This window comes from Tachysurus vachellii, chromosome 20 (genome assembly GCF_030014155.1).
Source record: "Tachysurus vachellii isolate PV-2020 chromosome 20, HZAU_Pvac_v1, whole genome shotgun sequence".
In the NCBI taxonomy this organism is placed as follows: domain Eukaryota; kingdom Metazoa; phylum Chordata; class Actinopteri; order Siluriformes; family Bagridae; genus Tachysurus; species Tachysurus vachellii.
This window is the reverse complement of record NC_083479.1, coordinates 13048285-13192463: the sequence shown is the minus strand read 5'-3', so window position 1 is coordinate 13192463 and position 144179 is coordinate 13048285. Positions and strand designations below refer to the sequence as shown.

At 37.6% G+C, this 144179-nt stretch overlaps 8 protein-coding genes across 16 annotated transcripts in view; 4 read left to right on the top strand and 4 right to left on the bottom strand.

The window, feature by feature from the left end:
• The window catches only part of aldh7a1 (aldehyde dehydrogenase 7 family, member A1), a 9081-nt gene extending 6464 nt beyond the window's left edge, over positions 1–2617 (bottom strand). The window contains exons 1-2 of the mRNA XM_060896011.1: positions 2391–2617; positions 308–361 (exon numbers count right to left, since the gene is read on the bottom strand). Of these exons, the coding sequence (XP_060751994.1) occupies positions 308–361; positions 2391–2585 (249 nt within the window). The 5' untranslated portion in view covers positions 2586–2617. The remainder of the gene's footprint in view (positions 1–307; positions 362–2390) is intronic.
• Positions 2618–6450: 3833 nt separating this feature from the next.
• phax (phosphorylated adaptor for RNA export) lies at positions 6451–10920 on the top strand. 2 transcript variants are annotated; one of them, XM_060896428.1, is made up of 5 exons: positions 6451–6598; positions 7507–8114; positions 8256–8376; positions 8760–8843; positions 9510–10920. In XM_060896428.1, the coding sequence occupies exons 1-5, from the start codon at positions 6497–6499 to the stop codon at positions 9789–9791; spliced, it is 1197 nt and encodes a 398-aa protein (XP_060752411.1). In that variant the 5' UTR covers positions 6451–6496; the 3' UTR covers positions 9792–10920. The 2 variants fall into 2 exon arrangements, with proteins under 2 accessions (XP_060752411.1, XP_060752412.1); XM_060896429.1 differs by having other exon boundaries at positions 6481–6598; positions 7405–8114.
• Positions 10921–12376: 1456 nt separating this feature from the next.
• LOC132863407 (la-related protein 6-like) lies at positions 12377–13994 on the bottom strand. Its single transcript, XM_060896196.1, has 3 exons — positions 13747–13994; positions 13446–13653; positions 12377–13340 (listed from the first exon to the last, which is right to left on the bottom strand). Exons 1-3 carry the CDS (start codon positions 13761–13763, stop codon positions 12393–12395), a joined length of 1173 nt encoding a protein of 390 aa, XP_060752179.1. The 5' UTR covers positions 13764–13994; the 3' UTR covers positions 12377–12392.
• A 3133-nt stretch (positions 13995–17127) lies between these two features.
• lmnb1 (lamin B1) lies at positions 17128–30561 on the top strand. The gene is made up of 12 exons (XM_060896034.1): positions 17128–17257; positions 17543–17918; positions 24507–24663; positions 24780–24905; positions 25715–25885; positions 26548–26673; positions 27640–27860; positions 27980–28205; positions 28284–28388; positions 28496–28615; positions 28691–28792; positions 29417–30561. Exons 2-12 carry the CDS (start codon positions 17557–17559, stop codon positions 29462–29464), a joined length of 1764 nt encoding a protein of 587 aa, XP_060752017.1. The 5' UTR covers positions 17128–17257; positions 17543–17556; the 3' UTR covers positions 29465–30561.
• A 2954-nt stretch (positions 30562–33515) lies between these two features.
• Positions 33516–58186, bottom strand: LOC132863461 (E3 ubiquitin-protein ligase MARCHF3-like). Of its 4 annotated transcripts, none has more exons than XM_060896273.1 (5): positions 58021–58186; positions 43508–43801; positions 40350–40635; positions 38920–39129; positions 33516–34440 (listed from the first exon to the last, which is right to left on the bottom strand). In XM_060896273.1, the coding sequence occupies exons 2-5, from the start codon at positions 43750–43752 to the stop codon at positions 34282–34284; spliced, it is 900 nt and encodes a 299-aa protein (XP_060752256.1). In that variant the 5' UTR covers positions 43753–43801; positions 58021–58186; the 3' UTR covers positions 33516–34281. The 4 variants fall into 4 exon arrangements, with proteins under 4 accessions (XP_060752256.1, XP_060752260.1, XP_060752259.1 ...); XM_060896277.1 differs by having other exon boundaries at positions 40431–40635; XM_060896276.1 differs by having other exon boundaries at positions 43508–43797.
• A 9399-nt stretch (positions 58187–67585) lies between these two features.
• On the bottom strand, positions 67586–69175 carry c20h5orf63 (chromosome 20 C5orf63 homolog). 4 transcript variants are annotated; one of them, XM_060896088.1, is made up of 4 exons: positions 69133–69175; positions 68128–68237; positions 67973–68029; positions 67586–67871 (listed from the first exon to the last, which is right to left on the bottom strand). In XM_060896088.1, the coding sequence occupies exons 2-4, from the start codon at positions 68233–68235 to the stop codon at positions 67701–67703; spliced, it is 336 nt and encodes a 111-aa protein (XP_060752071.1). In that variant the 5' UTR covers positions 68236–68237; positions 69133–69175; the 3' UTR covers positions 67586–67700. The 4 variants fall into 4 exon arrangements, with proteins under 4 accessions (XP_060752071.1, XP_060752074.1, XP_060752070.1 ...); XM_060896091.1 differs by lacking the exon at positions 69133–69175 and adding an exon at positions 68803–69125 and having other exon boundaries at positions 67586–67859; XM_060896087.1 differs by lacking the exon at positions 69133–69175 and adding an exon at positions 68803–69118.
• Positions 69176–70956: 1781 nt separating this feature from the next.
• megf10 (multiple EGF-like-domains 10) lies at positions 70957–122805 on the top strand. Of its 2 annotated transcripts, XM_060895669.1 has the most exons (25): positions 70957–71167; positions 80808–80938; positions 84897–84998; positions 85323–85423; positions 87738–87830; positions 98053–98299; positions 98402–98522; positions 99081–99217; positions 104535–104747; positions 105920–106094; positions 106255–106375; positions 107260–107423; positions 107932–108034; positions 110672–110818; positions 111587–111721; positions 112108–112236; positions 113222–113350; positions 114928–115056; positions 116091–116219; positions 117016–117243; positions 117776–117894; positions 118105–118228; positions 119122–119166; positions 119328–119531; positions 120057–122805. In XM_060895669.1, exons 2-25 carry the CDS (start codon positions 80820–80822, stop codon positions 120221–120223), a joined length of 3381 nt encoding a protein of 1126 aa, XP_060751652.1. In that variant the 5' UTR covers positions 70957–71167; positions 80808–80819; the 3' UTR covers positions 120224–122805. The 2 variants fall into 2 exon arrangements, with proteins under 2 accessions (XP_060751652.1, XP_060751653.1); XM_060895670.1 differs by lacking the exon at positions 114928–115056.
• A 1033-nt stretch (positions 122806–123838) lies between these two features.
• On the top strand, positions 123839–137959 carry prrc1 (proline-rich coiled-coil 1). Its single transcript, XM_060895672.1, has 9 exons — positions 123839–123962; positions 126757–126869; positions 131149–131541; positions 132024–132169; positions 132522–132624; positions 132710–132873; positions 133620–133723; positions 134738–134840; positions 135919–137959. The coding sequence occupies exons 2-9, from the start codon at positions 126773–126775 to the stop codon at positions 136126–136128; spliced, it is 1320 nt and encodes a 439-aa protein (XP_060751655.1). The 5' UTR covers positions 123839–123962; positions 126757–126772; the 3' UTR covers positions 136129–137959.
• The last annotated feature ends 6220 nt before the right edge of the window (positions 137960–144179 follow it).

The window sequence follows — 144179 nt, the reverse complement described above, 5'->3', positions numbered from 1 at the left end:
ACGTGTTATAATAATGTATAAGGATTCAAACAGGGATCTCCCTTTCAAGTTCTTTCATTATTTAAAGTACAATTTTTTACCCCCTTTTATTTTAGATATTTACCACTTTGTAGTGAACCTTTAGATACGTCCACAATTTATTGTTTCCTTAAGTGCAAAGGGATTCTTTGTGTACGTTTATGACATCAGTTGATCATTTGTGCATGTTGTGTGTATTGTATAGATATTTGTCGCATTTTATTACTGAGAGTTGTGTCTTGTTTCTTAGGATCAAGCATGAAACACAGTAATGTGGAGGTCAAGTTACCTGTCGGACTCTGGCGATGGGCTCGTTGTTGGCAGGACAGTATGATGTGACCACCTAGAGGTTTAAAGAAATAATCAAACATGTAAAAACCTCATGATGTAAAATTTGACTCTGACATAAGAACAGACTCCACTGGGATATACTGGGATCTACAATGAATATAAAAACTCCTGCTATGAAGATTAATTGCTTTTGAACATGAGATCGAATGTGATTGTTAAAAGAATGGACACACTTATGCAACCAGTATTATAAGCTTTTTTCCCCCCTTATAAATACTTCTGACTGTTTTTCATTTAATGTTTATATGTTGTAATTACACGCAGAGAACAGGGAAATTTTTGACCCGATTTATCTTTGTATCATTTGTTCTGTCACAAATAAATTGCCAAAAAGTCATGACATGATTAAATCACATTAATCATAGTCATGACTTTTTATATTCATTGTATATTGTGATTAACAGTGTGTACTGTGATTTAGTTTAAAGGGGCACAATGAAAGATTCTTGTACTGTAACCTTCGGTGATGAATCATATCCAAATGTTGAAATAATGCTTAAGAAATGATTTATTGTGTAACTCTACTGGGAAGGGATTTTACATCAGCTTGCACTTTTGGATTATGCAATGCCACAATTAGACAGAACATGTGCATGCTGAAACACTGCACGCTAATGTGCTATAATATGGGGATAATTGGCAAATCACAAATTATTAAAAAAGAGAAAGCTTACTAACATTTCCGATCTGCTACGAATGTCATCAAGACACACATCAGTTTCAGTCACCTACAGACTTAATATAGTTTATAAAGTAGACTCTTAAATCAGCACATCAATAAACATTACACGCATGTATTCTACCCAATATCAAAGTCATATGGATGCTCTAGTGATTTGAACTTCACCATGAAACCATAAAATTTGTTAATGTTTAATTTTCAATGGTTTGAGCAGCATGCACAGATGAACACATAAGAGAGTTCAAGACAAAATTAATAAACAACTGCGACATCACTCTTGTTAGTTGAAAACAAAGCAAAAGGTAATTAACACTTGTACTTTTACCAGCATTTTGGGTAGTCTAAGAAAGTCATTTTAACCTATAACCAAATTATCAATTAACTCAACAACTCGGAATATAGAAAAATAACGTAACAAGTATATATTTTTTTTTAAATGTGACCACTAATGATCATACGTTAATTCTAAAGATTAATATGCAAGTTGTTCGGTGTGGATTTTTCCTTTAACGAGCTGGAACTAAAAGGAAAGTACAGTAGAAAGCTCTTTGGTCTGGTTTGGTCTCTTTAATTAGTTTATGTGGTTTAAGTATCACCATGGTCCTGGAGAAACGTTGTTTCATTTCACAATGTACTGTGTCAGCTATATATGACAATGACATGACAATAAAATCTTCTTGACGTGTCAGGTGTCATCAATGGACATTTCAGGAATAAAATCTGTCTCCAATAAGTAAATAAAATTTTACTTAAAAAATTGGTATCAATACTTCACTTATGTAATAGCCTAGTGGTTAAGGTGTTTGTTGGGCTGCCAATCGGAAGGTTGTGAGTTTGAATCCCAACTCCACCAAGCTGCCACTGTTGGGTCCCTGAGCAAGGCCCTTAACCCTCAATTAACTCAGTTGTATAAAAAAATTTGATGTGAGTCGCTCTGGATCATGGTGTCTGTTAAATACTGTAAATGTTCACTCACGTGTAACATGTCACTGTTAAAAAGGATCTGTAGCTGCAAAAAAAAACTTCAGAGCCCATGCACTAACCTGGACAAGGATCATGTGAAGATCTTGTACAGACTACATCACTAACATACTACAGTACCTGATACATTATATACTAAGATCAGTTTATATAATAATCCCAGTTTTGGTTCATTGTGATAGAAGCTCATTGTGTAACACTACCCCAGGGTCACATTACAATACATGATGCAACAGCTACAAGGTGATCTAATATAAATTCTGAATGACAGGCCGGAGTGGGCCTCTGATCAGTACAGTAGTGTTTTGCTTGCATCCTCTCTGACTGTGTGTATATTTAGCACGTCACCTATTCTTACCTCTCCTTTACCTCCCCACGTGCCGTTATAAACACCAGGGTTTTCTTCGCTTAGACCTAGTTCTTTCAGCCAGGAATACTTCGGCTGATTGATCAGAAGTGTAGACATGGCTGCAGTTTGTCGGATAGACAGAGAGCAAAGTTTTTTCCGAAGTGCAAAGTGGCGGAGAGAAGCAAGAGCGAGTGTGCGCTGCATGGCTGGAGCAATAAAACGCCAATGCGCATGTGCGATCCAAAGAGCCTGACGCGCACGTCGCATGACTGAAACCGGGTTGCCAGATATATATGACACAGAAATCACCACAAACAAGTGCTTCATAATGGTAGAAACCCCATACAGGAGAAAATAAACAGAGAAATAAAACTGAAGAAATTCATTATTTCTGCTAAATTACCCTACATAGGCTTAATAAAGTAATCTCATCTACATCTTATTAACTGTTCAAGCACCCAACCATGTGGTGGCAACAGAATGCATAAAATCATACTGATGCAGGTCAAGAGCTTTAATAAGGGAAAAGGGTGTGTTACCTGTGACTGGGGCATGGTTTGTGCTTTCAGAAGGGTGGTTTGAGGATTTTAGATACTGTTGACTTCATGTAAAGGTTATACAGATTGTATGAGAAAAGAAGAAATCTTTAGTATGAGAAGAGATTGGTCAGGTGTGTGTAAGTTCACAGGAAAGCTACGATAAGCTCTGGTAACAACTGTGGTTAGCAGAAGAACATCTCAGAATGTAAAACACAACAGAACAAAAGACTCCAAGTGTAAAAGGCAAAATAAGTCTTTATTTCTACAGACAAGAACAAGTATCTGTGGGTAAAGGCTCATTAAATCTGTACCAGTGAATGTTGGAAATTCAGGAAATTTGTTCACAATCCTGGTAGAAAACATTAGTTGTGCACATATACACACTGGACAAACATTGTGGGTTATAAGCCAGGTGCCACAGTGTGCGGGTAAAAACTACCAACAGGGATACTGTGTAAAATGATGCAAAAATGTATTTTACATGCATTTAATTCATGCAAAGCTTTGATATCTGATTCTATTCAGAGAATTATAATTTTTTTAGATAATGTATCTTCATCCAATGGAACATGTTGTTATGAATATACTGAGCTATGAAATATAGTCTTGAAATCATACTTGCTTAAATGACAGTGCTCGATTCATTGGTCAACTGAAATGAGTGGGTTTCAACTAAATCCCAATTATAAAGCAACTAGATAGTGAACTGTGTTTGGAAAGTGAGATGGCATAAATAACAGATCTTAGAAAAGAAAGAAAGAAAGACTGACAGACAGACAGAAAGAAAGAAAGACTGACAGACATAAAAACAGACAGACAGACAGACAGACAGAAAGAAAGAAAGAAAGAAAGAAAGAAAGAAAGAAAGAAAGAAAGAAAGAAAGACTGACAGACAGAAAGAAAGAAAGACTGACAGACATAAAGACAGACAGACAGACGGACAGAAAGAAAGAAAGACTGACAGACATAAAAACAGACAGACAGACAGACAGACAGAAAGAAAGAAAGAAAGAAAGAAAGAAAGAAAGAAAGAAAGAAAGAAAGACTGACAGACAGAAAGAAAGAAAGACTGACAGACATAAAGACAGACAGACAGATGGACAGAAAGAAAGAAAGAAAGAAAGAAAGAAAGAAAGAAAGAAAGAAAGAAAGAAAGAATGAAAGCTCACAACTAAACTAATTCAGATCAGAAATAAATGACAAGCCTAATCCAGATTTTGCCACAAAGCAGAAAAAATAACCAATGAAGCAATATGATACCTTTTCGTGTCCTGGATGCTTAATTGACATTTTGTTAGCTAATTTGCTATGACAACTGAACCTTTTTCATTATTTTAGAGATTTAATTGCAAGAACCAAATTCCTGAACCAGTAACGAGGTAAAATATTCGCTCTGGCAACCCCGACTCCTACACCGTTATTGGTCAAATCCCGACTCTCCCATTAAACCAAATAAAGCACATTATACAGTACATAGTTAATCATGTACACGAGTCTAAAGTCAGTCCTTTATAATAGATAAAGGAATTGGTAAATCTCTGAAAATTAAAATATACAAAATAACATTAGATACAGGGGATAAATATATTATAATAAAGAAATAAACCATATTAGAACCATATTAGAGCTTATTATTATTATTATTATTATTATTATTATTTTTATTATTATTATTAATCCTGAAATTTCTAGTTACAATATACATCATGTTTGTGGACTTCAGCTCTGCCTTTAACACCATCCCATCACTCCTCCAGCCCAAATTAACCCAGCTCTCCGTGCCCTCCTCTGTCTGTCAGAGGATCACCAGCTTTCTGACAGACAGGCAGCAGCTAGTGCGACTGGGAAAACTCAAATCAAGCACCTGCACCATCAGCACTGGCACCCCTCAGGGTTGTGTCCTCTCCCCACTGTTCTTCTCCCTGTACACAAATGACTGCATCTCTAATGACCCCTGTGTCAAGCTCCTGAAGTTTGCAGACGACACCACATTAATTGGCCTCATCTAGGACGGTGACGAGTCTGCCTACAGGCTGGAGGTTGAACGGCTGGCTGTCTGGTGGAGTCTTCACAACCTGGAGCTGAACACGCTCAAGACAGTGGAGATGATACTGGACTTTAGGAGAAACCCCCCTCCCCTTGTGACAGCAGTGGAGTCATTCAGATTCCTGGGAACCACAATCTCCCAGGACCTGAAGTGGGACATTCACATAGACTCAATTGTAAAAAAAAAAAAAAGGCCCAGCAGAGGTTGTACATCCTTCGCCAGCTACCATCATTGAATCCATCCTCTGCACTTCAATGACTGTTTGGTTCAGCTCAGCCACCAGATTTGACCTCAGAAGACTACAGAGGGTCCGGACTGCTGAGCGAACCATTGGCACAACTCTCCCCACTCTCCATGACCTGTACTTCTCCAGAGTGAGCAAAAGGGCAAAGAAAATCACTCTGGACCCCTCACATCCAGCACACTCCCTCTTTGAACTGTTGCCATCTGGTCGACGCTACAGGGCCCTGAGCACCAGAACGACCAGACATAGGAACAGTTTCTTCCCTCAGGCAATCCATCTGATGAACACTTAACATACACAGAACACACACTATTCTTACACACTATTTACTTAAAACACATACTATTTATATTTTAATTGCAAATTTCACACTTGTACATTTGTACATACAAATTGTATATATTGTATATGTCATTCTGTTACACTGTGGAGCTTCTGTCACTAAAACAAATTCGTCGTATGTGAAAACCTGCCTGGCAATAAATCTCTTTCTAATTCTGATTCTGATTCGGCCCAATTTTAAAATGATTTATTATTAATTAGTTTTACATTTTCTGAGTTATTGCTGTTTGAATTACTAATAATGTGAAACCATTCACTTCATGTGGCACTAGAGAACTTTTTTTTATCACCCCACCTTTATAAACCCTACAACACTATAATATTATTTAATATGTAGTAAAATATGGGGGGCACGGTGGCTTAGTGGTTAGCACGTACGCCTCACACCTCCAGGGTTGGGGGTTCGATTCCTGCCTCCACCTTGTGTGTGTTGAGTTTGCATGTTCTCCCCGTGCCTCGGGGGTTTCCTCCGGGTACTCCGGTTTCATCCCCCGGTCCAAAGACATGCATGGTGGGTTGATTGGCATCTCTGGAAAAATTGTCCGTAGTGTGTGATTGTGTGAGTGAATGAGAGAGTGTGTGTGCCCTGCGATTGGTTGGCACTCCGTCCAGGGTGTATCCTGCCTTGATGCCCGATGATGCCTGAGATAGGCACAGGCTCCCCGTGACCCGAAGTAGTTCGGATAAGTGGTAGAAAATGAATGAATGAATGTAGTAAAATATAGTCTAATATATTTTCTAGAATGCATTACTATTTCTTCTTTATAACTGCTCTGATATATTAGCAATGGTGCTGTTAAATTACTGCACTTTTTTTTTACTAGCTTCTTATAATATTTATAAAACTACAGTTTTGTAGGTTTTACTGTAGATTTACCCAATAAGAAGAGACACACGTGGCCTCGTTGCTCTTGAACTTCCGTATAACTTCCGGGTTAAAGAAATGGCGGGTCACAATAACAGAGACACAATGGAGAATCTAGAGGATGGAGAAATAAGTGGCTCTGATTCAGAGACAGAAATGCATTCAATTGACCGGCAGCAGGTAAGAATATAAAACGTGCATATCCGTTTCCCTCAGGACAGTGTTTTAGAAATGTGTTTAACTGGCTTATTTAATCAGGTTAGCTAACTTCAGTCAAACTAGCCAGCTAGCTAAGTAATTATTAGCTATGAAATGTCACCACTCGCGTGTTTAGCTGCTTAATTTACTGCCCTTGGGATTGCATGTAACGTTGTTTTATTAAAAACTGTCTTTTAATGATGAAAGTAACGACATTAGCAGGATCCACTCATCTCAGACTAAGACATATCACATAAGAAAGACATCTTGATAGATGATTAAGTCAAGTCAAGAAGCTTTTATTGTCATTTCAACCATATATAGCTGTTGCAGTACACAGTGAAATGAGACAACGTTTCTCCAGGATCATGGTGCTACATAAAACACAGATAGAGCTATAAGGACTTAGTAAGTTAGTCCTAGCCACATAAAGTGCAACTGTGCAACCTGGTGCAAACAGTGCAGGACAAGACAACAAGACAGTGCAGGACAAAAGACAGTTCAAACAAAAAGACAATACAAAAAAATACACTACACAAAAGACAATAAACAGAAACAGCGCCAGCCAGTTTAAATACTGTATGTTCAACAATATTGCGTGCAGTAATACTATAATGAACAGAATTTCATAGCAGCAGGTCCCTGAGATGATGTATAGGATTGTGCAAACCAGCAAATAACTGAAATAATGAAGATGATGACATCTTGACACTGACATCTTGACACTGACTCTTCATACGTGTACTACAGTGTACTATGTATCACTTGTTTTGTTTATTGTGTTGCAGTGTTGTGGGTAGGACCAAAACAGCAAAAGAAATGGCAGCATAAACAACAGGAAAGTATTACCTTTTTACATTTTCAATGAACCTGTTTTAATTCTTCTACAGCCACCTTCTGCCGGTGCTTTTTCAACCCAGCACTTCCAGAGCAGAGATCGTCTACAGATGGCTTCACAAGTCACTGGCTATCGTAGCTCCATCGCAACCGAATCCAGTGATAGTGACTCGGAAGAAGAGGCTGCACTGTGGAGGCGAAAGCGACAGAAGTGCACCAATGTTCCCCAACCTGTGCCTCCGATCGCTTTTGGAGGTACCAGCACTGTCAGAGGAGCTCCATGCCGAAAAGTGAACAACATCTGGGGCTCTGTGGTGCAAGAGCAAAGCCAGGAAGCTGTCGCAGCTGAGCTCGGCATCATGGGAATGGAGGGGGGCGTAACTATGGACAGCCGTCAGTGTGAGACCTACAACTACTTACTGGCGCGTAAAATGATGGAAAAGGAGAAGCAGGAAGAGGAGCATGGCATGGAGACCGTGCTGGAGGGGCAGCTAGAGGAATACATGCAGCACGGAGCACAGAAAAATAGCGACGGACATCTGAAGAGGAAGCGGCCAGTCAAGGATAGGCTGGGTCCTCGAGCTGAGATGGATTTTAAAGGGCGATATGAGATCACGGAGGATGACCCTAAAGATAAAGTGATTGATGAAATAGCACACAGGTGAGGAAAACCTCAGATAATCTACACATTTAAGAAATTTAACTTATTAAATTGAACTTAAATTTAAAATTTAACTCAGTATTTTCATGTTGACTCTGTGTTGTATTGCAAGATGACTGACTTGTCTTTTCTTCTTAAAAGGTTAATGGAGCCAAAGAAGGAGCTAATAGAGCGTGTCGTGAATGTGATTGGCACAAAGAAAGCCATAGAGCTTCTGTCAGAAACTGCAACAGTTGAACAAAATGGAGGTCTATACACAGTGGTAAGATTTCCACATATCAAATTTGAATAACTCTTTGTTTAAGAGCAAAGGTTGTTTAACACAAATAAGATCAACAATTTCGTTTTCCTCTTGAGAGATTTCCTACTAATCACCACTACATTGCACTGGTGAGCTTCAGCATTTCTGCTTGTTATCCTTTAGTTAGCGATCTATTTAACTTTAGCATCTGCAGACGGCCGTTTTTCATGCAGGTTTTTGTTTTTATCAAACAGGAGGCACACCTGACTCTGTTTAACCAGTTCATCTTGGCTTTCATTAAGCCTCAGATGTGGTTTCTGCTTGGGTTGGTCAAAAACCTGCACCCACACCAGCTGGACACTTCTGCGTTAACATGATGTTTTCCATTTGTTTCCTTCCCATAGGATGGCAGTCGAAGGAGGACACCTGGAGGGGTTTATCTGAATTTGCTGAAGAATACTCCTAGTATTACTCACGATCAGATTAAGGTATGATGAAAAGAACAAACTATGATGGTGTTATTCTGTTTTAAACCTAATTCTAATGTCAACACACAGCTGTTTAGATATTCCCTTAATTTCCACAAAAGCGCTTCGTAATAACTGTGTTTTCTTTCATCCATTTGAGTTCTCTGTTCTTTTATCTCATGCTTGATTAATTGATATGGTAGATGTTACTGGCCTGAATTACTCTTGACCCAACGTTTTCCATTTTCAATGTAGCAATATTTTCCTTTATTATTTATTTATTTATTTACTTATTTTTAATTATGTGAAGAATCATCTCAGGGTGTCATCAGTGGTGACCTAGGGTCATATTCAGCAAATGTTAAGTCCTCATTCTACATTTTAAATTTAGTTGATATACTAATTAATTCTATTGAATAATTAAATTTTTTTTTTTTAATGCTAATTTTATAATTATATTTTTTTTAAGTGAAGGTTGAGCAAGAGACAGGACGGTTAGTGACAGATTTGGCAGGGTCACATCTGTTATGATTTTTTTTTTTAAATACTCGATCATTTCTTGCAGACAGTGTGACTTAGATTTATTTGTAACATGTATTTGGTACAAAGGGGATTACAGAGAGGCTACTTCAGCCTGTACATCAGAAACACGTCTTGCCCTTAAAAAAAATCTTTTTTCGTTTCTAGGAAATATTCCATGATGAGAACCAGAAAGAGTTTAACAACAAGAAGGCAAACAAGAAGGCAGCCAAGCAGAGGCAAAAATACTTAACAGCCAAGAAAATGAAACAAGCGATCGGCACTTTGAACCTGCAGGAGCACGATGACGTGTCTCGAGAAACGTTTGCCAGTGACACCAACGACGCTTTGGAGTCCCTGGAGGATGGAGTCGAGGAGCAGGCTGAGTCTGCGCTGGGTACAGAGGAATCTCCTGTAGTTTACAACTCGGTCGACCTGGAAGTCTTCTGATGCCGCTGGTTGTCTTCATGAGTGACTGTGTAGACAATTAAATGTCTAACGTGGGCTGAGCAGATTAGATTGCATTTTAATACAGTCATTTCTTTCCCCTTGTCTGTCATGTGAAGTTGAACATGACATGTTCTGACACTCTGTATAAAGGCTGTGATTGCGTGTGTGTGTGTGTGTGTGTGTGTGTGTGTGTGTGTGTGTGTGTGTGTGTGCATGTTAACAAGCTCAGAAACTTTAGGCTGCTTTCACACAAGGTTTTTTCCCTGCTCAAGTTCTACATGTAATCTTATGGGACGAATGCAGGATGTGATGCTTTCACGCTGGAGCTCTTTCAAAAATAAAATATAACTTTTTTTTCTCCAGCACTTTTTCATTAATCAGGTTTCAATTCTGCACCGAGTGAGAAAAGTCAACATGGAAGCCTGTGCTGGTAGAAAAAAAATATATATTTTTTTTTTCTTCAAAACTGAGTGTGTTGTTTCATGAGCTAGAGATGATGAGATGAACAAAGTTTGTGTCCGATAAATCTGGCTGAATAGTGATCTGGATAGTGGTTCAGAAAAAGCCACTACAGGGTTTTTGTTTTGTTTTGTTTTTTTTATGGTTTTTAAAAAAAAAAAAAAAAGCCAAGTGTGAAGGCAGCCTTATTTGTGACACCTTTGCGTTTTGAGAGCTTTTATGCAGTATGTTGTTTAGTGCATCCATTTACAATAGTGTTTTACTTGCCCACTCGTTTCCTAATTCTTTTAGTATTAAATGGCTGTGCAGATAAGTTAAAGCTACTAATATATATTCTGTTTGTTTTGAACGTCATAGTACAAAGTATATACTTAATACTATGTGTAAAAGTATTAACAGATATCATGATATTATGCCTAAGACAAAGCAACACTATAAGCATCTGTCCCAATCTAGTAGTAATGGTGCGTCATCATCTTGCACTTGTTCTGCCTGCCGGTGACTAACCACATTGTCAAATTTGTATTTGTGAAAAATGACTGTATTCAGATACACTAAGCATTCAGAATACTCATCGTATCGTGAGTGTTTTGGCGACGAAGAAAATGTGTCAAATTTTATGTTTGCTACTGAATCCTTAATTTTAAAATAAAGCTCTATTTAGAATCCATATTTATTCTTTTGTATGCTGTCACGAAGTAACATCCTGCTTTTATCTTACTATATGCTCGCTCTAGCTAAAAGTACCTCAGTGATACAGTCAACAGTTTCCTGTCTTTTATTTTAAAACTCTGACTCAGTTGACCCACAGCTCTCTCTATTTCTCTCACTCTCTGTGTCTCTCTCACTGAAATCATTAAAATGTCCTTCCGCAGCTCAGACGATCGATGATGATGATGACGATTCATCTAAGTTTAGTTCAATAGGTTTTTTTTTTCTCTACCGCATCATACTGTAGTTTATCACAAAATGATGTCTGCATTATGTAGGACGAGAAGAAAACAGCTTAATTACGGTGTCATTTGACACTGCCGTGAAAGAGCATTTTTAGATGAAATTTAGTACATTTACTGATAAAACTGGCTCTAAGAGGTCTGTGGGATGTGACAGAACCTCTTCACCGCTGGCGCAGATCCAAAGAGCTGTGCAGGCTCAACTCTGAAAAGTTGTCATGGTGACTGCCCAAATTGTGATGAGTTGTTATGTCAGCTCCTATGTCGTATAAATTATGCCACAGTTACAGAATCCCAAGGCGTTTTTCTTTCTTTTTTTTTTTTTTTACATTTAATATGTACATTTGCTTTTTTTTTTACATAAAATAATGTAAGGTAAATCATTTGACATGAACCACGGATGCACCTAAATCTTTACTCTCAAACATTATATACATAATCTGCACTACACTTGATGGTTGCACCCCAGGAAGTAAAGTTCGTTACCCTTATTCAAAGAGTGTATTATATGATCGCCTAAAACGATGGTGTGAATTTGTGTGTTAATTTATAATAATTTGCCAGTTATTATTGTTGTAGAGATAATGTGGAAATCGCTTGTGCCTTTGTGTTCTTCTTGGTTCTTTAGTTTCTTCCACTATCCAGAAACATGATCATGGACTAGTGACTTCAAATTGCTCTTATACCTCATATACTGTATAAGGGGGGAAAGAGATATGCTGTGAAGATTTGGCATCCTGTCCGGAATATATCGCTGCTTATCCCCCAGTATTATTAACTCTGGATGTATAATTTGAATACTGAAGTGTTTGGTTAGTGATTAGTGTTAAAATGTGTTGACACAGCACTTTACATTAAAAAAAAAACAATATTTTCTCAGTGCTTCTGTTGAGTTGTGGTTAGTAACAGTGCAGATTGATGTAAGGGGTGGTTGTAGAGGCTGATTTAAAAGCTAGGAAAAAATTTCAGGAAAAAATTGGATTGGATTTAGGAATAATTTCATTTCTGTAATTGATTTGTACTTGATACAGCTGAAATGTCAGTAAAGGATGAATTGTTTATTAAGCTACAGGCACAGAAGCATTACACACATTTACATTTAGAAGTCAGCAAATCAAATGAAAAGAAACATATAACACAAGTAACATAAGTAACAAGTAGCAAACAGGCGATTACAGTGATTGGTTACTTATACTTTAAATGAATAATGAAGTCGTCTTCTAACTAAGATTGCATGAAAACCTCTACTCCCGTCAGGACCGTAAGGCAGGCGTAGGACTCCAGGAGGTGCCGTGTCTCCATTTAGTAGCTTTTTATCACTTGTCTGACAGTGTTTGTTTTGGTTGCCGCACAACTTTCGTTTCTCTCGCAACTCTGGACTTGTGTCTGGACTTCCCCAGACTTCTGAGGCTAACAGTGGAGAAATGCGAGGGCCTGGAAGGGGTGCACGGATACATCTAGGGCTTGAACGTGGGCTATTTAAGGGGCTGCTATACACCTGGCCAGAGCAAACACGAGGGGTGCTCAAAGGCGATGAAGAGGTGAACTCAGATTCTGAGGAGCTATATGCTGATGAGTCTTCACCACAAGTCTGAAGCTGCAACATGCGTTGGTTCAGGATGGAGATCCCCTTTCCATTACTTCTGTCCTCCAAACCCACATCTATGGCTTTCTTCTTGGAAGCTTTCCCTACCAGGAGTACTCTCATTCTACCTTCAGACTGTGACAGCTGGTGGTAAGCACGTCCAGCTCCTTCCAGATCTTCATATTCCACTAGTACGCTCTCCTTAGTGAACAGCTCTGGGTATCTGTAGCTGTATTTCTGAAGCTCAGGCAGAAGCTCTCTGCCAGGCCTGTTGACCCGAGCCATGGTAATGGTACCAAACGGCTCCAGAATTGCAATAGCAGTTTCCATGGTGCTCTTGCAAGGTGTTGATTTGCCGTGTGCCATGTTCTCTGTCAGATTTGATTCTGTGATGTTCCAGACCAGCAGCAGTCTGCTCGGTACCTGAAAGAGGACAGACTCAGGCACCGGCTCAATTCTACGCACTTTATTTCCCTCTTTGTTCACCTCTAGTATTAACGAATGCCGGAGGGCATATGCTGTGACCCGCCAATCTTTTGTGAACTGCTTCATCTGGAATCAAAGTGAAAATATGTAAACACTTAGCTATATATACACCAAGAAATCATGCTTAAAATTAAAGACCAACCCTATTACAGGAAAGAGGCACCAGCTTACCTTTTTAAAAGAGGTCAGCAACTTGATATTGACATAACCCATCTTATTTCTCCTGACATGCTTTAAAAGGAAAGCATCCTTAACCAGATTCTCATCAGAGAGATAATATTCAATCTGAGAGACCATCTTTTCTATCAGATCAGCATCCGGAGGTATCCAGTCATCAAGGTCTATATCTTCATCGTTTTCATTCAGCGTAGAGAAATATCTGAGGAGGGCAAAATTAACAGGGTATACACAAATAAGAAAAAAATGGTTCACCAGTAAAAAGAATAAAGTATAAAACAACAACAGAGCTTACTTTTTAGTCCTGTCCATTTTGTCTTCAGCTTTGGCGTTTCGCAATTGGCAGCGGTATTCTTCAAATGTGTGTCAGCGTGAAAATGTTTAATAACAGCCCTCAGAGCCTGAGTGTTCTTGTCTGCCCTCGATGCTCTCCTTCACTGTTATAAATCTGCTGTAAACACCCACACAACTGAATCTGTCATGCAGAAACTAACCAATCGATAGTGTTTACCAGAACAATGATGTAAAGTGGTATTACCATTTCAGGACACTTCCACACACTGACATCACAAGAGGAGCCAAAAGAAGTTACACAAATTCTTGTGCCAAAAATAGCTATGTTATGTGATTGTACTAACATAAGGATCTATTCGTGATTTGGGTTGAGATCTAGCTCGTTATGGGTATATACTCCGAACAACAGATCACGAAAAGCCAATTATAAAATTAGGCTTTAATGGATTCTTCAAGACAAATAAAATCAATGATCAAATAACAGAAAGGACTGCTGTTATGAAGGTCATCATAAAGTATACGACTATGTCAGAGACATAGTTGATTAGACATATATGATTATCTTTAACTTATCTGCACAGCCATTTAATACTAAAAGAATTAGGAAACGAGTGGGCAAGTAAAGCGCATTATCATAAATGGATGGACTAACAACATACTGCATAAAAGCTCTCAAAATGCAAAGGTGTCATGAATAAGGCTGCTTTCACACTGCTTTTTTTAACCATAAAAAAAAAATACTGCAGTGGCTTCTCTGAACATCCAGCATAACTACTTTATATGCTGAATGTGCCTAAAAGATTGTTGTTTGTTTCAAATCACATATTTTCAGACAATTCCAGATGTGTTTCTATACACAACTGTCTAGGTCGTTCACACAAAAGAAATACGTACACCAATCAGCTATGCCGTTAAAACCACTGACTATTTTGTTGCTGCCACTGTAACAAAATAGTCAGTGGTTTTAACGGCATGATTTGAAACAAACAACAATCTTTTAGGCACATTTCAATTCACAATTAACTGATGTGCACATCTGCAAGCATGACCCTATCACTGTTTCACCTTTTGTTCTTCCAGACCACTTAGATCTACATGGTTGAACATCGTTCCTGCTTTTGACACATACATTTTAAGAACTTACAGTTTACTTGCTACCTAATATATCCCACCCATTGACACGTGTAATAAAATAATGATTATGGCTAACTGGTTTTAGAAAATAAACAAATAGATTTGTTGTGTGTTGAACACCTTCTGAAAACCATCTTCTAAAACAGTACTAATCTATACATTTGTATAGATACAGTTTTAACACGAGACTTCAAGACTTAAAAGACTTTTTATGTCTATTTGAAAAAGTTGGAGATGACATATGTTACCCCGTTTCAAACTTCCCATCGAGATAATCCTAGGCCCTAGTCAGAAGGGAATCCCAGTTTATCCACTGACCATTGTGAAATAAACAAGTTAAAGCATCACAAGCTTTACTAAATCTATCTCTGGATTTTTTTTTAAACAATAAAATGCTATTTGGTTTTGTCATATCACATGTAGGTGGTGATTTATTACTTTTTTCTTTACAGCTGGCGAAGATTTTTGAATGACTTAACTGCAATGCAATGTTGAGACATTCCGTACTCTCGACTCTTTTTCCCTCTGGTTGTGTGCTATAGTAATATTAGCCTGAGGCTCACAAGCTCTGCCCAGGGAACGTTGAGCTTCTGATATCCTTTGTACACTTCTACTGATTGTGAAAGTACTTGGTGCTTGGCTATGTTTATTGACAAAACACAACAGATGAAGCTATAATGAAAGTAGAAGTCTGACTTGTGAGACCTCTGTGTTTGAATTTTATTTACATTGGCAGCTCAGTGGTTAAGATATTAGAATACTGTTTGAACGGTCATGAGTGCATGAAATTGAATCATGACCTTGGGTACTGAACTCATACTGAACATACAGTAGCATGTTTTGTTATTCTGTTTGTGTGAATGTTGTTGTCTACACACTGGATATTTTTGCACTGAAAAAACACTATTTATCTTTCAGTGATTAAAGATTCCCTTTTTCTGACATAGAAGCACATAACAGCAACTCACCAAAAATGAATGTAAACACAGAGTGCTGTCATAGGTAGTAATTACCCAGGATTGTTTGGTATGTTAGTAGTAAGTTTGGAGGCAAGTGGACCACATAGTGATGACAAAAACAGTTGAACTCTGAGAGAGAGAAAGAGAAATGGATACTAGTTTCACATATTATAGACTAATATTTGCTTAATTGTCATCATTGTGAATGCATCCATTGAATATCCTTTAACATTACCATTAACATACAGTATTTACACTGATCTGTGCTGTTTCTGTTTATTGTCTTTTGTCCTGCACTGTCTTTCTGTCTTGTCTTGCACTGATTGCACCAGGTTGCACAGTTGCACTTTATGTATCTAGGACTAACTTACCTTAGCTCTGTCTTTGTTTTATGTAGCACCATGATCCTAGAGAAACGTTGTCTCATTTCACTGTGTACTGCAACAGCTATATATGGTTGAAATGACAACAAAAGCTTCTTGACTTGACTTAAACTGAACTGTCTTTGAAATCATATTTTTTACAGGCAGAACCTTCTGGAAATAATAATAACAATAATAATAATAATAATAATAATAATAATAATAATCTGGGGCTAAATTTTAAATATAAAAGGCTGCATATCTGTCAAAGAAGAAGCCTGGATTTTAGCAGAATTATTTCATGCTTAATAATAAAACCATTTTCACACTATGTGGCTTGTCTAGTATAAGTTGACAGCTTAATCTTATTACAGCAACATGCACTAGAGATTCATCTCTCTGCTTTTGTATCAGAAGGGATTTCTGATGAAGAATCAACATGATTAGTGTGAATTACATTTTAGCCTAATCTCAGGTTTAATCTGTGTGTAAAACCTGTCCTGTTAGTTTTTATTATGGTTACTTTAACAAGACATAACAGCTTCATTGTGTGTAAAAACTTTGTATAAACACGTTGAATTTTTTTTTTTTATGAAAATGCATTCGAATATAAAATATATTTATACTACGTTTATCATAGCACACATAAAAAGTTAATGGTTTTTCATGGTTTTGCATCACTTTTGCATATAAGTGATGCAAAAATGAGAAGAAAACAAAGTAAACGACAAAATATGCACTGAGAGAAAAATAGTATTTGGATCTTCTTTAATGAAACATTAACTTCAACACAAGCATAGCAGGTCAAACAGATATCCCATAATAAACCAGACCACGTGTAACGTGTGCGTTTTCCCGGTCTATGTACCACGTGCTGTAGCTCCAGCATTACGAACACTGCATTTGATATCATTTGAATTTTGTCTCGAGCGCTCAGTAAAAAAAACGTTGAGCTGCACCGGGATCCGTCATTGGACCGCCCGGGTCACGTGACCGCCCCATTCTGATAAGCGGCCATATTCGTCAAGCCCATTCTTTCATTCGTTTGCAGCACAAAGTAAGATATTTCTGTTAGCTTTGTTGATTTATTTTTCTTTAAATCATCACTGTTTTTCCGTCTTCCAGGTGCTGTGTGAAATACACGATGACTTAATGTTAACTTCGTGTTACTGCATGAATATTTAAGCTAATTTATTCGGTCGTTAGCTATCGGCTAAATATAACCGTTTTTCTAACCGTCGCGGTGCTAGCTGGAGTTAGCATTTTTAAGACCGGTTTTTCAGCGTCGTACGAATTCTTATAGTCCGAATAAAACCTAAGTATTTATTTACTTGTATTTCAGCTTTTTAGTTTACAATGGCGACCGCCACTTCCACCCCGGCCGGCCAGAGAATAAGCACCCGAGCGAGCAGCGGGACCCCTCTGAGCCCCACCAGGATCACCAGACTGCAGGAGAAAGAGGATCTCAGCAACCTCAACGACCGCCTGGCCACTTATATCGACAAAGTCCGGAGTCTCGAGTCAGAGAACAGTGTTCTTCACCTACAGATTTCTGAAAAGGAAGAGGTGAGGAGCCGGGAGCTGACCGGCCTCAAGTCTCTGTATGAGAACGAGCTCGCAGACGCGCGACGCTCTTTAGACGACACCGCTAAAGAACGAGCCAGGCTTCAGATCGAGCTGGGAAAACTCCGAACCGAGCATGATCAACTCCTGCAGAAGTGAGTCAACTCGCTTGTGCATGAGTTTGTTTGTTTGTTTATTTATTTACTTACTTACTTCCTTACCAAATCAATGAATGCAATTTCCTCCTCGTGCTTAAGACATTGTTTCAAAACGGCCCGCCATTTGTAACTCATTAGGAATATGGACGCTCAGCTAAGCGAATGTACCGAGTTTCTGTGTGATGCTCAATCTGGCACGACGTGACACGAGAGCTGGAATGAAATCCAAGTAACAGTCCAAACTTGACCTGGCTTTGTTGTAAGGAGAGAGTATGAGTGTAATTTGTGTGCATGTGATTTATTCATGGTGCGGTTCGAAGCCACGCGTTATTTAGCACGTTCTCAGGATGTTTTACACGTTTGAGTAAAAGCACTGGTAAAGTTTGGACATTTCCAAGTGCCACACCTTTTGCAGGATGTGGGGGAGGGGAATTTACCTCCAGCCACAAGCTAGTTGGAGTGGGAAGCTAAACACGAACTACATTTTATTCTAAAGAGTTTATTCTTGACACGTGGTTTGTTCTCGTGTAAGTACTTGCACGTTTTTAAAGTGGAGCCATACTGAAAGTTGCTTTGTCCATCCTTAGACCTTATTAACAGCATTAAACTTGGGTGCATTTTCACTGCTGAGCTTTGAGAAGAGAAATTTAGCCAACTTTTTGCTGTGGTTCAGGTCATTTTGTCCCAGATATAGTGTTGTAAAATGGTCAACAAAAATAATGTAGTAGGTGAATTTACTTGCTTTTACATGTTTTTTTTTTTTTTTAAACCCATGATGTCTTACACCTGCTGCTATGAGCATCCTCAGGCATGAAAACAGTTTTTGTGTATTTTTACTGTGCCCTGAAAACGGATGTATTCAAGAAGTTTCTGTCCTAGCTGATTATTTGATATGTCCTGCTGAAGGACACAGCTGGACTGTTTCATTTTGTCGGCATGTGATTGGGGTTTGTGTCTCTTCCTTTTCCTTTAACACGTCATGTCTAAGTGGCGTGGTTAGTCATGGGTTGGTGTCAGTAGAAGGCAGGGCTTATGGTAGTATATCTAGTAGTAAAAACGTTTCCTCTAGTGTGTTGGAAGTTTATCATATCCACACATTACACACTGGAGTCTGTTGCAAATTAGAGGGCAGCAAAGTGTCTTTTTGCTGAGTGCTTGATTCTGAATGTCTTGCTCCTTTCTGTTCAACAACAGCATCCAAGAAACACAAACAATATCAGTCAGAAAAAAGCACCTTAAAAAAAGCATGTTGTTTGATGACCTTTTAAAAAAGAGCAGTCAAATCTCAGATCATTGATTATTGTTCTTAACACTAATACTCTATGTATAATATTTAAGGAGTTTAGTCATTCTTGATGGTGCTTTTATTTAGCTTTATGTCCACTGGTGTAAGTGGCTAAGTTTTTACTATTAGAATAAAAGCCATACACACACAACCATACACTCCTTTCTGCTTTTATCTGGTGAACTGATTCATTGCCTAGGTAAACATTTAATCATCTCGTTTGCGCTGGTTGTTTGTAAGGCTTGTTTCGTCTTGTACAAGTGATTTTTTTTTTATTTTCTTAAATGTATATATTTCTATAATATATTCACACCAATAATACACTACACAGAAGTACACGTATTAGGGAACATGGTGAATTTAAAAAATGTGTTCCATGAAAGTTTGAGTATACTCATGGAAAAACCATAACCCTCTTACAGCAGACCTGTTACATTAACAATGAAAGTGAAGTATATTTATAATTGGGAAAAACCAAAAACCAGTATTCTATTACCATATCAAAACACACAGCCTGTGGCATATTCAAATGGTATCACGCATCCATGGATCTATTTTGCATATCAAATCACATCAATACATGTTGAGTAATGTTTGTAATTTTCTTTTATCATTTTAGCAATGTAATTATTGCTTTAGTAAACATGAGTAATGTTCATTTTCTGCTTCACTGTCATAAGTCTACAAGTGAAGTGAGAAATGTTGGTCAGTGAACTGAATTTCTGAAATTGAACTGAATTTACCACCAATTAGAATTGATCTGTGGCGCATATGGTATACAAGTCCAGTATGACACTAAGGCGCTTAGCTACTTCGTTTAATGCATATGGACTCACAGCTAGTCATTTGTCATTTATGCATCACCTATGCAAAACTATTCAACTCTCGTGATGAAGGCCAGTTTGCTTTTGTTTGAATGGTCGTCAGTCATTGAACACGTCACCCACAGAGTCAAGGCCCCATGCAGCTTTCTCCACCATTAGGAAACTCCATTTATCAGCCCAAGCTTTAACCTTAGCCCAGAAATGTGATCCTGAATTGGAGGAAGATGGCAGTAGTGCTCTTTCTGTGGGTGTTATCTTGTGACTTTATTTTGGCTCAATCTGAAATTTGACGCCCAAGCTTTTGGATGCCAAGCTGAATTCTCGAATCAGCTGTGTGTAATTTGTAATATTGGACTGTCCTACAGCATGTTGTAAAGAGTATAGTGCAGGGTTTTGGTGCTGGGAAATTCAGCTGTCTTTTACATCAGCTGTCTTTTTAAAACCCCGATTCAGCCACTGGATCAATTTCTTAAACGACAAAGATAACTCGCACCATAGTCTGTATTACCTCAACGGTTAAATCCTGACTGTTTTTATGAATCTACTTTTATTAAAAGCTAAATTGTTTTTGGGGCGATTCTGGAAAGGAAAGCCTTTTGAGACCAAGAGTGTGCTGACTGAATAATATGGACTGATGTGAGAGATTAAGTTGATTGACTGAAACATAAAGAACCCTCTTACCATCTGTTCCTAAGAAAGTCACACAGACTCCCTTTATCTGCACCTCGCATCTGCACGTGTGCCATGTACTCTTAAGAAGTGTGTGTGTTGCCGTCTGTGAATAAATCCTCTCTGCTTAGCATGCTAAAATAATAATGGTAAACGGATGGGGAACTCTCTGAAATCAAGTGCAGAATGTAAAAAAAATCAGCATGTTTGCATTAGCAGAGATTTTCCATATGGTCTAATGAGCAAGGCTTTTCGTGCCTTTACGTCACTGTGGTTTGAGTGACGTGACAGATGTCTGCCAGCTGTCCATTTCCTACTGAGAAGTGTCTCTTTGTCCAGGTTGAACTGGGAGGATGCATTTGCTACTGAAAGTTTTATGGAGTTAATAATCATTGCTGTAATTGTTGGTAAGGCTGTTCTAAGTGACCCATGTGTAGTAACAGATGGACCTTGTTTTTGGGGATATGCAAGCTGTGAATGTTGTCGTTTTAAGGAGTCTGTTTCACATGAAGCATATTGAAATTCAAAATTCAGCCTGTTTTCTTCTGGCCCAAATGTTCTGACTAGAGAAAGACCATTTGCTTTGGTCATTTGTGTGTATGTGTATATGTGTGTGTAATATTAAAATATATATATATATATAAATAATATACATACATACATACACACACACACACACACACACACACACACACACACGTGTGTCTATCTAGTCGCTGTCGGGCGGAAACCTTGTCCAAATTTGGTCAATTTCATATTTTTTCACATATCGATGCTATTGGTCAGTCCCCACGTGGGTCTGTTATTTTTACAAGTTATTAACCAATCTCAAGTCTTGAAAATAGCTTGAGCGCAAATCTCATAACTCCATTGGACACTTCAACTGTCCACCTCTTCCTCACTCCGCGGGAGAGATTTGCGGCATATTTCTCCTTAATAAGAGTCGCAACGAATCAACACGTCTTCTGAGGTAAATGTCTTCAAAACACTGGGCTCAAAGAAAACAAAAAATCTTGACCCCCACTAGTTCTGGTACTCGTCTGAGGACAGGAATTTAGCGCAAGACAATCCACTGCAATGCGGACTAAACCCTGTGCACTGCAGATAAGGTACGGCGTTTTTTTTCTTCCTGAAACATAACGGTTTTGGAGATACGAGGATTCTGGCTGACAGCGTAAATAAAATAAAATAAAATAAAATAAATAAATAAATATATAATATATACACACACACATGTACATGCACACACACACTCACTCACTCACTCACTCACTGGCCACTTTATTAGGTGCACCTTACCGGGATGGACCCACTTTTGCCTTCAGAACTGCCTTAATCCTTCGGGGCATAGATTCAACAAGGTACTGGAAACATTCCTCAGAGATTTTGGTCCATATTGACTTGATAGCATCACGCAGTTGCTGAAGATTTGTCGGCTGCACATCCATGATGCGAATCTCCCATTCCACCACATCCCAAAGGTGCTCTATTGGACTGAGATCTGGTGACTGCGGAGGCCTTTTGAGTACACTGAACTCATTGTCATGTTCAAGAAACCAGTCTGAGATGATTTGCGCTTTATGACATGGAGCGTTATCCTGCTGTTATCAGAAGATGGGTACACTGTGGTCATAAAGGGATGGACATGGTCAGCAACAATACTCAGGTAGGCATCTCAGAAAGGCAACAGTAACTGAAATAACCACTCGTTACAACCGCGGTATGCAGAAGAGCATCTCTGAGCTATCACCTCGAACCAGTCTGGCCATTCTCCTCTGACCTCTGGCATCAACAGAACTGCCGCTCACTGGATGTTTTCTCTTTTTCGGACCATTCTCTGTAAACCCTAGAGATGGTTGTGCGTGAAAATCCCAGTAGATCAGCAGTTTCTGAAATACTCAGACCAGCTCGTCTGGCACCAACAACCATGCCACGTTCAAAGTCACTTAAATCACCTTTCTTCCCCATTCTGACGCTCGGTTTGAACTGCAGCAGATCATCTTGACCATGTCTGCATGCCTAAATGCTTTGAGTTGCTGCCATGTGATTGGCTGATTAGAAATTTGCGTTAACGAGCAGTTGGACAAGTGTACCTAATAAAGTGGCGTGTGTGTGTGTGTGTGTATAAATATATATGCGTGTGTGTATGTATATTAAGCCTAGTAACTAGTTTTAGGCAATGAAATCCTGCAGGTGATCACTGAAAAATGTGCATCCTGGACCCTAAAATTGTTCATTGACCTCACAGCACATTCTTGCTAATCAGTGTCCTGAGGTCAAATTCAGCATGATCACATGGCACAGTAACTAGTTCTACTAGTGATTGGTGTTTGAATTCTTTCAGCTGTGTTCAGAATTCCTGACATACCATGCATTTTGTTTCACTAAGCTTGTGCTTCATTACCTATTTGTACCTTGTGCCTAAAAGCTCACACATACACACGGTCACACCAAGTTTAACGCCCATTAGCTCCTCGGGTCAGTCGTCTAAAGTGTCGGCAGTTTGGTGAGAGCAATTACTAGTCATGTGCTGGTATTTGCTCTTTCTATCATAAGCCTGTAATAATCTGTGGTGATTGTCAAGCATTCATGAGGTCTTTGAGCAGGGATCGTTGCCTGAGAGCTGTAATTTCTTTCTATGGTTCTCATGTTAGAAACAGGATTTTGCTCTTGTACCAAATCTATGGAAAATGTACTGTATTGTATTCATACTATGGGTGGTGCAATTAGCATTCGACATCTAGCTTGTCTCTGATTTTTTATTTTTTTTTTAATATGCATCATAGCATATGAGATTAAATTTGAAGCGCTGTGTGTGTGTGTGTGTGTGTGTGTGTGTGTGTTCTTTCTGTCTGGGTCCACAAAACAGGAAACGGATAATTCACACTTTATTGCAAACATGGAGCAATAACGTGAACAATGGGAGTGAAGAATGTAATGTTAAACCTTTGTTAAACTTTCATGTTGCTTGACATGCCCACATCTAGCTGGTGATGGTCATAGTCACTCATGTTCCCAGAAATCAGCAGCTCTTATTGGAAAAATGAATAATGTTGGATCCCGTTTTTCAGTGTCACTGTATGGTTTCTTGCACATTACCCTCATATACAGAACACCTGCAAAAGCTTGTTTCTTTTCTCCATTTTTGGTATGCATCTCAAATGGAAGGTTTACTCATGTCTTATATGTAATGTAGACTTTACACAGATCTGTATGCTGTGTTCCCTTGAGCCATTTACAGGAAGGACTGCCACAAATATGTCTACAAGAATCTATTTCCTGTCAATGTATGAGTAGCATTTTGTGTGTGAATTCTTTTCATTCATCCTCTGGAATGAATAAAATGTCTGTTACGAATCGAAGCCTGTCAGACTCTGGACATATCAACTTTGAGCCAGGGATATTTTCCTAATAAATAAAGACACAAATTTTTATATATTTTTATAAATTTAAATTACTATAATTTGGCTTGAAGACCTACTTAAAATTATTCATTAATTGTACATCAGAGAAATATTTGGATTTAGATATTATTGCCCTTTTTACCAACAGAGAATTAACTTGTACTTGTAAGGTCAGGTTTTTGTCTTAAGGTTTTTTGTGAGTTAGAGGTGCTCTTGAAACATGATTGTTAGTTATCATGGAGTGCCTTGTTTGTTAGTTTAGTTTCCGACCTTCACCCTTGACCTGATGCTCTCGCTTATCATTAACTTTTAAAACCATTCCATATCTGCAGCTAGTGATTTTGTTTTGCAAAATGTGCCCTTATGTCTTCAGTTACTGATATGCTGTGTATTTGATTTATAGCTATTCTAAAAAGGACTCAGACCTGGCTGGATGTCAGGCCCGGCTGAAGGATTTGGAGGCATTATTGAACACTAAGGAGGCCAGTCTGGCCACAGCCTATTCTGAGAAGAAAGGCCTTGAGGCCATGCTAACAGATCTGCAAGCCCAGATCCAGGAGGTACACTTTTCCTTTTACCTTTTATTTATTTACCTTTTTTTTTTTTTTTTAGCAATTGTATTAATGCTGGCATGTGAGCTCCTAGCTAATGTCACCTTCACATCTGTTGTGTTTAGCTGGAGGCCGGATTGGTTTCAGCTAAGAAGCAGCTGGGAGAGGAGACTCTGCTGAGGGTGGATGTGGAGAACCGCTACCAGAGCCTGGTAGAGGAACTTGAGTTCCGCAAAAACATGTTCGAAGAGGTAAACAAGGTTTTAGTTTTTGAACCCAATTTGCCCTTTCTACTTTTCCCTCTCCCAATTAGCATAGTTTTCATTACTTTTAATATTAAAATTTTTTTTGTCTGAACCTGATCCAAGCATCATTAATGACTCAGACTTTTGTTGCTTTTTTTTAATTGGCTCAGTCTTGCATGCAGTTGGTTCAAATGGAAGTGCTGATGCCATCTTGCCTTAGCAGTATGAATAAATTCACAGCCAGCAGGATGTTCATGGTCCTGAAAATGTGCTATGCTGTAGACAGATAACATCAACTAAATGCATTGAAAGGAGTTAACAGATTGTAACTGCCCACACACCCAGGTGTTGAAAAGCTACCTAATAAAGGAGGTTGAATGATGGTACTGGCTAACCAGAACCATAGAGCTGCAGCAATAAAAACACCACTAGACACGGTTTCTTTTTTTGCTGCCGGAGATGAGCACACACCAGTGTAAAGAGTGTCGGACGATTTAAAAACATTGACGATACAGTTTCCTTCCTTGGGTAGTCATCTTCTAAAGAATTTGTGACCGTATTTCCTATGCATTCCGACTAGAAGTTTCAATGAAGCAAAAGTGAATTTGTTTTAAATAAGATGTTGTTACAGCAACACAACCTGAGAAATCCAGCTCAGATCCTTGCACAATAGATTACTAATACTCGTGTATGGTGTATGCACGTTTCCAAAAACAATTGATCATGTTCTGACAAATTAAAGTATTAGTCATATATGAACATGTATGGCTATTGTAAAATATGCTGCGCTTTGCTGTTCCTTGCCTGGCTCACAGGAAATTAAGGACACCCGGCGCAGGCATGAGACCCGTCTGGTTGAAGTGGACTCCGGTCGCCAGAGTGAGTACGAGTTCAAGCTTGCTCAGGCCCTGGCAGACATGAGGCAACAGCATGATGATCAAGTAAAACTCTACAAGGAAGAGATGGAGCAGACTTATGTGGCCAAGGTGCGGCTCAGTAATTTCTCATGAATTTATAACTCATCCACTCAGATAATCTGAACGGATGTCTGTCACTTTTCATAAGTATTTTTTGATTTTGTTTATGGAGATGTGTGTAGGAATTATTAGAGCAAGTATCATGACTTTTTAATATGTAGAATTCAATAAAGGATGTCACACCTTGTGTTGCAATGTGCTCGCATGTAGCAGAAGTGATGAGTTCTAAAAGCATTTCAGCTTGCACCAAGAGTCTTGCTCAACTCAGGTTTTTTGCCATCCCTCTAACCCCTGATTTTGCAAACGTGTTAAATCTGGTCCTACAGCGATTATCATTAAACACAGAATGGTTATAATGTCTTAAAATAATTGATTTAAAAATACTTTTAAGACTAATTTACAAAGTCAATTTACTGTAAATATTGCAGATATTTGCAAATATTGAAGATTATTTATGGGGTTTTTATTTATTAAATTTGTCAGTAAACCGTGACACTGTGTATATACACGCAACAAAACTTTTTTTTTTTTTTTTTTCTCACACCTCCTGTGAATGTGTCGCACTTCCTTCCAGCCTCTCATAAGATGCTGTTTTTAGTTCCTCTTCACATAAAGTTTAAGCTTTCTTTCCATGTGCTGGTTGTATTGAGCTATCCTGTGTGTGTTTTCAGCTGGAGAACGTACGTCTGTCTTCGGAGATGAACAGCAGTTCAGCAAGCATGGCACGGGAAGAGCTGAAGGAATCTATTATGAGAGTTGAGAGTCTGTCAGCTCAGCTGGCCAGCTTGCAGAAGGAGGTACATATTCCTTTAAACACACTTCTGCTGTTGCTGCTGGGATACTTTCATTATATTGATGGGGTGGGCTGTAAAACTTTTAATGATGTATGTTTTATTGATTGGTAAAACAAAGGTTGTGAAAAATCTGACATTGGTTTAAGTTGCAATGTGCAAAACAGTGTGTCGGGGTTCAGCAGCTAGAGTGAATTTCCTGTTTATTATGTACAGCTGCTTCAAGACACTTGAAGACTAACAAACCTTTGTAAATCTTAAGAAGAACAGTCTGTCTTACATCATTCGTCAAGTTGTTTTCAAAAATTATATTTTTAGTTGGTGTTTTCTCTTTTTCCAGATATGTTTAGGTATTTTTATTTTATGCTTGATCAGTTTTAAAGGTGTGGTCTTCAAAATAAGTGTTACTGGACAGTTTAAAGATGCTTGAACAAGAAAACTACTGACATATTTTAATGAAGTGGATCAGATATTAAATTGGTCTGCATTTACACTTTTTGCTGACCAGAGCAAAACAGAGCTGTCTCTTTTTTATAAAAAGCAACTTGCAAGCCATGTGTTGGCATCAACAGAATACATATTCTGTGTTCTTGCTGGGATTAAAAAAAGAAAAGCTAAATGGTTCTATAAAATGTTTTTCAGAACTTGATTGACACACACACATAAATACTTGAACCACACTGTGATGTCTATAATGTGCTTCAGCAGTGTAAGGCTTATTGTACTAGGCAGGAAAGAGAGACAGGAGCGACAGCAGCTGCACAGTAGGAGAAGTGAAACAGGAGCAGGTAAACGAGTGGAAAGAAGAGCAGTGTGGACAAGGGAGGTAGATGATAGATGGAAAAGTCGTGAATGTGTTTATAGGCAGGCTGCATGTGATCACTACTACTAGGGTATGAATTTTAGTTGACAATTTCTTGTCGGTCTTCTCTTTCCTTTATTCTCTCATGTCTTCTGTGTTTATTCAAATAGACACGTGGCTGGCAGGATCGCATCAGTGACCTGGAGGCTGCTCTGGCCCATGAGAAGGATCTGAGCCGCAAGATACTGGCTGATAAAGAGCGTGAGATCGCGGAGATCCGAGCCAAGATGCAGCAGCAGCTTGAAGAGTATGAGCAGCTGCTGGATGTCAAACTGGCCTTGGACATGGAGATCAATGCTTACAGGAAGCTACTAGAGGGCGAGGAGGAGAGGTAAAATTCTCATGCCCTTATGTTTATGCAGAATGTTTCAGAGCTGATGGAGTGTGGTAGGCTCACCTCCACTGAACATGAATAATTATTTTCCTTCCTTTTTATGCTCTTTTCTTTAGATTGAAGCTTTCTCCCAGCCCGTCGTCTCGTGTGACCGTGTCTCGAGCCTCGTCTAGCCGCAGCGTTCGCACCACACGTGGGAAGAGGAAGCGTGTGGATGTGGAGGAGTCAGAGGCCAGCAGCAGTGTCAGCATTGCCCACTCAGCCTCTGCCACTGGCAACGTCTGCATCGATGAACTGGACGTGGATGGCAAGTTCATCCGTCTGCAGAACAACTCCGATCAGGTCAGAGACCACAAGGAAACTTATTCCTAATTATTCATACATTTTGTGATGCTTATGTAAGATCTTTGGGTTTTGTAGGACCAGGCAATGGTAGGGTTTGAGCTGACCAGAATTATTGGAGAAACTTCTGCTACCTACAAGTTTACTCCCAAATATGTCCTGAAGGCAGGACAGAAAGTCACAGTAAGTTCCTAGATTTGATTTTTAATGATCTTGTAGTTGGTTGTAGTTTATGCAGTTGTCATTTCCTGAAATTGACTTGCTTTAAAGTGCATTACTGTCTGTTGTAGATCTGGGCATCTAATGCAGGTGTGAGCTCCAGCCCTCCCAATGACCTCGTCTGGAAGAACCAGAACTCGTGGGGCACTGGCGAGAACATCAAGGTTGTCTTGACCAACCCAGAGGGAGAGGTGAGAAATTACATTCCAAAAAATCTTCTCTTGGAATTAGACTTTACAAACCAGTGTCTGTCATGCTGTTTGCAGGAAGTCGCTGTAAGGAGTACAGTATTCAAAACTGCCACAGTAACAGAGGAAGAGGATGATGAGGGAGTGGAGGCCATTGAGGAAGAACTCTTCCTTCAGCACGTAAGATGCAGTGTCTAGCCTTATGACCATATATAACATGTTAGAATGATTGCAAAGCATGGGCATGTTCGCAAGAACATTTTTGTAACTTCGCTTCCTTTGAGTGTGCTATAGTCTTGGTGGAGTTTTCTGTATTCTCCTCATGTCCACCTGTTTCTTACTGTCAGTAAGACAGTGTGTATTCATTCTTACTATCATTGCAGAGTTCCCAGGATAGGCTTTGTATTCACAATCTTGACTCAGATAACTCCCTGAAAGATTACTTAATTATTTGCTAAAAATATGATGATTTTTGTAGAAAGAAAATGAGTGCAGTCCATAAGGATTTTTGATGGCAGTTTAGGCAATCCTACTTTAGTGCTTTCCTGAAATGAATCAGATTTCTATGTACGTTTGTCCTTTTTTGTATTGTAACTTGTCTCCTGAATGCAAAAAAAATCGTATTTTCTGTGTTCTGAAATGAACTTAAAAAGCTTTCTTTGGAAAGTTGTGGTTGGTTGTGTAGATTCACATAATTCTACACTTTCCTCTTGAATTCTGGATCGATTCTAGTTTTTGCATGTCTGACAAAATGTTGGTCCTCCTCTTCAGTGTACTGATGATTTGCACTTAATGCTTTGACAGGGAGAACCACAAAGAGAGGGTGCCAAGAGAGGCTGCTTGATCATGTGAGAGCAGTAACACTACACACCACCCAACTCTTCCACTACAGCCAGGTTCAGCTGCCAACTCTACAACCACCTCAGAACTATTTTTGTATCACTTCTGTATAATAAACCAAGTGAAGTTTTTTTTTTTTATTATTATTATTTTTTTATTTCTCTTTGGTTTTAATGGATTGTAAACCTTTTTGGTACATTTCTATTTCAATTTTATATGTGAATTCATAAATGCTTCACAACTTTCTATGTACCAAAATCTAGCGATCAGTGGAGGACTGTAGTGATTCTGAGAGCTCAGTGAGAAGTAGGCAGCTTTTGCAAAATTACTAAGTCCTTCAGGTGCTGTGATCTTACCTTTAATTTGTGGATCTTCAAACATAGCATTTTAAGGGTCTCTTTATAGAAAAGTTATAATTTTATACTAGTTTTGTAGTTTTTAGTCAGTCACGTCTTGTGTATAATGGAATGTAGACTAAATTTACACATTGAAGGTAAAAACAGGATGATTTCCTATATCAGTTTTAAAGAGCAGGCTGCTGGATATAATCGAACTGCTGGTTCTTAAACTCAAGGACTGTTTGAAATGCAATGCACCATAAGGTGTCAGTCTAGAGTCAAATTTGTTATTGGTGTCTTTTTTCCCTTTTGAATACTGATTAGGTGATGTAGACTGGGCCAGGTTTTTTCTACTCTTGACTGTGCCAGCATGCTAACTTGATCCAAGGAATTACTCCCTAGCAGATACATGTAACTGAAGTTTGAGAAGAAACGTGGAGACTAGCATAATGTTCTTGAGCTAATCTTTGCCATCAGTGTATGTAAGGAGTCTGTAAATTGGCTACATATCTCTCAAGACAAGACACTAAAGCAGTAGATTGTACTGGTGTCATTTATATTTAATTACCTCTTAAGAATTAGCCTTGGGTGAACTTGCTTATTTTATTCCAGTTTGTTCCTCTTATCTAACTCTGAATGAATAGTCGTATGCCTATATTTTGCTTTCATTTTAACCTTGAGTAGATTTGTGGGTTGTCTTTCATGTCACTTGCATGCTTTTGCTCTAATCTTTACCGTTTGTAAGGCAAAATAAAATTTTGTTGTATTTTCTATATTGTCTGTCTGCCTTTTTTCCCCTTGCCCTAAAATCTTAGTTCTATGAAAAACCTATAGATTCTATTCTATCAAATGGCTTTTGAATTCCTTCTTTTTGTTTGGAATATAAGTAAATGAGAGGCTTGAATTCCTTCACTTGTAGCATTGAGCGGATAATTTGTTACAACACATTGGGTTCATCTGCTGGTTTGTAGATTCACTGGCAGATTTGCCTTGGTTAAAAAACACCACCATTAACATGAAGTGAGCCTAACACTAGACCACTAGGTGGTGGTGGTGGTGTGTGTGTGTGTGTGTGTGTGTGTGTGTGTGTGTTCTGCCTGAGAACATGATTCTCCTATGATCTCCTGGATAAGGTTTTCTAAATGTTTGTTTGTTGGATTTACATGGAATTATTTAATCTTAACCAGCAGATGATTCGATTAAACGTTGGAATTGAACCAAACTGGGGAAAAGTTCAGGCAAGGTCAAATTATAAAGGAGGCATCTCTGTGCAGTCAGTATCAAGTTTTACTTGTTGATTTAGAATTGTTTCTGGGAGATTTAGATCTTGATAACTAAGATCTGGAACTAGCATGGCTTGTGTAATGTATTTCAAACCTTTGGGAACATGATCCTGGTATGTTTGTGTTTCATAGCTGAACCTAATACAGTGGGGCTTTGTGGGTGTGGTTTATTTATTGTTCAGTATCAGGAAATATTTATTTATTAATATATGAATTTATTATTGAACATCTATCTGACCTTTTCTATTGTTGATCCACAAAGACAATTAAGCATTGATTTGGAGAAAGTTATGCTCTGTTCATTGCCTCTAAATATTTAAAAACAAAACAAAAAACCTGATACTAAGGAATTTGTTTAGTGCCCATTACACCACGTTTGCTGAGTGTCTCTAAATTTCCAAAAAAAAGTGTGAGGAACAAAATGAAGAGATCTTTCTTTTACATTTTTCACAAATTCTTTTTGAAGATTATGCAGGGTCTTTGTCAGTCTGATGCATTTTGATGTGTCGTGAAGTTTAATCATTATGCCTGACTTTCAAGGGCAATTATTTCTGAGCAAAAAGTCAGTGGCAGAAAAAATTATTTTAAATATTATAGTATAGCTTAAGCTGAATTCCCTCCACACGTCTTTTAATGGACCGGACACATTACACTACAGCTGATATGAGCAGGTGGCACATTCCCCAGTTTAAGGAAGGACGTCTGTTTTACTCCATGAGGGTCTCATTAGTGATTTTAATGCAGTAAACACTTGTTTGGATTAGGAGACCAGTGTTGATTTTTGATTACAGTCCAGCATAGAAAAAAAAGCATGATGATTAATTTAATCTGCACTCTGGGCAATAACTCCTAGCAGGATTCATATAAGATTGATACAGGTGGAGGTAAAGTAATGAAATGGTGTCATGTAGAAAGCAATTAAAATTTAATTATGTGAAAAAGTCATGAGTCTTCAACTTACACTTATGGTGGAAAATTGAACAACAATTAATTTTTAACACAATCACTTGTACCTAAGATGGTTATAAAGACTATAGGCTCATACTGTTTTATGTCCTTTTAACACACTTGGTGCTGTTTTGAATTTCTGTGTAATTTTGTGTACAGCTGGAGAAGAGTAATTATTTATGTTGGCACTATCCGGTGTCCCACACAAGCGGACAGGTTTTCATCCTGTCAAGTTTTCTTCATTTCATCCCAGAGTTTTTCTTCACCATTGTTCCTTCTGGCTTTCTCATTACAGATCTAAAAATAAATTTGCATCTGGATTTCTATAATGCTGCTTTGTGATGATGGATATTATTCCAAGTGCTATACAAATAAAATGTAATTAAACAATTTAATTCCTATGAAAGAAAAAGCAGCAAACTGTTAATGGGTTCATATTCATTAAGAAAGTGGAATTTAAAATGTTTTTGGCAGAGACCCCTATACATCTGTTCAGTTTTCTGTATTACGCTCCATAACAGTCATTTTATTGCCTATTATTCATTCCAGTTTTCACTTTCTAACATCTGTGTCTATAGATTACTCCATAATGCTATGAACACTGCAGGTGCTGTTACTACTTACATCGTTACTATGAAATAATCTTTTTTTATGCTTTACTTTAAATTAAGTCTATTTCAAATCCACCCGGCTTCTTTCAATATGTACTTTCTCCCTGTTCCCTAAAGTTTAGGACACTGGAACTTTTTCTTCCCCGTATAGATCATACAAGCTTAAAAGAAAACCCCATGATGAAAAAAATTAATGTTTATTGTGAATAGTTGTCTTTATTGTGCTTGTTGATGCTGTATTTTTGTTATTTCTTTGAGTTAGCGGTAGGTTAGCGGTTGTGTGCTGAGCTAAGGTCACAGGTCAAGGACATTGTTAGCGCAGTTAGAATGGTGTTTATTTAATTTTTTTTTTAAATAGTTTTTAATTTCTCAAATATAAGTAATTGTATTGTAATATATATAATTGCTCAAATCCCTTATTTATTTATTTATTTATTTATTTATCTATCTATCTATCTATCTATCTATCTATCTATCTATCTATCTATCTATCTATCTATCTATTAACCACATTTATCTGTTATTAGCAGTATTAGCTTGTTGGTCTTCTAATGGTGTAGGAAAAATAATGAATCTGCTATTTTATAAGCCAGTTTGACTCAGACAGACTGTAGCAATCAGTGATGTCAGTTAGCCTCATATGTATCAACATTAGCAACATGCTTAGCCATCATTTTCACTCCGATTTTTATTACTCAGTACTTTCTCAGTACTCAGAGTTTCTTTTCTATATTAGGGACTGTGAAAAAAATTGCATCTAGATGTCGTTTAAGCATCTTATATACAAACATGTGGTCTTTTATGCAGTGGTATTGTTGATGAGATGTTAATGTCGCTAATCGTTGTTTGACTCATCCATACACATCTGCTCACACAAGAAAAGTAGGTTTTGTCATGTTTATTTGAAGTTAAATCAAAATGAAGAATTTTTATTTCTCAAATTTAAACTACTGTATGTAAATGTTATTAAGTGACAAATATTTTTAAACATTTGAAACCAAAGGCTTTAAGGCTAATTAAAAGTGTTGCCTGGCAGAGTATTTCACTTTTACTTAGCTTGAGGTACTGCAACACAAATGACAGCTTGCAAACAATAACCTGTGAATTTACAATGGAAAATACAGGAAAAGCACTTATTGCAGATTCCATTACAAGGTAACCCTTACCTAAAACATTAAATGTATTTCATTTACAAGTTTTCTTTTAAGAGAGAAACAAATACAGGTCTTAAAAAACGTTAAAGTTTCTCTCATAAATTTCTAAATTCTTGTCCTTAACAGACTTATCAGACTGACTGAAAATAGAAACCCTGTGTGACGTTAACGGACGTAATATATATTCATATATATTAAGTCAAACACAAAAAAAGGCAATGAATCCATACTGTTACATAGTCAACAAGAAGAAATGTATTAAATAGTTTTATCCTCCATTCACAACTAATGTTAGCAACTTGCCAACATGAAGTCCACAGACAGCTGGTTTCCTTCAAAGTTCTGAAATGCTCCCATAGTTCCACAGTAGCGTTTTTAGAATCCAACAAGAGAATCAGTGTAGTCAGTGTCACTGTTTCTTCTGCTAGTCCATGGCCCTTCTGAGGACAATCCACTGTACACTCTTTTAGAGTTCATTTAGACAGAAAAGCACAGTCAGACAATAGATTCTTTGGACGGTCGTTTTACACTCAGCAGGCCTGTCACTGATGGATTTCCCAATGAATCACTGTGGGATTTGGGAAGCAGAAGAACCACCCTTTGATTAGTCTGACGCCATTCATTATACAGACGGCAGTGGTACCTGAGAGACACCTGTAACAGAAGGGCATGGAAAGTGGTTAGATCTATTACGCTGCTTAGGTACGATAGGCCAAAGAGGTCTAATAAAGCACTTTGTTCTCTACGTAAATTACATACGTAAAATCATATTATATGTATAACCTTTAATATAATCAGCAAGCAGCCACTACAACCATCAGTCAGTCAGAAACAGCTGCAGCAACCTTTGTTTATTTGCCCATCCGAAAGCACAAGTAAGCAAGATCTAATTTCAGAGACATTTGGACTTGCTGGCAGCTACACAAGTGAGAGCTTTTTCTCAAGGGCTCTTCAACTATGCTCCAACATCTGATTGCAATCTAAAAATATGGTGTGACAAGATTGACTGGGTGAGGAAGGACATAGGTAGAACCTTAGTGTGGGAAAATATGAACTTTTTTGCCTTGTGTGTTAAAGCAGAGGTGGAAACTACAAAATCAAAACTGAAGAAACTTAATTACATATAGACAAGCACCTACTTCGAGAAAACGTTAATTAAACAGAGAGCAACGAAGCCCTACTTTCCCACAACATCAACATATTTGTGTATTATAAACCAGAAAAAATCCCATTCAGTCCCCAAGCCCTAAGCACAGTTCATTTCCATGTGTATACCAACCAGGTATAATTCATCAGTTCATTACTAGGCTTAGTGAGTACATCAGGAAGACACTAACAACAGCAACATTTGGGAGTTGAGGTTCCCTGGAATAAATTTGAGTCCTGCAAAATGACAGCAACTGAAAACAAATGCTTTGCAATTATATTCAGATTTGAGATATCATAGTTACATGTAGAACATGAAAAATAAACCTACGGTAATTTTGGTCTCTTTCACATATCCACATCTTATGTTCACTCACATAAATAAATATAAATTTAACAAATGTTTAAAAAGAAAAGTCATAATATTACTGTGACCAAGACTCCAAGTAAATCCCTTAAAGGTTCTATGTAGAACCTTAGTTTCCTTACCAGAAAGGCACACACACTCATTCAATATACTGTACATCTATGCTTACAACACTATTCATATAATCCGTTTCTATACTGTGTTTAATGATTTAATGCTGTTTTTTTTCTTAATTCTGACAGCAGCTGCTGCTATTGTATGTGTACATATGTTTACATAAATCCTCTTATTGTTTGCAAATCCTTTGTTTGCACAATGATCAATACAGACTATACACTATTCAGCAGTATTTTATGTATCTGTCCTGTAGGGTATTGTATAGACTGTTTGCACTAGGTTGCACAACTAGTGCAACTCACAACTCACTTTTTAGTCATTAACTCTGTGTTGCTTTATGTAGCACCATAGTCCTGGAGGAAATTTGTCTTTTTTCACGATGTACTTGCATCAGCTATATATGGTTGAGTAAAAGCTTCTTGACTTGACTTTAGGAAAGGTTATATTAAGAAGATAGAAAAAAACTGATTATCAAAAAATAATGTAGCATAGAAATTCTTTTATTATTGACATTAGGTAACTAATTTTCACCTTCAAAACACAAAGCAACAGCAAATGCAACCCAGTTACAATGACACGGTCCATGGTAACATGCTTATACGCCACCACTCTATTCTGTAGCCAGAGCATTCACTCCATGGGCTGAGAAAATAACATTTCCCTGTTCCTCTGAGCTCTTGCAGGGAAGGTAAGAAAGCAAGTCTGCTGTAATGTTTCCTTTTTCTTGCTGAAGCCTGACTATAAATTGGCTGTGAGGGCAAGTACCGACAAGTCAGGTGGGAATTAAAAAAACAAAACAAATTTAAGGATGTCAAGCACCCTCTTGAGAACTAAACACCCCTTTTCAGAGCAGAATAACAGGTCTCTTAAGGGTGCATGATGCTTGCCCATACAGTATGTTCTTATATACGAGCTGCTCCCTAACATAAGCTCAGAAGCATGTGTATGACGTTGAAAGACCTTGTTAGAGTAGAGCTATGGAAAATGCACATATTGTTCAAGTCTCCTTGAAAACCAACCTGAAAGGCTGAATTGCTCCATCCACTAAATGTAATTGGGGCAATACTTTCTAGCCAAATAGAAGTACACATAAAGTATCTGAAATAATCCTTTAAGTGCTTGAAAAAAATATTTATTTGAATCAATGGTGGGAGATGCAACAACCTCAAAATGATAACATGATTGCACCATGCACAATTATTTTTCCATCAGCTTCACTTTTTTTGAGTATTTTCCATCAGCACAAGTTTTTTGTTCCCCGATATACCATAATAATGTACGCTTAGAGGCAATGGCTTACAAATTCTTTCATTTACAACACAAAATCCACAAAAATGGCTTTGTTTTGGTTTGACAGGAAACTCATCCAAAAATGTCTTCAACTGTAAGAGAGCTCTCTACAATTTAGGGCAATAAACTCGAAGGAATAAAAACCTTCTCTAAAGTAAAGATATAGTAGAGTACTTGACTTGACATTCTGCACACTACAATACAATACGTTACTACATGTATGACACATACATCACTTTCTTTTCTATCTATCATATTCTATTTAACTCATACTATTACTCATATTATTATTATTATTCTTATTTCTATTCATTCTGAGTCTCTTAAATTTTGTTTATTTAAATGTACAGTCTAAGGAGGAGTAGGCTGTCTTTTCATTCTCCTGCAAGTTGTACACTCTATATAACTGTGACAAATACAATCTTGACTCTTTCTATAAAATAAATTGAGATACACAGATATACCCTGAAGGTACCACCCCAGTCGTCAGCGGCTGTACCTTAAAATCCCAAAGAACTACAGAGATCTTAGATCTGTTTTTGCTGCTCAGGTGGCAGACATGCAAGGTTAAGAGTAGGTAGGCTCTGGGGGACAGTCTGGCTTTTCCACTTTCTCCTTGTCCTTATCTACCATGATGTGTGGACATTTGCTGTCGGCTCTGGAAATCATTTCTTCAAGATACTAATGTGCCTAAGATACCCTGTAAAAGTGTGCTTGGCCTGAGATGGCTATTTAATGAGTGGTAGACCCTAGCTGCTTAGCGGTTTCAGATGGCCCTTAGCCAGTAGCATATTCTCTTCAGTCAGAACCACCACTTTCTGTCTTACTGTCCTGGATCAAAAGAATACTTCTGGGCCTTATTGCTGTGCCATATTTTTGTTGGTGCTGACAGTCATATAAACGAGCAGCGGCCAGCCAACATCCGTTACAGATTCTCTCTCATCTACCGCGCACATGCTCAACAATGTTGCCTTTGTTTTTCTTTGTATAAAGTCCCAAGATCCCTTCAACCTTGAGGGGTCCATGTACTTTCTGACTGAAGAAAAACAAATTAGAACAAATTTTTTTCAATATATTTCACAACATTCATTTCATTGATAGCTCAAGGACACATAGCAACAATCTCCATTAGAAACTAAACAGTTTTTCTTCAAAGCAAAGTTCATTCATTGATTTATCTTTAGTTATTGATATGCATTTATCCTGGTCAGGGTCGTGGATGATCTGCTGCCTATCCTTGGAACACTGGGTGTAGGCAGGAATACACCCTGGATTGGATGCTATTCCATTGCACCATGCACACAAACAAATTAACACACTTATTCACACTTGGGGCAACAGAGTACAGTAACCAGTCCACCTATCAATTCACTATAGTCCCTTAAATAATTAGTTTAAAATATAAAATCTATTAATGATCCCTAAAGAAACTGAATAATGGGTTTAATGTTTAGCCAAAAAGGATTAAAGTTATGGTACAGAACTTTATAGTTAAGTAAACAGAACTATTTACAGTAAAGTCCAGAAAAGAAGCATTTCAGTTCTCCTGGGAAGTTTGTATTGACTGTTATTGATGTCGTAATTATGATGTCAAGGGCATCTCTTAATTAACTACAAGTAAATACAGCAGCGTTTATCTCTCCTTCTAGAAAATAAAGAACAAAGATGTTATTGAATTAAACTTATGATGTCACTGAAAATTGTATTGTTACATATCATATCACAATCAAACCATTTATTTTCTATAGCTGCTAAACAATTTTGATAACTTGCCTTATATACCGAACACATAATAACCAAAAATAACTGAAATCACCTTATAGGATGAAAAAATTTACAGACAAAAACTACAGACGGGGAAACAAATTATTCCACCATGCTTTCTGAATGACCTGGAAACTCTGAGCTCAAAGAAAGTCCAGAGTTTCCACTGGTAGTGACAACTTTAGGTTGCAGTTCATGTGGCTTCAACTCATTAATACAATCTTTCTGGCATAACTGGACCGTACCAAAGATTTCAGATTATTATATCTTAGGAAACTGTGTTACACAACTGTGCACTACACCTACATCTTCTCCTGATCATGTAAAATGGGTTTGTGTGTCAATTTTGATGAATATTCTTATATTGCTAATCACTGAGAAAATTCAAGACCTGAATCCAGAGGAAACTATTACATAGATGCAAGATGTGCCAGTGGTTGTATACTAACCAGGGTCCAGAAGAGGTAAATGGTGAAGAGAGCTACAGTGAGAGCAATCAGGCCCACAGCCTCCAGTCTGCTGGAGAAGTGAAGGTGATCCACAGCTCCCCGAAGACACAGCCAACCTGAGATGGTGGCTAATGGTGTGATCAGCAGAAAACACACCATGTCCCCAAATAGTGTACGCTTCTCTTGACGCAGCCCGGGGTTACGGATCCACTGCACAGAGGCAGAAACGTTTTCATTGAGACAGCTTATTAGGAAATATACAACAGCAAGAAATACAACTGGAGGTTTTATCCACCAGAAAATAAAATGAGAGGAATATAATCAGCATGGTCAGCTTCCTCTTTAAATATAGACAATTACAGTCATCACTATTCACATAAATCTTCATGGCTCATGCAATATTAAAGTATTTCCCAGATAAAGGAAGTATTATGAAGCATTACATTGCTACACACCCATTTAAAAGAGATGTACGATGTTTGCGATGCTTGATGCATGCAGACCGTTATGGTCACGTTATTATTGCCGAAGCGAGCACCACACTGCATCAAGACAGATAGCCTTTTAATATTTCATGACTCACAGATTCCTTGCAGAGATAAAGGCGACAATTTTGTGGCAGGAAAACAATTCTTGTTTTTTAATAAAAATGTAAAATTAGACATTTATGCAAAATGCTGCTGTGGGTCGCCTTCTGTCACTGTGAGTGTAATTAGTGCCATGCGAATATGCAAAAACTAGGAAGCAGATGCTTAACAAATAGGCCGAGCAGAGGCTTTCTGCATTGCAATTATGCATTCTGGTAACCTGACACAGACGCACAGCAGGGAGACACTAGCAAGCCCAGGCTATTAGCCCTGTGCCTCTCATTTAAGCTCTGCCCGCTAGACAATTCTTCTTATCCCGCATAAATGGAAATGGAGACTTAATGAGCACATTACGTGTTAAAATCGGAAAAGCTTTTATCTTAGCTTTGGGATCTTTAACACCAGGATGTTAATCAGCATATTAGGCTTCTCATTACTCTGGAAATTTGTTTGTGGCAGGCTTGATCATTTGCAGATTTCTGGAAGTGTGGGCTGGTTGGCTTGGCTGCTTTAGAAGTGATATCGAATTTGAATAGATTATTTAACAAAATGAATCATTACCAAGGTCTGGATTATCCATGGAACTGCTATGAGGAAATAGTTTTGGTGTTTTGAACTTCTACTCTCTCACTTTCTCTGTCTCTGCACACAACCATCACATTCCATCTGTGCATTACAGAGCCTCTAATCTCTCTCTCTCTCTCTCTCTCTCTCACACACACACACAGACAGATGCAACAAAGACATACATTCTTTTCTGCCTCATACTCACACAGAGACATGCAGATATATACACAACAAATTTTTGTGTAAAATATAGCTGTTTTTTCTCTGCATTCACACCTCCAGCTTTTTTGTTGCCACAGCCAGATGAGAGGATGTGTCAACCACAAGGCTACACAGCCTCTGCAGAAGCGAGCATACCTCGAGGAGAGGTCGTGCCTTCCGTTGCACGCTGAACTGGAAATGGCAGAGCTCACAGAAGCTGGTGCTGGAGGCTGAGAGCCAGTGCTCCAAGCAGCTGCGGTGGATTGTCCCCAACGTCCCTGCGCACTCACACGGGGACAACAGCTCTTCCTGTCCCCCTCCATCATGGCAGATCCTACACATGGGTCTCTCCACTAGAACACTGAAGGGAGAAAGAGATGCTTTAAACATCAGCTTTCTCTTTAGACTGTTCACACAACAATACAACTACATAATAATAATTTGTATTAATACAGTAAACAGTTTAATAACATTAATATAACATATAATTATGTTGTGTTGCATTGTGTATGATTTGTGTGTACTGCTTTACACCACAGTAGTGTTGATGTGTGTTGATTAAATGTTAAATTTTGATTAATTTTCTAAACTAGCAGCTCTGACAGTATTGCTGGCGGTAATTAAAGCACAGGTTTACATTAACAAGCTGGTTCCAATATGTTATTAGTTCTAAGGTAGAGTATGTCAGACACTCTATAAAACAAGCACCCATTCATACACCACCGACAATTTAGCGATGCCAATCAGTTTACCACTCATTGGACTGTATGAGGAAGCCAGAGTACATAAAGGAAACCCTTGAAGCATGTTTAGTACACACAACCCTGTGCACCTTGTGCAGAGGTGGAATTCAATTCTCTGAATATGGAGGTGCAAGTAAAACGTGCTAACCACTAAAGCCACCATGAACCTTCGTCTCGTCTTCTCACCCATGAGAAAACATTTATCTCAACAATAGAATAAAACGGTACCTTATATAATGCTCAGCACTGAAGATTCTTCTGATCATTTTAATCCTTGAATGAATTTCACAAATTTCAGGTTTCCTCTATTATTTTAACATAATCACATGTGAGCTGCAGAACCTAGATGAAGTTGATTGAATTGTCTGGTTGCTAACTTTAAATTAAAACGGAACGTAACTAAAACGTAATTTGAATGGGTCAGAATGCACAGAGGATTTGCCTATAAGGTGAACAACAATGACATATAAATGTGATTTATGAGCCCATGAAAGACCTCTGATTTATTTTACCTCAAATGAATTAATGTTTTTTTTTGTAAAAAATCAATAGCTCAAATGTCGTGTACTACAAAAATGTATTCAAACTTTTGATGTAAAAATAGAAAATTCCCTATTTTTGAAGCCAGAATTGTTGAGATACACAATAAATTTTCTTTGTCTCACTTCTCTATGTTTACTGTTTGAGCTTTGATCATTTTCACCAATAAAATATAAATCAAATATTATGTATTTATATTTCTGCTACTTCTGTGTATACTTTATTATGAACATACAGAATGACAAACATTTCAGCCCCTCACACAGCTGCAGACAGACATACGGACGTGTTTTACAAGCGACTGTGACCTGAGAGCAGTGTGCCAGACAAGTCTTGGGGTATTATGGGTCTGCGTTGTTTTATGACCCTTCTCAGCTGTGGCAGCTGAGGATGACTGAAGCCACTGGTGTGTTTGGGGAGGAAACACACATGGGGATATCTGGGCTTGGACTTTGGTGCACATGCTAGACTCGTGCATCACAAAGTGGCTGTCAGACATGTTAATCAAAGATCTAAATTTAGAGACCGAGAGCTCAATTATTGAACTCCTGTGGTCAGACAACTCCGGACTCTGACAGCATGAGCTGCTTTGAGACGAAGCTCCCAAAATGTCTACTCTATTTAAAACCTGTAGGGAAGAAAGCTTGTTTTTTTCACCCAATATATTGATCAAACATGTCATTCTTTATAGAACATGTTTTTTTGTTTTTTTTTTATCCTGAATATTTTTTAGGCAACTGCTTTTTGTGAGAAGTTTACACACTGTAATGGTAACACTTTACTTGGATTTTACATTAAAGTAAACAAATATGTGTCTCATCATTAAGTCTCGTCATCTTTACACAATATGCATTAATTGATTATGGATCCCCTGCTTTCTCAGACTCAGACCTGTATCACTGGAACCATCCAGGAAACAGATTTTGTAATAGTATGTATCTTTTCCCTGGACACATGAATATATTATATAACTTTGTAAAATAATTTAAGGTACATTATGGATGTAACTGACTGTATACAGTATGTTGTTTGGAATAAACAGATAATGTGTTAAGATTACACACTACAGAAGGTTCACAACTCATTTTTGTTAAGTCTAAAGGTTTTTAAGGACACCAGGAAGCTTTAAAGGCACATGGTTAAGACTAAAGGCATGTCCCATGTGACGTAATAACACAACCTGTAAGTGGGAGTTTTTTTTTAACAAGTCAGATATGTCAGTCTATATTGTGTCACATCGTCTGTATCGTCTTGTATAGTCTGCTTCGTCTTGTCTTGTATAGTCCAAGCTTAATGTATAGTATAGTGTTATTTATGTCTGTTCTTCTGAGAGTCACAATCAATTGGAACCAAATTCCTTGTGTGTGTCAACACACTTGGCCAATAAACCTCATTCGGATTCTGATGAAGCTCGCAAAGCAAACATTGTGTATTCAGCATGCATACTTCCTTAAATAAAAATGAATGCAGATACCGATACAAATATTTTTGAGCACTAAACTGATTTATCATGATACATTTATCATGTGCATAACTGGATGCAAAGTGACTTACAGTTGAAACAGGAAGCAGCTGAGCAGTAAACTCACAACCTTTCAATCAGTAACTCTATGTATTAAGCACTGAGCCACTTCTGTCCACTTAAATTCTTACTTAAAGCTTTATTGTAGGCCGGTACGGTTCTTTCTCAGTGTGCACGGGCTCCAACATCAGGACTGCAATAAGTGAAACTAGGCAAAGGCGATAACTAAAGGTACATCACATAAATCTTTCCAAGTAAGATACATAATAAAGTTATGAAACATGCACCCTTGATGGTGCAATCTGGTGCCAAGGAAACAGACAGATTGTACCTTTATTCCTAGAAACAATAAATACTTCATTCCATCGTGTATTTTGCATTTTGCATTGCTTTCCATGAAGGTTTTTTTTACAGGTAGCTCTCCATACCTCTGTTTGGCTAACACTGCACTGTTCATAAGTTGTCCATCCTTTGCTGCCATGTGTTTCCAAAACTGTGCATCCTCATGCGCTGGATTAGTGTCAGAGTCCATAGCTTTTCCTGGAAGTGCCGGTTCGCAGCAGTCTGAGCTCTCCATTGGAGTAGACTCATGTCCGGTAGAGCTTCTGAGAGGCGTAGTATCTGAATGGTCCATTAACACCTCAGGGAAGTGGCTGCAGCAGCCTGTCGTCATGGCAGCAGACAGATGATGCCCATGTGCCTATAGCGCGTTTCCCATCTGGCTGAAAGAGGAGACAAAGGCTATCAAATCATGATCTTGGTAATTCCTTTTAATTGAGTGCATCCGTTTAAGGTTTACTTGTTAAACAGAGACTTTATAAATCTGGTAAATGGAAAAAATCTAACGTTCATCTATGACTTGCTAGATAAATGTTTTCTTTTTTTAGGCCTGTCTCTAATGATAAATGAACACAGGATTCCACTTAGATAACAAGACAGCAAATTCAAAAGTAAATTAAAACCCAAAAGCCCTACTGAGCAAGTCAGGCAACAGTAGCAATGAAAATCTCCCTGAGATGATATTAGGAAGAAACCTTGAGCGGAACAATGCAAGTGCTTTATATACTGAAACTGAAGCTTACATATATTTAACAAATTTCAAGACACAAGAGGTTTTAAAACTCACACTACAGTTTATCAGCACTAGCTTAATCCACTTCTCTAGCAAATGATCTAGATAACAGTATGAACAATGAAAGGAAAAGAATCTTATTCTTTCAATAAAGATATATATTTTCAATAATATATATATACATATATGTATATATATATATGTATATATATATATATATATATATATATATATATATACATATATATATATATATATATATATATATATATATATATATATATATATATATATATACATATATATACGTTTATACATATATATGTATATACGTATATATATGTATATATATATATACATATATATATATATACATATACACATATAATTTTACTGTTATAAAATACTAAATCTAGATTAAAATCCAAACTTAGCAGTTCAGGCTGGAGGTTAATTTGGATGTTGGATGTCAAAAAACACCCCAAAATAAAACAAATTTAGATTTATAACCACTTTATCTAGAATCTACATTTAGAATTTATCCTGTGAACACAGCACACAAGGCAGGAATACACCCTGGGTGGGACACCAGACACACATATACACACTCACACCCATACACACACACACACACCCATACACACACACACACACACACACACACACACACACACACACACACGCACACACACATATACACACCCACACACCTACACCCACACACACGCACACACACACACACACACACACACACACACAGCAATTTAGAGTTGCTAATCCACCACCTGACATTTTTGGACAGTGAAAAGTAACTGGAGATCCTGGAGGAAACCTACATGGACATACAGGAGAACATACAGGAGGCTGACAGTAACGGGACCTCAAGCATGAACCAATGACCGTAGAACTATGAGGCTGTGACACTGTTTACTGTGCTGTTTACTACTCACACACAACAGAACAGTTAAAGACGTCTTAAAACTAGGCTAGACATAAGAATTAAAATCAGCAGTCCACTGAATAATCTTTATTTTACTGTGAGAACACTGACATACAAATACATTCATTCACAAATAAGAATAAAAGACACTGATAAACCCATTGTACCGCTCAGCAACATGTCTCCAAACAACACATGAGTGAATCAGGAAACACAGCTTTGCAGTTATAGCCAGTGCATTAACAGTGGCTCGATTGTGCCCCTACTCATTCACAGAGGGCAAAAGACATCTCTTTTAATTTCCCAAGGCAGCGAGACAGAATGAGCTCACCAGCTAGTCAGTGTGCTGCATTGTTGCAGGTTCACATCACTATAGAGGGTCAACACAAATCCTGTGCTTTTTTCTGATTCTCCCCACACCATGCGAACAGATGTGAAGTGCACGACACAGTGCTATCTTTCAAGCAAGTGAAGAAGTCCCAGTTCCTTTTTAATGATGACATGACAGCATGCCAAGACAAGGTACCTCTTAATTATTTACAGTAACTAAAGGCTTTCGCAAGGGCTGGGCGTTGGTAAAAATAACAGCATTGGAGCAACTGGAAGTCAAAGCATTGCAAGGACAGGAAAGAGCTGTTTTTTTTGACTAGGGCATGAGAATACAAATACTAGGTGGGGCCTTCCCGACAAATCCCTGGTTAAGGAAAGGTGTTTTCCAGCAGCTCGTATACAGTGTAGATGTACATGCCAGAGATCCAGTTTCATGTTGATAGTAGGTACTGTGTGAAAAATGCAAACCCCTGTGACATGAACTGACATTAACCTTTAATGTGCCACGGACCTTGCTGGTTTCAACATTTCTGGGTCAGAAACTGGCTCAACATCGGGCTGGGGAAACTCACAATTTTTTAAAGCAATTTTGCACTTCTCAATATTAGGACATGACTGATTTAGCTGCAGGTAATCACAGCTGAGTCGATATTCAGCACAGCAGAATGACTATGAATGCAAAATTGCTTTTATAAAAATATTAATAAAAAAATGCTGCGGAATACACTCACCTGTAATTACCAATTATTCATCCATGCAATTGTCCAATCAGCCAATCATGTGGCAGCAGTGCAATGCAGATACAGACATCAGCTTCAGGCAATATTCACATCACATCAACCACCATGGAGAGAGAAAAAAGTGATCCGAATGGTTTCGACCGTGACGTGATTGTTGGCGCCAGACAAGCTGGCTTGAGTATTTCTATAATTGCTGATCTCCTGGGATTACTCTCCTGGGAAGCACAACAGTCTCTAGAGTTTACTAAGAATAGTGCAAATAAGAATAAAATTCACTGATCAGTACTTCTGTAGATGGAATAGCCTTGCTGATGATAGAGATCAACCGATAAACACATTTGTGGTGACCATATAAGTATCTCACATCAACCCTTGAGGTGGATGGGCATAACACATCAACCCTTGAGGTGGATGGGCTACAAGAGCAAAAGACCATGTTGGCTTCCACTTCTGAAAAATGAGGCTGCAATGGACATATACTTAATAAAAAACTAGACAGCTGAAGACTGAAAAAAAAAAACTGTTCTGATGAATATTAATATCTGCTGATGGACACAGATGGAAGGATCAGAATTTGGCACCTACAACATAAACCAATGGACACAACCTGTCTTGTGTCAACTGTCCAGGCTGGAGGTTGTGTAATGGTGTGAGGAAGAGTTTTGTTGGCACAATTTGGGACAGATAATACCAATCATTCTTTTCTTGCATGCCACAGACTAGTATTGTTGTTGACCATGCACATTCTTTCATGGCCAAAAATTCCCCATCTTCTAATGGCTACTGCCAGCATAATAATGCACCATTGTTCAAGTGTTTCTGGTGGCCATCCCAGAAACTGGATCTTAATCCAGTATTTGGATATATACCTTTGGGATGAGAAAAAATGAAAAAATGGAAGATGAATCTTTTTTGAAAAATCTACAGGAAATGCATGATGCAATCATGTCAACACGGACCATTATCGTTACCGAATAAAGCGCAAAGTCGGTCTCTTCACGGTATTAGTACAGTGTTCATAATAAAGTGCCTGGTTAGTTTTTTTTTTCCTCATTGAAAATAGTTCCTAAAGAAACCACAGTCTGACCGAGCATTGCATGTTGCCATGACAACACAAAGTCTTACTGACAGCCTGTAATAAATGCAGTAATGGTTTTGATGTTAAACCATTGTAACTCTTAACAATAAATATTTCTGTAATCTTGCAGGCATTGTGTATTATGTGGTATATTTTGTGTGTGTGTGTTTAATTGTTTCTAATTGATCAGAAGATATTAACTCAGATTTACTAGTCTTAAAATGTTTTACAGATGTGAAAATGGTGATAGGATTTATTTTTGTAGATTTTAAATAAAAGTATCCTTAAAATTCAGTTTTCACAGATTCTCTGTTTTGCTGGTAGTTTGGTACTAAACTGAAATATTGAGATACGTGTGACATAACAGTAACATATTTTCAGCACACATGCAACATGTAGTTTTTAACATATAGAAATAAGGTTTTGTTAATATTTTATTTGTAATTTAATCTAAAGGAAAAAAAACTCTAAAATGGGAATTTGGTCATTTAAAGCTCAAGAAGAAAAGACAGAACAGAATAGAGATATATGTAAAAAGTCAAGAATAAAAAAGAAGTGAGAAGAGACCACATGAAATACTGCTGCAGCTGCTCTCTGCCCTATAACAGGGCAAATACATACAGAAACATACAGAAACCACAAGAACAACGCATGAAGCTTCAGATCACTACAAGGAGCACTGAGGATGTTGTCCTCATCTTGAACATATCATGAGGTTAAATGAACTGTAATTGTATGCATGCTTATGTTGTGCTAAAAAAAATATTATGTGGAAATACAATCACAGTTATTGCTGTTGCCAGAACAAGCTTCATGAATTTTGAACCAGACTTTAATACTAACATACATTCATGGCATTTGGCACACACGCTTATCCTAGAGCAACTTACGTTTTTATTTGACTTTATGCAAGTAAGCAACTGAGGGCCTTAATCGGGGGCCCAGCTTCGGCAGCTTGTTGGGCCTGGGATTTAAACTCCAAGTTGTTGTAATCCAACATGTTAACAACTAGGCTAAAACATCCAGGATGTAATATTCCTGGTCAGAAAATACCCAATTTATTAGTATATTATCAGTTTGTGACATCACAATCCTATCACTAACATGCATTCAGTAATTAAAAAAAACTGTACCGAAATACATCAACCTGCTCTCCACCCTCCAAACTGCTAGAGGAAGCCCTCACCAGAACATTGAGCATCTAAGCTTAATGGACATTTAAAGGATGCTCATGTTGACTTCCTGACGCTCATGCTTGACTTCATCCTGACATTCTGAGCCTTTCATTGTATTCTCCTCCTATTGTGTACTGACCTCGCTTTGTTCTTTTGATTTCCTGTGCTTTTGGATTGCATTTCCTGGCTTTTGTTTGATCTGTGGATTGCTTATTCTGATTTGTGAATACTGAATACTTCACCCACAATGAATCCAGTGGATATGATCCAGATCCAGGCCACTGCCGTTCACCAAAGGCAATGTCAGGAGCAGCTAATAACCCTCCAAGCTACTAATACCCACCTTCTCCAGGCTCTCTGCGGTGTTCCCGTTCCCAGGCCAAAGGCAGCCCGAATGGTCCTGCTGGAAAAATTCAATGGCTCAGAATTCTATAGCTTGATATCTCACTATCACTGTACATTTCCTTAGCCACTTGCCAGGATAACCTCCCCAGAAAGCAAGAGCCAATTCTTCCCACCTAACTGGTGATAGCTCTTATCTGCTGTGACATAATGGGAGAAATACCACATGCTCACGCCAACAAACCTACACCCCAGAAAGCCCACCCTGTCATCTGTATGTACCCACCGACCACAGACAATTCAGTGTGTTCACACTTCCCCGAGTTTGGGCCATCCAGGCATCCACAGATCCTTGAGACTCTCAGAGTAACAAAACTCCTTGACACAGACCTTAACCTGTGTCACCTATTACAGAGTGTCCTCGGCTTCTAACCTGCTCTCTTTCCATGATGTCCCTACTGTGGACGACTGAACTCAATGAAGCAGAGGAGTCTAGGAGAGCCCCCAAATGTGTGACTCCAGAGGACAATTCATTACCAGGAGGCCCAGGCCAATCACAGATGGCACCCTTACCCACCTCACCATTTAAAGTCATCCGCTAAGTTAATCAAGAAACCTATTGCCTCCAATTACCATCCACAGCTTTTGTATGCTCTGCAGATTGCTTTTTCTGGCTTGTGAAGTCTTTTGCCTATCTTCATCACAACGATTATTGATTGTTGTTTTGGACTGTTTACTCAGAGTATGGATTTTCAATCAGTTTAGTGTATTACACCAAAAACTGAAACATAGAACAGAACAGAAGCTCATTTATAATAGAGTTAATGTCAATTCTATAGTACTGAGTCTTTATGGATATATAGTGCACATGCTCATGGAAATGACTGACAAATGTGTCAGTTTTTAACTTGAGGGAGTGAAGAGAGAGAAACAATGTGGGAAGACTGTGTGTTTAAGATAAGCTTAGCAAGATTCATAGCCAGCAATGATAAACAGGGAGAAGCTCCATGGCCTTGAACTATTCTGTCATGCATATATACACACACACACACACTCTCATACACCCACAAAGTACTTTCTCACCCACATACGTAAAAGCTGACAGTGCAAAACAAGCCACTTTAGCAGTTCAGAGTGGTTTGACCTTCTCTCCCCTAATCTACTTATCGTATAATTGTTCATTGATGACGTTGGTATACTTAGGTGGCTTTAGATTTTTCACAAAATGCTAATTAATTTCCTTTACTTACTTTTTGACGTGTTGTTAATTCAGCATGGTAAGGCTCATAAAAGCCAAGAAGCAAAGAAGACAAAGGAGACTAATGATGTTGATAACATATGCCTTTTGTCAGGAGCATACAAATGCCAATCCAGACCGTGCTGTAGTTATCTGTAGCTGGGAGACCAAGAGAGCAAAACAAGAGTGATGATACCCAATTATGGGTATTGGGACACCCATAAGAACGGGAAGTTAGCATTTTCCTTTGCTGAAGTGTGACGTAGCAGGTGTGGCAGTTTGAAAATATGCAGTGGCTTCACGTATCTGGGAGGAAACACATGTTAGCTTTCACCATCCTCCCTGATTGGTAGCTGCTGTCTGATATGGAGGAACTAGCTAGAGGTTAGGAACTGGTAAGTTAAAAAATTGTGCAAAAATGGAGTACATTTTTTTCTGTGGATTTGGATAACTTCCAAAAACTTCCAAAAAAACCTCACAAGTATGACATGAATTATTGCTATTATTATAGTACCAGAATATATATCTCCAGAATTAGTAGCTATTCCTGTTCCTGTGAAGAGCCAAACGTCATAAGGTAGGTAAAATAGCAATGCACCATAGACTATACTGTACTTACTATACTTACTAATTAGTATCATGAATAAAAACGTTGCAATTTACACAGCAAAAAGAAACGGACTGTTTCAAATGAGTTTGAATTGAAAGACATACAGTACATGTTTACTCACTGATTTGTCACATACTATTGATACAACAACTAGGACTGCAACAGTGTGTGTATGATCGCGTGCGAGTATGTCTGAGTGGGTGTTAGAAGTGCTGTCAGTGTGAATTGCATCTACTGTCATGGCCTAAAGTGTTGTTGCAATGCTAGAAGCTGCATGCCTGTCACAGCTGTGAAACTCCTGAAGGCCAGCTGGTCACACAGAGCTGATCCACACTGACACAGAGCTACTCTCTTTCATCTATATGCTGTATGTCAGCCTCCAGCAGCCTGGCAGCACGTGTAAAAGGCTGACAAGCAAAGGAATGTGCTATTTTATATGCACACAATACACATACGTGGGTGACAAGCTCAAAAAAAAAACACCCAGGGTTCAACATCAGACATTTATTCTAATAAACTACTGTATGGCTTGAAGATATTAAGTAACAAAGATTTGGCCTCCAGGATTCAGACATACAACATTCAACATTTACAGATGTATCTAAAAATTTACAGATGTATCTAAGGCCAGGTATCCCTCCCACATGCCCCCTGAGACCATCCATATTTTTTTATCTATCCCAACTTACAACAAAGGGATCGAGAAAAACGTGTAACGTCTCGGAGAACCACCATACATACAACATAATTATAACATAACTCATTTTTAAAAGATAGAACTATATTATTTCATGGTCACAATTGGTATTTATGAACTTGCTAGACAGACGTTGTGCACTGACAGGAAATGCGTTCCTTTTATGGTCATCTCAAATCATTTCCTGTGACCAAACAGCAAATATAAGATGTCTAGTAATGCACAAAGTGTATTCTTTTGTCATTATTTTGATGTTCAGTCGATAAGAAAGTTTTCCTCTTTGTGGTTACTTCGTACCTCTTAAGTGGCCAATTAGTCAAACTGAGCATTAGAGGCTGAAATCACTCCTTAATTTCCCTTATACACAAGTCTTTCTATATAAAGCTGCTTTACACTTGTGAAGACTTTCACATGACTTGAGCTAGGTGATTAACTAATCATATTTGTCTGTAGATTTAAAGGTAGACACTCTGCTCACTCTGCAAAAGCTTTTTCCCCTCTGAACACATTCAATGATATCAACGTTTATTCAAATAAAAGCTAAAAGAATTAATAATGGTTGGAGAATCAATATAGATATAGATAAATATTAATCCATGGCGAACCTATCACACCAAATCTTGTTTCATTTAGCAACAGATATCCATCTTACATTCCTGGCTTCTTACCAGTGTGGGAAAGCGAGCAGACATGCTTAAAAATAGCAGCACCCCCACCCTAAGACAACCCTTTACCACAACCCCTCTGACCACATCTAATAACTTCAGCCCGGCTCTCAGTGCTGCGCTCAGTGCTGCTCTCAGGACCCTCCTCATCAGCAAATTAGAGATAATGGCTACCCAAAACTTGCAGTGCTTGTTTCAAAGACAGTACACTGGTGAACACCAGGAGTATCTTCCTACAATACCATTTACTACTATACTACATGCTCATAAGAATAAAGAAATGAACACAAAGAAATTACCCACGTGGAATTAGGAAGTGGACCAGAAAAGTGTTAAAAAGCTTAAAACTATATTTTAAACACTAATCAGTAATCCTGATGAAGCATAGCACACGCTCTACATCTTCTTAGGCAGCTTCATAATAGGGTTTCAACCCGGAAAATAAAGCATTAGACTTTTCACTATTTTAACCACAAGCCTTTATCAAAATGTCAAATATAAAAAGCACTTTGCACTCTCTCCATTTCTCTCTTTCTCTCTCTTTCTCTCTCTCTCTCTCACGCTCTCTCTCATGCACACACACACACACACACACTCACACACAGACATTTTCTCACTATGTTCTCACACATTTTCTCATACTCTCAGTCTAGTGTCTCCAATCCTGGTAAAGTATTTTCAAATGTGTTGATCTAAAAAACCTAGGGCTTACGTTCATAAATTTAACATCTCTAATTGACAGTCATTCTGCAGAATGTTTATCTATAGATACAGATATGCACTGCATTTTCTAGCCCATTGATATTCATGTATGAGTCAGAAGCCAGTCCTTACTGAAAACTTATATATATTTGGATGTATATTTGGACATGGGTGCCGATACTTATGCCCACTTGCTATCATAACGTTTCAGGCATGTATTATACAACAATTCACACAATAATAGCTGTAATCAGGTAATCATTGTCCCTTTATGGTAGCATACTTTCACTAGGATTTGTTGGTATGAGCTGAGGTGTGCCAGCTGTTCTGGTATGGTTCATCTGTACCGATTACGTAGACACTGTATAAATATAGAGGCAGTGAGCAAGAGCTGCTCTTAACCCCACAGACTGTTTGAAGCTATGAAAGCCAGTCCATTGGATCATCATTATAGCAAATATAGTAAGTTAAACTAGTATAAGTAAAAATAAAAATACGCTTGATCAGCACGGTTACATATGTTGTATTAAAGAGTAGATTTAGTTTTTTTGTCAACATGGAATTTGTAAATGTGAATCAGAATCTTTATCAAATGCATCACGACATTGTCGATGCGGCTATGTGAAGACAAACAAAAAGCCCCTAAACACCAAACCACAGTAATATTACACATCATTCTGTGCACTCAAATAAAACAGAACAAGTGAATGCTAGCGTGTTATTTTGGACAGTAATCTTGGGACGAGTGTGCATATTTGTAGGCTGTCTAACATCCACCTACCTAGTTGTCTATTATGAGTCATTCAGAGAAGAATTTGAAAAACTAGTCGGTGTTGTCATTAACATATTAGAGCAGAAAGTTCATCTTTTTCTAAATACACTATATGACTAAACATCTTATGGACATCTGACCATCACAACTATCTCTGGTTCTGAGTTGTATGGAGTGACTTTGTATGCTGCAGAATTACAATTTCCCTGGAAATAAGGGGAGCTAGACCAAACATGTTCACATGACAATGCTCCTGAGCACAAATCAAGGTCAAGGAAGGCATGGCATGATTTGCTAAAGATGATGTTGGGTAGCCTACACAGAGCCCTGAACTCAACCCCAGGCCTCAGCATCAGTTCCTTCACCTCACTAATGCTCTTGTGGATGAATGAGCAAAAATCCCCAAATCCATGATCCAAAATATAGCATCAATGCTTCCCAGAGGAGTAAAAATGATTAATGATTAATAAAAGCAAAAGGACAGATGTTCAAAAAACACATGGTCAGGTTTGATTTTCAGGTGTGTACAAACTTTTGACCATGTTGTGTATTTATATTATGATATGATTACGAAAAACTATCCAGGGATTATTGGGTTTAAAAATAAGTGTGACAATATTTAAACGATTTAAGCATACACATCATATTAGTTTAGTTAAGATATTAAATGACCAACTCTAGCTCTGCTCAGTGTAACCGCTGCCTGCAGTAGGAACTCACACACGAACACACTTCATTACAGATCCAATTTCCAGAAGGAAGAGAAAATTCAAAAGGTACGTCTTGAAGGAGAAGGTCAGACATAATTCAAACAGATATAAAGCTGAAACAAATTCACAGACATTTGTATGACACCCTTCCATCCTTTCACCGCTGATTGAATAGATTCCTTTCGACCTGCCAATAATACTCTTACTCTGTTCTGAGAGTAGGAAAAGTGACCTTGTAATCATTTACAACCTGATTATATACAGTATACAGATATATTTTACTATTAAACAGCGCTATTTTTAAAGTCTCAAAATCTTGCAATGTCCTTATCTCTCATATTTATTGCTAAAACCACTGAACTCTTCACACCCTCATGTTTAAAGTTGTTGTTAATGCAATATTAAGTTGTTCCTGTTTCCTTTTTGCAATTGAATCATTATGATAATCATTGAGAACAATTTCAGAATATAAACGTTTAACCCTGCTGCTCATTAAGTACAGATTTGTCTCAGTTTCTAGTGCCACAGGGTCTAAAAAAGGCAAAGCAATATTTACAGTTTGTGAGTTTTTTTTGCACCACTGAGGCATGTCTCTGACAGAACAGGCCATTTTTCTTGCATCAGCCTCTGAATGGTACTGTGGTACATGCCGGTCCGATTGCTTTTGTGCCCAGCTCTTTTCAGCCACTGTGATCAATCCGTCCATGACACATCAGTGCGTACCAACACATCATTTTCACAGCAAGTCTATGATTATGTATGACTAGCTGTTTGCAAAGAGGCTTTAGTCTAACCAATAGAAGAAACCAGACTGGAAAGAAAAAGCAGGCTTTCCTATTCAAGCAGTCAGAGTATGGCTGTGGCATGTGCTTGTGTATTCTCTTTCTCTCTATCTTTCTCTCTCTTTCTTTCTTTCTTTCTTTCTCACTCTCTCTTGCTCTCACTCTCTCTCTCTCTCTCTCTCTCTCTCTCTCTTTCTTTATCTCTCTCTCTCACTCTCTTTCTCTTGTTCTCACTCTCACTGTCTCTCTTTAAAGGAAATGTGTTCATTTAAGAAGAAAAACGGAAGATACTGTACACCCTACATGATGAGTACGCACTTGAAAAACAGTATTATTTCACACCGAATTGTTCTAGTATTTCTCCATCACTTAATACATCCAGAATAATGATTAGCCAGTGAAAGCAATCACAGAAATATTTTTATAAAGCAAGACTTGAGTATAGTTGCACATAGATTATACAATATCACCCAGGAAAATTGTGCAATATGATTCATTGCACAGGTTGAAGATAGTAACTTCGTGACTACTATCTCTGCAAAATGTTCTGCTAGGTTATAATTCATTGTTTTAATATAAGAAACCATTTTAAAGAAATGGTGAAACTTGGCAGTTTTGACAGCGTTGTTAGCTATGTATAAATTTGTCTCAAAATTGTATAGTTTTAGTGATTTTTATGTTGCTGCACTTAACACTAAATTACAATGAAATCTGTGGAGCTGTTTTACTGTCAAATGTATCCAGATGTAAATGCAGTAATGAGGTCCAAATTATTATAAATTAATAACCAGACCCATATTAATACCATGTAATAAATTTCTTGAGTAAAACTACTAATCCTAAATTACCTTTAGCAAGTTCCTGTACTGATTATGGGTCAAACTTAACACATTTTCATGTTACATTGGATTGTGAGCAAAGAACACAATAGCAATTTGAAGACTTTTTAAAAAATATATTTGGCCAGAGACAAATAAGTGGTGGGTGGCTATAAAAAGGTGAAGGGGTTGAGATAAAAGTCTGTCACGTTAGAGCTATAGCTGAAATTACTGATGCAAAAAGGAAAACTGATAAAAGTTCTACACAGAAACTAAATGAGGAATTTGTAAAGGTCACATTATACATAAAAAGTGCAGCCTACAGCAAAATGTTCTGTTCAAATGACAGATTTCCAAAAGGAATAATTCTAATGAACATGTTATAGCATTGTTATTGATCTAGACGGAACATAAGTTTCACTTTAAAGCAAAATCAAGACGAGCTCAAGTAACCGTCTAACTAAGCTTTTCCATTTAATTTACTGTATATAGTTAGAGTTGATCATTCCAGTCAGTGTTTTTGCACTGAAAATATTTTAATATTCCATTACACACAATCACATACAATTCAGGAAACATAACACAACAGTATGGGTATTACGCATATTTATATTATATCAGAAAGGCCGTCTTACGGAAACAATAACATTGAAACTGATACCACTGCTATTAGACAGTACTTATTGATCAGAAGTGCGTTTGTTTCCATTGACACTGACAATTATTTCATGTTTTTCAGAGCAAGGGACATTTCACTGTCATATCCTTCTACTTAGGGATAGGAGGGAACGTGTAAAAATGGCATGAATGCAGGATATCTGGGAATAGATCTTTGCCTCTAAATATAGAAAAACTAATTATTTTACTACAATGTGGTGACACTCTAGTTAGTAACCTTAGAAGCTACGGTTTATATAGGACATTACTATAGGTTTATATCAGAAATAACTTACATGGCTTATATTGATAGGAAATCATGATAATGCCATGCATGTGGTTGTAATATATACATTAAATATATACATAAACGCTGTCCTCTTCATAAGTATTGTAAGAGTAAGGCCATTTCTATTGTTTATGCTATGCAATAAATAAATTTGGGTTTAGGATCAGAAAGTATGAGATAATAGATCAGGATTTCAGGTTCCATTTCCTACTATTTTCATGTAGATGAGTTAAATAACTTAGATCATGACAACATGTGTTTGCACCCATCCATTTTTCAAATGATCAATAAATACTGGAAAAAAATGACTTAAAGGTGTTTTTGTTGCCCAGGTGCACCCTGTTAGACTGACTGTTTAAACAATTAACAGCCCTTGATGTCTATTTGTGGACTGAGCCATGAATTCAGCATGTGAATACTGCTGCATTTGTTGTTAAGCGGAAAAACCAACGTGAAGACCGTAGAGCTGTCTACGGGAGAAAATGAAGACAATTTGAAGGAATTACAGAGTTTTATTGCTACGGTTTAAGAGAATGAATGTCACATATGCTATTTTATATATATCATTTATTTATTAATATCCTATTACATGCAGTTTAATAACACACTATAAAGTGTAGTATGGTAATCTAGGTGCAACACTGTACATGTTTCCTCTGAGTTTGGCAACAAAGCAGCAGACTAGCAGAATGTTACCATCACCCATAAGTTTCCTGGAAATTATGTTGCAGCAACTTCTTTCACAAGTGTTTCACAAAAAATCACATTACATGGCATGAGTCAAAAGAAAAACCATGTAAAAATGAACTCTACCAGTGTAAAGGAGAACTCACAAAAACTGCACATGCCTTAACATGATTTGTACGATGAGACTTTATTCTATCAGCTTCACCTGTGTGGATGTGTGAAGGCTTCACATAGTGTTTACTGACTATGTGTTTGAGGCTCATGTTTGAGGTTGGGCATTTAGAGCACGAGCTCCATGGTGGTCACCATGCGTGTGAGGTAATGAGGAAATGCCCAAGCAACAATGACTTCCAGAACAAATGAAGCATTCCAACCCCATTTAACATGCAGTATTGAGGAAACCTTCTATAAACGTTTACAACAAATAGCCTATTCATGCATCTCAATGGTAAGATGGCATAACGTTCACTAAGATAGTTGCTTTTTATAAAGCACGTTTAATAAAAAAATCCCTGAATAGTTTCAGTTCTAAAGCACCGACTTCACAACACAACCCATAGTCGATGCACTCACGTTAATATTCATCGTTTATATGTAAAACATCACACAACTGACAACAGATCAGTGTCATGACTTACCCGTAATAAGTAACTGCTCAGTGCACGTTTAAGTCCCGAGTGATGAGAGTTGTTTTGTCCTGAAACAGACAGATAAATAGGACTTATATGTTTAATGTGCAAGTCGTTCAGGTCTCGCGCTCCAGCTCACGCTCAGCTGTTCACTACACGCCTGGGCTGACAGTAAGGCATTTCATATGACAGCTTTGTAACCAATCACATTCGTCCTTGAAGAAACGCAGCGGCCAATGAGAGCGTTTAAATTAAGGCAGCTTATACACTGTTATTCCATAATCGTTTATTCTAGGTGTTTTTTTATTTTTTTATTTTTGAGTGATCAGATTTTTTTTTGGACTTATTTGATTGTTTGTATTTTGATAGATTATATAAGCAGCAGTAAAACATACACAGGATTACACTAAAATAAAAAATGATCTCAAGTTTCACCAAATCATCTCTTCATATTCTGTATGTAGTTTATTTTATTTTCCTTATCCTTATTTTTTTTTTTATTGCATTTCCTTTTTTTTCATCTAAATCGAATCTTCCCTGCTACCTATAGCCCACCTTCTGCATTCAGCACCTTAAACAATTCACTCTGTCCTTTTCACATCACAGGTTTACAGGTATGTTATAGGTAGTTATGTATACTGTTAGCTACTGTGTAAATAAAGACACATTTTTCATTAATGAAGTTTATGGAGACATGGTTTGCCAAGGTTGGAGTGAAAGAATTGAATTGCCCTCCACGGAGCCCAAAACTCAACCCCACTGAACACCTTTGGGATGAAATGGAGCATGCAGAATACTGGCCTCCTCACCGAGCATCAGTACCGGACTCACTAATGCTCTTGTGGATAAATAAGCACAAATCCACAGCCACACTCCAAAATCTAGTAAAAACCCCTCCTAAGAATAAAGGCTATTATGTGGCCAACAAGGACATGAATATGCCATCCAGCTAGTAACCCAAGCTAAGTTTTGAACTTACATTCATTCATTCATTCATTTTCTACAGCTTATCTGAACTATCTCGGGTCACGGGGAGCATGTGCCTATCTCAGGCGTCATCGGGCATCAAGGCATGATACACCCTGGATGGAGTGCCAACCCATCGCAGGGACACACACTCTCATTCACTCACACAATCACACATTTTTTTCCAGAGATGCCAATCAACCTACCATCCAATCAACCTACCATACATGTCTTTGGACCGGGGGAGGAAAGCGGAGTACCCGGAGGAAACCCCCGAGGCACGGGGAGAACATACAAACTCCACACACACAAGGCGGAGGCGGGAATCGAACCCCCAACCCTGGAGGTGTGAGGCGAACGTGCTAACCACTAAGCCACCGTGCCCCCGCCACATCTCTATTTAAATAAATTTATTTAACCTTCATTGTCCAGGTCACAGGCTACCAAATCTGATTGCATCTGTTTCTCTGCTTTGTGAAGTTTCCACACCCACCATCTCTATGCCTCCTCCCTGCTATTTAACTCCTACCCAAGATTCTTTAGTGGAGAGTCTAAATCTAGCACAAAAGTAGAAACCAACAGGATGACTAAATTTCATTTCAGAATGAAAGTGTGTCAAATACCCAAACATACACTGATAAACCACATGAAAGCATTATGCGGTGGGCTGCAGTGATGACACTGCAAACCAAAAACTGTGGATATATTAACATTTTTTTTTACTTTCTGATAGTTTAAAGCTTTTGAATTATTCAATATGTTGCGTCTTCCTCTTCTTCTTGATTCGTCTTTACTAACGTATACAAGTTCCAAACACTAGTAATCTTTTATCCAGAATAATTTAACTGTTCTTCCCACTAGTCCACCATGTTCCATGATTTTGCTTATATTTTGAACAACCTCAACCCATCATCCATTCAGTATAGCAAACAAATTCAGACAAAACATATTTAACATCAAATATTCCTCAGGACACAGTTTTAAAATGAAATCTTGTTAGCCCATACATCTCGATTAAGTGGTTTCTATAAGACGTCCACCTGCATGCAACCCAAACAACGGACCCAGATGCAAAATACACAAAATCTTTGCTCAGATCTATAAAGCTAAGACAACTTTAATATGTAAACAGGACAGTGTTTAGCAAGTAAACACAATTCTATAAACCTTTCATTCATTATTTGCAAACATAAACACTTATTATTCAGTAACTACATAGAAAAATGCTCAATTGTCAAGCTAAACTAATAATTTGTGTGTAAATGTATCCATAATGTCATGAAGTGAAGTATATATTCTACACAGATTAGGAGGTTAATATAATGTATATAGCTGCATTTTTATTACAATAGTCTTTTGACCACAACGCGCCACCTACTGGAATATTTTAACCAGCAATTCTTTAGCAAGATGACTAAGAATGACCAGATGTTTAAAGCTGTACAAAGAATTTCGTCAAACATTATATAGGGTACTGGGTCTTTCAGAAATCTACGAGCTTCAGAGACTATCAAAGTATCAAGTAAATGCAAAATCTCAAATGTCAAAATCTGTAAACATCTTAATGTACTTAAATTTTCAAATTAACAGTGAATCCAAATTTAAAATTTTCATTTAAAATTGGAAATAAATAAGTTTTTGAATTTTAAATATTTAAAACAAAGAAAGAGAATGTTTACTATATTTTATATTTACAGTTTTTACCAATTGCTTACACACAAAATCTGTTCATGTCACACGATTTTTGAAACCTCTCAGTCAAAGTGCAAAACTACATGCCAAATCTTCAAAACCATAAGCTATTTCTCAGCCTTTGACTCTTTTTTCAAAACACTACACACAATTCTCTACCTAAAACACAAAGATCTATCAGGAAGTGACTTGCTTTCCTTTTCCAAACACAACCAATCAAAACGCTACACTTAGTCACCAGGTCACACAGACACATCTGCAAACACTAATTGCTTAATTGATCACTAACCAATCACTGATTTACTTTGCAGTAGTATAGATAGGCCTATAAATAGGTCAAAGTTCAGATTACCTGTTTTGAACAATGGATGCTCACAATGAACAGAGAGCAAGAGGAGGAGGAGGAGGAAGAAGAGGACGAGAGCAAATAAGAGAAGGAAGGAGAGCCATCTCTGATGAGATTAGGGCAACACTTGTTGATCATGTAATGAACCATGGTTTGACCGTGAGAGAGGCTGGACTGAGAGTCCAGCCCAACTTGAATCGATTTACAGTGGCTTCCATAATTCGAACCTTCAGAAATGAAAACAGGTATGCAACTATGTAATGACAATTTTAGCATTATAGTAATGTACTGTAAAATACGTATGACTGCTTAGTATTGCATAAACATTTGTAACTCTAAGACATCCATTTACTACACTGCACTGAATGAATGAGGTTGGTTATCATGCTGTACTACATTTTTTTGTAAATGGCTTACAGTTCCTATACTGGACACATACTGTGTTTGAATTCTGTACAGAGTGGAAAGGCTAAGACATCATCGAGGACGCTTGTTTACAGATATACAAGAGACTGCAATTAAAAATATGGTTTTGGCCAACAATGAAATTAGGATTTGAGAGATAAGAGGGCATATCTTGAGTAATGACAACATATTCAACAACATCAATGCTGTAAGCCTGTCGACCATACAACGCATCCTCCAACGGCACCAAGTGAAGATGAAACAACTTTACAAGGTGCCATTTGAGACCGAGTCAAGAACCTGTGACATGACTTTGTAGAGGTACAGTATGTATGCAACACTACTTCCAGTACTTCAGACATACCATATTTACTCATCTGTATATAATTTTGTCTGTTACAGAGAGTATTGGAAATGGATGCCCATGTAATTCGTCATGAATTTATTTATGTGGATGAGGTTGGCTTCAACCTCACCAAATCCAGGCGCCGTGGACGAAATGTAATAGGACAGAGGGCAATTACCAATGTCCCTGGACAGCGTGGGGGTAATATAACCATGTGTGCTGCCATCACTCAAAACGGGGTCCTCCATCACAATGCCACACTGGGTCCATACAACACTGGCCATATACTCACTTTTCTGGATGCAGTTCACACAATGCTTGTCCCTGATCCAGATCAGGCGCCTGCTAGGTTTGTGGTTATATGGGACAATGTTAGTTTTCATAAGGGCTGTTCTGGTCCAAAACTGGTTTGCCGCCCATCCACAATTTGTAGTTTTGTACCTACCCCCATATTCACCTTTTCTTACAGTTTTTCCTCAATCGATTTGGTACATTTCTCCAAACTCAGGTAACAGCTCTCAAAACAGTTAACACAGTGATCAGTACACTTTGTAATTGTCCTAAACAGATAGTAAATTCTCCTTCATGTCATACAAATCACAAATCAAAAGCATACTTTTCTCAAAACACTGTGCACAAAAATCCCTAATTTTATCACAGCAGTTCATACAGCCAACCAAATCTTTAATATATCAGGAAAAACATTTGTAACTTTTTCATTGTTCCTCACAAAGATCACAAGCATTTTCAAAACACAACAAACAAAACTCTGTGAATTGTAAAATAATCAGTTGCACACCTTGTGTCTTCAATTAACGCCAAATTGTTATATGATGAGTTAGTATTCCACTTAACACAGAAAAAGCCATTTTCCTAATTGTTCACACAGCTTTCTTACGTAATTACAACAACTACAAAAGGGGAAGAGAAGACGAACAAAGAAGACAAATGAGGAGATACAGTAAGACAAAAAAAAAGTATGAGCAGTGGAAACAGAAGAGGTTTAAGAGTGAGAGGTGGTGGCCAGGGTAGAGGGAGAAGAGGAAGAGGAAGAGGAGATAGAGAAAGGAGAGCTGAAGATGTAGGAGGAAGAGCTGAGGATGTAGGAAGAGGAGAAGAGTTTGAAGAGATGGATAGATTGGAGGGCAATGGTATAGTGGAAAGAGAAAATATAAGAAGAGGTGGACAGGGAGGAAGAGGAGGGTAAAGAGGAAGAGGAGGGAGGAGAGGTAGAATGAGGGTAGGGTACACACGTGTTTCAAATGAAATCAGAGCCACACTTATTGACCATGTCATAAATCATGGTCTCTCACTGAGAGAAGCTGGCCAGAGAGTTCAGCCCAATATCAACAGATCCACAGTGGCTTCAATTATCCGTGCATTTCAGAGGGAAAACCGGTAAGTAACTATATCATTCTACTTTTACAATGAGAGTCCATGTAGTCTTGTTTGACATAGGTCTAGATTCATTCATTCATTCATTTTCTACCGCTTCTACCCCCACTCACCATGGACAGCATTGTCACAGCAGTGGAGTCATTCAGATTCCTGGGAACCACAATCTCCCAGGACCTGAAGTGGGACATTCACATTGACTCCATTGTGAAAAAGGCTCAGCAGAGGTTGTACTTCCTTCGCCAGCTGAGGAAGTTCAACCTGCCACAGGATCTGCTGAAACAGTTCTACACTGCCATCATCGAATCCATCCTCTGCACTTCAGTGACTGTTTGATTCAGCTCAGCCACCCAATCCGACCTCAGGAGACTACAGAGGGTCCGGACTGCTGAGCGAAACATTGGCACAACTCTCCCCACTCTCCATGACCTTTACTTCTCCAGAGTGAGCAAAAGGGCAAAGACAATCACTCTGGACCGCTCACATCCAGCACACTTCCCCTTTGAACTGTTGCCATCTGGCCGACGCTACAGAGCCCTGAGCACCAGAATGACATACATCTGATGAACACCTAACATACACAGAACTAACCCTATTCTTACATTGTCTACAAGTACGCATCTATATTTGAATTTGCACATCTTTACTTCAATTTGCACACTTATATTTCAATTTGCACATACAACTGTCTATTATTTATGTGTTCATTTCTTACCATTGCCTATATGTTTACACTGTGGAGCTCCTGTACTAGAAAAAAATCCTCGTATGTGAAAACATACTTGGCAATAAAGACCTTTCTGATGCTGATTCTGTATATTGATGAAGCAGGCTTCAATCTTCAAAAAAAAAAGGAGAAGAGGGAGAAATGCGATTGGCCATCGTGCTACAGTCAATGTCCCTGGACAACGAGGAGGCAACATCACTCTCTGTGCAGCAATTTCTACAACTGGTGTTGTGGCACACAATGCTGTCTTGGGACCATACAACACAGTAAGGCTCCTATATTTTTTAAACCTCTCAATGAAATCCTCTTTCCGCAGGGTGATCAGAAGCAAATGGTGCGGAATTTTGTAGTTGTTGGGGCACTAGTGCGAGAGTGGTTTGAGAATCACCCACAATTCAGGATGGTGTTTCTTCTACCATATTCTCCTTTCCTGAATCCAATTGAGGAATTCTCCTCTTGGAGATGGAAAGTACATGATCGCAACCCTTACAACCAAGTAAGTCTTCTTCAAGCGATGGAAGAGGCCTGTGGAGATATTGGGGCACAAGCATGATGGATACAGCATTCAAGGCTTTTTTCCCACGATGCATGACTCATGAAAATATTTTCTGTGATGTTGATGAAATTCTCTGGCCAGATGTAATTGAGAGGCATGATCAATAAAATAATTGATTCAATGAATGCAGTACATGTATCACTTTATTTTTTATTTACCTATGTACTTATTTGCATAATAATATGCAAAATATTTCTCTCGTTTCTTTAAAAAATTCTTGAACGCATTGTCTTTAATCAACTGTCTGTCTATCTCTCACAGAACAACCTCCAAGACCCCAACCAGTCTGGCTTTAAAGCAGCTCATTCCACAGAGACAGCACTTTTAGATGTCTCTGAGAAACTACATGCTGCTAGATCAGCCAATCTCTCATCCGTCCTTATCCTCCTTGACCTTTCAGCAGCGTTTGATACGATCAACCATAAGACTCTCTTAGCCACCCTCAGGAGTCTTGGGATTTGCGGATCAGCTTGGGAATGGTTCGCTTCCTACCTGGAAGGACGCTCATATCAGGTAACATGGAGGGGAGTGACATCTGCTCCACGCAGACTCTCCACTGGCATCCCACAAGGCTCAGTACTTGGTCCTCTTCTTTTCTCCCTGTATACTCACTCTCTTGGGGAAGTTATTTCCTCACATGCGTTCTCTTACCACTGCTATGCTGATGATACACAACTTATCTTCTCTTTCCCACATGCAGATGCCACAGCTTCTGACCGGATCTCTGCATGTCTGGCAGAAATTTCATCATGGATGACTGCTCATCAGATAAAGCTTAATCCTAGCAAAACTGAGCTGCTCTTCATCCCAGGTGATTCATCCCCAGGTCATGATCTTGCTATATCCTTGCACAACGATCTGATCTCCCCTTCAGCCACAGCTCGCAACCTTGGGGTAACCATGGACAATCAACTGTCCTTTTCCTCTCATGTTGCTAATGTGACTCGCTCATGTCGGTTTCTTCTCTACAACATTAGAAGGATTCGGCCATTTCTGTCCACACAGGCTGCTCAGGTACTTGTTCAGTCTCTTCTCATTTCTAGACTGGATTACTGCAATGCACTGCTGGCAGGTCTACCTATGAATGCAATCCGTCCTCTGCAAATGATCAAATGATCCTCTGCAAATTGTTTTCAACCTGCCAAAGTTCTGCTGCTGTGATCCCTCCACTGGCTTCCGGTAGCTGCACGCATCAGATTCAAAACACTGATGCTGGCCTACAAAGCCAAAAATGGACCAGCTCCCTCTTACCACAAAACCCTCATCACTCCTCGCACTGCACCCCGCACCCTCCGACCTACCAGCACTGCTCGACTGGTTCCACCATCTCTCAGGGTAAGAGGCAAGTATACTACAAGACTCTTCTCTGTTCTGGCACCAAGGTGGTGGAACGAACTTCCCCTAGAGGTCCGGACAGCTGAGTCACTGGATATTTTCAAGCGGCGGTTGAAGACCTACTTATTCAGGAAACACTTCAACTAGCACTTCTTTCCTTATCTTTCGCATATTTAAAAAAAAAAAACAAAACAAAACAAAAAAAACAACAAAAAAAAAAACCTTTGACACTTACAATTTCATTGTAACTTTGAACAAATGTTTTAAACTCATGGTATCTTAAGTATGTAACTTAGTGAGCCAGCATTAATGTATTCAATGTTAGAGATTTAAGCACTTATGTACGTCGCTCTGGATAAGGGCGTCTGCCAAATGCTGTAAATGTAAATGTAAATGTAATATATATATATATTTTTTTTGTGTGTGTGGGGTGACAACTTATTGTTGTACACCTGAACTCCTCATTAAAGAACTTAATGAAAAACATTAACTTTGTGTATCTTCAGCTGAATTTGTTATAAAATCAACAGAGAACAAACTTTTAGTTTTGATGTTAATATTGAATTTTAATAAATTCATTACTAGAATAAAATGCTGTGTTTCATTGTGCAGTGAATACTTAACGGTTTCGCCAGCATAAGAGTGTGTTTAGTTTGCTGTGTTAACTGTTTTGAGAGCTGTTACCTGAGTTTGGAGAAATGTACCAAATCGATTGAGAAAAACTGTAATCCCATAGAGGAATTCTTCTCAGCCTGGGCACTGGAAAGTGTATGATCGCCAATCTTCTCCAGGCAATGGAGGACGCATGTGGGGACATAGAGGTTGCCTCTGTTCAAGGTTGGATACGCCATGCTAGGAGATACTTTCCTCGATGTTAGGCAAGAGAAAACGTAGCTTGTTATGTGGACGAAGTATTGTGGCCAGACCCAACTCGGAGAAGAGATGAAGCTTAGCACTGGGGACTGCACCCCCCTCCCCCCTGCAATTCCTGGACCGGGACCCCACACACAATTTACTGTATTCTACTGTAAAGAATATACTTTTGGTTTACATGTTTATTGTTTTGTTGTATGCTAATGTATACAACAGTAATTTTTGGCCTAATACATATTTTCTGTTTCTACATTGCATTGCCGTTTCCGGTGTACTATTTACCCCTCTCAGCAGATTACTTTCACTGTAGAACATTGTATTGAAATGTAGATATAAGCCTATGAAAGACCAAAGAGCTTTAGATTTAGAACAGCAGTGTTTACATGGTATATCCAGAAATTTATTATTATGAAAGAGGTGTTTTCCATTTGATGCAAATGCTTCATTCTGACGTGTTTATGGCCTTTTGAACAAGATGTGAGCTATTTTGCATTTTGTGTGTGCAGTTTTGAGAATTGTGTGTAGAGTTTTGAAAAAAGGAGACTAGCAATTGGTAAAAACTGCAATATTTAAAATTATGTATAATTATTACATTATTTCTTGGCCCCATTTATAGGGTGATATTATCCATGTTTGTACAGCTTTGTACAGAATGTCAGATTTTCCTCATGTTTAATCTCCTCCTTTGAAGCAGGTGTTTAGATGACACTAATGGATTTAATCTAAAATGGATCATATGATTTTGCAGAAACATGGAGTCCATGCCATCTCGAGTGCACAATGTCATTAAATAAAAAAATAAAAAAAGGAGATGTACCAAATACAAAAAACTCTGATATACACGAGTCTACTTTTCACTCAAGCTGTTGTCAGTAATATTATTTGTAAAAGAAAATTGTTGCAGTAGATCAGAAAAGAATACAAAATGCCTTTTACTACTTTTTTTTATTAAAGAATTAATAATCCTCATCCTTCACCAGCATCCACAACTCAATATTTTATTTTCCATATATATTTATTACAGAGAATTTTACAAATTTGAGAATAATTAAACTAGTTCTTTCTCTGATTTGGCCAGCCGCTTTTCCAGTACTGCTATGTTCACACGATGCATCATCAAAAACTGTCCATTCAGATGAAAAACTGGGATGTCGTACTTGTATCTGTCGTACCACACGCTGTTCTCAGGAACAGTAATGTCAACCTCCTGCAATATAAACTTAACAAGAGTAACAAGCAGTGTGAAACTGATGTAGAATTCCACTGTGAAAAGGTGATCAAATGTCATACTGGCTTAATGGAACAGTGTTAATATCTTACCCTATGTTTATATGGTTCAAGCATTTCTTTCGCTTCATCACACAAGGGACACGGATCCTATCAAAGAAATTTGTAATAATATTTCAATTGATTTTTATAGCACAAATCAGATACGCTAAAATAATCAGAATTACTTTAAAAGTCTGTGCACTTACCTTTGTGAAGAGAGTTAAAATAGGTAAAGACCTCTGTAAACATGTGGTCCTGATGAATTGAGAAGGAGTCTTTATCTGGTGGAGAAGTTTTGGAAGTAGTGTGATCATATCTGTAAAGTAAATCTTTACATGAACACTGCCTTGTATTAACCAGGTGAAGTCTCTAATGTGGTATTCATGTGTCATTTACCTTTGGGAAACAGTCTTAATATTTTGATTAATTTATATTTTGGTTAACAAATCCAGCTCTGTTTTTGTGTACTTTAATACAACATGATTATGATTACTCAGCAACCGACAAGAAACATTTGCTATTGTTTTTTTTTTTTTGGTACTCATGTTTAATTACAATCTAATGTTCTGGTGACCAAAGATTGCTTTTGCTTTTTTTTTTTTTTTTTTTTTTTAAAAAATTATTATTATTATTATTACTACTATTATTATAATTATTTGGTACTCTTATGTTTAATTACAATCTAATGTTCTGGTGACCAAATATTGCTTTTGGTTTTATTTATTTATTTATTTTTTTGTATTTTTAATACATGGAATGAGGTTCATAAAATATATATGGAACTAAATGAGATCTGTTTCGGGAACCAAACCAAACGTTCCCCTAACCAACAGGAACCTCAGCTGGGAATGTGTGCAAAATAATCATCACGTGCTGCTCACCCATAGATATCTATACTGCTCACCCACGTGGATTCACAATCACTTCCGGGTCGTTAATGAATTCAATACACGTAGTGTGTAATATGTGCAAAATAAAAATTAAAATAAACATTAAAGGTGAATTATGTAATACTTCTATCTATCAGAAATCGGGTCACATTTACGACTGACGTCAGCTTGCGATACAATGGAGATATTTTTAACATCAACAAAATTGAAAACAAACATTCCGCAGTTTTCTTCAAGTCAATATGATATACAATATTCCTACATCTCCAAAATTCTACAGCAAAACATGTCACTGACTTTATTTACAGCCCTTTCTCTCACCTTAAGAACACATGAACCAGTGCAGGAAATCAGGGGAGTGGCTTCAACAACACTTCCTGTTAAAGTCTGGTAGCTCATTGGTCAACAGAGCTGTCAATCTGTTTTTAATAATAATAATAATAATAATAATAATAATAATAATAATAATAACAGTAATAATAATAATAATAATAATAATAACAATAATGATTATATTATTGTTATTACTATTATTATTAATAATATTATTATGATTATTATTATTATTATTATTAATAGTAGTAGTAGTATTAATTAATTTATTTACTTTATTAAGAACATTAACATAAAAACCACCCTGTATGTGATGTGCATCATTTGTTTAACTTTTAGAAAGCATTTGTTTACACAATTTTAGTTGCTATTAAAAAGAACAAATCCTAAAAATTAGTGGCTTGTAATGATACTGTAAAATATGTGTTGCACTCATTAAAACTGTCACCAAACTACTGTCTCTAATATTTAATCCTACTCACAGTGTTAGATTTACTTCACTCCCATACCAAAACAATAATTTTTTTCATTAAGTTTTTTCAGAGATTGCTCCCTCGCTCACCATATTGGCCAGTAAAATAATGGCATATTATAATTAAGCCTCTAGATGAGGGGGAAATATGAGCCTGAGAAAGACAACAACAACTAATGCTGCTGGTATGACGTGATTGTTGTCTTCCTTTCATTACATTATGTAAACTTTCTTTTTTAAATGATGCTCTTTACTTGATTATTTTCTTGTTCTTTTTACAGTAAACTTTTTTTTATTTGTTTGTTTATTCAGATGCTGCTTACATCAATTTAATGCCACTACCAGTAATTCAGTTAGTGCTAAATATGTAGTACACATTGTCTGGTTGTTTTTTTACTGAATGGGCTGCTTGTGACTGAATAGGGCCTTTATAAATTTCTTCTTGGTTCTGATTCCATTAACATTGATATCAAGTTGTTTTTCCTTCTAGACTGGTAAGGGGAAAGGTACTGGCCCTAAATATGTAAGAAGGATTACACATTCACAGCCACTGTGCTCCCCATGCTGTTATAGACTTCAGGCCTAATCCTTTTGTTATGGCTCTGGTTCTCAACATGATACCCGTTTGTTCATGTCATACAGCCATGTGGTCTGGAAATTCATTATTTTTTATATATTTGACATGATAATTTCTAAGATACAGTTGTTATACTATTTATTGTATTGTAATTCCAATTAAAATGATTAGTCTTTCAAACCAAATAATTCTCATTCTTATTACATTTATCTACATTGTTGTTTTTTAGTAAATCTGAGAGTTCAGTGTTAGTATGCTTTAAAATGTCTGACATTTCCTTGTGTGACACCACATTCAGATTAAAACAAAAACTTTCTATTTGGACACTAGGTGGCGCTGTTCCCCTTTATTTTTAATCAAGCTACCTTTAAAAAAAAAACAGTTTCAGATTCAGTGCTGGTGTAAAATACAAACCATTTGGAAAATCACTTGAAAGACCTGTAATTTTATATAGTTATTATTCAGTACATGCATTTAAAGCCAATTAAACATTAATTGGCGCGTACAGGATATTCCAGTGAGGTTAGACAATGTGGATAAATGTGGTTAGATAATATGTACAGGCGGTAATAAAGTGGTTTAATATTGGTTGATTCTAGCATATAGTTTGTTCTGTGTTAAAACTTGAGGAACACAAGCCCTTAAAGTGGCTTTTCTCCACTCAGGACTCCAAGTTTAAGTGGTTCTCCTCCTCTCCTTTGCTATGTTAATGAACCAACACTCCATGCTGCTGTGCGCTCTGCGCTCTGAGCTCCACACTGCGCTTTGGAGATGCTCACAGGACTTCTGTGTTTCTTCTACTGAAAACACGTCCATGTCTCATCGTCTGACGGTTTCATAGCCTAACTTTAGTTCAAAATCCGTGGACACAGAGCACATATTTTGAGGAACCTCTCAAAAACCTCTCTTTAAGTGCGTGCGCCTTAAAGCGGATCCATGAGTTTGGACCGAGTTGGTAACTTCGCATAGAACTGGTGAGTTTTTCTCACTTTGAGTTTTACTCTTTATATGTTTCGTTTGCTAATGATTTCATAATAATGTTTGAATGTGGTGCGTGTTTATTAGGGCACGTGATTTAAAGAAGCGATTAATTTCCAGCTGTCTAAATATGCAATGTATTTATTTATTTATTTATTTTACATTAAAGGGGATTGATGTTTGTTAGACGATTGAAGTAAGCTCTTAGTTTCTTCAGTCACTTTTGGGAACTATTTAAACTGCATTCGAAATCATGTTAGGACACTTTTATGCATAAAATAAAATGTAAACAATTGAAATATTATTATTATAAGGATATTATTATGTATTATTTGAACATAAAGTATGCCTAATCTTCCATACTATAAGCAATAAAGGTGACTTTTTTATTATTAAAAATTATTATTATTATTATTATTATTATTATTATTATTATTATTATTATTATTTAGAACGTTTATTGGAGGCATTTGAAGGTTGTTTTTTAAAGGGAACCTTTAAAAAAAATTTTTAGTCCATAAGATTTTCATTTCTGTATGTCGAGATTTGTGTACAAAAAACATGACAGTTTCTCAATACTGCACTAAGTACATTTACACACTGCTTGTTTTTTCTAGTGAAGTTTTTTTTACTAGTTTAGATTCAGAAATGTTCTGTTCTGCACCTTTTTACCGACCTGGATGTGTACTGTGGAATTAACAGCTAAGATGTGTTAGAAATCCGTGAGTTAAGCAATGCCAGTCAGTCCTGTGGGGCAGAACTGTTTACATGCAGGAAGTGTTGCCAGTGTCCTTAGAGCTTGGCACTAGAAGTGAAGAGTTCCTGCTGTGGAGCGCTTTGTCCCTCTGTGGGATCCACGGTCATGTGACTGGTTTGAATGGAGAAGCGGACTGTCTGTCCACAGGCTAAAGCTCATGCTGTTTGATTATACATCATGCACTCGAGTGTGAGATGGAAGGGAGAAAACATGACAAAATGTTCATGGTGCATTAAAAATATATGAAGGATATGTATATAAATTGACCAGTGAATTGATACTTACATTCTAGACATAAGTAAGTCATTATACTTTTATTTTTATCATGCATATTTTTGGAAACAAAAGTGGTGCAATTTTCTATCCAAGTGCATTTAAACAAGTGTGGTTACATGATCTTTCATCAACAGTCACTGTGTTCTTTAATCAGCTCACTCTGCTTACTTTCAACATGGACCAGAAGGTTGTATATCTGCTTTGAAAAAGCTCTACTGGTTTGTGTTGAGGGCAGGATAGCTTGACTGATTTGTTATCATTTTAAAAGATTTCTATAGACATATTCACAGGATGTATGCAATGATATGGACAACTGCACTATGTTGTCATCATTAAAAGATAAATGCAGTGGAAAATATGTGATGAAAATAACTCCATATGCAATTTCTATTTAACTTCCTATTTTTCAGTTTCATTAAGAATGTTGCTAGTGAGATTATACTGTGCTTTTTGTAATAACTTGACCAATAGTGTTGTATTATTGTATTGTGTTGTTTATTTTTGGGAGTGGTACGATGCTCCAGATGGTTGCAATAAAAACAGAATTATTCCATGGTATAATTAAAGGGCTTGCCATCACGGAGCATCAGTTTGCCATCTTCTGGAAGATAAAAATATGCCAAACCATTGCAACTGGTTTCATTTTGTTTGCTTCTTGTTTTAAATCTGTGGAATTGTACACATATAAATTCTGAAGCACACTCACTGATTATGCATTTACTTTATGCATTTATTTACTTTATGCAAGTAAAAATCAGAAGTTATAGTTAACAGAAATGTTTGGGCAAGCTTTAAGGCTAAATATATAAAAAAAAAATACCGAATTGTCATATAGAGACATAATTTGTAAGATGTGTGCAGTTATATTGAATGACTATGCACAGTTGTGAACTCTGAATAAGATGGAATGTACAGTAGTGAATGAAAGTAGTTTCACACACAGATCTGGATCTGAAAAATCATCAGAATTTTGTTGTCTCTTTAACTTCACAAAGACAGATGTGTGTTGGGAATGCTCAGTGGGAACGGCTCACAGAGATGTCGTCTGACTGACAGGCACACGTTGCTGTGTTTACTGGCTACTTTAGTGAATGGTGTGGGAAATCAGCAACCTCCAGTGCCATAGAAATGCAGAGCTCTGCCCTGATTCACTCACTAGATAAAAACACAACAAAAAAAATCCCCAAAACTTTGGTTACCATGTATGGGCTTTGGTGGTTTAATGCTTCACTGATGTTATGGAGAAGAATTTTAGTCTGTATTTAAGCTGTTAAACCACACTCCAGTACTCATACAGGGAAAGTCTGAATTACTTTCTAAGTGTTGTCCTTGACTGTCCCAACAGGACGGCTTAAAAATAAACTGAATCCACTCAAACCGTTCTTCAGACCAAACCCTAAAACCAAGCTAGGTTGATGATAATGCCCTTGCTAAATCTTTTTAAATCTTTTGAAAATGGTGATTGGAATATTCAGTTTATGATTAGTCCATATTGCAGATACTGACATCTACTATCTGATCCAAGATATTTACCACATGTTGCAACGATGCAAATATAAAGCAGAATATTTAAGAACTGCACACATGTCCTTAACAATAAAGAGCCTGATTTAATAAAGGTACTAAAATAGCTGATATATTCACTATACTGGCATCACTGCTTTAATAAAAACATCTTACAGGAAATCAGGGGGCACGGTGGCCTAGAAGTTAGCATGTTTGCCTGCACCTCTGGAGATTTGATTACTACCTCCATGCTGTGTATGTAGAGTTTGCATGTACTTCCTTTTTTCAGGGGTTTCCTCCAGGCACTGTGGTTTCATCCCCCAGTCCAAAGACATGTGTTGTAGGCTGATTGGCATCTCTATATAGTCTGAAGTGTATGAACTGTTGAGTGAGTTTTTGTGGGATTGAGCCCAATAATGGGTTAACACCCCGTCCAGGGGTCCCCCACCTTATACCCTGAGTATATTGGGATTGGCCCCAGGCTCACTGTGACCCTGTGTACTGTAGATCAAAGGTTTTACAGAAAATGGTTGGATGGATGTTATAGGAAATCAAGTGGTCACTTGAGAAGAACTCATAATGCAACAAAGTAAGTGTTACACTCCAACCCCAAAAATATGACAACCAATATATTTTTTTTTTTCACAAACTAAATGGTAATCTGATCATTTCATTGTCCAGAAAGATGACTCGGATATTGTAAAACATTTTGCATGCCACAGCTTTAATCTAGAACTCTATTCCTTTCCATTTTGTCCCTCAATCTAGCCCTTAAAAGAGTTCCAGACAGAATCACTTCAACTGGTTTAAAGCTAAGAACTTAATTATGTTTAGAACAACTCCGATTATTGATTTAGTGGTTTTTATACGTGTGTCTTGAAAAAAGGTTAATGCTTTCAGAGTATGTTATCGAATGTTATTATTTCATCTTTGTATTGTTTTATAAATAAAGTCAAGCAAAAAGGGCAATAAAAACGGATAAAATGGGAAACAGTGATAACTTTATGATGACTTTAACACAACAGCAAGCTTTAGATTAGTGTTCTGTAAATTGGTTAATAATCCAAGGTTGTATATCTTGGTTCATTGTGATATAAACCTTTAAGAAATTTGTTTGTCCTTAATTAACCAATTGCCGTCTGAATGTAACAGTTTTGGAAGAGCATTTTGAAATTTTGTATTATAGACATCACCCTGGTATCTAATAGACCTGTGTTAGAAGTGGTGAGATGCAAGCTCTTGCTTCTGTTCCTAAGATTGTGTCAGAATCCACTTACATTTAAAGTGGATAATCCTGTATTTCCTCCCCAGGCTCTTCTAGGGCTCTTAAGGGTAGAAGACATGTTGTTTATGGGACTGGTAGACACAACACTCATTTCCAGATCCACTCACTTTGGCTAAAATACTGGCTCCAGCTTGCACTTGTCTGGATGCCCTGGATTCCCTCAGTCTGGGGCCATGCAAACGTCTGTGAGACATAACATTTGTTAAAACCATATCCTCATGCTGGCATCAATAAAGCACATGCTCAAGAAATTTGAGATTTCACTTCAGAGCGGAAGCAGAGAGCATAGCACTGACTTTATTTGAAATAATCTGTTGGAGCACTGTAGAGGTGGGCTGATTGTTGGTTGGTTGTAAACCCAACATTAACACCTGAAAGTTTCAAATGATTCAAGCAGGTCCAAAAAAGGAACATTTGATGGAATCGGAGGGAAAGAATCCCATTTCATCATGACACATGCCCAAGGCACCACCTGTCCCCATAAAAAGAGAGTTGAGGACAGTTTGGAGAGAGAGCAGTTTAATGCAGAGTCTGTTGAGTTTTTAATTAGCCCCCTGAGTGGCTTTACCCATGGACAACCCCTCCTTTTCTGCCTGCATGCTCTGAAAAGCTCAGGCAGAGAGCAGCCTGTGACTTGAAAACTAATTATTCTGGGTGAATTTTTTGGAGCAGAAATGTGGCTCGGGGTTACACCTGCTTCTGTTACCAACATGTCCAACAAATGTTTAGCAGGACCTTTTACACTGTAGTTTTATCCATAGCAGATTGGACAGATTCCCAGTGGAGTGACGAGAATCTTTCTAATCAACTCACTTCCCTTCGATCACATTACCGTTGCACCTAGGCTATTGAAGTACACAAGTATGTATGTGATAGAATCTATACTCATTGTATATTAGTGTTTAGTAAAAGGTGTGTTGATGATCAGCTAAATACAGCAAGTGAGAGGTGAACTTTCCCTGTCTGTCAGCTGTGTTCTGGACATGCTGCTAAACGATGGGGTGATGCAGTGCAATAAAGTGGTAATGTTACCGTGATGTAGTTGACTATTTTCCAATACCAGCTCAACCTCAAGTCTGTAAGTGCTCATATATCACATCACATCACATCAAATATATTACATTTACATTTGATTGTATGAGATTTTCTCTCTCATAGAGTTAATAGGAGAATCTTTTTACTTAGAAACCCAAAAAGTGCCGGAAAGAAAAAATTGTTGAAACTGGAGACTCCTTCAATAAATGTTAAAATAACGTCTTCTTCTTAACGAAAGCATCACCATGTGTTCTTATGAACCCTTTCAGAATCGTGTTCTGATCAGTAACTAGTAATTAAAGCTGTCAGACACATTCAGCGGAGTTAAAGCTACAATACTTAGATTTAGCGATATAGTGAAGTAGAAGTTGAAAGTTTTATCAAATGTAAATACTCAAGTAAAGTCCAAGTTCCTAGAATTTAAACTTAAATACAGTATGTGAGTAATTGTACTTAGTTGCATTTCACCACTGTAAAATGAGAATGACAAATAAGAAAGAAGAATAAAAAAAATACATGTTTATATAACTGATGGGTGTAACTAAATAAAGTAGAGGGTACAATAAGATAGATGAATATGAGTCATTAGGTGACTGGAAAAGCCTGGTGAAATCTGGGTTTCTGCAAGCATGAAGATGCAGAGAAAGAGGTCTCAGTTTTTATGGCTTATGCCTTAAGTGTTTTATTAAAAAGAAATTCTTCTCATAGTTAAGATAAAACTTCAATAAAACAAAACATTGTTTGTTTGCAACTTTAATAAGCTGATTAAGTCTATTAATGGGGCTATTTCCTTCACATTGAAAGAGATATCATCTACAGTACATGCTGTTTGAATAGCCAGCGCTGATACTCATCAGAGCGGCGCATTTGTGCTACAGAGCAAATATTTAGAGATGTTCCATTTGCCCCTTTGCCTGAGCTTGGAAACACTTCAGAGCGCACAATCTCTGCTCATAAATGGACCTTGGTTAGATTTAGGGCTTCAGTTCTGTGTATCAAAGTCCCAAAATCCCTTCCTTCAGGCACCCCTGTGTGTATGGGTCTTTTCAGACACCACAGCAGCACCCTTGTTTGTGTGACCTCCCAGTTGTTGGAGGGCTTTGCGTCTGCAGCTGTGTCCAGCCAGTTAGGTGAAACCAGAGCAGGGCAAGCGCTGCTGCTTCTATTCAAACTGTCGAGAGGAGACCGGTCGCGTACTCTTCACTCTTTCTTCCTTACAAAGTCGTCTGTTAGGCTCACTCAGAGACTCAGGCTATAAAAACCTTACTGTTTTCTGGTGTCACTGGGTTGCCGCTATTGTAGTAACACGAAACCAAAGATCAGAAGAAACTGGTCTGGTTCAGTTTTGCATGCTAAGCAGATACAGTGCTTGGAGAACAGTTGTTGAGTAAATGAGATACAGTGAAAGTGTTGGAAATGTGTCTAGAATGCTGGGAAGGGTTTAAAAAGATCTTGTTCCTTGTCTTTCTAAGTATGCAGTAATTAACTCCTGGTTGATTTTTGCATGTCAATTATTTCTAGTTAAATTTTCATGCAAGCCTTCTATGTTAAACTTGGAATTCTCGCTTTGTGTTTCTCATTGTCGTCATAAAAGGTTTGGTTAAGACACCAGTTAATTCTTGACATCTGTTTGTTTCTAGTACATGACATTAGATGACTGCTGCTATAGAATGATCAGAACATACTGTTGTAATGGCTAATCATGTTGTTCATTAACATCTAAAGCTAATTGTAGCGGCAGGTAATAAATGTTATAACTTACCTGGGTATAGAGTCAACAGGAGTAATGATTTTGTGCTTACAGAATACTGTGTATAGTAAAATCAAGACAATTACCAAACTGATGTTCTTGAAAAAAAAGAGAAAAACAAGCAAAAATGGTGAGTAATTTTTTCAGTAAACATTTTCAGCTATAGTTTTTAGTTTTTTTTAAATAGTTTTTTCCCCTTTATATTCCCTAGTTTCATCTCATTCGAGTTGTTTTTTTAACCTAGCTTAGCCGGCTGAGTGTGACGTGACTGTTGATTGCAGAGTTGCTTTGTTTAAGCTCTATCAGTCCAACAGGAGGAATTTGTTCAACAGGAGAGAGCAGCCTTGTTTTAGCATTGCTGTTAACTGAAAAAGAGAGAGAGAGAAAGAGAGAGAGCTATGAGTTGTCTGAGACGAAGCAGTGCCAGTGTGTTAATGACATGTGGTTCAGGCTGGCAGCAAAGCAGCCATTATCAGCGCAGCCCCGACTGCCACACTGTCCTGTCAATCACACGAGCAAAAAGCACAGGATGAAGGAGATTGATTGCATGCAGCTACACACAGCAGGTCTGACTAAACACATCTGTTACAGAACACTGAAAATAATTTGCTTGCAAAATCCTAAACGTGCTTTAACTGTACACTTTTACAGACATTCATGAAGGCCCAAATGGTTGCTTTTCACGTACTGTTTTTAAACATACATATAAATAGAAGCATGGTTATTACTCCTGGACTTGTTATTGACTTCAGCATACTGTAAATGTAGCAATGTTTTGTCTATCACCATTTAGGAAACCCATAATAAGATGGTGTATGTTGAGACATTTTTGGGGGATCCCACAGCAAGGAAATTTGGGAAAGCCATGGGAAGTTACTAGATCTGTCTCTTGACGGCTTACCGAACACAAAGCTTCCTGCCTTTCAAGAGTGATGTCTTAACCCTCTGGGAGAGGCACCAGGGTTTGGGCTGAAATATACTGATACAGAGGATTTGGGTTTTGTTAACACCAAAAATACTAACACTTTGCACAGCACAAACAAATTTGTAGTTTTGTATCTGCTGCCCTTCCAGATGTGGCTTTGAATAAAACTTGAAAATCATAAGATTCAACTACACTGTGCATTCTAAAACCTACTCTTAAGCTCCCATTGCTTGTTACAACTGTTTCTGACTTATTTATATGGCCCTATTTTTAAATCACACTGTCTTCTGCGTGTGAGTGTGTGTGTGTGTGTGTGTGTGTGTGTTATGCAGCATTTTAAAATTTTGCGATTGGCATGTTTTACCTGTCTTAGAGGAAACACATGTTGGCCCTAAGCTTTCCTTTTTGATAGGTGTCATGTGATAGAGCAGAGCTTGCTGGTAGGTGAGAACTGGCCAAAAGTAAATTAGTTAGAAGGTTAAGACTTCAAAATGGATCTTTTAACAATTGAAAGATGCTTTTAACACAATGTCCATCACAATCCCTGGATTTGAGCTTATGATCTGAATTGTAGATGGTCGTCCACATGGACCAGACGAAGTATATAAATGACCTAGAAATGTTGAGCATGAATGAATTCTCCATCATCCTTCTATAAGTATCCCTAACCTTGAAATGCAATACCAACTCAAAGGTCTTACTCTGGGGAAACATTCGCAAATTATAATCTTGGGGTGCTGATAATTTTGAAACCATTTTGCAGAAGAAAAACTACACCAGAAAGCTACTCAAGAAATTACTACTCAAGAAAAAACTTTAGTGTGTCTAAATGTTGACGATCAAAACGTTACTCATTGCATGTGTTCTTTTTACAGTTATTTTCCTCCCAGTGCTTCTATAGGGACTGTACCTTAAATCTTCATACATAGGTTCCTCCAGTGTTGTCTTTCTGTTTCTAGATAGATTATTCCTGAAAACTTTCATGAAACAAATATGACAATCTGGTTCAGTTTTAGTTAATAAAAGTCAGATGTCAGAAGTACTTTGCCCTTTCGTACAGAATTTAAATCCATATTTCATAGTAGGATTTAGATTCTTGAATGATGAATGGACCAAGTGACACTGCTGTAGTAGGAAGAAGGAGCTTGTCAAAACACAGAGGCTGAGAAAGTATGACTAATGTGCAGACTAGACGAATACCCTTCAATAGAACAATAGCTAAAAATAATCCCGAAAACACACACACACACACACACACACACACACACACACACACACATGCACACACAAAAACATATGTTTGGATTGACTGATTAGGAAAAGTAATCCAAATCTAAAAATAACTTAAAGGAAACCTAAAGGCACTTATTGCACATAGTAAATGCTCTAAGTCTACCTTTCAGAGTTCAGACAAATTTGTGATTGTTTTCATACCAGTGTATTTGTGTGTCCTCTCACAGATATGACCAAACATTTTGAAAGCCTTTTTACTTTATTGATCCAGGGTCGAAAAGGTGTGTGATAACACGAGAGACTTTCTTTTATGTCTGTCTTACCAGCAGACTTTATTATAGGTAAATAGTTTATTAATATTGTAATAGTTTCTGCATTATGCACTATATGGAAAAAGGTATGTAGGCACCTGACCAGTACACCCACCTGTTTGTGGGCCTAAAGCACAAAATTGTACAGAATGTCTTTGTAAGCTTGAGCATTAGAGTTTCCCTGCAGTGCAGCTAAGAGTCACAAACATGTTGCAGCATGACAGTGCTTTTATCTACAAAGGGAGATTTGTCTCTGGAAGGTCACTTTGTTTTCCTTCTGTAAACATGAAAGTAATAATGATTCTGAAGCATGTAACTAGAAAAGGGTGAAAAGATTTCACAATGTTGTGTATGAGTACAGCATCTAAGGATGAGACTAAGGGATCATCTGCTAGAAATGTGGCTGTTGACATTAAACTACCAGTTTAATACCAGTAATCTGTCAGTACAAAAGGGTCACATGTCAAATGTTAGTATTTTTAAGATTCTGTGTGGAAAGAAAACTCAAGAACACTTCTGTTTTGTCTAATGTGGTTTAATGTTTCTTATTGCCTGAAGGTATTTCCCTTAATGATGCTCTCCCTCCTGTGGCACTGTGCCTTTGTCCTCCTGGGCTTGTCATGCTGCCTTATGGGAGTGACATCATCACTGAATCTGGAGGACCCTAACGTCTGCAGCCACTGGGAGAGGTATACACACACACACACACACACACACACACACACACACACACACACACACACACACACACAGCTTTAATATAACACACAGTTAAATTCCTACACAACCTGCCTGCTGTAATGTCATATTATTATTATATGTAATATGAGAAATAAATTTCCACATGAAGGAAAATATAACCATAGCAGTGTGAACTGTGACTAACTTGTGATCTTAGACTGAAAGAAGGCATACAATTCCCTGAAAAAAATAGTATGTGACTTTTGCCCACTGCTATTCATGATAAAGCAAGTGTCTGCCGCAAAGGATTTATTATAGTGAGAATATATGTAATTAATTAATTTTCATCCCACTAGTCAAGTCACTTTTATTGTCACATCACCACAGCACATGTTCATGTTCACTAGTCACAAGGAAGGCTTGTTTGTTGGTATCACTTTCATGAGTGATATCTCATTGGTTGAGACAAGTTTTCTTACTAGTGTGAAAGCTCAAATAACTGGTAATATTTTTCATTACATTACCAGCATACACCCCTATCCAGAGCAAGTTTACATTTTATCTCATTTTTATACAAACTGAGCAATTGAGGGTTAAGGGCCTTGCTCAGGGGCCCAGTAGCAGCAGCCTGGCAGACCTGGGAATCAATCTCAGAACCTACTGATTGGTAATCCAACACCTTAAACACTCAGCTACCACATCCCAACGGTAATAGCTGCAGCTTATTTACAGGTATTATACTAAAAACATGGCCAAAGTAAAGAAATTGTCTATCAAATATAATAAAATAAGTGAATAACACAAAATATCTGACCAAATTTGTTTAACTTGCTTCTGATCATTAGATCAAGGCTTGTCATGAATAAACGTTTATTCCTTAAAAGCTTAATAATATTCATTACGAAACTACACTAAAGCATTTCCCTGTTTCCTTGAACATATTGTGTGTATTTGCCAACTACTGAACCTGCAATGCTGAATATGTACTCTCAACACTGATAGGCGCACACTAGCTTCCTATCTGGACTCAAGAGATCTCAAATCTAAAGACCTCATAACCATGTTCTAATGGACTCTGAGATCAGTTTTAGCAGTCATGTCAAGGCAGGTACTAAATCAGCATTTTATCACCTTAAGAACATCAGCACAACAGACTTAGAGACAGTCCACCATGCCTTAACTTCTATCAGGATTGATTTCTGTAATGGTTTCTGATTTCTTATTGAACTCTCTGGAGTTACAATGAAAACAATTTTAGTTGATGCAGAATACAGCTGCCAATCTCACTAGGAGTAAAATAGATCTGTACCCTGGCTACCATTGCTATGGAGCCACAAGACTGCAAGGTTGTATTACTGTATATCACTTACTGATACGGAACCAGTTGATATATTTTGATATGCAGCTCCAAGCAGATCTCTCAGATCATTAGAAATGAATTGATTAGTCCTGCCTAAGCACGGAGCAGCAGTTTTTAGCTACTATACTGCTCTAAAGTGAAACCAACTGACAGAGAACATTTGGAGAGCCCAGACACAGACACTTCACAATCCAAACTGAACATTTACTCATTTGAGCATGCTAAATAACATAAATAACTTAGCTAACAAACTAACTTGATCTAACTTGAAGGTTTGGGAAAACTGCTAGACTTTACAATAGAAAACAAGTCCAAACCTCAACTAAAGGTTTATACCAAATAAATATTTAGGCTTTCTTTCAGTTTATTTCCACCTCCACATCAGAGGAAAACACACAGGAGCTCACAAACATCCACTCCTACAGTCTAGTCTTCCTCTTTGACACACACGCACACTGTTTTAATGGGCAGAAGATTCCTGCAGCCAGATTATGGAATGACTCAATAATCCATTAAAGCAGATTGGATAAGAACAAAGGTGGAGGCTGCTTTCCCAGATAGATTTATTTTCATAGAGTAATGCGTGGTAACAGCTGCAGTGCTCTGAGCGGCCGTGAAGAGGGAGGCTGTCGAACAGCGCCAGCAGGGACAAAGTGTGAGCGTGATTGTGGCCTGGGTTCATTTCATAATGGATGGTACTTACCGCTACTTAGTCACCACTGTTCAAGCTTGTTTTTTTTACATAGCACAGAGACACAAATTATACAGAAATTTGTATAATTTGACTTTGAATTAATCTCAAATATGTGTACATGTATTTGTATTTAGAAATTGTGAAATAAGCCTTAAATTTGTAGTGTTAAAAATGAATGTCTTACATGTCACTGAAGCGTCAATAAAATTGTCTGACTCAATGATAGGCTTTATTATGGTCCTCCAAATATGCACGAATGAACCATCCGTTTCCTTAAAGGCTCTCTTTTATAAGCTTTTCAACTGACATTGTCAGAAGAAATCCCTGCACACTTGTGTCTGTAAAATTACCTTGAGCCGCTTATCCTACTGGGTCCCAGGGAATTTGGAGCCACAAGGCAGGGCACCCTAGACAGGATGCCAGTGTATCACATACCTATTCACATGCACTACAGTCAATTTGATGCCACTCAGTCCACACTTTGAATTGGGGAGGAAGCTAGAGTACCAAGAGGAATCCAGCAGAAAATCTACACACTTGGCAGAGGTTGGAATCAAACCGCCAGCCCTGGAAGCGTGAGGCAAATGTACTAAATACCATGCCACTGTTTCATCCGAGGATTCTTTATTTGGTTGCCCATTGATTATCATTTGGTCCGTATCGATGACAAAATGTGCAAGTCTACATGTAAACAGCACTGTTGCTTCAGAGACAAAAGGCTGCCGTGATGCGGGGGTTTGTTCTTGTGCAAAATGACGAGTCATGGAATACAGCTGCAAGGTGTTCTATTGAGAAACAAACACAATGTCCACCATCCAAATCATAAGTCACATAGACAGTGTAAGGAGGCAAAAATGAGTCAGAATCCCAAGCAGGAGACCGGAGTCATAGAGAATGTACTTTAATGTGCTAAGCAAAAAGGATCAGACTTGAGAATGTGTAAGACATTTTAAAGACTAGTAAACCGAATGAGGGGGCACAGTGGCTTAGTGGTTAGCACGTTCGCCTCACACCTCCAGGGTTGGGGGTTCGATTCCCGCCGCCGCTTTGTGTGTGTGGAGTTTGCATGTTCTCCCTGTGCCTCGGGGGTTTCCTCCGGGTACTCCGGTTTCCTCCCCCGGTCCAAAGACATGCATGGTAGGTTGATTGGCATCTCTGGATAATTGTCCGTAGCGTGTGAGTGTGTGAGTGAATGAGTGTGTGTGTGTGCCCTGTGATGGGTTGGCACTCCGTCCAGGGTGTATCCTGCCTTGATGCCCGATGACGCCTGAGATAGGCACAGGCTCCCCGTGACCCGAGGTAGTTCGGATAAGCGGTAGAAAATGAGTGAGAGAGAGAGTAAACCGAATGAGGATGGGCTGAATGATGATGATTATATTAGTTTAAATGCAAAAGTTCATAAACCAAATTATTAACCAAACTTCACCAAAAATGTTTGTTTTCCAAAAAAATATTGAATTTGACTGTAAGGCATCAGGCAATATTTTTAACTGTTAATGTATTATTATTTTGGACCTCTGATTTTTCTTAAAGAAAGTGAACAATTAGGAACTTTTCAATTTCCCTACAGTGATGCATTTTTATTAAACCGATATACAGTAAATTGCGTTCCTTATATATTACTTCTCAACATTTGAATTGCACAGAAATTTTAAAGATCTCAGTCTTGTTACAGCAGAGTTTTTTTCACTATAGAATCATATTAATATGATTCTACACTGATTTTAATTAGGGACCACCCATGTACAGCGAGAAGTGTGTGAAAGCTGAGACGTTACACTGATACCTTCATTATGGCCTATTAACATACTCACCACTTGTGCTGCAGAGGACCACACACAAACCTTATGAACCACTCACAGAAGTGTCCATAGTAACGTGCACTTTGTGTGTCGTGTTGATCTTTTTACAGTTACTCTGTCACCGTGCAGGAGTCGTACGCACACCCGTATGATCAGGTGTATTACACCAGCTGCACTGACATCCTCACATGGTTCAAGTGCACACGCCACAGGTAAGAAAGCACAGTGTTATGCATTTTGTATCTCTGTTAAACTAACTAAGGAATTAGAAATGGAGAATATGTAAGGATTTCAACTGAACAAGGCATCATGTTATAGGTAAATAATCAGCAGTGAGGTGAGCTCTGCTGCTCAAGACCAATCAGATTAAAGAATTCGGTAGCACTCAAGTTTAACACAAATATGGCATACTGGTATTTGTATAAGCATTTTCATGACATTCAATATGCGATCACAATATCTAATTTTATTGAATGATGCGATTTTTTTTTTATGCGACTTTTTATTGTACTAATGATCTGAATTGGTGGATTCAGGGTGAGCTACAAGACGGCATACCGGAGAGGAAACAAGACCATGTACCGCCGCAAGTCTCAGTGCTGCCCTGGTTTCTATGAGAGCAAGGAGATGTGTGTTCGTAAGTAATATTCAGCCTCTGAATCTAGAAACAAGTACCATGTGTCTCTTGTGAATTTATCTACCAGACAACTCATAACAAAAAATATGCTGGAATTTTCTATGAAAGGTTTTAATTAGTGGATTTCTCAGCAAATATTCCATGCAGAAGTGCAGGTTTTGAGGATGAAGCTGCCATGAGCTGTTTGGAAGGCCAGGCTTGAGTGAACACATAAAAACGGATGGCATCAGCATTCACCCCAATGAATACTTGAAACAAAATTTCATATCCAGTCTCCATTTTCCATTTCCTCAATGTGCCTGATCTGACTCATACCTTACAGGCATGTAAGAAATAAAGGAAACACTCAAAAAACAGGAGAGGGAAATATACTGAACTGTGTGCACTTTTCAAAAGAAAAGGATCCATGGAATTATCCCAGAAATAAACCCCACAAAACTACTTGCTTTAAGACAATTTTTAAGTCAATCTTTTAAGAGCAGAGACAGAAAACTTTTGGTCCTGTTGATTGTTGTTAATTGAATAGGACACTATAGACTTTAATTACAAGTAACATATCAGTGTATTCAGTGATTATTCATTTGTTCTGTTTGCATTAAAATAAACATTCCACTTGAATGTAATATTAATGTGATATTAATGTAATATTAATCAGAACAAGTCTGTAATAAAACCAAAATTGGAAAAAAAATTATGTTAGGAGAGGAAATGCTAAAGGATCATCCCTGTTTAACTACACTTTCCTTCATTACTATAAAAGAAAAGTTTTTTTCCTTTTTATTGTCCTATCATTTTACTGATTTAGCCTGACAGAAGAACACATTGAGGGCAGTGATGGTGTACAGTGAGGGCAGCGAGGGTGACTTCGGATGTTAAAAAGCATGTGTTTGTCGGACAATAGGCTGATAACTCATGTGATGAATCAGCTTTCATATTACAGCGGATGTGAAAATGTCATCTAATTGCCCAGAGGGGACTTTATTTGCGCTCTAAAAGAAGCTGTTATATTTAAAACTTGTCCATAATTATGTGGAGGTTTGACATGACCTTGACAAATGCTCTCTTATGTCCAGTAGGAAATAGTTCTTTTTTAACAACATAATAAATAATATTGTATGAAGTCAATTAATATATAATGAAGAAATCAGTCAGCGGAATAAACTGTCGATTTTAGGTATTTTAAGGTGAAGATTTTCAGTAGAATAAAATTTTGAGGATTATGTTTATAATGTTTTTAGATATAAAGTATTGTCCAGAAATGTGATCCCATAACTTATCGATCCATGATTAAGTCAGTACAAATTATGTTACAATTATGAAATGATGTAGTTAAATGATTTTCTTATATTTCTTTCTATATGTGTTATAATGGCATCTGCTTTACTTCTTTACACTGTATTGCAAAAAAAGCTTGTGGACCCCTGATCGTCACACCCATGTGAGTCTGTTGAACATCCCATTCAAGATTTAGTCACCACTTTGCTGCTCTGAAAGCCATTGTCATGCTGGAACACGTTCTGAAGGGAAAGGGAATAAAGGGAATTCTTTATGCTGCAGCAAACAAAGAGATTCTGTACAATTTGGTGCTTGCATCTATGAGGCAGCAGTTTGGGAAAGGCTCACACATGGGTGTGAAGGTCAGGCGTTCACATACATTTGGCCATGTAGTATATGTCACTTTTAATATGGTAAGTGAATGACATTTCATTTGGTGTGGCCTGAACATGTCACACACTGTGACTCACCGCTCGCGCTAGGCTGTGAGTACTGTAACTCATTATTTTCACATTTATTTCTTTCTGTAGTCCAGGATCTATAACACAGCCTGGATGTGTCAGCTTTAAGCACAGAGCTCATTCGCGATCATGGAAATTCTGCTGTTATATTCTGCTGTAAAGCTGCATGGCGTAATGGATTTGGTTCTGTTCTCAGTGTAGATCTGTCCTCTTTCCACTGCACTACACTTCAGTAATCTTTTCAGTAGGTAAAACATTGGTATTACCGTCAATGCTATTAGATCTAACAACTCATCAAAGCTTCCCCTCTGCCAGGAACACAGACTCGATCCTTTAATAATTTCTAAAGGCTGAATCACTGTGGTTTTGTTTTGATTCTCCATCCTGTGTGTGCTTTGTCTGAGCAATAGTCACGCTGTTTAGCAGGTCAGCATGCGTCTTTTTTTTCCCGTGTTTGTTTTTCCCATTGGCTTATCTTCACTTTGGCTATGTCCATTTGAAGGAATGAAATCTGACCCAAGTTTCCCTTGTTTTCTCTTTCTCCCTCTTCCTCCCACGCTGATCCCTTCTTCCCTAAGCGCACTGTGCTGAGAAATGTGTGCACGGACGCTGCGTGGCCCCCAGCACCTGTCAGTGTGAACCCGGCTGGGGAGGAGCCGATTGCTCCAGTGGTAAGTCCTCCAGCTGGAGCTGTCTGTCTCATAACACGCCCACACACACACACACACACACACACACACAGGGCTGCTGTGTCAAACGTTCCAAAACATCAACACACAAAGGAAGGCACCCAGAGTGACGCCAAAGGGTCACAAACTATTGTGCCAGGATAAAGAGAAGCTTCAAACCATTTTTTAACATATTAATCCATGGTTATTATTTTATAAATGTGTAACAGTCTGCATACCCTTAGGACTAAATGAACAATGATATTTAATTTATACCAAATTTTATTGCCTTCTTTATACATCTGTTTCTCTCATTTACACCACCATCTTCAGATTGTGGCACTTTTAACTTTTAACACCATTGATTTTGTTTCATGTTTTGGATTATTGTTTTGTTGAATCTTTACTTTATTCTTTTCTTAATCATTTCATTATTAACTTCTTGTACTTTATTCTATTTTCTTTGTTTGGGAAATTTATGGCGGTAACTATCTCTGAGGTCATACTTTTTTATTCTACATATTACATAGTCTGTGTGTGGTTGTCAACTTCAGTATGAAAACAGTGGCATCCTGAAAATCCTGGTGCCAGAATATAGCTTTCTATGTGGAAACATGTACAGAAAAATACCCAATCAGAAGTGATGATTGATTTTAATCTGATCTCCAAGCAGCTGATGAGGACATGAAGCTCAAGATTTTGGCCATAGATTTACGTTTAGACTGAATGGCTGTGGTCAAGTCAGCAATACTTCCAGTACTTCATCTGATGAACTTTCTTATTTTTAAATCAAACATTATATTTTTGAAAAATGTATCATTTGCCATTTATGCTTATGATATCATAGCAAGATTGCAGCGGTTTCATCCTAATGAACTATGGCTTGAATTGGAATTTGATGTGGTGAACAGACTAATACAAACAGTGAAACATCCCAGTGCAGATATACTAAAATTTAGCACTCTTGGAATACCACTTATCCAATCAAATTAGTGTAATGGAATTGCTGGTTGTATAATTTACAGTAATCTCATTAGTACCTGATCCTTTTTATTGCACTGGGTAAATTGTAAATTTCCACAATGAAACTGTTAGCACTGTACTGTATATAACTGTATATATACTGTATATAACCAGAGGTCTACACTATCAATCTACCTATCTTATATATCAATATACCTATCTTATATTATATTATCTTATAAGTGTATGTATGTGCTTGATACATACACTTATGCACATTAATTCGCTACTTTTTCTTCCAAAATGTTAGCATTTTGAGTTGAATCTACTGACATTCATAAGACGTTTGGAATGACTGATTATCTCACTGTATTACAACGATAAGGGCAGCTTGAAAAAAAATCTGATGCATGAAATTTTAACCAGAATTGTAGATCCATCCATCCACACTATTAAAGTCAAGGCCACTTAAGCAAATGTGATATTTCTATCACTTTACCCACCTAACCCCTAACCCTAACCCTAAAAAAGAGATTAGGAAAAAAATCTAATCTCTGAGTACTGAGCATGACGGAGCTTTAAAGTAATTTTTACCCTAAAGGTATTAGCCAATGTCCATTTGATCTCCAACTCTTTCCTTTCTTGATCTTTATTAGTTTATATACTCCCTGTCAATCCCTCTGCCCTTATGGCCAGGTGTGTTGACTGTAGGCGGCTCAGATGAATTAGATGAGCTCCTCAGTAGCTGCAGTCAGAGCTCGTCTTGTGTTTCAGGGTCTTAATAAAAAGGTCATTGTTATGTCTGCAGTCTCTCTGCATCCCTCAGGAGTTAAACAAGCTTTTCTAGTTAGCAATCGGTTGGGATTCAAGGTTGGGAAAGGTGGAGGTAAGAGGATCCAGGTACACATGAAAGGATCTGTTAGTTTGATACACTGCAATATATTGTAGCTTATGATGGTGTTATGAATCAAAGGAGCGGTACATAGTATTCACTTTAGAAGGTTGTACATACCCCTGTCAGGAAAAAAAGCTTAAAGTAGCATAAATCCTGCTATTCACCCACCATGGCCATGCTAATCCGGCACCAGACTAGCAGATGGCAGCATTAGCAGGGCTCTGTAAGGCATGACATATACCTGTATTCGAATAATACCAAATCTACCTGGAACTTTGTTGTTACATGTTATGATCTAGTTTGAATATGAGCTTAACCTTTAATTGCCAAGTGTTGTCTCTTTAAATCACGGTTAAGAGGATTAGTCTCATTCTTTTTGGCTACACTAAGACATCTAAATTTTATGAGGTTTTTATGAAATTAGTAGGTTATTTAGACACTACTATTTAAAGTTGTTTAAAAATTATTGATCATCATGTACACAGTAGTTCCATATCTTAAAATCACAGATTTTCCTGGCAAAACCTTGAAATTGAAATGAGAACTTTCCCTCAGCTAAACGTCAACAAGCACCCTGATAGCTTCTTCCTCTTTTAGGCTCCAGCCTGAGATGGATGCTGCCAATATCTGAGATAATCTTTGAATTTGCAAATTTATAGCTGTGTAGCTACTAATTCAAACACAGTATACATTTCTGAATCTAGTAAATGATCACAATCTGATTATGGAATTTAGGACCCCAAAGACACAGAATGTTTAGAGTATTATGTTTATTTTTATAAATCCAAAGTACCCCATGACTGGTTAGCTATAGAGTTTGAATGTCACTCAGTTGATTATAAGTCCATCTGATTCCTAAATCCTGATAAATTCATCTGGTTAAAGTACTAATGCTCCTCAGGGCAAACTCGTCTAATATGGTTGGCAATCCAGTGATGTGTGTATATATATATGTATGTATATGTATATATATATATATATATATATATATATATATATATATATATATATATATGGCTAATTAAAGGAACATGTTGCTGTATTGTTTGCCTTCTTTCTGTCCTTGATAACAGAGCGTGATGAGAGTGACACTAATTGAGTGAGCACTGTGAAGCAAATTGTAGTGACGGTTTCTGTTGTTTTGTAATTGGCTAGCCTTTTCAATACAACATTACGTTACATGACTTACTATTATCTGAAAAACCCTATTGTATTTTTGGATCTATCTGAACAGCAGTAGCTCAAGGCAAGTCTCCTCCGTGGCTTCATCTGATCCCTTCTCCGAAGGAGGTCTCTTGAAGCAGACACTAATATGCTATTCATTTCCTCAAAGATGCTCAGATGCTTACAGTGTGAGGGCCTCTCACTTTACAGGTCACAGGACCATAACAATGTATTGCTGCATTTTACTGGGTTCAAGAAGCAAGGCAGAAATTGACTTCTTTACACACACAAAAGGCTGAGGGAGAAGTAGAGAATAACCAAAGAGGAAATGCAGGAAATCACCTCAGGGCTCAGTGCTTTTGATAAACCACACTGAGGCGTCTCATGACAACAGACCGAGGCACACCACCATATGGTTACTAACGTTTTTCACCTTTAAGTCAAGTGATGCTTTTGATTAATGCACCATTCTCAGGTTTAGCAAATCCTGCTCATATTGTTTTCTGCTTTAATGATGCATTGATGGCGGGTTCCTCAGACGTGACACACTTCTACAGTTTCAGGCTGAAAAGGCAGCGTTCATGTTAAAGAAGTGGATTTACATTAATGCTCAGGGCAGCTGTTGTTGAGGTTTGTGTTACAGCTTACAACACTTTTTAAATCTCACCATTAGCAATAAAAAAAAAAACACTGCGAAGTTCTTGAAAGGTCTGATGAAACTACACATAAATGTTCAATCTTTTTCTGAAACATTTCCATGAAGGTTGGTCAAGATGTGATGTTATGCTGCATGAGAGATTTTCAGAAGACAATCTGATAAGAATAAGTTTGTATTGTAGGGCCACATTTATCTTATTTATCTGCTTTGTGCTTCAGAAAACTGTGTATCTCTATATATATTTAAACCTGACATGGGTGTAACCGTTGAGAAATATGAATCCTACCACTATGCTGCTGAAAACACTGAAAAACACTGTGGAAAAATACCAGAAATGCCAGCAGTGTCAGCCTAGTTTCTTCTTTAGAAAATTTCCAGTGTCATTGTGCCAAAACTACATACTGTATGTGCATCATGCAAAATTTGTGCCCATTTAAGTATATAAAATGATTTATGGCTTAAACCATGTAAACATTTAATTTGTCAGTTTATGTATATTGTTGTAAAAGCATTACAGCACTGAGTCCATTATACCACAGAACTGTTGTGATGAATTCTTTATTCTTATTTATTAATTTTATATAACAGCAGTTCTGACAGTCACTGAACTGCAAAGCAAATCACACGATTATATTAATGTACATGATTTATTACATTATCATTTCTGTAGTAATAACTTGCACAGATGAATGAATTAATCCTTGTAATTGTTGATATTTACAAAAGGATTCCTAGTGTCAGAGCTTTGCAGCAGTCGGACATAAAGCTGTAACTTTTATTTTTCTAAATTAGAATAGAGTATTGTGTCTTTAGGACAGAGAATGTGTTGTGTTTTTGGATTCACAGAAATATGACAAGCTGCATGTTACACATTGGGTACTTTCTCTACAAGTATGACTGCTGTAGGTCAAACAGAGGCTAAGTATAAACCCTAGTCTCTTCATACCAGGTTAGCCACTTGCTGCCTGTTAATATTTTGGTTGCTGTTTCTGCATCTTTATTAAAGTTGGGGGGTCTTTTTGGTTCTGCAGATTTCAGATAGGCTTGTGTGTGTGTGTTTGTGTGTGTGTGTTTGTGTGTATTGGGGTGTGAGATTTCAACACAGTCAAAGCCCAACTGCTCCCTCGACAACTGGCCGCATCAATTACATCCACTGTTTTTTTCTGCAGTAACTGACCCTTTTCCATAAGCGTCATTCTCCTTCATGCTTCATTGTACATTAATCAAGTGAAGCCAGATTGTAGCTTGGACATTGTCCTCTCTAAACCGGCAAAATGTTTTTAAAGAACTCATGTTTATTTTTCCATTGCGATACATAATTTTAGCAGCTCCTGAAGAAAATGCAGTCTTAATAAGTCATTGGACAGCTGCTGTCATTTTTTATTTACTGTCTAATTGTCTGAAGTTCTGACTCTTTGTGGAAACATCTTCATAAATGCAGAAGGCACCGGTGTGGTACATGATGAGAAACAGATGAGTAGGCACCCCATATACATACACCACAGGATAAATTAGAAGTGCCTTCCCTGTTGGAAGCACCCTGCTGACCTCTTATGTAGTGCATTTTAACTGTGGCAACACAACCCAAACAAATCTCAAAATACCATGTGTGATTTGTGGTATATCACCAAGGTCATTTGTAATCCTGCTGACAGGTCTGAAAAAAATCAAGATGCCTTTGTTTCCAACTAAAAACAGCTGAGACTGGATATTGAATCATGTTTGAACTCTGGAGACCTAGAGAAACATACAATAAAGTAAGATCCTGCAACTAAAAATAGTGCAACTTTTTCAATGTCTATTGCAAATATGTTTTGACTATATTAACTTCAGCTATTATCTAATGTCCTACTGTATGTAGTGTGGATTTTTGGAGTGATCACTTGCATAATGTATCATAATGAAATTCAGTTGTTCTCTGCAAGCTGGGTTGCCAGGGCTGAAGAGTTTGCACCATATTGGGATAAATTCTGAACTTGGATTCTGGTGGAAAGAACAAGGTGAAGTTTAGCTTAAAATAGTTTTTTGTGCTAATTTAAAAATCTGTGGCCACAAAAGCAAACTCTAATAATGGTTAAGACTGAGCAAACAGGAATATTGCTTATATTGCATATTATAAATTCATGAACACCACAGTTTCCTTATTTCCTGTGAAAATTATAAAACAATGAAAAACGTCGCACCGTTTACCAGTAGAGATTTTTTAAATTATACCCAGTGAACGCAGTGAAACAAACTCTTAATTATCAGCAGCTCTATTTGTTCTGTTTGTATTAATTTATATCAGTAATTAATTTGTGTAAATTAACAGTGCAAATACAGTCACAGTACTCAACACTGGGCACCAATTTATATCTGTGGTCCTCACACTCATTTCCTCTCTGGGGCACTGAGTCTCTTATTGAGTGGGACAATAGGGGGCCGTTAGTGTGCAGGCTAAAGCATGGTGAGGCCTCCAGGTCCACTGTGTTTAAACTAGGTCAGGTCTTACACACATAGCTTTCTGAAAAGAAGGGTTTTGTGCGTACAGACTTTAGTGTTTTTTTTTACCCTGCGGAAGTTGGGCGGACTTTTAACCAGGGCCAGAAAGCACTGATGCACGCTATGCACAGTGCAGCCTAATGGGACACGGAACACTGCAAAGAATTTCTAGAAGACAGAAGAGGCATTTTTATAAATCTAGCAATTCACAGCAGTGTATTTCAGATATCATAAAAGTGAATGTGTAAGATGACTCTGGTCACTAACTCTATATAATCCTTAGGAAAACCTGATTATTTAGCTTGAAACTCTTCGACACAAACCTGACCTAAATCTAACAGTAAAAGAAACATTTTTGACTGGCCTTAAGGACAATTTCTTGTGATGTGAAGGCACTTATGTGACTGAAAGATTTTAAAGTGCTGTCTAAAGAAGTGCAATTGATGTTTTTTCTGTCTCAAGATTTATAGAAACTGACCGTATCAACATCTTGTTCATTTCTACTTAGATTTAACATTTTTGAGCTTACTAAAATGTTTAAATGTACTCAACTGCTAAAGTATTTTCCATTGAACTGTTAAAACAGCCTAAGTTTATTGCTCAGTTTAGCTTTGTGCTGTAAAAAGCTCAGGACTCAACAGCTGCTAGCTTTTCTCAAATTTAATGTGCCCATAAACAAGACTGGGGATCATTGCAGCAAAAGCAACAACTGTGAGAAGTGACAGGAGGTGTTTTGAAATCATTTAAACTGATCGGTTTGTAACACCGTGTCTGGTAAACCCATGGCTATGGCCCCTGGTTTTGTGACCTAGGTGGATAAAGAATACATAGAGTCCAAGGTTTTGTATTATTGATGCATTGGGTGTGCAGGTAACAGAGTTTGATTTGTGCCTCCACTCTTCAGTGCCTCTGGGTTTTACTCTGGGTACAGTATATCGTTTTTTCCTGCAGTTCAAAGACATGTGTTGTAGTCTGATTGGCATCTCTAAATTGATGTGTGTGTATTGCTTACGATTGTTCCCTGCAATCGGTTGGTATCTCATCCAGGGTGTCCTTGTACCCCAAGTCCTTTGAGACAGGCATTCCCCACAACCCTGTGTAAGATAAGTGGTACAGAAAATAAATGGAAGGATAACTGGACTGTCTGAATAACCATATAATGAACGTGGTTTCTGTTTGCTCACTTATGTGTGAGAATAATTAGTCAGCATTTATATTGGTGAATTTCATGTCTCTAAGATGGAAATAAATCAATTTGGTTAAAGATTATATTTATACTGTTAATTAAAGGATTGAATGATAACTGAGTCCCAAAAAAACCATAATGTCTGTTACACTGGAAGGTTGGTAAAATAGGCTATTTATGTTGAACTGTGGCTTTATAAATGGTGTGAAATAAAAAAAAGTTTTTTTCCACTTTTTTTAAGTGCTAGCAGATTTCAAAGATTGAGAAGAGCTACACCCATGTCAGTGATTTAATGTCTTGTCATAACTAGTTGAGAGAAGGAAAAAGTTGCTCAACAAAATTGGCAATATATTATTGTTGTATCATGTTACAGTAACAGGAACAGTTGTGTCCTGGGATTTGTCCAATTTATGAAAGCTTTCACTGCTTGTTTTGTACAGAAGAATTGCTTTATTTAGTGTGTGGTCACTCTTTTACGATTATAAATCATTTTTTTAAATTAATCTAGGAGACCTCACATACATCACAGCATCTTTTCACTAGTGAATAATGGCTTTTTGAAGATGGAGATGAATTCTCTTGCCATGTCTAGTCAGGAGGCATCAAGATAAACCAAAGGCAGTATGCTTTCTATCTTTAGAAGTGTTTATTAACTCCACAGTGAACTCAATAGCTAAAACACACAGCCTTTAACCTGAAACCACAAAACTTTAATGACAGTTACATGCTCACTAAACTCTCTTAATCCATTTGTACCAGTTTCCAGGCTTTACTGGAAAAAAAAAATCTCTTTAGGCAGATTAAAGCAGTTGTAATCTAGAGTAAATGTGTGGTCTGGGGTCTACGGGCCTCTACTGCAAACTGGAAGCTGGACTGATCACATCAGCTGTGGTCTTGGGTGGCGTTTCATTCTTAACAGATGGGCCTTAAAAGGTGAGACTAAAATGTAGAGGAATAAAATACATGTTTTATGCTGGATGCCAGTTTGTTGATTAGCTGGGCTTTACATTAGCCTTGCTGAGGTGGATTATTAAATGATGGTTGTATATTCTCTACATGGATGTACTTGCACTCACTCCAATCCTGCTGCTGTGTATGGTTCAATATATATATATTCTAAAGATCTTTATTTCTCATAGACCTTTATCCAGTGGATAATCTCACCGGGATAATGTAGACTGTAAGGACTGCTTTACAATCTGCTCACACTGAACATACATGATTATATAATTTCACAAAGTTTTTACTCACCTCTGGCTTGCTCATTGCTCATCATCTAAATCTTCATCCAGATTTATGTAAAACTTATTTGTTATTTGGTGTTACATCAATTGTGTTGGTATAAATAATATTTCTAGAAATAATTTTGAAAAGTAATTTTGCTCTTGGCTGCAAGGCCAAAAAAACAAATAGCGTTCACTAGATATGTTTGATAATCATCACATCTAATGTCTTATAGTAAATTCGTTTCAAAATAAGTATTTTCCTTTGAATTATTTAGAAAGCTTTGGTTTACTGCTCTGTTAAGATTCCAGCTGCTATCTTACCTCAGCATCACTTTTACTCTGCCCATAAAATGAGCCTGAGGATCAGGGCATGGCTGCAAAAGCAGCAACTGTCAGAACTGGACAGAAAAAGGCTGTGTTTCTGGGTTATTTAACCTCATGATGGCTAGTGACATCATTGCTTAGTTTATATCCTTGACTATATGTGAGAGCGTTAATTCCCGGGTTTGCTTCTTCAGGCCCATTTTGTGTCCTCTGATTTAAGTGTAGATTTAATTAAGACTCAGTGCTGAATCTGATGTGGTTATTATGGACAGAACAACCTGTTATTATGAGCTTAGTCTGGCAGACAAATATATCACAACATCATAAAATATTAACTAAACCATTAATCCTAGATGTTTATTCACACACTTTGGAGGTATTGTGGTTAGTAAAAAAAAGATATTTGATGACTTCTGTGTGTATGCACACAGAAGTCTATACACACTAGTCTATATAAACGTGCATGGATTAAAATTATGCTGAATTTTTTCTACATATTAATCTTACATATGACATTTGTGAGACTGCTCTTTTCAGAATGCGTTGAAAAATCACGGGTGTGCCACTTAAGACAGCTCCACAAATATGCTAACATAGCTAATGTCAGTAATGAAGAGTAGTTTGATTATTCTGAAAATTTTTATTGCTTATTAAGTTAAAATAATTTGCTTATTTAAACTGAGACTTACTGAATTTCTTGCTTCTGTTTACTTGAGATATATGTGAGCTATGAGAGGGCATTGTGGCTTAATGGATAGCACATTTACCTCACACCTCCTGGGTTGGGGGTTTCACTCTCAATTCTGCCCTGTGTGTGGAGTTTACATTTTCTCCCTTTTCTTTTGGGGGTTCTTCCTGCTACTCTGGTTTACTCCTCCAGTCCAAAGACATGTAAGGGAGGCATATCTAAATGCTGTGTGTATATGCATGATGGTGTGCCCTGCCATGTGCCCAGAGTCCCTACAGGTTCCCTCTGACCCTGTGTATGATGAGTGGTGCAGAAAATGGATGGAAGTGTACATTTTGTGGGGACTAGCTCAGTCAGTTAACTATTACGATTGATTTTACTCACTATTTGGAGTATCAGGTTGACATGTGGGTATGTCTTGGGTATCAATACTGGTATTTTTATCAATAGTTGTATTTCTAATGAAAATTAATATGTTGAGATGTTTTATCTGTATCGTTAAACATTGAACATATCATTTTACACAGATATTTAGCTAGATTATTACCAATGGCTTGAAATGTACACATTAAGTGTTAATTAATATCACAAAAACACTGAAAACTGATCTCTGGATCTCTGGTGTTTCCTCTCCCTGCAGCATGTGACAGTAGTCACTGGGGTCCTCACTGCAGTAACCGGTGTCAATGTAAAAATGGAGCACTGTGTAACCCCATCACAGGAGCGTGCATTTGCACAACTGGCTACCGTGGATGGCGGTGTGAGGAGCGCTGCGAGCCAGGTACCTATGGTAACAACTGCCAGCAGAAATGCCAATGCCAAAACAATGCCACCTGTCACCACGTCACAGGGGAGTGCACATGCAGCCCTGGGTATACTGGAGCATTGTAAGTCACACATATGCAAACAGGCTCACAGAAATGCACATACAATACAAGTAATTCACACTTGCATGAACAGAACATTTTATTTTTGTTGTTTCTGTGCAGTTGTGAGGATCTGTGTCCTCCAGGCAAGCATGGCCAGCAATGTGAGGAACGTTGTCCCTGTCAGAACGGTGGAGTGTGTCACCACGTAACTGGAGAATGTTCCTGTCCTTCTGGCTGGATGGTAATGACATATATTATACACATTTAATTGGACATTTAATTTCTATGTTGCTCATAAAGAATAATAAAGAAACAAAACACCTGGAGTTATGCAATTATAGGAAAATTTCAGTGATTGTGTGGTGTGATGCATTGATTGATGCATGATTTATTCAGACCTGCTATTAAAAACTGTTGACACTCTTTTTATACATGTCCGTGAGATTTAGCTGTTATATAGAAATTACATTGTAACAACAAGCAAACTAATATAAACCTCTGATTTGAATTACAGCCAGAATGATTTTCAAGCTGTGCTGTTATACAAAATGAATCAACAATTTTTGACCGATCAGAATCAATTATTCAGCAATCCTTTTGTATCAATATTGTTATTTTTGTGTGATATAGGTGCACCCAGCATTTTGGTGTGATGTTAAGCTGAGAGATGTTCTTGCAGACATGATGTATTAGTTATGTCAGTAAAGTTCAGGCCATGAATCCTTACAGTTGCTTTTATTTTGACTGCTGAGGATAAATTGCTCAGGGCTATTTTAATTTCTTTGGTGTCTGTGACCAGGGAACTGTGTGTGGACAGCCCTGTCCCGAGGGTCGCTTTGGTAGAAACTGCACTCAGGAGTGCCAGTGTCACAATGGAGGAACCTGCTCTTCCTCCACAGGGGAGTGTTTTTGCAGTCCAGGCTACACCGGAGAAAGGTGAGACACAAGCTTAGTTGTTTCTTGAAAGTTTATGTTTATTCTGCTTAATGTTTATTAGCAAAAAAGGTCAATAGTATGAATCAAATCACAGCCAGACAGTCGAACCTGTATTCTATTAACAGGACAATAGAAAGAGTCGAAACTGTAGGCAAACAAACAAAACAAGAAGATAGACAGAACTAGAGAAAAGCACAGAGATTAAGGCTGTGTTTATACTTAACACTGAAATGTGACCTGTATCTGGATGCTGTCCACATACGCATTGAAAAGACAAGTGTAAGGGTGTTTGAGATCGGAACGTTATCTGAACAACATGTCCTAGTTCAGAGGTAGTTGAGGATGCAGTGTGATCGGGATCTCAGTATAAGGTAAACGCAAAGTAAACATGTCTGCATTCACTGGTCGACATCACACAAAGCCCTGCCCATTATCATTATTCTCCCTCCTCCGCCCTGAACGATCCCAGACCTATAGGTTTCTTTTTACTGTTTCCATTGCACTAGATATCCACCATAATAATATTTGAAACCTCCATATACAGAGGCAACATGATGTTGACAAGTGTAAACATACCATGTCCTGATCGACTGATGATCCGACCTGCTTGATCGGAATATGTTGATTTTAATGGCATGCGTAAGGCACACAGATATAGACACAGATATAGAAGACAGATATAGAAGAGTAAATATACCCAGAACATACCCAGAACAAATGAAAGGGAACTAGACAAAGGTGAAAACAAAAAGATAAACAAAACAGAGACTAGAGAGGGTCATAGACTAACAACAAAATTATAGCCATAACAAAAAGGCAAAGATCACGACATTTTGTCTGTTACAATGCACATAATTGTGCTTTTGACCTGGGACGGAGCATACTTAATAAACAAACCATTCAAGATGTTAAAGTTCACCATAAACATCTAGGAACAATTAACAGAATTGTGTTTACCTAACTAGAATGTCTTATGAATTTATATGTGTATATATTAGAGAATGACATTAAAAATTAGATAGCACTGCCAAAAGTATCAACATTTCCCATGTCTGTCATGGTAAATTACTAGGAAAAGTCCAAAATCAGTGTGAAATGTGTTAAATTGTTGTTAAATCATTGTTTAAAACTTGTGTTATAACTTGGTTCTATTTGAAATGTGGTGAATAAGTGCAAGCTATCTTAAAAACATCATAAACACAACCCCATTTGAAAGAAGCAGTTCATGACATTGAAACATTGATAACTGAATAAACTTGTTTAATTTATTTGAAAAACTAGTACATAATAGTATTTAATGAGTACATTCAGAAAATTAGAAAAACACATTTTTCTAATTTTTAATGTTTGAGAGTTCTACAGGCTTAATTTTGATTTCATTCATGACAGTGTTAAATGTGGTCATGTGAGTAAGCTGGCATTGTTGATTGATCAGTGGATCAGTAAATGGTATCTTGGTGAATGAATTACTGGGTCAGATACTCTGTGCTATTAGGTTTGTATGAATGCAGGATCAATAATTATCACTTGCAGCAAGGTCGCATGATAATTAAGTCGTGAAGTCATCTGTTCTTAATTGGCACTGAAAATAAGCACCCTGTGTGCTAGCTCAGGATCATCAAGTAGTAACACTGCAAACGATTTAGATCATTTTTATGCAAACCATGTGGATTGGAACAGCTTCCATCAGGATAGTTCACAGGTCTGAAGGCTGCAGGTAGAAAGCAGTGCCTATAGCAGAGGAATTTGCTGCTCATTGTAATGAACTTGGTGATAGTGGTTTCTCAGATTATAGATCTGAATGCCTTTAGATCAAAGCTGGCTATCTGAATTCTTTCTTTTTTTTTCATGGCATCCAAACCTGGTGTGCATAAACCAAATAAAACTTGTTACCGTCTAATTGCTTACAGATTGTGCTGTACCTAGGATAATCGAAACCCTAAAGCTCTTAGGATATTTAAATACATCCAAAATAAGCATGGGGAAAACATCACCTTTGTCCTGTGTGGGTTTTAGCCACAATTCTGTTATTTGTATCACTAGAGCCAGAATCACATCACCGTGAGACACAGAGAAGAGGTGTGGACAGATTTACAAAGTTCTGTTTAATCTAAGGCAGGCTTTTCACCCAAGTGCTTTCTGCCAAAAATGATCCCGGGACAAAGAAAACAGCAGTGTAGCCACAGTCTTTGTGAGGTGAATTAGTTGCTGATAGTGTTTAGTATAGAAAAGTCAAGTAAACTGGGCCATAGTGCCAGAAATGTTTTCAGTCACGGTCTGTGTGCACAAATGAAGCAAAGTTACCATAAAATGAGAAGCATAGAGGCATGTGTGTGCAATATGGAGTGATGAATGAAGAAGGCATGTGCTAAGGATATTATCAATATCTTACATTTTTAGTTATATACAATAATATCCAACATCCAATATCAATATTACATCATTGTAATATAGCACTGTAATCTGTAACAAAATGAGAATAATTATAGTGTTTTTAAAAAGCCCTTTCCAGGGTATAGCAACAAGCATGAATTAAATTGTTCATTAAATACCCTTGGGCAAGGCTTGCAATAAGAACACACAGCTGACAACAGTTTATATAATGTTCACTGTTAAATCTTTTAGATTTGTGAAAAATAACAAGGAGGGCAATGTTAAAATTTAAACAAAAACGTTTTAACCCTGAAATTACGGTAGATTTTACATCTCTTAGGCATCCTGGTTCAACTCATTTTCAAATGGAAACGTTGTTGTTTTTTTTAGCCGCTTATTGTTCAGGGGTCGCCAATGAGAATCATCTGGTCTGCATATTTTTTTGATTTGGCACAGGTTTTACATCGCATGCCCTTCCTCACGCAACTGTCTCATTTTATCTGGGCTTGGGACTGGCACCAAAGCATGGCTCTTAAAGCACAACAGGGCCACCAGATTTTGCTCTAAATTCTCACCTCTTTAAATAGTGAACCATAGTTATACCTTACACCTAAATACCTTATCCAATAAGTTTTTGCATTGCAACATCACTGAAAGGACACTAAGAAACAATTATTTGCAATTAGGTATGAGATGACTAAAACTAGAACAGAAGTAAAATGAGTAAAGATTATGTAAATCTATATGTCATCAGCAATCACTTTATAGTTTTGAGTATTAGCACAGTGTTTGGTGTAAGAATGAAGCCGGGGCTGGGGAGCACAGCCCTATGCCCATAATTACCAGCATCACAGCACATGAACTATATACTTAAGCAACCGTGGCTTACAGGAATAGCACTACAAGTGCATTTTTATGAGTTAATAAGTGCTTTGGCTAAGACAGACGTCACCAAAAGCTTCCGACCAACACAAGCAGGCCCCATCCCACCACACCCTATGGGCAGGAAAATAATCAGCTTCCAGGAGTGACACGTTTGTGTGTGTGAGAAAATAAAGCAGAGGAAAGCAGAAACTCACTTTTAGATAGAATGTGCTTTGATCTGCACCTGTGCCCTCTCAAAACACTGTTACCAAAAGAGTGTTGATATAACTTCCCCTTCCGTCATCATCATGATGGATGTTGTTCCATAGGAGATGCCTGCCATTGTGAGATGCAATATTCAGCATGGAATCACTGTGCGGTTGGACAGCTTCCATGTGTTCCCACACAAGTCCATCCATTTAGCAGTGTGCCAACTTTGGGAACAGCTTAGCCAGAGCCCATCTGCACAGCTAAAGGAGAAGATAAGCATGTCCAAATGACATGGTCTGAATTTTTCCAGCTTGACACAATCATTTATCAAAACAGTGTGGGCTATCTATCTGTGGGCTGGTGGATGGGTTCTCCGTATGTGTCTAAGTCTTTATTGCTTGGAGGAAATGTTCATCCGAAGGAGGGAGTTATCAACAAGAGGGTTCTGATGAGCTGTAGTTCTCACACAGATGCCTGTTCGGAGACTGTCTTAATAATTTTTTTTTCAAAGTTGCCTCTCTTCAGCTTTCAAGTAAAATTTTTTCAAGTTTTTTTGCGTGTTTCCAGCAGTAGAGAATTCAAAAACAGAACAGTTTGAACAATTTGAAGTGCTAGAAATATCTCTTCTGCTTTCATTTCTTTACCGAAACCTGAGTGCATTAGAGCAAAGCTGGTAAGCTTTCCTGTTGTGTGACTGTTGTGTGACTGTGAGCACATGAACCAAATTCTTTCCTCATGACACAATGACAAATAACCAAGGAGAGCTTCTAATAAAGAGAACAGCATTCATTATAAAGTAACTCTCTATTTCAAATGGGTTTATTATCTAACTAAAACTGAAACAAATGGTTAGTAAGAAATTTGGATATCAAACAAAAAACAAAGTAAGTAATGTGCTTGTTATCACAGACAATAAATGTTGAATAAATTTTGAATTTTGAATGAATTAATTATCACAGGTCATTCAAAGTGTGATGTGTTTTATTTATGAAAAGATGAAGAAGCCTTTATTTTTATCACATATTTTACAGCACAATAAAATATATTTTCCTTTACACATCATATCTTTTGACGGGGGCTGACGGGGTCAGCCATGATACAGTGCCCTGGAGCATCGAGGGTTAAGGGCCTTGCTCAAGGGCCAAACAGTGGCAGCTTTGCAGTGCTGAGGCTTGAACCCCTGCCTTACAATCAACCTCCCAAAAAACTTTAACCGCCAGCGCTACAGAAATAAAGATAAAAAGATAGATAGCTAAAGATATTTAGAGCTAAAATGTTACATTTGTTTCTCCCCATATATTTTCATTTAGTCATACAGCTGACAGATTAAATCTACTTACAAATTGAGAAAGGATCAGAGGTTCAGAGTAGCAGTTTGGTGATGCTGGGATTTAAACTTAAGACCTTTTACTCTGTCTAGCAGCTTTTGCAACTTTTTTCAACTTCTGAAGGACACAAGAACAGGGTTAGTATCCACTTTGTACCAATAATCTTCTTGATCATATTAGTCTTGACATATCTAATAGAACTCTGCCAGATGTCCTGCTTCAAATCAGGCCTTGAGATTGATACATTCATCATAGTATTATTAGTTTGTTGTCTTCTTGTAGGACATATTACATCTAGTTTTTAATACAAAAAAAAGTTTTTTTCATTTAAAAACCATAAGTGATACAATTTTTTCCACCTGAGTGTAACACAACCCTCTGTTCATAGGTCACCTAGAAGGCCTTGGCTGTGGTTTTTCCTCTCAAGCCTATGTAGCAAGAGCATTAGCAGCAACTGGGAACAATAACATACAATCAATCAGTGCTCAGCGATTGTGTGATTGATGCCTAGAGGTATGTGTCTTGTGCGTGTGTCTTGGCAGGTGCCAGGACGAATGTCCGATTGGCAAGTACGGTGTGAACTGCCGCCAGACTTGTCGCTGTGAAAATGGAGCCAAGTGTTACCACATTAGCGGTGCTTGTCTGTGCGAGCCAGGTTACACAGGAGAGATGTGTGAAACCCGCATCTGCCCAAAGGGCATCTACGGTCTCAAGTGTGACAAGAAGTGTCCATGCCATGCCCCAAACACCCAAAGGTAAGACCAAATAATTCTGTATAAGAATGGTGTGAGTCTAGCAAAGTGTTTTTGCATAGTGAAAAAAGTCAGAAAAAGTGTCAGAAAGAGAAAGCTAGCAGCACATGTAGACATGTGGGGGTCAGTTTAGTGTTTTAATATCAGTGAAGACAGGAGAAAGTGTGTCTGTTTATGTGTTTAGAGACCCACACAGTTTCCCATTGTGTTTATGGCCTGTGGATGAGACAGGCTAGCACAGCTGAGTGGCTCCATGTGTTGTGCGTTGTGGGGACAGCTGCCTTACTTTCACTCAATAGAGCGGCTGTTTCAGGTGCCACCAGCTGCCCTAACCAACAGGTACAGGCCATGACCACTGACCACAACAACAACCTCAGACAACAGTGTGGCAAATGTCTAATGAATCCTTCCCACCTATAGGTTTAAATGGTTTTAACCATGAAGTTTACACATGAACTGAATAACCACCAGCAGAAATAGATTTGTTTGAGCTACAATATTAATGTTATACATACTTAATGGAGTAAACTGTAGATCAGTGATTTTCAAAGTTATTGTGTTTATTATTTTTTTAATACAGACTTCACTAAAACTACAAACGTGTAGTGCATAAATAATTTCAACCTGGACAAAGTGTATTAGCACTGGAAATTTCAGGAATAAAAGCTCAGACAAATATTATTGTACATGTTGAAATAACGGTAATGAAATAAATCTGTATCAAATGGCTCTGGCCAAATTATTTTACAGTTAAAAGACTTATTGCATATAAAAAAGTGAACCTCTGATGTAGATGACTGGAGTAGCTGGTGTCTCCTGATGTCACCAAACATAGAAATTGTGTGGTTACTGCCATCACACTACACACTGATGTTATGTTCTTGGGCAAGAAACTTCAGATTGAACAGAGCTTAAATGAAAGCCTTTATTATTATTATTATTATTATTATTATTATTATTATTATTATTATTATTATTAGTAGTAGTAGTAGTAGTAGTAGTAGTAATAGCAGTAGTAGTAGTATTAGTAGTATTATTATAGATGCTACTAAAGTTTTTTTTATGTAAGTTTTAAATGTTCAATAAAGTCTGGATTCACCTATTTGAACATATTTGAAAAAACCCCCAAAAAAACCCAATCATAATCATATAAATCATATTGCACCTCTCTCCAGCTGCCACCCTCTATCAGGTGAGTGCTTGTGCCAGCCTGGTTGGTCAGGTATCTACTGTAATGAGACGTGTGCACCAGGCTTCTATGGTGAGGAGTGTCAGCAAGTGTGTCAGTGCCAGAATGGTGCAGACTGCCACAGTGTGACAGGAGAGTGTTTCTGTGCTCCAGGCTTTCAGGTGAACACTTCTTTATCTCTGAACTGTTTCTATATGGTGTTTGATATTTGTGCAGTAATTCTCTTTAGCTTTATTCTCTTTATTTTCCACCCACTGATTTTTGAATTCTTGAATCATTATGAATTGTTGTGTTGCTATGCGCTTAAAATGTTTTTTTCAGGGTGCACATTGCTCTATACGCTGTCCAGAAGGGATGTATGGGGTAAATTGCTCCTCTTCTTGCACCTGTAAGAATGGAGCCAAGTGTTCACCTGTGGATGGATCCTGCACATGCAAAGCTGGTAATTTATCCTGATTTTAAAAATCTCTGAATAATTCTATATGTTGAAGCACTATTAAACAATGGTTCGATGGCATAGTGGCACAGAGTGGCACAGCAGAAGTGAAATTTTATTATCAGGAGGTTGTGAATTTGATTCCTGCCAATGCCTCTGCAGTCCATCGCTGGGAGTCATGACAGCAAAATTGGCCATGTTTCCTGAATCAGAGAAATGCAATTATTCAGAGTCACACTAGTTCATTGTGGGCTTCTGTGAGTTCCTATATTTGGAAGAGGGTAGATAGTAATACTAGAAAAATAATACTTCTCATTTAAAAAAAAAGTTTTATTTTTGTCTTCACAAATTATTTTTCCAATAGTCCTCTGGCTTGTCCACATGATCTTTAGCAAACTTCATGGGCAGCAATGTTCTTTTTGTAGAGTAGTTGCTTTCTTCTTGAAGTTGCTTTCTCCATTGCATAAACATAATGGTGGTTCATCGTGTTAGTCGCTGGATATTTCTCTGTCCAAAGCCCTCATTACTCTGACCATGGTCTCCTTTAACCAAAGTTGTGGTTTTGCCACATTCTTTCCATTTTTTGATGAACTTAATAATGCCCTGTGGGATGGTCCGTGTTTGAGATTTGTTTTTTTAACCGAACCCTGACTGAAAATAGTTTTGTATAAAATAAATAAATCGGCAGATTTATACTTTTTTTATGTAGGATGATATTATTAAAAAATAAATTAGTTTGCAGATGTTTGTTGGGCTGTAAATTTCTGCGTTGACCAAATGGCCCATTAGTGAAATAGGAAGTGTTTATCGTAAGCATAGGCAGTTAATTTGCTTCTACACACATCCACATTTTTGAGTGGAGAAAAGCTTTTCTCTTCTCTCTAACCCAGGGTGGTATGGAGTGCACTGCTCTATAAACTGCCCCAGTGGCACGTGGGGACTTGGTTGTAACCTCACCTGCATGTGTGGGAATGGCGGAGCTTGTAATGCTCTAGATGGCCAGTGTACCTGCGCTCCAGGCTGGAGAGGTGAACGATGTGACATGCACTGTCAGGTGAGCTTTCGAAGAAATTCACATACTTCTGTACTTTTGTAATCACAATGAGTTTATTGTTTTATTTCGTTTTTTGGAAATCATTTAATGGAGCCTTGCGTAGTTTTGAATGTCAACTAAATACCTTTCAATTACGTAGCACAGTGGTACATACAGCATGTTGAAAATGTCACATGCTCAGAATGAAGCCGCCTAGCTTTGAACGAAAGCCTTTCTTAATCTCAAAGCAAGCTCACTTTATCTTAAAAGTCTACTAGGAATTTGTGTGGATCAAAGTGAGTGAATGGTGTTCTTTTAAAATCCTGGCATTACAAAGTTAAAACTAATGCTGTTGTAAAATGTGTTTAGTTTGTTAAAAGGAAAAGTAGTACACAGTTAAGAGTGGATTAATCAAATATAAAAAATAAGTGCAACTTATTGTATAATTGTATAAATAAGTATTACATTTTTACTCAATAGTATCAGAACCTTCAGTTGTAAGCAGTGTTTGATGATATAATCTCTTTAGGATGGGACGTATGGCATGGATTGTCGAGAGCGTTGTGACTGCAGTCATGCCGATGGCTGTCACCCTGCAACCGGACACTGCCGCTGCCTCGCAGGCTGGACAGGTGAGCTGTTTTCTTGTCTCAGGGTAAATAAGCAGACTGGTATGGTCTAAAAATCACATGACCTTAATATGCTACTTATAGTGTTTATAATAGCTTGTGATGTTTAATTAGTCAATTATTTCAGTGGGAAACAGAATCCACCTCTTTCTTTTCTCTCTTGTCTTTAGCTGTTTTCTTCCTTCCTCCTCTTTTCTCCTCCTGTTGTAAGTCAGGCCTTATTTCTTTCCGATTTGGACATGTGTTGCCCTCGTGTGCTCCAATGCTCTTGTTCACGTTGCTGTGTTTCTCATTTCTTTATTTTGTTGCCACCTTGTCCACAACACATCGGCTCATCGTGTGTGGCATGGTGGTGTGAGCCATCAGTCAGAGTCTGACCATAACTAGTCCACAATAATTTGATCCCAGAGGACTTTTCTAATCATTCTGAGTTTTTCCTGTATTTTGCCAGTCATTTTTTCAGACTGTAACAGCTATTTTTCACATTTAATTGACACATTATTAAGAAACAGCCAGTTTTCATTGGCTGTGTTTATGTTAAGTTTGCATCGATCCTCTAGTTCTTTCTTTGATAAAAAAAACATATATTATGAAAATTGGGCTTGTTTACTTTTGCTGTGTTTTGTCTTTCTTTTATTATATATATTTATACATTATATTTATTCTTTATTAAATATTTATATTGTTACTATACTTCTAAGATCTCATCTCATCTCTGTTCTTATGTTCTTTATTTTTTCGTCTCATATACTTTCGTCTCATATACTTTCGTCTCATCTCACCTCCTTTAGTCTCTTCTCATCTCTTCTCATTTCCTGTTCTTTCCTGCTATCATCCCTTTGTTTCTCCTCAACTGTTCTTGCCTCACCTCTCTCACTGTCTCTTCTAAGATACAAGCCGCATACTGATGATATTGTGTGTTGTCCTGGCCCTTTAAATACATGGGCATTTCTTCAGTGCTACTTCTCCAGAGTTTGTCGCCAGCTTTTCCCCATCACCTAGCAACGCTCTCGGGTCCTCAAAGGAGGCCTTTGTCCTGTGTCTTGGCCCAGCGCTCATTTACAATGCTGTTTATCAATACCCAGTCTGAGGGGGGAAAGCCTGGAACACTCACAAACAGACAGAGGATATGATCATTTATTTTATTCCTTACATCCTGATGTGCTACATTTTTCATTGCTGCCAATTCTCAGAATTCATGAGCTTAGAGAGTTGAATAAGATAAACAGATGTGATCACTTCCTTGCACTTCTACGGGCTCCAATAAAGTACATTTGAGGGATACTCAGCATCAAGCAAATGATTTATTACCAACTTTATTAAACTACACAGTGGTCTTCATCTTGCAGAAGATCTCAAGGAGGACTCTGACACTGAGGTGTTTAAGTAAGCAATAAAACACAGCACATGCTGTTATAGAAAAATTATAATGTTGTTCATGATGTTACTTTCCAATAACATCAAATCAAGTTTTTAAAAGGTTTTTAAAAGTTTTTATTCTCTTCTAACACAGCAAGTTATAAATAGTATTTTTGTGGAATGTTATATTAATCTTTATCACTTTATAGTTACATTATAGTTAAGTTATTTTCTGTTATCACTTACACTATAAGTGTAAACAGTCATAAAATCACCACCTGGTCTTTTTTCTCTCCTGTTTACTGTTAATAAAAGCTAGCTAGTTAGCAAGAAAGCTTAAAAATCCTAAACGTACTATAAACGTCCTATACGCGATAAACGTCTTCTCAAAGAAAATGTCACCATATCATTCCTTGCGTAAGTTTGTACAAGAGAAATGCTAACACATTAATAATATTTCCAGATGCTGGAGATAGTATATGAAGCATGAAGTTATGAGTTATGTGGTAATCAATATCAAACATTATTGAGAATTCAACATTAATGATGTGGAAAAGGTGTTTATAAAACCCAGCTGTGCTGATATATGCTCTACAGCACAAATACATGGTCTACATTCAATAATTGTACAAATAATCTACAAAGGTGCACCTTTTCCAGTATGTGTACCAGATACAGTCATCTGGACACTGAGCGTGTATTTGGTTATACTTGGATAGATACTAGAATATCAATTATGGATATCTCCTGCTTGGGAGATTGCATTGAGTTTGTCCACTTGAATCCACCATGTAAAGTACATTTACTATGTTTAGTTGTCACGGGCGCGTGGGTAAAAACGGACCCAAACGCAGGACAGCTTTAACAAAAACAGGGATTTAATAAATAATAGACACAAAACAGGACAACGACAACAGAAGACAAGGACAACAGAGGATTCTGCACTGCACAAGGCAACACGGCTCAACTAAATAATACAAATAATCATGACACATGAGGGACAGGTGAGCAGAGGTGGGGCGGAAAAGACAAGGGCGGGGCAGACACGTGAACAAGGAACATAAACAAAAGGCACATGGCCAAAGTCCAGGCAGAGGTCTGACATTAGTATTTAGTATTTAATGTGAAATATGTCTGCATTTATATACTCTATGTCTCTATGTAAAGTGTATCTGATAGAATAAATACGTATATATTGTAATAGCAAATATTTTTGTTTTGTATATAATTAGTTTGTGTCTAATTTGTCTGTGTGTTGGGGTATGTTTCTGTTCTTCACAGGGATACACTGTGACAGTGTGTGTGCTGAGGGTCGCTGGGGTCCAAACTGTTCTCTGCAGTGTAACTGTAAGAATGGTGCATCTTGCTCACCCGATGAAGGCACGTGTGAATGTGCTCCTGGCTTCAGAGGCACCACCTGCCAACGCAGTGGGTATTCTGTGTGTGTGTATGTGTGTGTGTGTGTGTGTGTGGTGTGTGTGTTTACACCTGTTTTCAGTAGTTTCTTTGTTATTTCCTGCTAAATATCATTTAGATTTAAGCTTAATGTTTAACTTTGCATGTAGATTTATTTACATATTGCACTGAAGCTCTCTTCTCTTTAGTTCGTTTGTCTTGTTTCTTGCCACTATATATGAAGCTTTAGTCTATTTATGACCCTGCTAAAACCTCCTATTAATTTTGTTAGCTTTTCTAACTTTCCTGCCATTATTATCCATACAATTAGCCTAATTATAATTTGTATACACTTACTGTCCTTACCTGCACAAGGGGTTTTCACCCACAGAGCCGTAACTCTTTAACTGTATAAATTCTAGAGACTGTTGTATGTGAAATTCCCAGGAGATTATCAGTTTCTAAAATACTTTAACCAAGCATCTGGCACCAACAATTATAACATGGTTAAAATCAATGAGAAATCAGTCTAATGTTTGGTGTAAACATTAACTAAAGCTCTTGACCAGTATATGCATGATTGCATGCCATTGTATGAATGTGCAGGTGTACAGGTGTCCCTAAAAACGTTGGCAGCGAGTGTAAATTTACATTCTACCTTGTGTTTGCTTTCTGTGTTAACTTTCAACACAGCAAATGCACTTAACTCATTTAACTTCTTTACATCATTTAACCGAATAACTGAATTCAGTGTGGACATTTGTTTTGATTTCTCCTGATGTTATCCCGATATTCCTACAGTCTGTTCTCCAGGTTACTTTGGGCACCGCTGCAGTCAGACGTGTCCTCAGTGCGTTCATAGTAACGGCCCGTGTCATCATGTGACAGGCCAGTGTGACTGTCTCCCTGGATTTAAAGGAGCTCTTTGCAATGAAGGTGAGAAGGACATCTTCAAAGCATGTTACTTACTGTCCGTATTTGTATATTTGAGTTAGTTTTGTTTTACAGTAAATGGCATCTCAGATGAAAAAAAGGTCTGATGATTGCATTGCATTTAAAATAGTTAAAATAGCTGTTTATTCCTGAACATTGCACCCAGAAACTCAAACCGGTTTGTATCTGCTTTAAAAGCACTTTTACAATGTGTATTAAATTCAAGTTGTGATGTTTTTCCAAATACAAACCATGATGATTTAATACAATTAAAACCATCATTAACATGTTATCACATTGTATGACCATTAGAAATATTAGAAACAGAATACTTAACTAACAACTTAAAATAATGTGTAACCAGAGCTGTTGTGTGTACCTTTGTACAGTGTGCCCCAGTGGCAAATTTGGGAAGAATTGTGCCTGGACATGCACTTGCACCAACAATGGTACATGCAACCCCATCGACGGCTCGTGCCAGTGTTACCCAGGATGGATTGGCAGTGACTGCTCACAACGTGAGTACTACCTAAAAACATAGACTTTCTCTTGAAAAGGGAAATCCTAATTCCCAAAAATATGGAGAGAGACTGTTATAGAGGCCCTAACATGACTTGTAATTGTGAGGGTTTACATTCTGCATCCATTATGTCCTCATGAACAGAGCAGGATGTGGTTTTTTACCAATCCCTAAAAATGCCAAAACCCTACTTTCCTTGTTTTCTTAGGTAGGTCCTAGATCAAAGAAGTAGTTAGTTGATGTATATCTTACTGACACAGATTAAATTAAATAACAGTTCAAAAATCAACATCACTTTACTGTTAGAGGCTTGACCCTGACACATAGAGATGCTTTTAATTGACCTAATAATTTATCATAAGGTGAGCAAGACATAATTCAACTTTGCTAGTATATTAACTGACAATCATTTTCACTGCGTGTGTTTGGTGCCCCCTGCCGATTGTACTGAAAATCCTAAGTGTTATTACATTTAAAAAACATCATGCTATAGTGGTGCTGACTGAGGCTCAGTGATGCATTTTCCATAACCTTAAAACAAATTATTAACATTCTAGATACTTTCTGTTATTTAACTCTTTTTACCAGAGGCCAAAAAATGGAATTGTGGCCTGTTTTTCTGTGCCTGTGTTCAGCATTGAATGTCTTTGTCATCTCACACTTCACAGTGGTGTTTAAAGGCTCATATGAAAGTAGACACTCAGGGCTTTGAACACTTGTAGTTTTAATACGTATCTCTGTTTTTATCTAACCTATATATTCATAGAAATTACCCTCAACATTCACATACAGTAAATGTTATTTCTTTAGAGTAAATGGTGATATCAGACCCAAACCCAGTGGTGATATCAAACTTGGGGCATGTCTGAGATAAGCCAGTTTTTTTTTTTTACAAGCGTGCTGGTAAAAAGCTTAGTGTGAACTTATTATATGTTTATACACTGTTATTGATGTGAGTGTATATGGTGTGTTTGGTGTTGTAGCTTGTCCTCCTGGTTACTGGGGACCAAACTGCATCCACACATGTAATTGTCATAATGGAGCATATTGCAGTGCATATGATGGAGAATGCAAGTGTACACCAGGATGGACTGGTCTTTACTGCACACAGCGTGAGTCTCTCTCTCTCTCTCTCTCTCTCTCTCTCTCTAAGCGCAGCATAGCATATGTTAGCAGCATGTAATAACTGCCTCATAGTCAATCTAACAATGCTATAAACAACATCATACTATCTATAATGCATCTATAATACTTGTGCACTGGAACTAACGCATTCATCAACATTTATTCCTGCTGCCCCTAATCATGGGTTTCCTACAACTCTGTTTGAATTAATTATAGAGCTAGCAAGCATTTTCTTGAAGAGACTGTGCCCATTTACTTATATTTCCTTTTTTTTTAGCATTCTATACAATGTAATATGAACCTCAGAACAGGTCAGGAGATAGCGGTAACAAGCAGAAACAACCTCTGAAGAAAGCGACCTGGCATTGCTCTAGCTGTTTAAGAATATATATAATGACAGATAATAACAAATATTTACTTCCTCAAAATATACCTAGCGATCCTTAGCTTGGTTTACGGTTTGTACAGAGTTATGTATGTTTCCTGAATGTCTGTGTGTATTTCTTCTGGATTTTCCAGTTTCCTTCCAATAATATGCAGACATGTGGATTAGATGGGTCAAAATTGCCCTTAGTTGTTAATGAGTATGTGAATGTGTGTGCTTGATGCCATGTGATGGACTTTTGTCCATTCCACAATGTATTCCAGCCTCACTTTTATCACATTAGCTTGATGTCTGATTAAAGGTTAAGTTTAATCCTGTAATCGACACCTTATACTGTATCAAAACTTACTGTTTAGGACAGATTTTTTTATAAACTAGCAGAGGATATGATTTTGATAGGACAAAGATTCCACTGGTAACATAGACCTAATGACTTTCTAATCATTGCTCATACATAAGTAAAAAAGTTTGAAGATTGATGATTTAAATATCATTTTAACCTTGTCGTCCTTCACGTGCTCTTTCACTCTCCCCTGAAGCAGATTAAACCATATCTGACCTAAAAGAGCTTTGAGCAATCCTCTAGCGCACAACAGTGTAAATGTAGATTTTCATCTGTACAGTAATTCTGATCCTGAACAAAGTGCACAATGGGCCCAAACCTGTCTTAAGGGAAAACTTTGATTAAAGTGTCATTTGTTACAGTAATCCTATCTGATGGTATGAATTTCACGCTAACTCTACTAACAAAACTTTATAATTATCTAAATAACTTCACTACTACAATGTTGTAAGATATAAATGTCATTCCCATCACCTTAGAAATGCTTTAATTGCTTTAAAATACCGGTTGGAAAAAACATTAAATATTGCATTATGTCATACTGAAACCTTGGACATTTATTTACCTTTCTATTCAGCATTTGTATATTTTTATCAGAACTGTCATATAATCCACACATACTGTAATAGCCACAGTTACTTCTGTAATAACCACAGTTACTTCTAAGCAGCTACACTACAATTACACTACATTGCTCACTTCTTCTGTTATTATGGTTGTTGTCTGTTATATAGCCAATGATAGCAGTCATGTATGCAATGCCAGCAGTTAGTTTCTAACTGTATTCAGTTTCAGTCTCAGTGCATATGACTGAAGTGGATGTGTGCGCGTTGCAGGCTGTCCGTTAGGTTTCTATGGTAAAGACTGTTCCCAAAGCTGTCAGTGTCAGAACGGTGCAGACTGTGACCACATCTCTGGGCAGTGTACCTGCCGCAGAGGCTTCATGGGACGACACTGTGAACAAAGTGAGTGAGCAGGGCCTGGAATTACACGTCAGTAGAGTGACTAGAGCCAATCACGCATGGTCTAAAATTGGGGTGTCCAAACTACTACCTGCAGGTATCAGGGAGGAGGTTTATAAAATGAGGTCCTTAGTTTGTACACTGGATGTCACTCTTACATAAAATCAAATCTAATAATTGACCAGCTCCCATTTTCTACTCTACACTCTAATGATGATACTCTTGTACGCAAACCTTACCAAACCTTCAATACCCATCCAAAAAATACAAACCAAACGAAACCTAAACAAATAAAAAAAAAAATTTCATCTTTAGTGTGTACATGTGCTATTACTATGTACAAAACTAGAGAACAGGAGCAGAAAATCTATTCATCTGAAAACTCACTTACTTTATAATGGAAGATAAGGGCAGTTGTTCAATTCCATCAAACGGATATTCAGAATTCAAATCTTATAATTGCTGACCGTTTTAATTCACATTTCTGTCCAACACACACTCATACACAATCACACACGCATACAGACACACACATAATAATAAAACGAGTTCTTCTTCACTATAAAAATGAGTCCTGTGGGTCTCTGAAATGATATTATGCTAATTTAGTGATTTAAATAGAAAAGATTTAAAGATTACAAATAACTTTAACTTAATTTTTTTTTACAAAATTGTCACATCTTTTTTTAATGACTGCACCAACAACTGCCCTTAGCCTTTCATTATACATGTATTTTTAAACTGTTTTTTTTGTCATGTCTATTACAGATGTGGTATATTGAACAGAGATCAAATTGTAATGTAGTTTATTGGTTGCTAACAAGATTGCCTATAACTTATTTTTATGTGTAGTATTACAGATATTACAGTTTCTGCCCTGTGCTATATTTATTTCTCCATCAGGCCCTTTATAAAAATCGTTTGGACGCCCCTGGTTTTAATCATTTTGATTGCTTTTTAAACCTAAGTATCGGAGATATACTGTGATGTGAGGAGATGATGATGGTGTAACATTCTGTGTCTGTTTCTGCTGTCAGGATGTCCACCTGGTACGTACGGTTTTGGCTGCCGACAGGTCTGCGAATGCCTAAATAATTCCACCTGTGATCACATGACTGGGACGTGTTACTGCAACCCAGGCTGGAAGGGATCCCGATGTGACCAAAGTAAGCATTTTAAACATTGCTAAATTGTACCACAGTTGCAAATTAGGAGAAAAAACATTTTGGATTTTTGAATTAGTAGTTGGTCCTGTTTTGGCTGTTCAGGTGCCTCAACAACAAGGACACAGCACAGTGATCTGTCACTTCTGTTTATTTGATTTAAGATGCTGCTATGTGTAATGTAGTGCGAGGTATGATTAATGTATGAGCTTTATTGCGGAAAATACAAAAACATAATAGGAAAATAAAGGCAGGCAAAGTTACTACGAGAAAATCCATAATCAGAATGAGCGTCAAAACACTACAAATGGAAGTAGAACTAGAAAAGCATGGCTTAGCATAGCAAGAATGCACGTAAACAAATTAATCAAAGACTAACAAAGAACAGGTGAACAGCACTGAGCAACAAGCCAGTGGCAGTTCCAGGATAAGGGCACAAACTAGACACAAAACAGGAATTAAAATAAACATTAACAAACGTATTTATTGACTAGTGGCATCCATCAGACTACCGTACAAAAAAACAAAATGTATACAAGCTTGCTACACACAATGTGTGTGATGCAGAGGTGGATCATTGATCGACATGTGGAAGGTAGAGGCAGAACAGGAGCCGTGGAAAAGCCAAGCAAATGATAAGTCAAAGTACTTGAGTACTGTAAGATGCTGAACATTCCCAGATAAATTTGAGCTGAGTCACTGTGCTAAAGTATTTTAAACATCAGTATCTCCTATTTTCTGTACCCTTTTAATGTGTTAAAAATTAAAATGTTTGCTCTGATGCTTTGTTCTGTTTTAGTTGGTGTAATCATCGTAGGCAACACTAACAGTCTGACGAGTGCAGCAGTTCCAGTTGATTCCTATCAGATTGGTGCCATTGCTGGAATTATTGTCCTGGTGCTGATGGTGCTCTTTCTCCTCCTCCTCTTTATCATCTACCGAAAAAAGCAGAAGGGAAAAGAGCCTGCGATGCCGTCTGTCACTTATACCCCTGCCATGCGGGTTAACACAGACTACACCATTGCAGGTCGATACTGAGGCTGGATGGCACAGCATTTTTGTGTCTAGTGACTGAAGTAAATTGCAACTGATAGGCTATACAGTGGTAGCTATTATAATGTAATAATGTATGTGCAGCTTGTCCCTTGTCAGCATGCGGTGGGATTTTCACCAGTAAATACCAAATGACAAAACATTTATTTTAAAGAGCTTTTTTTTTTTTTTTTTTTAAAGAGTATTATACCTACCTATCCATTGGTATCCTACAGGCTAGTGATTAACTGATCATGAAAAATTCAACATTTTTCAATTAGCCTGCGAGCAGCATTTCTTTGCATGGACAGAAATTAGTTTCTCCAGTAAGTCTTTAAATTCAAAAGCATGTAGGGAATATTAATTCATAACAGAAATGAATGAAGTTGCATTTTTTCCTAGCAAGTTTTTTTTCTCATTTTTTTGTTTTGTACAATAAGCATCTTCTGAGACAGCAAACTCATTTTCTTTTGTTTGTTTGACTTAGGATTTATTAGACATAATGAATGTTTAAAATCTTTTTTTAGATGCAATACCACAGACCAATGAGGTTCATCCCAACAGTAACTACTTCTCCAACCCCAGCTATCACACACTGGCCCAGTGCACCAGCCCACCTCATGTCAACAACCTTCCTTATGGAAAAGTGAGTTTTCCTGCTCTGAGAAAGGAACACAAAAATCTTCTCAGTCAAAATGTGACTAGCTAATAGACTAAATGCTAATGTCAAAATTACATAGAAAGTAATTTGGTAACGTACAAGTAACGTACAAACGCTCATTGTTCGATTGGATACCATTTATGTGTTTAATAAAGGAGAGACACTTTTTAATTATTTTTTCCCCCAATATGTCAGGCGAAGAACAACCAGTTATTTGTGAACCTGAAGAATGTGGAGCAGAGAAAAAGGCCTTCTCTGATGGAGCACACTGGAACATTGCCTGCTGACTGGAAACAGGGCAGCTGTTTCAATGAGCTCGGTGAGCCAAAAGATTTTGAAAGGGAATACATTTCTGAATGCTTTTCTGATACTTTCTTTCAGATAATGACTATGACTGTAACCCTCGAGAGCTGTAGGCAGCTGTATGCAACTGCTGAGTCACTTTTTCAAGGATTTACCAAGAGTCACAGCCAGAAAGGAACCGTCTTACACACAGGCAGACAGGACACAAGACAGTCGTGTACTTATCTGTAGAAAAAAGCAGAATGAAAGCAGAAAATTTAAATCACTAGCACTAGGGATACACCTTCGTATAATAATTCATGGTACAAGTAAAGACATAAATAAAGAAAACTCATTAGACTGACAAAACAATGTTTGAAATGCAACTTTATTGGATATGGTTTTGTTGTATGCTATATATTTTGATGGTTTTGACAGTGATATAAGTGTCATGTTATTACACCACAAAGTCTGCTGTAATAGTCCTCTTAGACCCCAGCAGTTTTTTTTTCTGCTTTTTCATTTTTTTTTTAAGATCAATACGTTATAGTTCTTTGCTATGTTTAACGATCTGCACCATTCACAAAACAAGTTAGATCCTGCCATCGCTAATATTATAGCATCTTTAAGCAGTCGTTCGATTAAAATCTTATTAATCTTTCTCTCTTTGGAAGTTGATAAGACAGAAAATATATTGATTATTGTGTTACAGAGAAACCACAAAGCCTTCTTTCCTGACGACATTCTCATGTCAGAAAACTTACTTAAAGTTATAGCTTTACTTCTGATTGTTACAAAGCACCAATACTGGAGACTCCGTCCGCAAAATGCTAAACTGCTAATGCTCTCTCTCTCTCTCTCGCTCTCTTTTTTCTCTCACTTTCTCTCTCTCTCTTTTTCTCTCTACCCCTCTTTTTCTTCTTTGGTTAGGAGCATATGGAGTTGACAGACGTTATCTTGGAAATTCTCTTCGAGGTAGGTTTATTTTTACAAATTAAGAGTAGAGAATTTACCATCAAGAGTCAGTCTTTGGCTGATTAATAGAAACCAACTATTGTATTATTTCTAAAAATACAAATAAGGCATGTTTCTGTGGAACTGTCTAATTCTTGGCTGTACTATTTTGTCATGTTTAGATCTGGTTAAAGGTGTACCCTGCCATGCCAGCTCCTCCTCTCTAAACTCAGAGAACCCCTATGCCACAATTAAAGACCCTCCTCTTCTGCTGCCAAAGAACACAGAGTGTGGCTACGTGGAGATGAAGTCACCTACGCAGAGAGACTCTCCCTATGCAGAGATACACAACTCCAGTCCTGCAAACAAAAACGTATATGAAGTTGGTAAGTATAGAAAAGGTTCCACGTCATACTTTTTTCTACCAAACAAAATGCCATCTGTATTTTTATGGAAAGTGAAATGTAATTCACTGAAATTTAACATCGTATAATAACAAAAAGTGAATAAAAGTGCGTAATTTGTTCTCAGCATCTGACCTTATAAAATCTTTTTCTACAGAGTTTTGGTATTTTGCCTGTTTAGTAGTACCCATGATTGCATAGCCTAGTTTGTTCTGTTTGTTCATCACCTGGTCTATGTGAAATTGTATGTTTATAGCTGCTCTGTTGTCAGTGATAAAGGAACAAATTTGTAATTACAAATGTAAGTAATCACTGATATTATTTTTATGTTAATTGTCAGTAGATTGCTGTGGTATAACAGGAATAAAACTCTTTGGTATCATCACAACACTCAGTGTTGATTGTTTTCCTTTAAGCTTGGTCAAGTAAAGGCTTGTCTCGTGTACAGAAAAGACATTGAGCTGCTTGTTCTAGCACATGTGTGAATCTCCTTCTCTGTCTTTTCAGAGCCAACAGTTAGTTCAGTCTACACATCTACCAGCAACAACTGCAACGGACCATTTGGCCAGGATCCGTACGACTTACCAAAGAACAGCCACATCCCCTGTCATTATGACCTGCTGCCCACGCGAGACAGCACGCCGTCCCCCCACAAAGAGCTGGAAAATGAATGAGCTCTTAGAGACCTGACCAAAACACACCATTCCCACTGCAACCAACACACCTTCTGTGGTTCCTTCAGACTCACTTAGTGGCTTATTATACACTACCTGCATATCTCCACATCAGTATACTACTTTTGTAAATTTTCTTTTTTTTTACACCCCTTTTAGTTCAGTTTATTCTGTACTGTCATGATAATCATTCTTAATCTTCTTCTTTCTATTACAATAAGAAACATATTTTAATTCCTGTTTCCAGAACGTTTCTCTCAGTTAAAGTCTTATAGCAAATCCCATACTGGAAATAAGATGGAGATTTATATGAAGGAGGTGATGTTATATAGCAGATTTACGCAGTAACTTTTCTCAAACGAATCATTCCACTGATGAAAACATATCTCTTGGAAATACAGAGTGAACCTCAAATTTATTTTTGTAAAAGAGACTTATTCAGTATTTGATGTTGGAAAGGAGTTTGTGATTTGTGAGTTGAGGATTGTGTTTTTTTATATTTAGAGTTAATATTACCATCATCTATTTTGAAAATTTGTATTTTCTGTGCAAAACTCCATTATCACGGCTGTTTTAGGAGCTAAGGATGCACCGATCCGATACTGGGTATATTATCAGGGCTGACTTTGTTCTGAACTGCTAGATCGGAACTGCTGGATTTGACATCTAATCATGTGGCATCAGTGCAATGCCTAAAAGCATGCAGATATGTCAAGATCTCAGTTAATGTTCTCATAAAAAATCAGAAGGGCAAAAAATATCTTCTAAAGATCTTAATACATTTCACTCTGACATGGTTGTTGGTTCCAGATAGGCTGATTTAAGTATTTCAGAAAGTGCTGAACTACTGTGATTTTCACACACATCCTCTCTAGAGACAAGATTAGAAAATATCAAGGGGATGTTTCTCTAGTTTGTAACCCTGCAGTTGACTGGAAGCGCAGGTGTCTTTCCCGTCGGCTCGAAGCAGTCTGGTCACTGTTCTCTGACCTCTCTCATCAACAAGGTGCTTCAATCTGTAGAACTGTGGCTTATTTCTGAAACACACAAACCATACCTTCTGGAACCGACAACCAGACCACGGTCAAAGTACTGAGATGATTTTTTTTCCACATTCTGCAACAGCTCTTGGCCTCTATCTGCAAAAAATTATACATGCCATGAAAGTGTCAATACTGGGTGAGATCGTTACTCAACATCAGTATCAGATCAATATCACGAATTGTTATATTCTCAGATTCAGATATTGGCATTAATATTTAAAATGTAAAACGTGTCATTTGGTGCATCCCTGTTAGCAGGCTTTGTTATCATCCATACTAAATTTAACCAAAGGTAAAAGTGCCATAATTAATGCTTTGTTTCTTCATCTGTATTGACTCTTTTGGTATTTATTAGATGTCTGTTCATCAGTTCTCTTCTGTGTAGCTCAAAGGCCTATACTCACCAAGTCACTAATACTGTGATCAAAGTTACAGTTAACTTTCGATTCCAGTTACAGTAACAAACTTCTGTCTGTAATGACTTGATTCCTTTTATCCAATCACCAGTGTTTGTCATTTAGACATTTTAGATTTAGTCATTTAGACATTATTTAAATGGAAATAATTGATACAACATCAAAATACAACCTTAATACAGGATTGAAAATAAAATGCTTAAGCTGGACTTTTGCGGTGAAGTGAAGTTGACATTAATATCAATTCTGGGTCAAGGGTTTTGTTGTATTTGGACACATAACCTTTTTAAGGCTTTGGTATTTATATGTCATGTGAAAGTTTGAACACAGACAGCCGACAGTCTTAACCTACTCTGAGCCAGACGTTACATTTGTATAATAATAATGATAATATGCATTTGTATAATTGTATATAGCTGTTATTCATAGAAAAGAAAAGCCATGGGACATTGGACATTATGTTTGGGACGTGTGTGAAAAATACACCCAATACCATGTCTCCTGGTTTTAATGTTAATTAGTATTTCATGGAAATCTCTGCTCTGCCTTTTTATTTAGGTTTAGTTCCAGTTAAAAAAAAAAGCCCTTACAACTTACTACATGTCAATTGGTATTTACACATGCAGAATATTTCAGTCATTACCGTCCTTGATGGTAATCCATATTAGTGACTAGTACAGATACATTTGGCACTTATTTCAGTACTAAGTTTACTTTTTTTTTTAAACTCCTTATCAGGACAAATGTTGCTTAGAAGAATAATACCATTCAATATCATTCAAAATGACATTTCTATATTGATCTATAATTTTACACTATTTTCTTTACAGTAATTAGACATTGATAGATTATGGTTGGAAATGCCAGTGCAGAATTGTCTCAGCAGATCTGGGAGTTTATATAAGTGTTATGTATATATCTTTATTTTCCTTAATATTGTGTGTTTTATAAGAACGGAATGAAATTGCACAGCTGTCATCCTTTTCCCCAAAGAAAACCCATGACATTGGTATTTGCCTCCATATTCCCACTTTTCTTACTTGCTTTGTTTTGTATTTTATTTTTCTGTAGTGTATGTGTACTGTATGTGAAATTTGGCTTTACAATAAAATGACAAAATGTGTCACGTCATTTACACATGATATATATGATGTGCTACACTTCGAGATTAACATATTTAGATTAAGGGTAGAATTTCCAAATAAAATAAAATAAAATAAAATTATAACAACATGATCATCATATCGACATGCACATGCTATGCATTTTAACAAAGTGGAAAATCTGTTATATACATGTTGAGCTATGAATTATTTCTCTCAGTGTGTTGTACTGGATAAACAGAATTCGATACAGGTAATGATGTTTAGAAATTTCACTTCAGGTTCCTACATACTGAGGTAGCTGAAGCTGCTCGTTTTCACCAGTGGGATAATTAGAGCTGTGTATGCCCACCGTTGTTCCCTTCAGAAGTCCACAAGCAGTTCCTTTGTCTTGCTGACATTTAGAAACTTATGATTGGCCTGGTACCATTGGGGCAGCCTTTTCTGATGGTGTTAAGACACAAAGCACTGCTGCTTGTTGTTCAAGCACAGACTTCAGCAGTGGTATGGTATCTCTTTCATGCTGTTGGAAGCCATTTAAAAGTATTGCCTTTTATATGACTTTTCCATGGCATCTACCATAAAATAATTAAACCCATATAGATAAAACACTTCAATCTTGTATTAAACACAAATTTTTTGAGACCGTCTTGCCTTTTTGATTAAGCTCCGTGGTTCATATGTTCTTTCTTTCTTTCTTTCTTTCTTTCTTTCTTTGATGTAGACAATGGCATTGCTCTTTTATTTAATTACTTATTTAATTGAACTTATTTAATTTACTTATTTATTTAATTACTTATTTAATTTAATTGAATTTAATTACTCCATGAATGGAGTGTGTTTGGCTCTGCAGTGTCTATGAGGCACGTTTATTATTGTCGGTGATTAGTTATGATTTGGTGATTGATTTGTCTGTTCATATGGTTTGTGAATGGTGACTGTTTGTTTTTATTTTCCATATGAATGAATAAATGAATATAAAATTCCGAAATCCAATCACATGACGCGCCTGCACGTGAGGCCCCGCCCACTTCTACTTCAGACGTGGCAATTCCTGACGTCATTCAAACGCGGCCATTTTCGACAGGGCTAATCGAGTTTGACTGTCGTTCTGGAGTTGATTGGATGCAATTACAAATTTACACGGACGTATTGCCTAAGAAGACTAACGTGTCAGGTAAGAGCGTGTCATTGTCTATTTTTAAAAATCGTCATAGCAGTTTTTTTTATTTGTCCAGGTTGTACTCTTGCTAACTAGCTAGCGTCTCTAAGTAACGTAAACTTAGCTACCAGGCTAAATAGCAGCTCTAGTCACCATCTTCGTTAGTTAGCTAGATCGCTTGCTAAACTGGATAACCGTGCATAACGATAAATAAACTTTATTTTGTGTCTCTATACAAAAATGCCACGTTACTTACTTTTCAGATGAAATTTGCACGCTTCAGTGTAATTAGCTGTTAGCTGTGCTATGGCTGTGTTCCAAACGGCTCTCTAGTAGATATGAAGTGCACTATGTAGGGCACTAAGGCGTTATCTCACGCTGTAAGCGATGCCTCGATATAGTGAACATGGAGGTGTTTGAGATTAAGCCCAAGTCTTACTGTTTCTTTTTTTTTTGAGTTTATGTGGAATATTCATCAGTAGTGCACTAGCGAAGTGCAGAGAATAAAGCACTAAATACCTCGTTACAATGGGATTGTCTTTGAGCTTCACATCGTATTTTGTTTTTTATAGCCTGTAAATCTTTGAATACGTGGCAACACGAAGTCGTATTGCGTCTTAAACAAACACCAATTTAGTCACTGACTTATGACTTTCTGTTCCTGAAGTAACAACAAAAAATAACGTTCAATTTCGAAGCTGGTGCTGTTTTATCTGTCAATTGGAGAGCAAAAAAAAAAAAAACTTTTGGTGTGTGTGTATGTATGTGTGTGTATGTATGTGTGTGTATGTATGTGTGTGTATGTATGTGTGTGTGTATGTGTGTGTGTGTGTATATGTGTGTGTATATGTGTGTGTATATGTGTGTGTATATGTGTGTGTATATGTGTGTGTATATGTGTGTGTATATGTGTGTGTATATGTGTGTTTGCCCTTCTAGAGAATTTCGTCCTTACATCCTGTATTGTTTGTTACTGAAGTGTTACTCACTAAAAAGTCCACAAGAGGAAGGTAAACTAGGGGCTTAAATAACATACTTTCTACAGTGTTGTCCCTCGATTTAAAATACTATTAGGTGGTGTTTAGAAGAACAGAGAGTGGAGTGTGTGGTTGTTGACATATGGGTTTGGGTCTGATGGATGTTATAAATACATAAGATTAACACTATTATTATAGTCATACTGTGTGTCTTGTCACCTACTGTACATTCGCTCAGATATTCTGGGGTCTATTACTAAGAGGTTAGTAGTTAGAATGATACATTTTTGGATAGACAGATAGAGATATAGATGACACAACAATTCATTTCACCACATTTTTTCCCCTTGACCCTTTGTTTGCTGTCATATGTAACAATGCCAACTGAACTTTAAATAAATATTTACATTATAATTATACTTTTTTTTTAAATAATTAGATTTGTATGAAATTAGTTTTAGCTTCATTAAATTAATTAAACCTAGTGTTTCATTCAACTCCTAAACAAACGACTTATTCAGAATACTTACTCCTAAGATTGCTGAAATAAACGTCCCCCTGATTGGGATTTAGTGAAGTCTAGATATAAGTGTCTGTTGTCTTCACGTTTCATGAAAACATCCATGGAAGCATTGTGATAAAAATGCACTGTGACAGTAAAGATATTGCCCATCTATTTATTTAAAAAATGGCTCTCATATGCGAGTCGTCTCTCTCTTTGTTCATCTAAAATAAAGCCTCTCTAGAACAGTAGCTGTATCTACATCAACATAAAAATAGAGCGAGTACCATATGAGCCTGAGACTCTCACTAATCAGTGAAGTGCCTAAAAAAGGTTTGAGCTGGCTTAGAAATTGCGCAGACTGTCACCATGTATTACACTCAACAAGTGATTTGATATCGATTTGAATTATGTTTATCACTTGGTCAGGGTTTCGAGAATTGAAAGTGCACTGCATAATTCAATTGAACTGTGTTTTATTCCAAGTGGTTTAATGGGCAGCGGAATACATTGTACAATGGGTAGTCAATAAATACGGATTAACGATGCAGAACAGTTGGCAAATATTATTTAACGCATCACTTCAGGAGACACCTCCATGGTATTGTTTTCATACTGCATTACTCTATTCTTCAGTGGTTGTGTACTGTAGCTGCTTACTGACTAGAGATGTGATGTGAATGTACACAAGCAACTGCAACACATGCGATGGGATGCTCAGTCTGTATTTACGTCACCTCTCTCCCTTCTATGGAGAAAACTAAGACGTGCCTGAACAAACAAAATCTGAAACCGGGTATAAAATAATGTAATGATTGACTCTCTGTACCTGTACGCTTACAGCCAAGTTTCTTACACAGATATAGTGTGGTTAATAAAGGATAGGGTAAGTGGCCACATTAATAGGAATGTCTGTACATGTGTGCAATACATGTATCAATCCTGTTGCTGTTGTTGTTATCCTCCTTTATTCCTAAAGTCCAAAAGCTTTAAGGCATACTTTTATTTTAATGGACTTTTTTCTAGTTGATTCATATAAAAAGTTTTTAATGAAGTGATGCAATATTTAGATTTTTTAAAAAATCTTTTGTTTCGATTTTTTTCCCCATGTCATCGTAGCCGGCATAGCAAGCAAACAAACTTTACTTTAAATAACAACCTGTTTGAAATGAACTGCTATTGTTCTGCAAATAATAAAAAAAAAGCCTGTATAGAAGAACTGATCCCTGGTTGTTGACAGAAGCAAAATACTTTACTCTAGTCTGCTTGTATGATCCATTGTGATGGTGTACTGAAGCCTTTGAATTAATTGTGATTTTTCCTGCCTCAGGCAAGATTAAGGAAAGATGATGGAAGAGAGCGGAATAGAGACCACGCCGCCCAGCACTCCTCCACCTCCCCTTAGCACCGCTGTTGCCATCAGTCCACCACCTCTCACCGTGGGTAAGACCTGAGCAAAGCTTTTATCACATGAAATAAAATCAGACTTTAAGCTGTCCTTTTTTAAAAAAAAAAAACTCTGTCCTTTGTTTCTTTTCATATTTAAGTCATAAAGATAGAGCATTCATATTTAATCAGGGATGTTTTGTGGTTCTGCAGCTCAAGAAGTTATTACCCTAGACAGGGATGTCCATTAGGGTTGATTTAATCAGTATAGCATTGATTAAATCTGTATACCATTTGAAGCACAATTAAGAAACATTCTGCATGGAAAAAACAACACTGTGTGTTCTGAACAAAAGTAGCTTACAAGCTTCAAGCTACAGTTTAAGCTACATGCACTTCTCTTTAAGGAGATGGGACACAGACAAAGGGTGGAGAACTGAACAGGGTGATTATAGAGTGTTATAAATTCCCATCATCATTCGTTCCCAAACAGCAGGTGTGTTACAACACAGTTGTGTGTAATTGTTTTTTTTTTTAATTATACACTTGTCTACTTTTTAACTTTGCAGTACTTCTTTTAGTCATTTTGTTAGCTAGTTTGTAATGTGTAATAGCAAAAGACCTGAAAAATTCAGGGAAAACCACATTTTAGTACTGCTTGTCAATTGTTTTCTTTGCTTGCGCAGATCTGGCAACCCAGATAGCTCATAGCATAATTTCCTCTTATATGATTATAATATAAGGTACAGTTATAATAACTGCAGAGCTACAAAAATGCAAAATCAGTGCTCTATTAATTATGCATCAAATGTAGTTACACCGTTTAAACACCAGAGGACACAATCCACACAACCTATTAAGTTAAAATATATAGATAGCATGTTGGTCATGTGATCACATTCTTTTGTTGAGAGTCCGTACAGTTACATGTGTGAAGTGACCAGTGGTGCAAGATCACAATGACTGATGTACTGTTGTTTACATGGTTACACAGCTATACAGTAACAGTGAAAGAGCTCTTTAGTCATCTGCACTTCCGGCGGAGGAGGCCACCAATCCCGGGCATTTTAGCCAACTTTGGAGGTTTGTTTCCACAGGCAGTTAATATGACGCGTAAGGAGATCATTACAGTTCACTTTGTGATCATTTTCCATGGGTCAGTTTTTTTAAATGTAGTTATTTATTTTTACAATATGGTGAAACTGTTGTACATTTTGTTTATAGTATTAAACATCTGTTTGCAGGGTTTTTTGAAAGGATTTTCAGCATTTAAGTATTTAGTTTTATAGAGACAAAAACACACATTGTTTTGCCTTGTTGATTATTCACAAATAAAAACGAGGCTTATTTTTTATTCTAGAAAATTTTGTCCAAATTTTTCAGAGAATCGAATTGAACTGAATCTTGAAGCCAGTATCGGGACCTGTGTGTATTGTTACACCCAAAATCATGAATAAACAGAAATCCTGAGAGTAAACAGGACTCTGCAGCAACTCTTCCCAATGTTACATAATGGCAGTCACCTTCAGGAAGCCAGAAAAATAATTCTGTATACTTTTATATTTTTTCTAAGCTTATTCTGCATACAGAAGTCTTTTCATTAATGCCAATTAGAAATGAAATGCCTAATGATCTAGATGACTGTTTACTGGTTTTGACACGAGTCTTTATTTAATAAGAGCTTCATTTATTAACACATTATCTCCTTTACTGAACATGTAATTCCTCATTAGTCCTCAGCTTTCCAACATTTCACAGCAGTTATTTTTGCTCGCTCTTAAGTCTGCTCTCTCAGGAAAATTAGTGCCTGTGGAACAGATTGAGATGTTGATATATTGATTTATATTTATGCATTTCCTTTTTATACAGTCAGTCTGGAAGCGTTGGAGTGATTTCCGCAACAGACACAAGCTCTTAGCTACTTATTTAGCTTCAAAAGCTAATCAACTTTGTAAGATTTCTCACTGCCAATTCGCTCGTTATGACTAATGCTGTGTTTTTAGTATTTTCAATGAAAGCTATGCTTTAGGATAAAAAGATGAAGGTAAATGTGCTTTCGGTGACTTAACTAAACGAAATATTTCCCTTTATATATAGTCACCTATTTAACTAGGTTAGTTTACAAGAGGAGTAATGTGCAGAAAACTACATGATCATGGACGGTGCTAGATGCTACTATAGTGTTTTTATTCAGCCACAAGAGCTTTAGTGAGTATTATTAGGTGCTGTAATGTTCCAGTTCATCCCAATGGTGTTGCTGATCTTGCATAAGGATGGGGTTAAAGTCAGGGCTCTGTGTAGGCCACCTGAGTTCTTCCACAACAGTCTTGGGAAGCCATGTCTTCACGGACTACACTTTGTGCATTGTCATGCTGGAACAGGTCTGATCAGCTTAGATCCATTTGAAAAGAAATTGCATTGCTACAGAATACAAAGGCATTCTACACTCCTGTCCAACATTTTGGGGAAGAACCACATATAGGTATAAAGGTAAAGTGTCCACAAACATTTGACCATATAGTTTAACTCAGCTTTTTTTACAGGGGTTTGTGAAATGACTTGTGCATCAGGACTAAAGAAGCCTTGTGAGTGCACAGCCAGATATAGAAATGGCAGAATCTGTGAATATACATTATTTTGGAAATCCTCCATGTTCTCTTGCCATTTCTCTTTAGGTCCTAACCAGTTACCAAACCATTAATAAGATGTTAATAATCTTGCATTTGTCAAATAGGCACAATTTAGGATTTCAAGAGCTTCTACACTCTCATATTCTCAGTATTTATTTTACAAACCTGTCAAAATATACTGTAATAATACAAGATTGGATTTAAAATGTTTTTAGTAAACTATATTCAATGTCTGGACTACATTCTACCTCGCTTTGCTTTGGATATAATCATTAGCTACTATAAAAGTAAACGGTAATGAATTCCTGTAGAGTGCTGTTATCTGTGAGTGATTAATGGATGTCCAGCTGCTGCAGGAGTCCTGGAGAGCAGCATATCACACTAATGTAAGTAGAAGAGCTGCAGCGTTTGTCTGGAGGCTCCTCAAGGAAATTAATCAGTTAACTAACTTTGAAGAGACCTTTTATAGTAGCTATAAGTAGTTATAATTGTAGCTTTGGGCAAAATATTTTCAGTTGGCATCACAGCTTTGTGATGCACTCGCTCAGTCATCTCAGTGCCCGTAATGCCCATCAGTGAGGCTTCGAATCATTTCACCAGACTTTAGAGGACTTTAACTATGATGAAATGGCCACCTAATGTCTTTTTACAGTGGCTATCTATTATTATTATTATTATTATTATTATTATTATTAGTAGTAGTAGTAGTAGTAGTAGTAGTAGTAGTATTGCTGCTATTATTTATATGCTCGTCATGCATATTAAAATGACTCTGATCACAACACTGGCTTTGTGTTCTTTGCTTTCATCTGTTTTATGCTATTTTCATATCAGCTTTTTGATAAGAACCGAGAAAAGCAGAAAGAAACAGAAAGTAAATAAAACAAGGCCATGCTGAAGCAATGGGTTCAGTCTAATATCAGTCAGCTCCCTAGCTCACTCATTTATACACAAAGGGTATAAAAACACTTGTCTGTCTCTGCTCATTTACATGGACACTCCCACAATTGACCATATATGGTATCTAGACATCCTTTCAGCAGGTAGATTTTAAAACTAATCTTATATTAGGCTATACTGATTAAATGTGTTAAAAATGACAAACAAATATTAAACATTTAACAGCTCCATCCTGCAAGTCAGCTGTATGTTCACAGAATCTGAACCTTTGGGATTAGTTTAACTGATTTATTTTTTAGCACTTGAACTGCTATGAGTGAAAGCCAGTGATTGAGCGATGTTCCTGTTTAAATGTGTCTGTTGCTTATCTGTTTAGGAGAAATTGGATAGATGAGCAGTGATGGTTTTTGATAAACACTCAATGATTAGGAAATTCCCGCTGTATTCCCAATTTACTTTCAAAACTACTTGTGGCCATATGTAGTGAGCTGAAAGCACTAGGACTGATGCCTGTATTTGCACCTTTGTTTTCCTACCCAACATGGCCCAGAACTTTGGTAAATATTTATTATGGTTTTTGGGGTGGGTGTGGCTGACAAACCACTCTTGTGAATAAATAAATGGGCCATTTTAAGCAAACATTTGGTTTGTTTTCATAATGATCACACATCATCATTGTGTATTTTGCTTGATAATAGAATGTCCTACATCACGCTAGTATCAACCGCAAGAGAATTATATGTTCTGTTCTTCCACCAATGCAGATATTTGTATTATTGCAATTAAACATTTTTTTCTCTTTTTAGGTCTTTCTAGTCCAGTGAACCTTCCTGGCACCACAGGCATCTCTAGCTTTGCCCCTGAGGGCTTCTCCACACCAGCACCCCCTACAGCCGTGACCTCCACCTTGCCACCTATTCAGTCTTCCCCTGTTCCTCCATTTTCCCTCAGCCCCATGAAGCCGCTGTCTACAGCCTCTCAAGGTTTTGCTCCTCCCCTGGCTGGGAGTGTGGCTTACAGCAGTCCACATGTCCATACTGCTCCACCTCCTTCATGTCCGGTGATGTCTACTCCGCCAGTGGGTCCACCCACTACCGGTTTCAGCCCTCATGCAGCATATGACATTACGCGCGGACACGCTGGCCGTACTCCACAGACTCCACTGATGCCCAGCTTCTCCAGTGTGCCACCCATGCCAGGTTTGTGTGCTACAGTAGTGGACTACTGAGTGAACAAGTGACCTTACACACTTGTAACAGAATATGGTATAAACTTGAATATCCTGTAATAGAATTTCTGTCTACATGCAGTTAACTGAAAACCAACACAGAGATTTAGCATTTGTAATTAAATCGGAGTGAGGTATGTGCTGTTGAAAGCAGAGGATCAGGAGCTGTATTTGTTTTATGTTTTCCAAGTCGGTGGGAAATGAGGTTTCTAAGTGGAATGAAGCTTACGTATTTCGGCTAAGTGTAGACATCACATTCAAGTCGCATTAATGTGCCAACTGCCCCTGCTTTCTGACATTCACACTATCTTCTATGTTGTGTAAGGGCAGCTTGGAACGCCTCAATAGAATAGCTGTCAGAATTATAAAATATTTACCAATATCAAAAGTGATTTAAGAGCCTTCTGTATTTCTTCATTCAAGTTTGTTATCAGTGTTGTTTTCTGTCTTTAGGTGTGGTCACAAACCCAATGATGCAACAGCCAGTGATGTCTGGGGGTTTAGGGGTTGTCTCGCCGATTACTTTCCCAGAGGATCATGATGATCCTATAGCTATACAGAACAGCACTTCTGGAGGTGGAATATGGGGCTTCATCAAGGTAACTGGCCACAAAACAAACCCTGCTGTTACTAAAATGGAGAATTCATTATTAAGATGAACCATTTTCTTTCATCTGGATTTGAGAGCCCTTCACCTGCTTGATAGTTTTTTCTTTTCTTTTAAACCACAAGTTTGCTGAACTGTCCACTTCCCTTTGAAGGGAAGTGTGGCTTTTATCCCAGTTTATCCAGGCAGGGAAGCAGCACTAAGAGTTAAACCCTCAGTGGCTGACTGGGTTTCCTGCCTGGGAATTGAATTGCTGCTGGACTCCACTTGAAAAAAGATTTAAGATCCTGTTTTTTATCTTCTAGATGGGAATTTTGCCCTCTCACATATATGATTGTTTTCAGGGTGTGGCAGGTAATCCTATGGTGAAGACGGTCCTGGACAAAACCAAGCACTCTGTGGAGTCCATGATCACCACATTAGACCCTGGAATGGCTCCATACATTAGTAAGTACATCTATTTTTTTTTTTTAGAATCCACATTTATATGCTTGGTTACACAAAATTCATTGAACTTTACTGCGTGTGACAGAATCAGGAGGTGATCTGGACATTGTGGTGACCTCTGATAAGGAGGTGAAGGTAGGAGCAGTGCGGGATGCCTTCCAGGAAGTATTCGGCATGGCCATGGTGACTGGGGAAGCAAGTCAATCCAACATTGCTCCTCAGCCACTGGGGTACGCAGCAGGAGTCAAGGTGAGTCGCTCTTATATTTGTCCTTGCTCTGTTTTAATCTTAAGGGACTTTACCTCTTTTCTGGTCAGGCTTGTCTTTTCCTGTATTAGAACCGTGAATATTCCTCAACGTTTTGGTCAGAGACCTTCGACACAATGCAGGTTTTGAACTGTAATTTAAATTAAGCCTGTGAATGATCATCTACACATGATGAATGATCGTAAAATCTTTCTGTATTCTGCTCCTTTCGTTATTAGCAAGCTGATGTTCCTCAATATTGTACTGAAATTAACATTGCACTTATTCATCCTGGCTTTCCTTAATTACATCAAAGTACTGCATTCCTTGTTTCGCTTCACCTTTTTTGTACTAATATGACTTTAATACAGGACATACTTTAGTAATATTTTTAATAGTGGTATGTTAGTCAGACTTGAGTAATATCTTTTGACCTGTGATGTGAGACAGATTAGAGACAGATTACCACATCGCATAGGAATTTGCAGACATTTTTGCAAGAGGCTACATTAGAAGGCTACATTAGAAGCTTTGCTGGTGGTCTTAATCTGTATTAATACACTGTAACATGGGACTGGGCAAAACACACTGGAGCTTTCTTGCCCTTGGGGCTAGTTTTGCATCTGTTCACCCATGTTTTTACATAGATGTGGCATTTCTTGATGTGTCCTTACAACTGGTAAAAATGATAAAATGGGTAAAATCTTTTCTGTAGTCTTATAAATGTGTGTGTTACTTCACCTTTGCAGGGGGCCCAGGAGCGCATTGACAGTCTACGCCGTACCGCAGTAATCCACGAGAAACAGCCTGTGGTCTCTGTGGAGAACTTTATAGCAGAGCTCTTCCCAGACAAGTGAGCAGAAAACAACCCATCCTTTTCACACCACTGCATGTCCAGAGTCTACTTCTTTCTTTTTTCTCTACATCTGTCCTTTAGATTGACTTTGGACCTCCTGTTGTTATTGCAGCATGCACTGTAATTTCGTCCAGTTACCCTGCGTGAAGCGGCCTCTCAAGGTGACAATTTATAAGCCAAATTAGCTGTCATCCTTGCAGAAAGCGTATTTATCACCGATGCTGCTTACAAAGACATTTATAAATTCAGAGGTGTCAATTCTGTAATTATTTAAAAAATCGCCTGTCTCAAAGCCTCGGTTTAAATGACACCTTTTGTATCCGATCCAAGAATGTGATGGCATGCTCAGCTGGTGAGCGCGGTGAAAAAGTTGTATTGAGTAGCTGCTGTCGTTCTCATGCATATGAAGAATGCTAATGTCCAGATTAAATCTGTGGGTGGCATTAAAAAGGAAACGCTGTAAGCAAGGCCAGGATGAGACGCCCTAAACTGGCCTCTTTTTATCATCTACACAGATTGATCATGAACATTTAGACAAGACTGATTTGCGGAAAGCTGGGAACACTTGGGAGACCGTTAACGTTTCTCAGGGTCCAGGTATTGCTGTAGTGTAATAGCAAATACCACATTCAGGGGCTTCTCCCAAATTATTTTAAATTAAAGGAAGACAACAAACCATCACCTTTGTCTTCTGTGTTTACATTTATGGCATTTAGCAAAGGCCCTTATTCCAAAGCGACTTTTTATAGCGACTATTTATATAATTTATACAGCTCGGCAATTGAGGGTTAAGGGCTCTATCAGGAGCCCAGCAGTGGTAGTTTGGTGGCACTGGGATTCAAACTCGCGACCTTCCGATCAGTCCAACACCTTAACCACTAGGCTACCACATCACATCATTCTGTGTTATGGTTATAGTTTGTGCCTCAGATGATTCATCATCTTTTTCCTTTGCTATTACTTCCTGCTTGCTTTTGCCCATTTTATTCTAATTGTTCTTCTCTTCTCTAGGTGGTTTGACATTGGCTGTCTGATTCTGGATGATCCTGGCAATGGCATCCGCATCGAAACCTTCACACAGACAACTCCTGTAGCTCTGGAACATGTCCAACAGGTACGCAGCATTATTTATGCAATCAGCATCCTTTGACAACAACACCCTCTGCCTCACAGCTCTCTGATGCACTATAAACGCGTAGATGTAAATATAGCAGGTTTGTGATGTTCCCACAGCTGTGTTCTTGACAGCCACAGCCAAGCCTTAGTAATTGGAACGGTGTCATTCATTTGAAGTGCTGTGTAACTTTGTTATGCATCCTGGTAGAAAATCCACCTGTCACACTGTCAACTGGTACAGCAATTAAAAAATGCTCAGTCATGTCAAGCTTTCAAATCTCCTTCAGAGGAGTGCTAGTAAATCTTAATACTAGACTAACGGAGCTCAACATTTCCTGTGCTGACTGCATGCTAAATCGTTTGTGTGTGTATAAAAACATGTAATGCTGTTCCTACAATAAACAAAAAATGGTTGTATGAGCAGACAGGCACCTAAAGATGTAAAAAAAAAAAAAAAAATCATGTTAACAAACTGAATGCTATCCCAATATCAGTTTGTTGTCATATGACTGTCAGAATGTCCATCCTGGTCCTGGTGTTTCATTTTTACACATTTTGGAATAATCAGACTTGTACTAGAAAACTGTGGTTATACTTGGAGATACATGTAAAGGAGATATTACATAGAAATGACATTACAGAGTCTCCGCATTATACATTACTGTCTTATTCTTAAGGATGTTACAGAAATTCTCCTGACAGAAAGACTGAAGATTTAATAATATTCACCAGTAACAGGATAAAAAGGATTAACTGTAGAGGAATTTCAGAATATAGAAAATAGACTTAGTAACATGTTTAGTTTATCTTTAAGCCCCCAGAAATATTTGTCTATGTCTATTTGTCTATTGTCTATTTGTCTATTGTATGTTTTCTCCTGTCTTATTACTTATGGGTTGTTCAGTCGGTTCACTATCACTATATGAATAAATAATTTATTCCCCAAGTATAAAAGATATTATATTAGATATTAGACTCATTTTTTGCCTGTTTTCAGCCCTTCTGTGCTCAATTTCTAGTGACTAGCTCTATGGTGGTAAAGTTCTCTCATCACTCTGTTCACTGTTCTCCTGCAGGCTCAGTCTCTCACCCCACCGGATTACAGTCTGCGCTGGTCTGGGCTGCTCGTGACCATAGGCGAGGTGCTAGAGAGGAACTTTCCCAACATTAGCCGCACAGACTGGCACCTAGCCTTCACCGGCATGTCCCGCAGGCAGATGATCTATAGCGCTGCCAAAGCTCTGGCTGGCACATACAAAATGCAGCTGCCCCCCAGGACGATATAAGAACTTCTAAACACATACTGTACTCTCAGTAAACCGACACTGCCTGTCAGGAAATGGCGCCAAAAAAAATCATTGATGCATTGGATGTCTCAGATTTTTAAAAAATTAGACGTTCGCTAAGAATTCTGATCAGGATTGGTCCATCTTTAATACACATGTATAAAAGGAGGTTACTCGTGTTACAATGGTGAAAAAAAAACTTTTTCTGAACATTTTTTGAACTTGATGTGTCTCAAATGCAGTCTAGGTTATCACTGAGATTAATGTGGAAATGGAGCATGGTGGAAACCATGCTGAGGTCAACAGTGTGGCAGATGATCCTAAATTACATTGACACCCTGGTGTGACATTAGATTGCAAATACCAGATACTGGTACCAGTTTCTCGATACCCGAGCAAGTAAATTTAACAACAGTATTGTTGTTTGTTGCTTTTGAAATATTCAGGAACGAACAAATTACTAATCCAACAAGGACTGAGGGAATTGATCCTGATCTGATCAGTAGACTGTAGCTTTTGTTAGAGATTATAAGATTAGATTATCCATCTATTCATTCGTTACTAATCGTATCAATTATTTTAATACAACATTGCCTTATACAAATAACTTTTTATCAGGCCAATCAGCATCAAAACAACATCTATTTCCCAGCCAAAAAAAAGTAATCAAAAAGGGCTTGGAGTATGGAAAGCACCAGATTATTATTATTTTTTTTTTTTCTTTTTTTTTTTCTGTCACAACAGTTATTTTAGTCATGTACCATGATATTTTTTTATACTTAGCTTTTGTTCATACAGATTCAGACCTACATGCATGTAGTCACTGCATTTTGCCAATAGTTATATTCTATCCACAGTTTCCCCATGAAAAACTGTCTCAATGTTCTTTAGCATTTGTAGAAGTTTGTACGGAGTCTTTCATACAGTCCGTCCAACTTGAATGAATTGATTGAACTCAGGATTGTATTTAATCCATTTTAAAGCACAAATTGTGCAATATATAGAGAGATATTCTGCTACCAAAGGACTTTGCTTCAGTGCAAGTGCTTTTAAACAAAAAATAATTTCATATTTCTAATAGAACATTTGCCTGATTTGCTGCTTAAAGATTTTTACATTACATTTTTGTTTTGTAATTTCATTTGTAAAAGACTAAATAAGAACACTTTATTGTAGCCTGATGACTGGTAACTTTTGTGTTCTTTAAGTACTTACCTTTTAAAGTAGTTCATATAGTGCATATTAGAATATTGAACATTGATGACATTCATGTCTTTTCAGGTGGGGGAAAAAAAAACGGGGTTCATTTCTAGTTCCTATTAACTGAAGTAAAAGAACCAAATTTGTTTTTAAATCAACTTAAACATGAAGCTTGTACAGAATTGTGAAGATTGTCCTTGTTTATTATTCATTTTACTGTTAATGTTTGAAGATTTGAAACCACTCGGAGTGATACAGAAGCCTGGGGAAATCTAAACGTCTCTGTGTATGACCTCTGACAATTTTCACTGTCTTTTTACTTTCTTTTTTAATTAGTATTTTTATTAAAGATGTGTAGTTGTGTACTAATCACAATCGATCCCCAGATGACTAAGATATTGAGTATACAATGTTTAATGTGAGAAAATGATGAGATCTAAGCATGTAATGAAATGGAAGAACAGATACTGCCTTCAACAAAAAGTGTCTTTTTTTTTTTTTTTGTTTTTTGTTTTTTTTTTGTTTTATTGTTAAGACTGCAATACCTATGGATGCATATCTTTGGACCTCCGATAATTGTATTTCCTAAACATTTCTTTTGTCCGCAGAGGAGTAAAGACTTTTCAGAAAACATGCTTTATGTGGTTACTTTTACTTTATTGGATGTTATAGTTGTAAGGGTTACTTCTTCCAGTTCAGTGAAAGTGTTAGAGTATCACATGTTTCAGTTCAGTCACTTTGCGATGTCTCTTTTTACAGTATGTAGGGTGTAATGTTGGCTCTGGCTGAACAAATATGGATTTCCAAGACAGATTTAGGTTTAGTACTCTAGAGAGAAGCTCTGATGCGTAGCAGATTTGTCTGAGCCAGTCTAACATGTTCACCTTCATTGTTTTGATCCAATCCAGTATAGCTTTGGCATACACATTTGTGTAGTTGTCTTGTTGGAAGCTAAACCTCCACCCCAGTCTCAAGTCTTGCAGACTGGAACCATTTTCCACTTAGGATTGACCTGTATTTTATTCCATCTTATGAGTGTCCTAGCATCCTCAAGATGATGGATGCTACCACCACCATGCTTTACTGTGGGCTTGGTGTTTCATTTTGAAGGATAGCCATTTTTTGGTCTCCTTAAATCAGAAAATCCTTTTTTATATTTGCGGAGTAACTAGCATACCTTTTGTTGAACTCCTGTCATTTATTTTTGAACTTTATTTTTTAAATTATGCTTTTCTTTTAAACACCTTTACAGATCTCATCTTTGTGGGCTGTACAGTTTATGGGTTCCTTCTGCACAGCGTCCATTCTGAGTTACTTGACTTATCAATATTAAGTGGATAATATGTGTAGATTCATCGCCTATGTGGAAATGTTCAAGGGCTAAATACTTATTCAAGGCATGTTATACAGACCTACCAAAACACACAAGACTCTTAACCTCTACCATTCCCTTTTTAACACCTAATCTCATGTGAACTGTAAAAGCCAGAAAGAACCAGGCCTGATAATTGGTAACAGGCTGAAAAATATCCTGATTTTTAAATGCCTGCTTCCAAGGAACCAAGAGATCTTTTTGTGTTTTTGATAATAATAATAATAATAATAATAATAGAGATTATAAGAGACCAGCAACTGCACCCTTATACTTTAGACAGTTTTTTCTCCTGAAAGCCGAAAGCCTTTAAACCCCATTGTTTTCAACATTGTAATTTTTTGCCTATCTGATGTCTTCCTCTTTGAGGCTTTAATGTTGTTATGCTTTGCTTCGCAAGGAATCTTTCAGATGTGCTACAGGCTGTGACTAAAATGGTCTGCAGTGCAATAAAAATCTAAATTGGTGCGGTTTTTGTCAACTGTAGAGATCTAATAGTCTCGCTATATACACTGAGAATTGCTCTGATGATGCTTAAGAAAAACCAAATCACTTGGAGTCATTACTTGAGTGACATTTCTAATCATAGTTCTTGCTACTCTTAAAACCTCAGGGGTAATGTAGATAATGAATGATGTTTAATTCCTCAAACCGTTCACTCGATTTAGGTCAATGTTCTAACTGGGACACTTCAGGAGAGGTTTTTGTTCCCAAGTCGCTGCTGTTTTTATATGGTTTGAAATGCAAAGGTCACTTCATTTTTCTTGCAGATGAGCTACAGGTTTTTGTTTAGCTCTGTAATTTGTAACTAATTGTTTACTGTAAAGCTGCCATCACCTTCTGACAATAGAAACATTTATTCATTTGATTGATGTTTTTACTCAAAATGACTTATAGTGACAGCAAATAATGATGAAATGCAATTAAATCTAATTTCAACGTTCCGACTGAACAAGTGTATTTACAAACGTATACAAACACTGGTACAAATAGGAGAGGTACACACTATTAGATTTTTCACAAAGCTTGCCAGGTTTTTCCAAAGCATTGGGAGAAGAATCCCCTTGGACTCTTCCCAAGCAGGAGGTTTTTAATTTCATGCGAGTATGAGCAGGCAATCAGATATGAAGCTCACAGGACAAACAGACCTGCATTCATTCATTTACTATTTTCAATTAGCTTTATTATATTTTGTAAAATCGAAGAAAAAAGTTCATTAGAAAATAATGCAAGAAGAAATTACTGCACAAGATGAAATAAAAAATATTACACAGTCCTGTGCACATCTCTAGATAAACGTCCAGTTCGGACATTTCTTATTGAGTGTACACGTTATTTAAATGTGTATATATTTTGGTCATTACAGTTGAACATCATTTTATTCCTGCACTTTTCATTAACAGACCACATGAAGTCTGATATTACTGTCTAGTTGTTTTGGAGGCACTGAGGTTTGGATTAAGCCATTTGAAGCCATTAAATCCAAGGTATGAGTGATGTAGCTGAGGTTGTTGATGCAGACACTTGTTCACCCACCATGCTGCCATTTCTAGCTCATCTTCCCCCTGTGTTTCAGAGGCATTATGGGTTAATATTTAATTCCAAAAAGAAAAGAAAAGAAAAGAAAGCCCTTCCTGCTTTTATGTAAGGATCATTTTTCATTTTGCAGATGCAGAAGCACTGCTTTACAACTCCATAACAGTCAAACTCACTCACTCACTCACTCACTCATCTTCTACCTCTTATCCGAACTATCTCGGGTCACAGGGAGCCTGTGCCTATCTCAGGCATCATCGGGCATCAAGGCAGGATACACCATGCACGGCGTGCCAACCCATCGCAGGGCACACACACACACACTCTCATTCACTCACGCAATCACACACTACGGACAATTTTTCCAGAGATGCCAATCAACCTACCATGCATGTCTTTGGACCGGGGGAGGAAACCGGAGTACCCGGAGGAAACCCCTGTAGCACGGGGAGAACATGCAAACTCCACACACACAAGGCGAAGGCGGGAATCGAACCCCCAACCCTGGAGGTGTGAGCCGAACGTGCTAACCACTAAGCCACCGTGCCCCCCCAGTCAAACTCTACCTGGAATATATAGTAGCTCGAAGCCCTAGCCACTAAGCCACACCACAGATATCTCACTTTTTTGACACCAGTTACTGTTTAGGTCGCATCAAACAAATGCACTAACACACAAATGCACAAATGCATCAAACTAAAAGTGTTGTCTTTGTACAGGCAGTTTAATCTATAATCAGCTCTGCAGTTCCTTTAAAACATACTCGAGGCTTTATAGTAGTGTTTCTAGTCAGTATTCACCTTGATCCACTAAGGAACAAATGATTAATCCAGGATGAGGATGGCTGCATATCCCTCACACTTTTTTAATGAGGGATTTAAAATATCCAATGCCTTAAAACCTTCGTAAAAATCCATCCAATTATTTACGCCTTTCCATAAATCTGTCTCAAAGGACTTTAGAAAGTTAGCTGCTCAGAGGAGCTGAATGGTCTTCAATTTAGCCATCTCAGCTTTTCCATTTAATTGATACCCCTTTGTATATAGATTTTTTTAAAACATGAAACAGTTTTTTTGGGGCAAATCTGCAGGTCTTGTCTGGACTTTATTAATCTGGGGTATTTTACAAGTTAAATTGATCGCCATGCATCATTTTATAAATATCTGCCAATATCCTACCAAGCAGCTTTATAAACGCAAATGGAGGTCCTGTCCTTTGTTCACTTGTTATATTCACTGTGACCTTTTTTTTTTTTTTATTTATGGAATGTCCAAGAAAACGGAAGGTTATGTTGAAGGACGGAGAATTAAAGCATGAATATGTGCACACCTTCAGGCAACTCATGAAGTGGCCTAAATTCAGTCAGTACATATATACTGTACAGAATAATATACAGAGGCAGGGTAATATGATTACAGTATAGAGTAGTAGCTACAGCACCATTACTTTTTTTAAAAGAAATGTCAGAAAAGATACACAGATGACCTTAACTTATGGGAATAGTCTCTGGACATTAAGGAAGAAATTGGGCATTCTGGGCGGTCAGACATAACAGCATGAAGGTAGGAAGTGAGCAGAGATGAGCTAGTGCACTGTAAAGATGCAGTAGAAAAACAAACTGATGAAGCTAAGGGTATTTTAAAATATATACAGTAACTATTTAGATGTACTGTGGTAGTTTTGTGGAAATAGTATGGCGAATATTGACTCTGAATCATTTCCTTTCCCCAAGAGAAATCTCTACACTTTCTTCATTACATTTCAAAATAAGTTCCTCCGGTCCATCTGTAATATTTTTGGAAATGATAAGATGACTTTTTTTTTTTTTTTGAAGCAAGAGCGCTTCAAGCAGCCGATGAAAATTCATAACAAATCTAAACTGTAATACATGTGACAAGGTAGACTGGATGTACGTACAGTATTTATAAATCTATTTCAACATTATACGTATTATTGGCTGATTGTACACTTAAATACAAATAATTCTAAGCACAAATATCTACCTGTCGTTAGCTGCATTCTGAATTTATCTAGTGTAACATCACAGCTATGCTAGATATTGGCACTGTTAACATAAAATGAACAGATTGCTGTATTGTCAGAGGTCTTGCTGCTAATATTGATGAAATTGTGGTCTAGCTGGTTGCATTCATTTTTTTGGACATTTCCTTTTAGACTGCTGCTACAAACACTTGTTACTATATAAAATTATCCACATGGACTGTGCTGCACTGTCAGTTATTGTACTCTACTGTCTTGTGCTGTTTGCACGTTTCTACACATAAAATTTATGTAGTACTGTGTAGGTCTGGGTAGTCTACCTGTTGTCTCCTGTAGCGCTGTGGTCATGAGGAAACATTGTTTTATTTCACTTTGTACTGTACCAGCTGTATATGCTTGAAGTGACAATAAAAGCTTCTCTAGACTTGAATCTTAGTTAGTTTTTGCAGGTTTGTCCACATCCCTTGTTGAAATGCAGCAAGAGACCAAAAATCAGTCATTTCTTTTTGTTTGTATTTTTAGTTGTACTTTTCAATTAAATTCTTTCAGTGCTTGTACTTTTTAACTATATCTAAAAGTTAAAAAGTGCTCGAGTAAAACATTTGAAGCGCGTTGGTTTATGAACCAAGTTTATGAAAGCTAAATGAAGTTTAGTGAGCATTAAGGACTTTTGTTCCAACTTGATGTTCCTGAAACATAATGAAATGGAGCACAGATACAGTACACCAAATGACTAAGCAACAATGGAACGAGTTCTCGCCCAGAGGCTCGATTTATGAATGTGCATCACTTCCAACAGTATAAAAACTGAAGTTTTAAAGAAACTAAAGCAGAGATTAAATGAGGTGCTAAACAGAATGTTAGGATTGACAGACATGAGAAGGAAAAAACTGCCCATTCCAAGGGCATCGATTAATATGGCATCATCGGTTGGCTCGGTATCATAGTATGTATAATTGCCGCCTCACTGCTTCCTGCTTTCTGGGTTGATCCTGAGGAGTGAGGTCACTCTCTGTGTAGAGTTTTGCATGTTCTCCCTGTGTTTCTTATATGGACTTCATCCAGGATTTCTGGTTTCCACTTTACATGGCTATTGGTGGATTAACTACACTACGTATGTATGTAGAACATATGTATGTGTGTGTGTGTGTGTGTGTGTGTGTGTGTGTGTGATATTATATCCTATCCTATCCTCTCCGTGGAATTTTTGCACGTGTTCTTGTTTATAATGCATGCCAATTCTTCCTGACCAGGACTCTACCTGTTCCCATAACTTTCCACAGTAAAGGAAAAATGGACAGAATCGACAACCTCCATTTTTATCTAGCAGACAAAATGTACTAGAATAGCATGCAACATACACTAACATGCTGCCTAAAGGCAATAATACACAGGAAAAGGTATTCCTTAAATGTAGAGTCTATTTAAGAACCTGGTTTAGATTACAGCCACACATTCTCAAATACGTGTCTTCTATACTGCAGTAAATGAGACCTCAAGGGTATTATTGAAAGACTTGTGGCTGGCAGATGGAGTTTGCCTCATATACACCCGTCTGTCACTGAAATCACTAAAGTGTGAGCTGTGCGAATCGACTGACTAAAAGAGAAGCTCAGGCTCCAGGTGAGACTGAAAGAACGAGCCACTTTCAGCCTCTTTCACTCAACTCAGTGAAGGTCAAACTGAAAACTACCCCTGAATTTTCTATTGCTATTTTATTCTGACATCTCATTTCCTTTCCTGTCTTGCTCACAGATAAATAGTTCTTGCCACACAGGAATAGTACTGGTGCTTGTTAGAAACGTTGAGATTTTTTTTTTTTTGAATAACTAGAGAATATGAATGAATCTATACTTTAAATGCTAGAAATGTGACACGATGAATAATATAGATTAGAGCTGCAAGGCAGCTAGTAACAAATTATATCATGTGCTTATTGGCA

Bases quoted from the DNA above. Each gene is read 5' to 3' on its own strand.
- LOC132863407 (XM_060896196.1), bottom strand. The intron at 13,341-13,445 runs GTAAGCTGGTGC...CTTTGATTCCAG, and splicing joins TGCTGACCTCTTTTAAAAAG to ATGAAGCAGTTCACAAAAGA.
- lmnb1 (XM_060896034.1), top strand. From the start codon at position 17,557: ATGGCGACCGCCACTTCCACCCCGGCCGGCCAGAGAATAAGCACCCGA. The intron at 24,906-25,714 runs GTAAACAAGGTT...CCTGGCTCACAG, and splicing joins GCAAAAACATGTTCGAAGAG to GAAATTAAGGACACCCGGCG. The intron at 25,886-26,547 runs GTGCGGCTCAGT...GTGTGTTTTCAG, and splicing joins AGCAGACTTATGTGGCCAAG to CTGGAGAACGTACGTCTGTC.
- prrc1 (XM_060895672.1), top strand. From the start codon at position 126,773: ATGATGGAAGAGAGCGGAATAGAGACCACGCCGCCCAGCACTCCTCCA. The intron at 132,170-132,521 runs GTAACTGGCCAC...GATTGTTTTCAG, and splicing joins GAATATGGGGCTTCATCAAG to GGTGTGGCAGGTAATCCTAT. The intron at 132,625-132,709 runs GTAAGTACATCT...TGCGTGTGACAG, and splicing joins TGGAATGGCTCCATACATTA to AATCAGGAGGTGATCTGGAC.
- megf10 (XM_060895669.1), top strand. From the start codon at position 80,820: ATGATGCTCTCCCTCCTGTGGCACTGTGCCTTTGTCCTCCTGGGCTTG. The intron at 99,218-104,534 runs GTGAGACACAAG...GTGTCTTGGCAG, and splicing joins CCAGGCTACACCGGAGAAAG to GTGCCAGGACGAATGTCCGA. The intron at 106,376-107,259 runs GTAATTTATCCT...TCTCTAACCCAG, and splicing joins ATCCTGCACATGCAAAGCTG to GGTGGTATGGAGTGCACTGC.
- phax (XM_060896428.1), top strand. From the start codon at position 6,497: ATGGCGGGTCACAATAACAGAGACACAATGGAGAATCTAGAGGATGGA. The intron at 6,599-7,506 runs GTAAGAATATAA...ATTCTTCTACAG, and splicing joins ATTCAATTGACCGGCAGCAG to CCACCTTCTGCCGGTGCTTT. The intron at 8,377-8,759 runs GTAAGATTTCCA...TCCTTCCCATAG, and splicing joins ATGGAGGTCTATACACAGTG to GATGGCAGTCGAAGGAGGAC.
- LOC132863461 (XM_060896273.1), bottom strand. From the start codon at position 43,752: ATGACGACAGGCTGCTGCAGCCACTTCCCTGAGGTGTTAATGGACCAT. The intron at 40,636-43,507 runs GTATGGAGAGCT...TTCTCCCTTCAG, and splicing joins GCAGTGTTAGCCAAACAGAG to TGTTCTAGTGGAGAGACCCA. The intron at 34,441-38,919 runs GTTAGTATACAA...CTTCTGTTACAG, and splicing joins TTTACCTCTTCTGGACCCTG to GTGTCTCTCAGGTACCACTG.
- c20h5orf63 (XM_060896087.1), bottom strand. The intron at 68,030-68,127 runs GTAAGTGCACAG...TTTCTTTGATAG, and splicing joins TTTTAACTCTCTTCACAAAG to GATCCGTGTCCCTTGTGTGA. The intron at 67,872-67,972 runs GTAAGATATTAA...ACTCTTGTTAAG, and splicing joins TTGAACCATATAAACATAGG to TTTATATTGCAGGAGGTTGA.